General features: G+C 38.5%; 11 protein-coding genes and 1 non-coding gene across 17 annotated transcripts in view; 5 read left to right on the forward strand and 7 right to left on the reverse strand.

Moving 5' to 3' along the window:
* Positions 1-1,061: 1,061 nt before the first annotated feature.
* On the forward strand, positions 1,062-25,139 carry LOC149029990 (beta-amylase 2, chloroplastic-like). Its single transcript, XM_089142310.1, has 11 exons — positions 1,062-1,775; positions 1,852-2,415; positions 2,999-3,274; positions 3,838-3,915; positions 4,130-4,330; positions 5,198-5,392; positions 19,900-20,064; positions 23,355-23,615; positions 23,905-24,123; positions 24,598-24,817; positions 24,898-25,139. The coding sequence occupies exons 2-11, from the start codon at positions 1,912-1,914 to the stop codon at positions 24,924-24,926; spliced, it is 2,148 nt and encodes a 715-aa protein (XP_088998436.1). The 5' UTR covers positions 1,062-1,775; positions 1,852-1,911; the 3' UTR covers positions 24,927-25,139.
* A 1,294-nt stretch (positions 25,140-26,433) lies between these two features.
* LOC149029991 (uncharacterized) lies at positions 26,434-46,587 on the reverse strand. Its single transcript, XM_089142311.1, has 6 exons — positions 46,438-46,587; positions 44,910-46,353; positions 43,178-43,236; positions 29,318-29,446; positions 27,702-27,837; positions 26,434-26,901 (listed from the first exon to the last, which is right to left on the reverse strand). Exons 2-6 carry the CDS (start codon positions 45,612-45,614, stop codon positions 26,605-26,607), a joined length of 1,326 nt encoding a protein of 441 aa, XP_088998437.1. The 5' UTR covers positions 45,615-46,353; positions 46,438-46,587; the 3' UTR covers positions 26,434-26,604.
* Positions 46,588-51,687: 5,100 nt separating this feature from the next.
* Positions 51,688-53,909, forward strand: LOC149029992 (large ribosomal subunit protein eL36y-like). Of its 2 annotated transcripts, none has more exons than XM_089142313.1 (5): positions 51,688-51,744; positions 51,824-51,874; positions 52,565-52,672; positions 53,189-53,388; positions 53,557-53,908. In XM_089142313.1, exons 3-5 carry the CDS (start codon positions 52,571-52,573, stop codon positions 53,585-53,587), a joined length of 333 nt encoding a protein of 110 aa, XP_088998439.1. In that variant the 5' UTR covers positions 51,688-51,744; positions 51,824-51,874; positions 52,565-52,570; the 3' UTR covers positions 53,588-53,908. The 2 variants fall into 2 exon arrangements, with proteins under 2 accessions (XP_088998439.1, XP_088998440.1); XM_089142314.1 differs by having other exon boundaries at positions 51,698-51,744; positions 52,568-52,672; positions 53,557-53,909.
* Positions 53,910-54,398: 489 nt separating this feature from the next.
* On the reverse strand, positions 54,399-60,730 carry LOC149029993 (uncharacterized). Its single transcript, XM_089142312.1, has 3 exons — positions 60,545-60,730; positions 58,463-60,444; positions 54,399-55,544 (listed from the first exon to the last, which is right to left on the reverse strand). Exons 1-3 carry the CDS (start codon positions 60,621-60,623, stop codon positions 55,461-55,463), a joined length of 2,145 nt encoding a protein of 714 aa, XP_088998438.1. The 5' UTR covers positions 60,624-60,730; the 3' UTR covers positions 54,399-55,460.
* A 5,127-nt stretch (positions 60,731-65,857) lies between these two features.
* Positions 65,858-66,878, reverse strand: LOC149029994 (protein IQ-domain 26-like). The gene is made up of 3 exons (XM_089144291.1): positions 66,534-66,878; positions 66,289-66,453; positions 65,858-66,208 (listed from the first exon to the last, which is right to left on the reverse strand). The coding sequence occupies exons 1-3, from the start codon at positions 66,876-66,878 to the stop codon at positions 65,858-65,860; spliced, it is 861 nt and encodes a 286-aa protein (XP_089000417.1).
* A 1,623-nt stretch (positions 66,879-68,501) lies between these two features.
* Positions 68,502-70,160, reverse strand: LOC149029995 (uncharacterized). The gene is made up of 2 exons (XM_089152084.1): positions 69,831-70,160; positions 68,502-69,297 (listed from the first exon to the last, which is right to left on the reverse strand). The coding sequence occupies exons 1-2, from the start codon at positions 70,075-70,077 to the stop codon at positions 69,071-69,073; spliced, it is 474 nt and encodes a 157-aa protein (XP_089008210.1). The 5' UTR covers positions 70,078-70,160; the 3' UTR covers positions 68,502-69,070.
* Positions 70,161-72,090: 1,930 nt separating this feature from the next.
* On the reverse strand, positions 72,091-72,164 carry TRNAV-CAC (transfer RNA valine (anticodon CAC)). Its single transcript has one exon. It is a non-coding gene; the product is annotated as a tRNA-Val (tRNA).
* Positions 72,165-73,813: 1,649 nt separating this feature from the next.
* SPPL1 (SIGNAL PEPTIDE PEPTIDASE-LIKE 1) lies at positions 73,814-85,089 on the reverse strand. 2 transcript variants are annotated; one of them, XM_089142315.1, is made up of 4 exons: positions 84,971-85,089; positions 83,451-84,405; positions 78,615-78,815; positions 73,814-74,710 (listed from the first exon to the last, which is right to left on the reverse strand). In XM_089142315.1, exons 2-4 carry the CDS (start codon positions 84,246-84,248, stop codon positions 74,594-74,596), a joined length of 1,116 nt encoding a protein of 371 aa, XP_088998441.1. In that variant the 5' UTR covers positions 84,249-84,405; positions 84,971-85,089; the 3' UTR covers positions 73,814-74,593. The 2 variants fall into 2 exon arrangements, with proteins under 2 accessions (XP_088998441.1, XP_088998442.1); XM_089142316.1 differs by lacking the exon at positions 84,971-85,089 and adding an exon at positions 84,540-84,964.
* An 8,583-nt stretch (positions 85,090-93,672) lies between these two features.
* LOC149029998 (pectin acetylesterase 9-like) lies at positions 93,673-98,121 on the forward strand (the record flags this gene model as incomplete). The annotated part of the gene is made up of 12 exons (XM_089144301.1): positions 93,673-93,780; positions 94,040-94,169; positions 94,445-94,524; positions 95,473-95,559; positions 95,667-95,791; positions 95,927-95,987; positions 96,320-96,376; positions 96,569-96,646; positions 96,735-96,840; positions 97,048-97,196; positions 97,440-97,551; positions 97,699-98,121. Coding segments are annotated over 12 exons (1,119 nt in total), but the record flags the coding sequence as incomplete, so codon positions are not given.
* A 6,321-nt stretch (positions 98,122-104,442) lies between these two features.
* LOC149029999 (pectin acetylesterase 9-like) lies at positions 104,443-119,523 on the forward strand. Of its 3 annotated transcripts, XM_089142320.1 has the most exons (16): positions 104,443-104,701; positions 104,810-104,901; positions 105,708-105,886; positions 105,994-106,076; positions 106,348-106,477; positions 106,783-106,862; positions 107,779-107,865; positions 110,021-110,145; positions 110,281-110,341; positions 114,572-114,628; positions 114,822-114,899; positions 114,988-115,093; positions 117,251-117,399; positions 117,593-117,713; positions 118,957-119,052; positions 119,142-119,523. In XM_089142320.1, exons 3-16 carry the CDS (start codon positions 105,772-105,774, stop codon positions 119,264-119,266), a joined length of 1,413 nt encoding a protein of 470 aa, XP_088998446.1. In that variant the 5' UTR covers positions 104,443-104,701; positions 104,810-104,901; positions 105,708-105,771; the 3' UTR covers positions 119,267-119,523. The 3 variants fall into 3 exon arrangements, with proteins under 3 accessions (XP_088998446.1, XP_088998445.1, XP_088998447.1); XM_089142319.1 differs by lacking the exon at positions 104,443-104,701 and having other exon boundaries at positions 104,722-104,901; XM_089142321.1 differs by lacking the exons at positions 104,443-104,701; positions 118,957-119,052; positions 119,142-119,523 and adding an exon at positions 117,860-118,636 and having other exon boundaries at positions 104,722-104,901.
* An 89-nt stretch (positions 119,524-119,612) lies between these two features.
* On the forward strand, positions 119,613-121,421 carry LOC149030000 (pentatricopeptide repeat-containing protein DOT4, chloroplastic-like). Its single transcript, XM_089144313.1, has one exon. The coding sequence runs from the start codon at positions 119,613-119,615 to the stop codon at positions 121,419-121,421; it is 1,809 nt and encodes a 602-aa protein (XP_089000439.1).
* A 103-nt stretch (positions 121,422-121,524) lies between these two features.
* LOC149030001 (uncharacterized) overlaps positions 121,525-126,161 on the reverse strand; it is a 5,995-nt gene continuing 1,358 nt past the window's right edge. For both annotated transcript variants that reach the window (XM_089142317.1, XM_089142318.1), the window contains exons 2-3: positions 124,304-126,161; positions 121,525-122,446 (exon numbers count right to left, since the gene is read on the reverse strand). The exon at positions 124,304-126,161 is cut by the window's right edge and continues 105 nt beyond it. In XM_089142317.1, coding sequence (XP_088998443.1) covers positions 122,117-122,446; positions 124,304-126,161 — 2,188 coding nt within the window. In that variant the 3' untranslated portion in view covers positions 121,525-122,116. The remainder of the gene's footprint in view (positions 122,447-124,303) is intronic.

Here is a 126,161-nt window from a genome sequence, read left to right on the forward strand (position 1 = left end):
TGACTCCATAGATCCGAAGCCCATAGAACTTTGGCCCAACTCAAAAGCCAAGCATCACTCTAAGGATAGAGGTGCGAGCCCCTTATTCATTATTAATCATGTTTTGAGAAGTGAGCTTTAATTATCCTATCCATTTATTGATACTAGCTAATACCTTCAAGGGGGGTCTAGGTTCAATAATTAAAGCTCAGTTCCTTTCAAGACAAATATTAGTAATGATACTAAAAATGGAAAACCAATTTTTTGTTTTTTTGTCCATGTTTTGTCGGGCTAGAACATAAGTTGATGAGAGAATTATTGTCTATGAATTTTGTTCGTAGTCTCAATGGTCTTGCTGTGCAAATTCTCTTCATCCAATTGCAAGATTAAATTTCGAATGATCTTCTTCTTCCTTTACTATCACAATCTACAACCAATCATTTTCTTACATTATTGTTTCTTGATTTTTAGTTTCTTATGAGTATTATTTCCTTTTTATTTTTTCTCGTCAATCAACTTTCTTTCCTTAGAATGTTGGGATTGAAATAATTTTAAAAATGAATAAATAATAACAAGACCAACCGTACTAGTAACAAAACGTTTGATTGATAAATTGGATAATTTAAAAGGTAGGTTTACTATTAGAAAATAAAGGTTTGAAAATTTCCCCGTTTTGTGGATAGAATTTGAGCCAACTGAAGAAGGAAGGGTTAGGTTGAATTAAAATAAAGATAGAATAATAATTTCAACCAAATCATTTGTGTTTATTTTTTGTTTTATAAATAAAATATTAAACTTCTCTTTCTCTCAACTACGCAATTAATGGTGTTTAAGTTTTTTCTCTCCTCCCATTCCTAAAGAGGAATTTTGCTTCCGAAATTGATTTGCGCACTGAAGCGAGGTGCCTAAAGAGAAGTTTGATGGACCTTTTAGAAAGATTTGTAACATTAAGGGGTTTCACCATTAAAGTAGTAGTGGGGAGGGGTTTGCGTGTAACAAAGTCTTCAAATTTTCACCCTATCACGAAAGAAAAATGAATGATGCGACAAGCTTATTCATTCATGTATCTGGACGAACACCAACCCATCATGCGCGTGATCCACACAATCAGCACTGCTACACGTGTCACTCCACGGCCGTTTGATTTCTTCGCTCGCAGAAGCGCCTCGTTCGTGTTAACATAAACTCAGACACGAGGCGGCACACGCGTGAAACCCTAGAATTTGCATCCCACGAGTCTCCTTTTTTCATCGCCGGTAATCAGCCGGATAACCGCCGGAAATCGCAGAGTGAATCTTTCTGCAACCCACCTCAGGCTCCTTTTCTCAGGCGTTCCAGTTATATATGCTATCTCTACGTTACTGATAAATCGAACAGGCGTGGCGTTTCGCCTGATAATTGCTAAGGGTTTCGCCGGAAAGCGGTGATGGTGTTTCTCAAACGCGCAAGAGAGTTCTGGTTCTTATGGTAGGTTAATATTGTTTTGGGAGCTAAGACTTTAAAGAGAAAGGGAGTATTCATTGATTCACTGAGAGGCGACTATCTAACAAGGTCTTGAACAAGTTTCAGATGTTGAAAAGAACCCTAATTTAGACTGGCACAGTCACGGGTTGGAAGGTTGGAGCTCGGTGTAGGTGATAACAGAGATCGTAAAAAACCAAGATTTTAGAGTCCGTTACTTCGAATCGGCATTCAGATTTAGCTAAGTAACTGAGAGCATCCACCGCCTGTTTCTTGGAATCCTTGGCTAAACGAGTATCTATTTTTCAATTGCAGCAAACGGAGCTCCGACGGAGGTTGATTTATCAGCAAACTCAATTTCTTCATCGATTCGAATCTGTCGACCTAATTTCATAATTTAACATCCTGCAGTCTACAAGAACTGAAATGGATCTACGGAATTAGCATTGGAGGAGGACAGCTTCAGAGTAGATGGCACAGGAGATGGAAAGATTGGTTGGAACTAGCGAGGAAGAGGAGGACGAGGAGATGCAAATGGAGATGAAAGATGGTAACGATGAAGAAGACGATAATGAGGAGACAAAACACAGAAGAGTCACCGCCGCAATCATGGCCGCAAATGAAGGTTTCGGATCAAACAGCAATAATCGATTTCAACATCTACACCACCACCACCATCTTCAACAACATCAACAACAACATCAGCAACAACATCAACAGTATCAGGAACAAATGACATCTAGCGGAGGAGGAGAAGGATCTCGAAGGTGTAGACCGAAGGAAGAGAAAGAGAGAACGAAGCTACGAGAACGGCATCGAAGGGCAATCACAGCGAGAATCCTTGCTGGACTAAGAAGACATGGAAACTATAATCTCAGAGTTCGAGCAGATATAAATGATGTAATCGCTGCTCTTGCTAGGGAGGCTGGATGGGTTGTTCTTCCAGATGGAACCACCTTCCCTTCCAGATCTCAGGTAAGCTAAACCCTAAAAGAAGCTCAGTGCTCATCTCTCATTTATCTCGAAATTATTCCATTAGGCCGATCTCCTTCGCTGAAGAAGAATCAGCGAAGAGCAACGTTCTCCCATGGTCTTATACTCTGAACTCTGAATCCTTCCAGTTTACTCTCCAGATTTATTGAGTATGGCAGCAATTCTCATCGAAATGTGCATAGTTCTACCGTCCGATATTCTCATAAGATGTTGAGACCGTCCGATTACTCTTTCCCCATTGTATTTCTTTGACTTGCCACGTGGCTCAAATGTTTGACCTTAGAATTTAGATTCCTCGCTTCAGGCGACACTTAGGATCCACGTGGCAAAAGGACACCACCGGCGCCCGTGTAGATCTTTTTGCTCAACAAGCAAGTCCAAGAAAGTTGTCATAAATACGACCTTTTCTAACTGCAAGCCTTACTTTCTGTTTCTCCCTCGTCTTCTTCTTGTTTCAAGTTTCTTAGAGAGTGGTTCTTGGAAAGATAATCCGCTGATCTGATTCAGTTTCCGGCGAATTTGAGAAAAAAGAGTGATGGCTTTGTCGTTTGTTCATGTTTTCCAGAATGCAAAGCCTGTTGGTGCCACTTCCGGTGACGCTGTTACTACTTCGACGCATATGGTGGCAGCTCAGAACGCACCTGCTTCTCTGAGAGTAGTTTCTCCTGATGTGCGGAATACTGCGGCGGATTATCGTCCGTATCGTATGAAGAACGTCTTCGTGCCGAATTCTTCGTCTTATGATGGTTCTTCTAGTTCTCGATCTCGCACCTTTGTCGAGTATACAGGAAAGAAGAATGAGAATTCCCCTCTCTTTGTGGATTCTGTTGATCATAAGCAGGTACAGAAGTTATATTAATCTGAAACGAATCTTTACTGTTCTAGTATGATCTCTGTTTCTTGATTAGGTGAACTGGTCTAGACTGTTAGTCTTCATCGTCTGGCATTAACTTGTAATTCCAGTGCACTTGATATACTAGAAGTGATCTTTGAACTCAATATGCGTAGTTCTTGTATATTTTATAATTCTTCTTTTTCTGGCTCTCTTTATGACCGAGGATTCAGCGGTTGGATTGATCGTAGCCACTCTTGAGTTAGTTGGCTGATACAGCTGATGTTGCCTGATCCATGAGGGAAGATAACTCATCTTGTGCAATATCGGTCCATATCGGCTGGACCAACGTCTTTGAATCCCTTTCTTTCTTGGCTGATACAGCCATTACAATCTTGAAACGTCAATCCATCATTCATGCATAAAAACACTGAATCTTGTGCGTGTGCGAATGTTTACTACTTCAGCTTCCTAACTATGTTTATCATATTCCCTTTTCATTGCTGTCTTGGTCGGTATGCAAAATGATTTACGTGTCTTCCTCATTTGGTCATTTACACATCTGTCTATAGGTGATAGGCTCACCTGGGAAGTTGCATGAGCGTGATTTTTCCGGCACAGCTTACATTCCAGTTTATGTGATGCTACCGGTGAGCAACCTTCATTCTGCTGTCGTTTTTTAGCTCCTCACTCTCATTTGATAATTTGTCTAACTTATCAAACTTTGATCTTCGCATGAATAGTTTTGGTTTGAGGATGGGAACAGCTTTCTGGATAATTTTAATGAGAAAACTTAGTGCCCCAAGATCAATCATAAAATTTTTGTTTATTTGATGTTCATAATCTTCTTTGGTGGGATGGCAGCTGGGAGTTATCAATATGAAGTGTGAGCTTGTTGATCCGGATGTTCTGCGTGAGCAACTGCAGATATTGAAGTCCATCAATGTGGATGGTGTGATGGTTGACTGTTGGTGGGGAATAGTGGAAGCTCGTGCAAGAGAATATAAATGGAGTGGTTACAAGGAGCTCTTTGAAATTGTTCGTAAACTGAACCTCAAATTGCAAGTAAGTTGAATAAATATGTGCCATAAGGAGTCAATTCGTATATTATTTGCTTTTCAGAGAGAGGTAACAGAAAAAAGGAGAAATAATAAATAAAGTACTAGGTTACAATGTCTTGTTCAAGTTTTTGTTATCTTCAATGTCATACTTTTGGCTTGTGGCCTCCTGGCATTCATTCTAGTTAGCTCAATGGTTCTGACTTTTGCAGTATCCATCCCCTGAAAATCATGCCTATATTATTTAAAGATGACCTAGGAAAATCCTGTATCACCTAAAAGAGATCAAACAGATTTAATTATTTAACTCATGCTGTCTGACAGCATGAAGATCTTATAAAACCAAAAGAATGCCAATGTGTTTCAACAATGTAGCATAACAATCAAGCAACATCATGACCAGCAACCTTATTGAACCATGTGGACTGGTATGGCCTATCTCTGCCCTTAGTAGAGAGGGGGCCTTGTAGGTGAGCTGCATGCCAAATGTTGGTAGCTCTCTCAAACATATGGGCCACCTTGTGGTGGAAATTCCTGCTTGTGCAGTCTCAACTTTTTTTTTCTGTACTGAAGCAGTCTCAACTTTTTTTTCTTGTGCTAAGGAGCAATAACAGTTGTCTTGTTCTTTCAGAACACTCAAAATTGGTTGCCCTACCTGTTTATGTAATCATCGTAACATAGTTGTCGAGGCGTTGACACCACCTGGACACCGTGATTGCCTGGTTGATTTTGCCTTATATTTTAACCTTTACTAGTGCCTTGGCTTGCCTTGTGCCTTGACAATTATGTATGGTGGTGATAAGATAACATGCTTATACCTCATGAAATGATGGTTTTTGTTGCCAGTCCTAACGAGTGGTTTTTGTTGCAACAGGTGGTAATGTCATTCCACACATGTGGAGGAAATATTGGCGATGATGTTAGCATTCCATTACCTCCTTGGGTGGAACAAATTGGTGAAGACAATCCTGATATCTATTTTACTGATAGTCAGCTTAATCGGAACCGAGAATGCCTCACATGGGGTATTGACAAGGAACGGGTTTTAAAAGGACGTACTGCTGTTGAAGTATGTGTCTGATATCTTTTTTATTATTATGTTTTTCGGATGAATTATCCATCTGATATCTTAGTATAATTAGATACATTATTATGTTTTTGCCTAGTCTTATTTAGCCCTTGTTTTATTTCTTCCCCCCCCCCCTTTCCCTTTTCTTTTCGTATGAACAGTAGAATCTTTCAAATTAAAAATTCAGAAGGAGGTGACGGTGGGTGGCCATCATTCTTACCATCCTTGCTACTAATGGCTAGTGGTGCAACTTGGGCCCAAAAACCTAGGCCAAACTGAAAACTTCCAGGTTTGGCTGGGTTGTTTTGACCTGTGAGCCGGGATTGACTCATAAACCCTGCTGAGGTCAGGCTAGGCTGGACTGAGCTTTGGAGTTGATGCCTCTGTATAAGCTTGACCAAAGCTATGTTTATGTATGTAAATTAGGCTTGCGAAATAACATATCACCATGTTAGTCTGTATAAGCCTGAGCAAAGCTATGTTTATGTATGTAAATTAGGTTTGCCAAAAAATATATCACCATGTTTGTTCAGCATTGATTTAGCATATCAAATGTAGTACCTCTACAGTGATGCAGTCCTTGTTTCATGGGAGACCAACTGGGAGCCAGTAAACTGGCCGCTTGTATGGACAAGCCAGCTAGGGCGGGTTAGAATTATGGGGTCCACTTGAAGGCTAGGGTTAGGTGGAGTTCGGATTTGGTTAAGTGGTTATGACTGGTAAGTGATGGAGAGCCTGTTAGGAATACAGTACCTTAATGCAGCAGATTAAGCAAGAAAACACAATCAAAGACAAGACACAAGGTTTACTTGGTTCGGTCTTAAAGACCTACATCTAAAGATGAGTATAGAGACTCAACAAGCATTGCACTAACCAATATCAAAGAGAAGGTTACAACTCTACATCCACCCATCAAGTGCTCACAAGATATGAATCAAGAGAGACAACACACAAGTGAGGAATGACTACACTTGAATACAACATATACAGCTTCTCTCTTCAACACCAACCAAGAACACTAAACAGCAGTGTCTTCCACGCATTAGAAGCCAGTAGACTTCACTATCTCCATGCTTGGACACCTTTCTTGAGCAGTAGTAGAGTACCTCCAACAAGAGCAGAATTAGAGCTCTTCCTCACGAACAAAACAGAGACAGGAAAATGGATCGAATGAATGAAACCCTGAAGCCAATAATACAATATATACTGAAGAGCATAAAGACCTTTATTACCCTTACAAACAACAACATAAGACCCTCATATCCCCAACGTACATAAAAAGACACTAATGACTAACATATTACAACATTCTCCACCTTGACTCTGATATTTTCACTGTGCAATAACTTGTGAGTAATCAGTGAACTCATCAAAAAATAACAAAACAAAAAACAGATTAGAAAGTTAACAACTTCATCATGTTCAAAGTAGACTTGAACTTTCCAACAGGTACCACTTTAGTCATAATGTCAGCTGGATTGATACAAGTATCAATCTTGCAAACATTAACAAGACCTTTAGCAATAACATCTCTAATAACATGAAGCTTTATATCCACATGCTTAGTTCTTTCATTATATATACTGTTTTTTAAAGACACAAAGCACTTTGAGAATCACAATGCATAAGAGAATGCAAGTAACCAAAACCAAGCTCACTAAGGAGCCCTTTAAGCCACAGACACTCCTTAATAGCTTCAGCCAAGACTATATATTCAGCCTCAGTAGTTGAAAGTGCCACCACATGTTGAAGTGTGGACTTCCAACTCACCAAGTTACCATCAACAGTGAACAAGTATCCAGTCAAGTACCTTCTCTTGTCCAAATCAGCAGCAAAATCAGAGTCACAAAATCTAACAATGCTCATATTATCAACACAAGAGTTATATTGAACAATTCTATAAGAAGCAGAATTTTTTAGATATCTTAATAACCACATAATAACATCCTAATGTGAATCACAAGGCCTACTCATGAACCTACAAACCAGTTCAACTGAATATACAATATCAGGCCTAGAGCAAACCATAGAATACATGAGGCTACCAACATACTCTTAATAAGGTCTACTAGTTACAACAACATTAGTAATAGTTCTAAGTTTAAAATGAGCACTAAGAGGAGTATCCACAATCTTACAATTAGCATTTCCAAACTTATCCACAAGTTTATGAATGTATCCTACTTGAGACAAAGTTAAAATACCTTTAGATTTATCTTTATGAATATCAATACCAAGAATTCTTTTAGCAGCCCCTAAATCTTTCATTTCAAAACTCAGATTTTAACATAGACTTCAATTTACAAATCTTAACATTATCCTTAGATGCAATAAGTATGTCATCAACATAAAGTAAAAGATAAATGAAAGAATTAGGACTGAACTCACGATAATATATACAATTATCATAATAACTTCTTTTAAACTTATTCTTAAACATGAATTCATCAAATCTTTTACACCATTGCGTAGGGGATCGTTTCAAGCCATATAAAGATCTCAATAATAGGCAAACCTTTGTCTCATTTCCTTTAACAACAAAACTTTCAGGTTGAAACATGTAAATCTGCTCATCTAATTTACCATTCAAGAATGCAGTCTTTACACCAAGTTGTTCTAGGTCTAAGTCATAAATAGCAGCTAAGGCCAACAACACTCTAATAGGGTATGTTTCACAACAGGGGAGAACACCTCATTATAATCTATCCCTTCATCTTGAGAATAACCCTTAGCTATTAATCTAGCCTTAAATCTAGTATTTTCTACACTTGGAATCCCAACCTTAAACTTGTAAACCCACTTACAACTTATAAGCTTCTTCCCCTTGGGACTATCTACAAGAGTCCAAGTCTGATTCTTAGCTAGGGAATCTATTTCTTCTCTCATGGCAGCAAACCAAAGCTTGCTGCCACACCCGAGCTCTTGAAAGCTGGGGTGACTAATCCTTAGGATGTTATACTAAGATCATAAGAAATGAGATTAGAAGCTGAATTAGACACCTCACTTACATTGGCATACCTAGAAGGCCTCCTAATCTCCCTTTTAGTCCTATTTCTAGCCAAAACATAGTTGTCTAAGGGGTTCTCATCCTCAAGCTCTTTTTGACATTTTAAAGGATCACCACCAGCCCCTAAATCCTCATCTACACCTATGGGATCAGGAGTATCAAGTTCAATATTAGGACCTCAAGAAGAGACTATCGAAATTAGGGAGGAGACACACAAAGAAATTTCAGGAAATAGTTCATAAACTTTACCCCTACTCCATTTCTTAACACCATATCCTTCACCCAAGGGAACCAGGGGTTTAAGGATGTTATAATCATGTCTCTCTCACTCACAACTTATGACTTATGAAGAGTGATTCATAAAGGGCCTGAAGAGGATTTGAAGGAGAATGATGGGGTTTGACGGAGATGGAGAGAGGTTCTCGTGCCGCATCATCGAGGTGGTGTCGAGCGAAAAAGCTAAGGCAAGGCCTCAGGATGAAGACCGATGGGGTATTTTCAAATAGTGGAGGAAGTAAAAATCACCCCCACAACTTATGACATGATCGACCCTATGTCGACGTGTCGGTGGGTCGGAAGAAAGCCGACATGCGACGGTGGTGTCGCAAGGCACCGACATGGCGACACTGATCGACCTGTCGGACCTTGGTTATAAGATGCCGTGCAACCCATGGTAGTGGCGCGTTCTGTATTTTCAAATTAGTCGGAGAGAGAGAGAGAGAGAGAGAGCAAAGATGAAATAGCTTCTACCCTCTGTTCTTCATTTCTCCTCCTCTCTCTCTCTCTCTCTCTCTCACTCACAACTTATGACTTATGAAGAGTGATTCATAAACCTAACAGAAGGTCAGTGTCGTTGCCACATCATCAGAAGCTGCAAAAAGCTAAGGTAAGACCTCAGTGAAGACCAGGGTTTCGGAAGAAAAAATCGCCCGACATGTCGACCCATGTCAACGTGTCGGTGGTGTCGCAAGGCATCGACATGGCGTCACTGGTCGACCTATCGGACCTTGTTTATAATCACTCTTAACTTTGCTCCACCTGAAATTAGGTGTATCAAAATTAATAGAGGAACTTGGGGACTTGTTAATCATAAAACAAGTTGTACTAGCAGCTTCAGCCCAAAACCTTTTCCTTAGACCAGATTCTATCAACACGCATCTTACCCTATCCATGGTAGTCCTATTCATCATCTCAGCCATTCCATTCTGTTGAGGGGTATAAGTGCAGGTTCTATGTGTATACCATTATTCTTGCAAAAAACCAGAAATTTATCATTCACAAATTCAAGTCCATTATCAGTCCTTAGTTTCTTAATTTTCTTTTTAGTTTGGTTCTTAACTAAGGTCTTCCATTTTAGAAACTTATCAAACACACTTGATTTATCTCTAAGAAAGTATAACTAGGTCTTTTTAGAATAATCATCAATTATGGACAAGAAATATTGGCGGAGGTACATTAGGACTTCCCCAAAGATCTGAATGTATATACTCTAGAGTTTGAGAAGTTTTATGTGAGGAGTGGGGGAATTTAATCTTGTGAAGCTTACCCATAGCACACACGTCACAAAAATTCAGTGGACTGAACTTCTTGAGGTTAATTTGGCCACTTTTATAGAAGTGCCCAAGGCCCTTACTACTTATGTGACCTAACCTCCTATGCCATAACTCCACCTCACTAGAAACTTCACTAAAGATTGAGGCAGTCTCTAAAACCAGATTCTTATTCAACAAATATAACCCATTTCTCAAATCAGCAGTTAAAATTACATTGCTACCCTTCATAACCCTGAGGGAACCGTATTGGAAACCTCTAGAGTCCAACTGACTTAGGGATAGCAGGTTACTTCTAAGTCTAGGTCATGCCTAACTTGTTCAAGATCCCTAACCTTCCCATCATTCAATTTAAGTCTTATGGACCCTATCCCCACAACATCACATGCATTGTCATTACCCATTAACACTTTACCACCTCTTATAGGCTTAAAAGTGACAAACCACTCCCTCTTAGGAGTCATGTGAAAGGTGCAACATGAATCTAAGATCCAATTGTCTAGGTCAGCAGTTGGGGATATTACAAGTGCATCAGTTGTAACATTAGTTACATTTGTAGCCTCCATCCTCTCAGTCCTATTCTCATTTTGGTTCTTTTGAAGTTTTTCCCTACAATACTTTCTTATATGTCTCTCCTTACAATAATAACAAACTCTTTTATTATTGTTATATTTGTTATTATTATTCTTTCCCATAGACTTCTTCTTTTTCTTCTTATTATTAAACTTCTTCTTAGTTTCAAATCCATTCCTATTTTCAGAATTACTAAATAGCCCCTCACCTACTTGTTTGCCTTTTTTCTCAGTCTTAAGTTCTATATTCCTAACCTTAAATTCTTCTATAACATTATCTAGGGTTATAGATTTCCTACCATACTTGATAGCATTTTTAACACCAACATGAGAATTAGGCAAAGAGTGTAACAGTAAAACAACAAGGGTATTATCAGTTAATTCTTCATCTAAGTCAGCAAGATCACATGACAATTTATAAAATTCTTCTACATTATCAGTAAGAGACTTAGATGCATCAATTTTGAAACTAAATAACTGTTCATTTAATAAAGTAATATTAGGAACAGAAGCAGTTAAATAAAGTTGTTCAAGTTTTAGCCAAACCTCAGCTGCAGATGTATAGTCCCTTACCCTTCTCATTATACTGTTGCTAAGACGCAGAATTAATGTACTATAACACAAGTCTTGCATGTCCTGCTTCTCATCTTCAGTCTGGGATAAAGGGAGATCCTTATCCCCTCTCAAGGCTTTATGACAATGGTTTTAGACAAGGATGGCATGTATCCTATTCTTCCAAACCACAAAGTCACCTTTCCCATCAAATTTCTCCAATTCATATCGAGTAGGAGCCATGACAGGAGAAAAAAGACTAAGTCAGGGTTTTACACTACTAATTAAACAACAACAGAATATGAAATTACTTTTATAAAATAACTTCAGTTTTAATAACAGCAATGAAGTTCAGTTCTATAGTAATTTCAAGATTATCTGGAAAAGGCAGTAATGAATTTTCTAGTGAACAACAAACTTCAGATAAACTAATCTAACAATAAAGAATGTAAAACATAGGGAAAGAACCAGTTTCTAATTACAAACTAAATGTAATTTATAAACTACAGTTAATTCACATACCAACTTCAGAGTGTAGACATATTTCAAGCACCAATTTCATGCATACAACATACAACAGTCAAAAGCCCCAAATTAATTAAAGGAAGAAACAATTTCTAATATCAAAGAAACAAGATCACAAGACATTCATATAACCAAACCCTCAAGTGACCCAATCTGGGTTTGTGGGTCTAGATTTCTTGCAATAAATTGAGGTTTTTTGCTTCAATCAACTTCAATTAGGACTAGGAAGAGAAGCCCTAAAGAAATTAGGTCAAACCTAAATTAGGGTTTAGGGCAGATTAGGGTTTTAATGCACGATCACCGAAACATAGAGATGCTTGAAATAGAGAGCAAGAATTAACCAGAATAGCAAAGAGGAAGACTCGATTAAAGCATTTGAGAGCATACAAGAACATAGCAGACTAGGTACGTACAAGAAGACAAGGCTCTAATGCCAATATGTTAGGAATACAGTACCTTAATGCAGCGGAATAAGCAAGAAAACACAATCAATGACAAGACACAAGGTTTACTTGGCTCGGTCTTAAAGACCTACATCCAAGGATGAGTATAGAGACTCAGCAAGCATTGCACTAATCAATATCAAAGAGAAGGTTACAGCTCTACATCTACCCATCAAGTGCTCACAAGACATGAACCAAGAGAGACAACACTCAAGTGAGGAACGACTACACCTGAATACAGCATATACAGCTTCTCTCTTCAACGCCAACCAAGAACACTAAACAGCGGTGTCTCCCACGTGTTAGAAGCCAGTAGACTTCACCATCTCCATGCTTGAACACCTTTCTTGAGTAGCAGCAGAGAACCTCTAACAAGAGCAGAACTAGAGCTCTTCCTCACGAACAAAACAGAGACAAGAAAATGGATCGAATGAATGAAACCCTAGAGCCAATAATATGATATATACTGAAGAGAAAAAAAAACCTTATTACCCTTACAAACAATAACATAAGACCCTCATATCCCCAGCATGCATGAAAAGACACTAATGACCCTAACATATTTCTACAGAGCCAACCAGTGAAGGTTTGGGGTTTTGCTGATAAGGTTCAAATGCTGAATTTGGAGTTTCAGAAAAATCAAGGTTTTCTCAGGTTTTGAAAAAGTTGAAAGATGAAATTCTAGGATTTCAGCTTGTCAGATCAAACCAAAAATTCAAGTTGTTTTGTGTATGGCAAGGCTTGGATGACTGGATTAAAGAGTAAATTGGACTTTAGGAAGTAGCAGGTTAGGACGGATTTGGAGGTTTAGGATTTCTATTGGTCAAATGTTTTCTAGCTTTGGATCAAAGGTCAAGGGGCAGAGTGAGTTGTATTTCAGGATTTGGAAGGATTTTTGATTGCTGGAAAGTAATTTTAGAATTTTTTACTATGAGTGTTTGTTTGATGCATTAGGGTGGAAAAGGTAAAAGGGTTGGAATAAGTATACCTTTCCTAACAAAAGATCAAAGTCTGAGTTAGTTTCGTTAGGTAGGGTGGAAGAATGAAATGACAAGCTTTTATAGATTAAGGAGCTTGTTTGCTAGGTGGCAATGAAATCTTCCCACGCATGCCTTAAAAAACAGTACCACTCAGAATGGTGGAACTTTCTGGGTAGAGTGCTGAGCGTGGAGCCACAATTTCCACAGTTCTCATAACCTTCTTTCCTTTTCTGTTGTGTCCCTTCACCCCCCTTGACATGGGTCCCACACATTTAACTGTCACTGCTCCCTTTTTTTCATCAACTAAACACACTTTGAAGTTTTTTGATGATGGAATCGAGTAGCAGCATGGGTTTGACTGTCATTGATGGTTTGGGATGCTGTGGACAGGCTATAGAAGGATCCTAATGGTTAAATTGAACCATGAAGGAGTTAAAATGAGCTCGATTTATGGAAAATGGAAATCGAAAATGGGATGCTTGGCTTTGGTTTAAGATGAATTTGGGGTTGGGGGTTGATTTTAGTTACTGACATTAGAAGAGCAGCGCTTGAATGCCCAATGTTCCTTTACTTTCCAGGAAAGTTTGACAACTATGATGGAAATTGAACTTGGCACTACAGGGGAGATCAAATAATTTGATGGAAGCTGGATATCTCTCAACAGGCTAAGCAATACTTACAGAAAAGAACTCTATTAATCAAATCATGGGCTGAACTGAGCACCACATATATGTTTGTAGCCACTATGGGTGACATAACTTCCAAACTTAACTGGGACACAAATAAAATTTAAGAATCATGACGGTACTAGAATTACTATTTACATGAACAGTAACTTAATGTGCTACTTCAGATAATGACTAGATTAAAGTTCAGTTATAATTAAAAAAAATCCAAACACCCTAGCTACTTGAATGGAGTTTCGAGGATGGAATACTCGTGGAGAATATAGGTTAGACTTCTCTCCTTTTCGGGTAGGACTATCTTGATCAAATTATGTTATCTGATCCTCCTACCTTTACTGGTGTGATATTTTCTCTATTCCTAAAACAAACCATTAATGAAATGGAAGCCGTATTTTGTGCCTCCCTTTGGAGAGGGCAAGAATCCTTCCGATTTCTCCATGCCATCTCTTGGTCTTCAGTTTGTCTCCCCAAATTTAAGTGTTGGATTCTATTAGGAGTCTAATAAGAGTTTGTATAGGAGTTAAATTAGAGTTTTTATTCATGTAAAATTCTATTCCTTGTAATAGTATACTTTCCACTTAATTATAAATAGAGAGCTTGAGATCATTGATCAATATGCCATTCTACCAATTTCATATTTCTCAACATGGCATCAGAGCCTCAATTCGACTAGGATTTTTTTCTTTTCTCTCTTCTTTCTTTTTTCTCTCTTTCAAACCCATCGCAATTAGGTCACCATCTACCGCTGCACTATCTTTTCGGTTGCAAACGAAGACCAGAAAAAAGAGAGTATCTTTTCTGTTGCAAACAAAGACCAGAAAAAAAAAAAAAAAAAAAAAAAAGAGAGAGAGAAGAAGAGCCACCGCTGCTACTAACGCACCTGCTGCTACCAGTTACCGCTGCTGCTGAGAAATTCTTCAGTTCCGACTGATATCTACGGCTGCTACTGTCATTGCTGCTACAACTGCTGCTTCCTGCGCCATCGGGAGAAAAAAAGAGGAGAAAAAGCAGAAGAAAAGCCGCTGTTTCCTGCGCCTCAAACTGGTATCGTTCTTCAGTTTTTCTGCCACTGAAAGAACAACTAAATCAGACGGAAAGGAGAGAGAGGACGAGAACCACTTCCGCTACCTGTTGCTGCTGTTTTCTGCTACTTCAGGAGAAGCCGAACAGAATCGCTGCAATTCGTCGCCATTGCCATCGCCAAGAAACCAGATACCCTTCCTTCGTCTGAAACAAAACCCCTCTGGTTCCCTTTACACCCTTTAAACCAAACCAAATATTACACCCTTTGTCTAAAAGTCTTTATATTTAAACCAAACCACATCATATTTGGACCCCTTTACATTTAGACCAGACCCAACCAAACTCATTAGTCTTTGGCCGAACCATATGTTTGGTTCTATTGTTTTTTTTCCTTTTCTATTGTTCTGAAAAAAAAAAAAAAAAAAAAAAAAAAAAAAAAAAAAAAAAGAAAAAGAAAAAGAAAAAAAAAAAGGAAAAAGGAGAATTTTTTTGTCTTGAGTTGTTTGGCTATTACATTCTGCGACATTTTAGTTTTTTTTCAAAAGGTGAAGACTGAAGAACTGCAGATAATTTGTCAACATGACAACTATTGATGATAATCCTGCTCCCACTGACTCCGAAAATTACCACACTCTTCATTCTCTTTCGGTAAGATTTGATGGGACAAATTATTTGATTTGGTCCCGATCTGCTTACTTGACTATTGCTGGAGGAGGCCTTGTTGGATACATTACGGGCACCACTATCAAACCCACTACCGCAGGTGTTTTACAGGATAAATGGATATCAAATGACTCTCTTATTATGTCATTCCTTTTGAATTCCATGCATCCAAATATTGCCCGGGGTTACCTATTACAGCCCAAATCTGGAAGGCTACTACTGAAACATATGGACAGTTGGGGAATGATGCACAGGTTTATGAGCTACGAAAGAAGCTTCATGAGACTACCCAAAAGGAACTAATTGTGGCCCACTATTATGCTGAGTTGCGATCTCTTTGGCAAGAGTTGGATCATTATGGGGATTATCACCCCACTAATCCAGATGATGTGGCGACATATAAGAAGTATATTGATAAGATTCGAGTATATGACTTCTTGGCAGGTTTGAACGTGTAGTACGATCAGATTAGAGTGCAAGTCTTAAGTCGTTCTCCCTTTCCTACACTAGAACAGTCTTATGCTCTTGTTGAGTGTGAGGAAAGTTGTCGATTAGTCATGCTTCATACTCTTATTATGGAGAAATCAGCTTTACAGTCTATTCACACTAAATCTGATCCGGCTAAAGAGATTGTCAAGTGTGAGCACTGTCACAAACCATATCATACCAAGGAAAATTGTTGGAAACTGCATGGGAAGCTTGTTGATTTTGAGCAAAAACAAGCACAAAGAAAGGGAAAACCAAAGGCTAATCTTTCTGAGACAGTTTCCACCACACCCTCTGCAGACGTTGTTTTTCACAGGAGGAGTTTGCTACTCTGCGACGTATTCTGCAATCTTCTACTGCCGGTACAGCCTCGACCACTGCTTCCTCTACTACCCCTACCAACTCCTACCTTGCTACTTTAGGATCTGGTCACGGAGAAGGAGATTGGACGTGGTAAATGGACTTTATTTGCTCGAGCCGATTGGAGGATCTACTTCTGCTTTGACTACATCTTCTAATCCGGTCCATTTGGTAATATCAGACCTTCATCAGTGGCACCGTAGGCTCGGTCATCCCCCTTTCAAATTTTGTCATTTTCTCTAGATTTGTTTTCCTGATACTTTCATCTTACCATTACAATTTCTTCCTTTCCAAGTTTCCCCATTGGCTTGAATTTTGCCTTAAAAGAATTCTTCTAATTACATTCAAGCCATTATCTTACCTTGGTGGACCATGGACCATATCATTTAGGGATTTCCTTTGTTATTGTTTTCCCACGTGTAAAGCTACACGTGAGGGGGAGATTGAAGATGTCTACAATTCAATGCCTTTCATGTAGACTTCCTTATGTAGAATTTGATCTTTGTTACCTTTGAAAGTTTGCCCCTTACCTTCACAATCTTCTACTTTGGAGATCTAACATTGCTATAGAGCTATCTTTTTGACTGTGCAGAACTTGATCTTTGTTAACCCTGGAGATTTGCCCCTTAACTTGACATCTTCCCTTCGGAGATCTAACCTTGCAAAAGATTTGTCGTTTGACCTTTGCAGAACTTGATATCTATTACCTTTGGAGATTGTCACTTATCTTGACAAATTTTCCCCTACCTTTGGAGATTGTCCCTTGGCAAACTTTCCCTTTAAAGATCTAACATTGCTACAAATCAAAAGTTTCACTTTGGCTGTTTTACCCTAGCAATTGTTACCCCAAAAATATATTTTCCCTTAGATTTGTGCAGAAATTTAGTCTTCTCAACATTTGAAGATTCTACCTTTTTTCTTGGGCGTTCTTCCTTGGAGACATAAAGTTGCAGTAAAGATGAGGACAAAGCAAATGGGTATAAGGCAGACGTAATCTATAAGTTTGAAGATCAAATTGCAGATGTTTACCTGGACAGATGTTTTATACTCTTTTGGTCAAGTTGGGCATGTGTGATATCCATGCCTCAACTTGAGGGGGAGTGTTGGATTCTATTAGGAGTCTAATAAGAGTTTGTATAGGAGTTAAATTAGAGTTTTTATTCATGTAAAATTCTATTCCTTGTAATAGTATACTTTCCACTTAATTATAAATAGAGGGCTTGAGATCATTGATCAATATGCCATTCTACCAATTTCATATTTCTCAACACTAAGGGAGGTCTCAGTTTCTGGAGGATTTTTGATTATAGTTGTGCTAGCCTTTCAAGCTCATCTGGATGGATCTCGACCAAGCATGACTTCATTTGGGTCTCTAGGGATTACTCCCACTGGTTGAGTTCCGATTCCATTTGGAGGGCTTCTATCCCCTCAATACCTACTGGTTTGGGGGAAGCTTCTCCAATTGAGACGGCTTGCTCTTTTTGCCATCTCCACTCAGGTTGCTGATGCCTTTTCCACCTTCTTCTAGCTCGACTTGTGGCATTGCACTGGCATCCTCCACAATCTCTTGGGCTGTCGTTAGATCTATGCTACCCATATCCCAAAGCTCACTATACTCTTGGAGTTCATTTCTGATAACTCATGGGTCTCTCTCTCTCTCCCCCCCCCCCCCCCAAAAAAAAAAAAGTCTCACTCAGGTTTGGTCCAACCTCCCCATGCACCCCCTCTAGCTGATTCTCCACTTTCTCTGCCTAGAACCATGCCTGCATCCTATCTCCCTTTATTGACTGGCATCCCTTGGTTTGGTTCAAAAGTTATATCCCTTGCCATGCCCTTTTAGCTTGGAGAGCCTCCCGCCCAATCCCTCCCCTTTCAATGTCACCTAATTATCGACGCCAATTGCATCCTCTGCTGGAGTGACTTGGAAGATGTCAGCCACTATTCTTCTCTTGCCACTTCTCTTTTTTTTTTATGGGGGAAGCCATTTGTCTCCAGATGGCCTCGTTCTAGATGCTCCTTTGGGTTCTTCAGGATTGGACTTGGTTCTTGAGAGCTTTTCCTTGTTCTACTATTTGTGATTTCGTTGGCAAATTCGTGTTTCGTGTCATGATGTCAATCTTATGGTGGGAGTGGAACCTTAGGAGATGAACTTCCAAATCTAGACTCCTAGACTTGATTTAGAAGGTCATCTCTTTTGATGTATTTGTAGGCTTTAGTTTCTTCCATATCCCCCAGTTTTGGACACCCCAACGAACATGCTTATTGTTTTTGACTTGGGGTTTAGGCTCTCCCCTTTTGCCGGCTAATGGGTTGTAATTTCCCCCTTTCTCTTTCCTCTTTTGTACATTCTTTTTTTCTCTCCTCTCCTCTTAGGGTTTTAGTAATGGATTTTTTTATCCCCCCCCCCCCCCCCAAAAAAAAAAAAAAAAAAAAAAAAAGCAAGGCAGAATTTACATTAATTAATTAAACTCTTTTCATATAGGCACGTTTTGGGCCTTAGGATAGGCCCATGACCACACAAACGTATTAAACTAAGGCCTGACCCCTATATCTATCAATCCTAGGTTGATTTCAAAGGAAAATAGTCCAATTCGGCATTTCGGTGTTGTCCCTGCATCAGATTCCTAACATATCTGTTGAACAAAATAAGCTAATTTTTACTAAAATCTCCAAATCTTGTTGATAAACAGATCACATAATAGCTGAAGAAATTGAGCCTTGAGTCTCAAAATAGCCAGTTGATTGAAAATAGCCAGTCTCAAAATCTTGTTGAAAATAGCCAGCCCCAAAATGGGGCCTCAGTCTCGCCAGCTCAAACTTGTTGTAACGCCATAGCTGAAGAAATTGAGCCTTCAGTCTCAAAATAGCCTTCAGTCTCAAAATATCTGTATGATCCTGATGACAATGAATTTGAACTTTGAGAACCAAGCATATTAAAAACCTGTGACTTTTCATGAATCCTGAGTCAATAGCATGCTGTAGAACTCAATAATAGCTACTGCGCTCAAGAAGGTATTACTCCCAATTTCTGGATCTAATTAAAGACGACAAATTTCACTGCAATGTGAGCTAAAGAGAAAAGCTTGGAGTCAGGGGACTGAACCAATAACACACTAATCGAAATAGCAGTAGTTAACTCAACTGGCAATAGGCATACTATGAAAAGGTGCTGTCAAACCCTTCGAAACTAGCAATTTTTTTTTATGAGTGATAGTAACTCAACAAAAAACTTGATTGTGTGGATATATGTGCTGAAGGTTCTTACTTTTGACTCAAGTAGGACACTTGAATGTGGAAAAGCAACTGACTATTCAAAGTGACAAGCACAAAAGAAATAGACCCTTGTCTCTCCACCCAGTTGGTCAAAAATGTAGTTTAGCTTCCTTCTAGATCAAGTCTTCACTACCATAATTAAGCTACCTTTTGAGATCTATTGTTTAATTAAATAAGGATGATTCTAATGGAAATTGAGCTCCTAGGAGCATCCCCTATAAGATGAGAGGAAAATTCCTATGTTGTCACTTTCATCCAGTTTTTTTTAATTGCTGTTTCTTCCTAACCTTCCCCCCCCCTTCCCCGGCAAAAAAAAAAAATCCCCACTCTTCCTTTCTCTTTTCCTATTTAACTTTTACCAATTTGTATTTTATTGATTCACTGTAGGTTTACTATGACTACATGAGAAGCTTTCGAGAAGAATTCGATGAGCTTTTGAAGGATGGAGTCATCTCTGAGATTGAAGTTGGACTAGGTCCCTGTGGTGAGCTGCGGTATCCATCCTATCCTGTGAAACATGGCTGGAGCTATCCTGGCATTGGTGAATTTCAGGTGAGTTTGGGTTATTGGTTATTCTATCCCCATTTTTATTAAAGAACCTTTCCTTTTGGCTGCATTAGTGCAAGTATCAAGGCTTATCCACATTATTGCCTTTTTGTAATTAAGATCATGTTCATCACTTCTTACACTCCCGAAACTGATATTTGGACTGGTAAGATAGGTGAGTAGAGTGATCCCAGCCACATAGTTGACCACACTTCCATAGTTGTCATGGCATCTTGGTGACTCAAGATGGGCCCTAGATACAAAGATGACTCCAACAATGCAACCCAGGCACTGGGAGCCTAGGCAACTATATCTACTTCTTGTATGAGTGTGTGGTCATCTTGTAAGGTAGGGAGTGTTCCCCTCACACTGATTGTAGAACTTTCCAAGGAGGCTCTTTCCACTCAAGAATTATCAATAAATACTCAAGTGGAATAGTGCTGTTGAATCACATGAATAGATTTATTTTAATGGAAATTAGCATTTGCTTGGAACTTGGGTTATATACTTGGGCCTTAAATCGATAGATTTTCTTTTTAATGGGGCCACTTAAATGGGCTTATGGTATGGGTAGAGACTAAGTGAATGGGATTAATTAGTTGGATTTATTTATTTTTAATGCTATTAGGTATTTTAGTTAGGCTAGATTAGAATTCTCTGAGTCCAGCCTGTTTTGAGTCAGTTTTCTTTATGATTTTAATTTCTATTTCAGTCTATCTTACCTAATCATTTAAGGATAGAGTTATGTTTTTGTGTCTGTTTTCACATCTTCTATACAAGCTTGTCTTCTACCTGTTGCTGTTTTCACTTCTTCATCCAATGGTTATCTAGAGCAGTGCTACTACTACAAGTAAAGCACTGTTCACATGAACAGTGTCACAGCCTCTTGGTTTGCTTTTATGTGAATGATGCTAGTGTGGGACCCAAGACCAGATCATGTTAAATTTTTTTTGGAGGTATCAATTTTGTCTCTCTGTGGGGGGAATTAGGAGTTTGTTTGGTTTCGACTTTTGGCATAGGGTTATTTTCTATTTTTGTTGTCTGTTTCTATTTTTGAGTTTCTAATTTAGAAACCTTGCAACTTGAGTTTCTATTTTGAGAGAATTTGGTTCTATTCTTAGTATTAGTAGTTTCAATCTGCATGTGACTTAGAGAACACACTAAAGCTCTCTATGTATTTGTAATGGGATGTAAGATCTCTTTCCTACTTCTCTTCCTTTCTTTCTTTTATGAAGTTGAATGAAAGAACCATTGCTTTGAGTCTTTTATTCTCTTGTCCATGGAGAGAGGCTGGGGCGTTGCCATGAGGGATAAACCCTAGCGCTGAAGGAGCCTTGCCATTGATGCTAGACAGCCTAGACTTATCTATCCCCATCTTCTATTTCGTTAACCCTTTTCCAATTTCTTCTCATGTTCGAATTATAATGGTGCTGGCATTGTGTTGCTGCTACTTTTGAAGAAGATCATCGTAAGCTGCCGTTTATCATTCATACTGATACCAATGACTTATTGACATTACTAAAAAAAAGCGTTCATACTGACCAGTTGCTGTTCTGCCATTTTGTCACTTGTTCTATGTATCACTTATTTCCTCCATAAAAATGCTTACTTTCTTATTTCACTCTACCCTCTGATGCAGATGCATCACCCAACTAGGCTTCCTTTAATGGTTGGTTTCTTACATGCTGGGCATGGGTTTTCTATATGGTAGACCACTTCTATGCACCTAAATTATCGGTAATTAGGTTGCATACAAACTTAGACATTTTGCCTTTTGTACTTAGTTGCTATCTTTTGTTTTAAATTGAAGCTGTCTGGGTGGTTTGAACAGTGGTTTAGTCTAAGTTATTTATGAATATTCTCTTTTTGGCTAGGAATATTTCTTTAAGTGGTTATTACTTTGTTTTGAGTCTATATCTCTTTCCTAAGATACTTCAGGTTACCTAATAGGTTAAGGATTAGGTTTGTCATTTCCCTTTTAGTATAGGAGTATATTTTTGGGTCTTCATAAGGTTATAATAGGGGCAAAATGGAAGAATAATTGATGAATGGAACTTCAAGGTTTGTTTATTGCAATTGATGAACAATTGCATGGCTTGCTGTGTGACCAACTTTTTTCTTCCCACCTCACTTGCTTTTATGTGGTTTCTTCTCCTTCAAGTTGCTACTTGTTAGTTCAAGGACATCCTCCACTAAACAAGCTGCTGTCAGGGTATTTCTGCAACAACAATGAGTTTAAAGCATCCCTAGCCCCACCATTCTTCTTCTAATCCCCAAGAGGCTTCCCAAAGCCCGAATGAAGTCCGAGGCTTTCTGCCAGCAGCATAAGAAGCACAGTTTAACATCAGGGATACTATAGTAATTTTAGCAGTCCTACTCGAGCTCAGCTGGGAATATTTGTAATAACGAGTTTGTTAGTAGTTCTATTCTGTTTTTAATTATTATTTGAGTGAGTCTAGGTTGAGCTAAGGAGTCTTTTAAGATTTAAAGTCCTATTTGAATTCTAATTGGCTATGAATAGATATAAGCTTGTAACAGAAGACAGATTTGAAAATACAAATAATGAGAGTTTGTTGCAGCCAGCATAGATTGAGGTGTCGAGCAAGCAGCTAGGGTTTCATTTTACCATAACTCCATCGACAAAGCTGTTGGTATGTCTATGTAACTCCATCTCCATACCAACCCTACTAGACTTGGTAAGTAATAAATCAGCTTTCAACTAACAATTTTATTTTGGGATATAACTTGACCAGTGAGATGAGCGTGGGATTCTTTATCACATGGACTCACCTTTTTCATTGTATGTGGCAAGTTGTGATGGATCTCTCATGAGTCATAACAAGTCTGGAGTCTAGACAATCAAAGGGGCCAACTACACGTGCTACCACCAACTAAATTCTGACCTAACTTTTGTTTCAATTTTGACTAATTCTAAATCAGAGTGTTTCAAAAACAATTCTGGAAGTTCTATGTGTGTCCTAATTCCTTTTCCTATGAACTCTAAGCCTTCTTCATATGTCTTTTAGCTTGTCTTATATGCAAATAAATAACCTCTTGAATAAAATGATAATGATGCATTGTTTCCTGGCCCTTGGTGCCTTTTACAAGGTCTATAGTGCTGTGGGGATGTTACCAACCCAGCTCCTAGTTACTGCTTGCTTCGTCTGTCTTAGCATCATCTTTGCATTTCATTTCATTAAGTCTTCTTTTATTTTCTTTAATATTGACATGTTTTCTGTTTTCTTTTTTCTATATGAAACTTAAAGTGTTTATGGAATTCCTTTTTCTCTTGTTAGTGTTATGATAAATATTTAAAAGGGAAGTTGATGAAGGCAGCAGAAGCAAGGGGACACCCCGACTGGGCTAGGGGGCCAGATGATGCAGGTTCTTACAATTCCCAGCCTCATGAGACACACTTCTTTTGTGATGGGGGTGAATATGATGGCTACCATGGCAGATTTTTCATTAATTGGTATTCTCAAGTGTTGATAGACCATGCCAACATTGTCCTCAAATTTGCCAAACTGGCTCTTGAACTCACCCCTATTGCCGTAAAGGTGAGCCTAGTTGCAAAAATTTAATTATTCATCTAGTTAATCTAGATAGTTCTGTTAAGCATCGTTTAAAATGATGTTACACAAAGACAAATTTGATCTCATATTCTAATGCTTAGCTTCTGGGGAAGTAATTGATTAAAGAAATGATGTGATTGATGAGACAGCTATGGGGGGACACATGGTTGGGCTCCACTATGCTACTTCAATTTATTTGTTAATCAACATAGCTTAATTTTCTAAGTTTGCTTACACATTTTTTACATCTAATCTTTTGTTTTTTGATGAGCAGATAGCTGGTGTTCATTGGTGGTACAAGACAGCTAGCCATGCTGCTGAATTGACTGCTGGGTTTAATAATCGTGCCCACAGGGATGGGTATGCTCCAATTGCTAAAATGTTAAAGAAGCGTGGAGCTGCGCTTAACTTCACGTGTGTTGAATTGCAAACTTCAGACCAACAGGAGGATTACCCAGAAGCATTAGCCGATCCTGAGGGCCTTGTCTGGCAGGTAAACAGTGAAACAGCTGTAACAACTTCGCTGGTTTTCTGCAGTAATATGAGATGTTTCGTGTGATGGTTATTTATTATTATTTTTTAAGGGTGGTTGGGATTGGAGCACTGCAGTTATTAGGAAATAATAAGCTCCTAAAAGTAGGAAGTATAGCAAGGGAATCTGAAAATATTAAGTTTATCTACCAAGATGGTTAAATTGTATATTTGGAAGTTGCTTTTTGTTTGTTCTCTTGTTATTTTCTTAAAATATAAGATTGGCCATAGGTTTCTTGCTTAACCTGAGTAGTAACAGTTAGACATAATGAAGATTGTTTATTTGTTGTTTCTCACAAAGAACTGCGTGCCCTCTTCCTTAGGTTTTTTTTTTGTTTTTTTGGGGGTTTCTAGGCAGGAAGAACTGAAATTGTTATCTGGCTTTTAAGATTGGGCTTGGCTCAATTATGGATTATGCATGTGTTCATATTTACAGGTGCTCAATGCTGCATGGGATGCTGGCATACCTGTAGCCAGTGAGAATGCTCTTCCTTGTTATGATAGTGATGGCTACAACAAGATTCTGCAAAATGCCAAGCCTTTGATCGATCCAGATGGTAGACACTTGTCTGCATTCACCTACCTCAGGCTTAACCGAGAACTGATGGAGACACACAATTTATTGGAGTTTGAACGATTTGTCAAGAGAATGCATGGTAAAATGCTGGGCACCCTTTGTTCTTCATTTTTGTCTAATTCCAAATGATGTTGCTAATCCTTCTTCTCCAATGCACAGGAGAAGCACCTCTTGCCGATCAATTGTAAAGAGTGGGGAGCAGCTATTGCCGATTTGGTGGTTGTGGTTTCCTTCGTCGCAAGTGTAGGTTAAGAGTACAATTGTATAAAACTTCTACGTCCTCACTCCTCCCTTTGTAAATGGATTTTCTTTCATATACGTAATAGGCATTTTAATCATCCCAAGTCTTTAGGTTTTGCAACAACTTGTAAGTTGCAACTGCTGTTCAACCACTTAAAACTCACGCCTTTTGTTTTTTTGTTTTTTTTTTTTTTGAGGGGGGGGGGGGGGGCTTGAAAGAAAGACAAGATAAAAAACAGCACATAGTTTATGATGTTGAGGCTACGTCAGCGAGGCTAGCTACATAAATCATAGTACAAGAGCTAATATATGTTATAAAACATGCATTTGTACATCTAGAAGTAATAAGACTTGAGTTAAGGAATAAAATAATATGGCCAAGTGAGGTTGCAAAAGAGGGTTATTTGATCTTATATGTACAATGTGATTGAGTCCTAAAATATCTACGGTAGGAGTTTTTAAAAGCTTATTGAACTAGTAAGATTATTTGCAAATGTGACTCCAATCCCCACCTTGCGTCTCTCCTAGTTCAGATCCTCAGCCCAATTCACTCACTCTGTTGAACTGGTACTAATGATTATTGGTAAACAATTTGAAAGGGTTGTGGCTGGCTGGCTCAAAAGCTTATTCGAAAGTAAATTTCATGAATCTCCTGGCATCCAAGGTAGGCTTAGTCATGCATCGTTCGCTGTTTCCTCTGCTTTGGATATGTTTGCCTCTTGTTCTGTTTATTGGTATTCAAGTAATTTCTCCATATTATTTACAGTCAAAGCTGGATTATAAAAACTTTCGTCTCACTTCTTTGCCAACGAGTAGTCCTTTTTTTTTCTTTTTCGACTCAAGTGGAACCTTTAGGGTGCAATGTGTTTAAAGAGTTCGCAAAATCAATGGTAGTTCTGGAGGATCTATTACCCTAAAGCTGTTTCAAATACTGAAACTCCTATATGGTTAATTGGTTATATAAAGATGCCTCTATAAATGGGTTGAAGTACGTCTTTTAAGCACTAGACGGTGACAGTGCTACAAGAAGTTGGGATCCTGATTCTAGTACTGTAAGCATTTTATGTTTTCTGAGTACTACATGGTAACAGTACAACTGAAGAAATTGGGGTTCTGACTCTTGTTTTGTAAACCTTGTGAACGCTGCTAAGGGTGCAACCAGTGATTACTCTGGCCACCGGGGCTTTTTGGGCGGCTAAAAATGTACACTACTATATGTCGCAGGTTATTTCCAAACTCAAACCTGCAACCAAAGTCACAATGGAGCAATCTTGTGTTGCACCAAGGCCAAGGACTTCCCCCTGGAAGAAACCCCTACTTTTATCAATCCAAGTTTAACTCTTTTAATTGCTCCAGCCATACACGCTGCCCTGGTCACGCTGCCCATCCTGCCAAGACTACCAAGGTCATAACAACTGAGGTTTCTCCATTTCTGTGGTGGATGGATAACAGTAGTTCATATGAACCTGAATTTTTATTTATTTATATTGTTGATCAAACATAACAGGATCATGAAATATGCTGGGAAGAATTGAAAAAAAATAAATTTGAATGCTTCCTAAAACATACACTCGATTAGCTTTTCCCTTTTTCTCTTCTTGAAGTACAACATCCCATTGTCACCTATTAGGCAGATTCATCTTTATCCAATAGACGGTCACAGAGATCATCCCAACTTACTTTCTTTTTGCTCCTCTCAGATGTTCCCAAAGAAGCTTCCCCACTTGTGCTGCTGGAGTCCTCGTGCTCATCCTTGTCAAATGTCCCGTAAGGTGAAGGAGAGTAAGCATGTGGGACTGCCAATGTCACTGCCCGCTTCAATGCTGCCTTATACTCCTCCGTGTGCTCTCTGGCTATAGTCTTCTGCCTCTCCATCCTCTGCTTTGTAGGAATCTCTCTACACCGATCTCTCTCTAACATTAACTGATGTCAAGGAAAAGCATGTGTTAACTTCATCAGGAATCCAAATCCAAGAATCAGCCCAGAAATTAGAAATTATGCATATGCAGGTAAATATCTTATTAAATACCTGTTCATGTTGTGATGATGGTTTATTCTGGGGGCTGTTTGGGAAAGGTTGGTCCAGGAACTAGAACAGGGCAGGAATCATATTTGGGTTCTTGAAAATGAAGGGCTCATGGAATTTCAATTGCTAATGTAAACCAAAGCGGGATGGTTAGCACATAGTACTTCAGAGTTCAGAGGGCAATAAATCTGGGACGATTCCAGAATCTGCAAGTGAGGGAGGGAGGCTGGGGTAGACTAAGGTCATTAACCTTAACTCAATTTGTGCATAGAAGTTTATCCACGGACTCAAACCCATGTCCTGTATTTGGCAGTCTTCTATCTTCTCATTAAGCAACAGCTGCTCATGATGAGCTTTATATAAAATAAGCAGGCATTTCTACTGATGGAGCTCCATATAAAATAATTAGGCATTCCCACTGAAAGTGCTCCATATAGAATAAGTAGGCTGCCATGCAGTCCCAGTCAACTAGTAGCCTGGTTTTTTTTTTTCTTCTTTTCTTTCACAGGGTGCTATCAAAGCTGGATGAACACAAATAGGGAATCCAGATTTTCAGATTTCAGAGGATCAAAATAAGGGGGGAATACTCAGAATCTGACTTCAATTGCCACCTTACATACAAAAAGCATGTTTTAGATTTTTTATTTGTTTAGAAATAATTCATTTGAATTGAAAAAGAAGAATGATGTGGACCTACATCTAGCGCTTTTTGGGCTTCCCTTTCTATCCAAATGATAGCATGATCAGTAGTGGCGTTGCAAGAGATAATGATGTGCTCAAATCTGCCATCCACAGGGACTGCTGTCCTCACAACTGGAGGATATCTTCCCATCCTGCAACCAAATACATGCATAAGGCACCCATCCAGTACCTATTGGTATACTGAGACCAATGGTGCAGTTCTTTTCAGTACAGCCAATATAATATCCCAAGAGAAAGATTCACTTATAATGCAGTTAATAAGCACTTCCAAAACGTACATTCAATTTGTTAACACAAAAAAAAAGTGTAAATTAACCAAAACAAGCTAAGCTGCTAGACTAGCAGTTTAAGGATTCCTAGGCTCACCATTATTGCTAGCGTGCTGACAAAGCTATATTTCTTTCCTAGTCACCAAAGACAGTTAAAACAAAAACTATATTAGGTTCAAACATTAGCAGGGACATCTTTCCCAAAATGCACATTGTTAGGGCCCTAGGATCATGACAAATGAAGGAGAGAGGAGTAGCTAAGTTATAAATAGGGAGGAAGGTGTGAGGAAAGTTTATTGGATGTTTTATGTGAGGTATGGGCAGCCTTTGATTGAGGGCACCAAATTGCAATGGGGTGATTGGCACCACCAAAACCAGTTTATCATTGTTTTCCAGCAGTAGTTCACATTTTATCGTATTGGATTAGCGGGTTCGTATCACACATCTTTTCCACTTTTAAGACAACATCAGACCAAGCCTTAATCTAACTACATGGAGTCAGCATTGCCTAACAAGAACAGAAATCGTTCAACAAAAAGAATAGCATCCATCACCCTTTCATAAAAACAAAAAACAAGCAAAAGATACTGACATCTAATATATGCATTCTGGAAAAAAAGAATAATCAGACAGGAGTCCATAGGTTCTATATAAGATGTTTGTGATTATATTGTTTTTCTTTAGTAGAGCCTTCCAGAAGTCCACATGTCATGATGGTTATGCTTTAACTGCAAAGTACTAATGTCAACCATGGACCATCTAAAAGGAACCCTACTCACAGAAAATTCAGGTTACATATATTGGTCAACTATAGAATGAGCAGCGTGGATCCTAACAGCACTAGGCCCCATCATTCTGTCTATAATATCCAATCCATATTGTACACGATAAAAATATCTATTTATTAGAAGAATCATATAGTAATTAGATGACTGATAGATGATTGACAGATAATAGTAAACCACCCAAAGTGTCTCTGCCCATGTTTGATGCATTCAAAAGATTAATTGTCCGAAATAACTCCCAGATGTTTCATACTTAAAGGGAAAACAAGCACCACTCAGTCATGCGTCTGAGCATGTACCTGCCTAGACACATGCCCACATGGAATGACCCAACCCCCCAACCCCCGTCCTTTCTGCCTTTCCATGGGGTGCATGGGCCATTTCAAGTTCGCATGTGTCTTCAAATGTCTATGCACCCAGATGTGTGAGCAGGTGGCATTCTTCCTCCCTGATTGTAATTGGATCTCTTCCTTGAGAAACATTATCGAATTAGGTCTTGAGGTATAACCAAACAACAGAGTATATGAAGCAGAAGTGTACTTGTAAAACAGCTATACCTGAAGGGCTTCCTCTCAACAATGTGGTAAAGACGACCTGGTGCATAGAGACGCCTTGGATCCCTGATCATCTTCTCATCTGGAATGCATGTATCTTTCATGCATCCTATACACAATAAGCATGGTAAACTGTTCAAAACGAGAAAGCCTGTCTCAATAAATAAAATTACAGAAACAATCAGGATCCAAATCCAAATTAAAGCATCCAATACTATACTCGGAAATAAAACCAGTACACCTTTGCTTGCAGGCCTTATATGAATTTGTGTCAAGTGTTTTCTTGTCAAGACTGACAGAACTTTCAATTTTTTGGTTTGCATATGAAAAAAGAAACAAAAATTGTATGGCCAGGGCTTCACCATCTGGCCTGCAGGAAAGGAATCACTACCAATCCCTACCTAATGCTTCTACATCCTGCAGAGTAGGGCTGGGGCTGCATCACCACAGTCAAGGAACAACATCACCAATGACCTAAAAAGGCAAAAGCCTATTTTCTCAATGATGAAACTATGGACTGCTATTGCCTCCTTCATGTATAAAGACTAATTGCTAATTACAAAAATAAATACCATTACTGGTCTCAATGATAGAGAGTATACAAAGGATATTGACTGAAAAGGTTCAACGACTAATAACATCATAGTCAAGCATCCTTCCAAAAAGGAGCAACCTTCCTATTATTAAAAAAGGAAATTCTCAATTAAAAGTTGCTCTATTGTAAGTATTTGGAAGTGATACCGCTATTAAAGAAGGAAATCTTGTCAAGCGCACTGGATCTATTGTGGATGTTCCTGCCGGAAAGGCAATGCTAGGGCATGTGGTCGACGCGTTGGGAGTTCCTATTGATGGCAGAGGTTCTCTAAGCGATCACGAACGCAGACGTGTCGAAGTGAAAGCACCTGGTATTATTGAACGTAAATCTGTGCACGAGCCAATGCAAACTGGGTTAAAAGCGGTAGATAGCCTGGTTCCTATAGGCCGTGGTCTAATCAGCATATAAAGCACCAGCACAACTGTCCCTTGAGGGCCTATACAATTCCTTGTGAACAGCATCAAGTGTGCAGTAGCACCAAATCTTCTTAGTAGTTACAACTCTTAGGATGAGCTTCTATTATGTAGAATACTCTTCAGTCACTAAGTGATAACAGTCAAGAACATCTACTATTTTAAGATGTTCTCTTTCTTATATTACACTTTCACATCACCAATCCTTGTAATCAGTAGTCGTAGCAGCTGGTGTCATAGTCAAGTAGTCCATTTCCATTTGGCCATGAAATAGACTTCTGCAGCCAACAGAGTAATATAGCATTTTCAGACTGCTAATCCTTGTAATTAGCGACAATAGTAGCAGGCAGAGTTATTCTCAAATATTCTATCTTCTCTTTGGCTGTGACATAGACTTCCACAGCTTGTGCTCAAATGCAAAGAAGTTGGAACCACCTAACTTGATAGAAGCTGTCTACAAGTTAAAATTTCCCATAGGAAGATTGCGTTTTGTCAAAATAATTAAAGCAAATAACCAGCAATCAGGATTGCACCATGTAAGCAACAAAGTCCATAGAAAAGGGGTAGACGCTGTCAAAAGCAGCAAAGCAATGTAGAGCTAGCAATCTGCAACAAATAAATGAATGCTGAACCTTCTAAAGAGAGGTAACAATGCCCTGAATTTACCTGCAACTTCATCCAAGTTAGCACCAACCTCCATCTCCCTTCCTCTTCCATCCACTTCCATCTTTCTATTATCTATGCCTTCAACCGCCCCCTCACTCACATCGCCCTATGGAAGGACCTCTCATCTCCCTGCTCCTCAGCCAACTCCCCCCATGGGGCATCGATGATTGCCTCAATGTGCTCAAATTCAGTCATGAAAAGATTGGTGGCCGCTCCCTTGATCTCATTGCTGTTGATTTCTTCAACAACTGTATCAACAATATAGCTGTGACTGATCTTTCATTGGTCTGGTTCCCTTCTCATCTGACACAACCAAAGATCAAGCATTGACCACATTGCCTCCAAATTGGAATGAAGTTTGGCCCTTCCTCTTCCCTTCCTCCCTCTCAGTCTCTCCAACCACTCCCCTTGCTACCTTTACATCAAAACTCTATCCTCAGTTGGCCCCAAACCCTTCAAATTCTTTCACATGTGTTCCTCAAACCCCTCTTTCCTCCCAATAGTCTAGGAGACCTAGACCAAACCGGACCATTGCCACTCCCTCCCCCTAGCGGCATATGCCAGGAAACTTCATAACTGCAAACTTGCCCTCAAAGCTTGGAACTCCTCCACCTCTGGGAATAATTCTTCTCTGGTCTCTTCTTGCACTCCAACCTTGTCGATGTCTAGTCCCTTCTCTAATTGAACCCTCTTGATTTGTGGCCCTTACTGAAGAAGAAAATACCCTCTTAGTAGAGCTGACTGTTCTCAGCTCCCAAAGCCAGTTTTTCCTTCTCAAAAATCAAGGATCAAGTGGTTTCAGCTTGGAGACTCAGTCACCTCCTTCCACCACTCCCTCAAAGTTCCCCATAACTACAACTATATCCTAACTCTCCTCTCTATGGGTTGAGATCTCACGGGATCTTGCTCGAGATCTTGTTTTTTTGAGAAGGCAACACGAGATCTCTTGCAAGATCTCAAAGTTCTCATAACTCACTCGAGATCTTGTGAGATCTCGAGTTCTTGCCACGATATCTCGATTGGATCGAGATCTTGTCCAACCACCCCCTTTTTAACACTTAATCTCTAGTGAGAGAGGTCGCCCGCCACTTTCTTGCTCTCTCTCACTAGATCTTGCCATATCTGCGAGAACTCTCAATTTTCGCCAGATTTCTTACGGATTTCAACCAGATTTTCATTTGGAACAACTCTTAGCACATCTACAACACCAAAGAAAGATCAATCAAGTGACACTTGGCTGGGGGCTACTGTGATACACCCATGTACTTGTTGTCTATAATCCTACGGGGGAATATATTGTAGAACACCTCATGGGGTTGGAGGGTCGATGAGTAGTCACTGGTATACGACGTGGTCGTGATCGTAGTGCTACTAGAGCTGGTGTTGGAGTTGGTGGTGGAGCTGGGGCTTGATTGAATTTTTATCTCATTCCATGCTTGTCTTATAAACTTATGAGTTATAACTTATACACAACTTCTAATGGTTGTATAATTTTATTATTCTATTCTCGAAAGTCGAGATCATAGTTGTCAAGGCGTCGCCTAGGTGACGCCTTGGCGTCCTGGCGCTCGTAGAGGCCCTGAGGCGAGTATCGCCTCACTTGGAGTGCATAAAGTGGTCACCTTGGGCTCTGAGGCGTTGCCAAGTCGTTGCCGGACGCATCAGACACATTGGACCCCTAGGCGACCGCCTTTGTGGATTTTAAAAACCACAAATTTGTTTTATTCCAAATCAAAGGCCGAAAATGAATTGGAAATTAGATTCCAATTAGGAATCAACTAATGGTTGAATGCTTATGTAAGTGTTACATGGGATCATTTGTAACATTAAGTCATTAACAAAAAAAAGGGAAAAACCAAGAATTAAACTCGACTCAGTAAAGTGAAATCCCCAAATATCGAGCCCTAAGCCCCTCACGTCTCTCTTCCTCTCTGCCTCTCCCTTTGCTACTCTCTTCCTCTCGATCGACGACGACACCGGCAAAAGCCAAAGACACCAGCGACAGCCAGCGACACCTTCCTTCTTACTTCTGCTTTTTTTTTTCCTTATACAAAAACCACTGTAGTCGCAGGCTTGCAGCGGCAGCAACCTCTGGCGGCAGCATCTCAGGCAAAGGTGGATGTTGTCGCTCACTTTATTCTTCTTTCTTCTGCTTTTTTTTTCCCCCTAAAAAGTCTGGCACAAAATTACAAATCCCTTTTGCGGTTGCAAGCTTGCAGCGACCAAGTTGCAGCGGCGGCGGAATCCGACAGTTTTGTGAATTGTCTCAGGCAAAGGTTGGGATGCTTCTTCGTGCTTCTGCTTTTCTTTTTCTTCTCTTTAAGTGTTAACTGTTAACAGATTTTGTTAACGCTAATAAGCACTAAATTAGTAAACTCCGGTGATTTTGTTCACCATCTCACGAGACGGTATGTCGCTGGTGTGCCTTTTTTTCTTTTCTTCTTCTGTGTTTTAACAATGTTATAACTTGTTATAATCGAAACCAGCTAATATTAACTTAATAGCTTCTAGCCTACTGATTATTGTTGTTTATTAGCTTCAGTGTATTTTTTCTATAGTTTTTGCTGAAATTCAACAAAAAAAAAAAAAAGACTGTTTGCTGAAGAACCAATTTTTTCATCATTTTTTCTGATTTTTCAGAATAGAAGTTTGATTATCAATTTATCATCAAGTGAGATGATTAGATAAATGCATAGGATTTTTATTGTGGTGTGGTATGGTGCAAAATTTAAATTATATGCTATCATTAACAATTTTATTATTGTTTTTAATTTTGGCTGATTATGTGTATGTTTCATGTTTTTTATTGTAGATATTTACTAGTTATTTACAATAACCTCAAGACCTTCAACTGATAATCCAGCGGCTGCTGTTAGTCAGCCTATTCCTAGTGGGGGTGAAGGTAGTTATGATCCCTCGAAAGACCCGAAGAGAAAGGCGAAGTCAAATGACTCAGGGTGGAAATATGGGTATTGACCAGATGTGGCTGATAGGCATACAGTCAGGTGCACTTTGTGCAACAGAAACTTTAAAGGAGGAATTAGAAGATTGAAGCAACATCTAGTGGGTGGATATGGGGATGTTGTGAATTGCACTAAGACCACTGCAGAAATTGCCCAAGAGATGAATGCAGTGTTGGTGAAAAATAAAAAGAGGGCAGCTGTTACTGATTGGGATAATGAGGAGTATGATGACATTCAACAAGTAATTGGAGAAGAACATCCTATTCCTGCCTCTACTGAAGGAGGTACATTACCTAGTGTAGGGTCTGAGGTTGAGGTGTGCTACAAGAAACCAAGCTCTAGGACTGCATCAAAGAGATTGAAAAGTGCCCTCAATAAGGCACCAGTAAGGGGTCCCAAGGATATGCATGTTAGACGCACTCCTGAAGAAGTTGTTGAAGAAAGGAGGGCAAAGGGTGCTACTCAAACAACAATCTTGAATAGAATGAGATTCGCCGAAGAAAAGAAGAGAGTAGATAACCACATTGCTGATTGGATGTATCAATGTGGCATTCCATTCAATGCAGTTAAAGCTAAAAGCTTTGAGGTGATGTTCGAGTCTATTGCACAATATGGTTCTGGGTATAAGCCCCCAACTTACCATGAAGTCAGGGTGCCTTTATTGAAAAGTACAAAAGAAATAACGATGGAGATGAGGAAAAATTATGAAAGGCATTGGAAGATGTATGGATGCACACTCATGTCTGATGGGTGGACTGACAAAAAGGGTAGGCACCTCATCAATTTTCTTGTCAATTGTCCAGAGCATGGTACAAATTTCAGTCGAAGCATTCGAAATTTTGGTCGAAATTTCGCATTTTTGAAAAGTCGAAATGAAACTCATGAGGACCGAAAAAAAGTCCTCAGTTTCGATCAAAACTGTCAAATTTTCATCAAAACTTGTCGAAACCTGGTTCAACCCAGCTGTCCAGCTGGTTCATAAGAAAAAAAATTCCTAAATTCCGTGGGAAACATGGGAAATTTTATGGAAACCTGGGACTTTTTCCTATAAATTTTGTAGCTTTCCCAAATTTTTAATTTTTTTGCTTATTTCATGTTTCCCCAAATACCATTTCCCCCAAAACCATGACAAATACCCCCTCCATTAGGACTTCCCTATCCAAATTGCGTATTCCCTCAGACTGGTTATCTTAAGCATGTTGATGACCAGACTCATAAAGTTCCGGTTGTCAATTACCTTGACAACCATAGGCATAAAATGTCATGGGATGTCTATGTTCGTTGGTTGGAAGAGAGGATGTTACAAGCATAGTACTACTCAGCTCACACAGGATGGATCCACTCTTAACACTCCTCTTGGCACTAAGTTGTACTTTCCTTTTATTGTTAGCTATTTTGAAGTTATAAATTATATATTAAATGTTATGTGCTAAAGTAGTTAAGTTTATAGTGTACTTTTTGGACAACTCTACATTGATGTTATGTACATTAAATGACATATCTACATTGATTTTTTTAGTAAAATACAGCCAATATGTTCTTTATACTCTAATTAGCTTAAATGCAAAGTTCCACCCCAAAATACTCCTTAAAACCTGTCGAAACTTCATATCGAAACTTGCACCAAAAAGTCCTAAGTTTCCTCGAAATTTCCTAGTTTCCCACCTAGGTTTCCCATTTTCACCTAATCGAAACTTGAGTTTCCCTCGAATTTTTTTCTATGGTCTAGAGGGAACATTCTTCCTTAGTTCTATGGATACATTTAGCCATGAGCAAGATGCAAAAATGCTCTTTCAGTTATTGGATAACAAAGTTGAAGAAATTAGGGAAGAGCATGTAATCCAAGTGGTGACTGATAATGCCTCAAATCACAAAGCAGCAGGGGCATTATTAATGGAGAAGAGGACTACATTATATTGGACTCCCTGTGCAACCCACTGTTTTGATTTGATGCTAGAGGACATTGGGAATTTGAAACAATATAAAAAGGTGATAATTCAGGGGAAGAGAATAACCACTTTCATTTATAGGCACACAAGATTGCTGGAGGTTTGAGACAGAAGACGAATAGCAGGTATCTTGTGAGGGCTGTAGTGACTAGGTTTGCCACTTCATTCTTTTTTTTTTGGATGAATAATTAAATGTATTAAAAGAAGGCAACGCGTTTACAACAACACACAATAAAGCAAAATACATCGCATTAGAGCAAGGATAAAAAGCACCAACAAAGCGACACAGATCTAAAAGGACCGACAAAACGACACAGGCAAGGCCCAAAGGAGATGGGCCGAACTAGGTCAGCAAGCCTATTTTGCGGATTTTTTCTTATTCTTCTTTTTCTTGATGGGCTTGAAGTCCACCAAAAAATCTTCGCCAAAAGGATTGTGCCCCTTAGCCGAGCGGTTGCTCCTTCTACAGTCAGCACGATCAAGAGAACTAGGAGGGGTGGAGTGGGGAGGATCCGGGGCGAGAATGGCAGGGTTTGGATCACTAGAGGTACTTGGGTTGAGGGACAAGTGCATAAGGGGCGAGGGGCCCAATATAGAGCAGTCGGTCGGGTTTAGGACGGAAAGAGAAGAGGATAGCTCAAGCTCATGGGCCAAGGAGTCAAAAGATGGGCTTTTGGGAGTAGGTTCGGTAGGGGATGGCTGGGTGATGACTGGGCTGGAGTTAATTGGGCTAGTAGCACGGTTGGGTTTAGTTTGGTTCAAACCATGGGTTGGGCTAGGTGGGCTTTGGGGTTCATTTCTAAGAGAAAGGCAAGTGGTTGAATTGAATGGGCTGGGCTTTAAAAGAGGGTTAGAGATGGAATAGATATGAGGCAAAAGAGGAAGAGACAGCATGGGCCTTGGGCTATGGGAGATAGGCCCATGAGCAAGAGGGATATTTGCTATAAGAGGCGGTGGAGTATAGGTTAAAGAAGGGTGAGAAAACGAAGCTTTTTGGGATCGATTAGTTACTTGGTAAATAGGAGCGAGGCCAGAGGAAGCAGAGGAAGCAGATGGGGAGAGGGAATGGCTCGAAGGAGATGGTTGCAGGAGGTCAGATTGCTCGACAGAGAACCTAGGCTAGCATGAGAAGGGAAATTACCAGAGGGCACAATGATCCAGGAGCAGGCAGGTCAAGGATACCAGAACCATCAGAGGCAACATCGAGAATGGTGGGAGCAGCAGGCAAAGCTTTCACAAGAATCGACGACAGGCAATCTGGCATTGCAGGAGTCAAAAGAGCTTCAGTCAAACCAGCAGTAGCGACAGGCAGCGACAGAAGAGCAGAGGTACGGAGGCTCGACTTTCCCTTTCTACTGCTGTAGGTCTTACCGGCGAGAGAAGCGATTGGCGGAGAAACTCCGGTGGCAACAGGAACAGTTAACAGTTCAAATCTATCAACCAGGCTGCGAGGGATATCAGAATCCGATGGCAACATCAGTTCGACAAGAGGCGGCGGCGATAGCAGATCAGTAGTTGGAACCGGCAAGGGACTCAGAGGGAGAGCAACGCAGATAGGAGACCCTACTGATGCCTCAGGAAGTGGAAGCACCGGAACTGGGACTGTCGACGAGGGTCCAGAGGCAGTAGGAATAGGTCCAGAAGAGCACTTGTGAATATCGTGACCAAACGTTAGGCATCTCGAGCACCAAGTAGGAATCCAGTCGTAAACGATAATCTGGTTGATATGAGAACCCAAATCATCAACAATGGATATGCAGGGAGGCAGGGGTTTGGAAGCCGGCATCTCAACATAAAGGCGAGCATAGGAGAGCCTTTCAAGTCTGGAAGTTTTCAAGTCAGTGCAAAGCGAGCGACCTAACGCAGAGCCGATGCGGCTCAGGCATTCATGGTTCCAGAACTCCAAGGGGAGACCAGGCAAATTAATCCACAAGGGAAGGGAGTTGAAATCTACCCTGCGGAGGGGCATAGAGGGTTCCCAAGGTTTAATGACAATTGGGGACTTCCCAACAAACCAAGGAGAGCCATCTATGGCTTTGGATTGACAAGCAGGAGAGGAGAATTTGAAGAGCAAAATTCCATTCTCAATAACAAAAGTATCTAGAGAACCCAACGATTTCCACTATTTAGCAAGAGAGGCTTTGACAATGCCAAGGGGAGGGCAGGGGCCAAGGAATTGTCCCAGGACAGCATTCTTCCAACGGAGAATTTCAGGACCTGTGGCAGAGGATGGACAACGAACTAGGGGGATGGGTGAGTCAGAAGAAGGAGGGATGAAAGAAAGGTTGCAAGATGAGGCCTGGGGTTTGAAGAGAGCTCCAGGCATTCAGCTGGGGAGAGGGAGGTGGAGGGGGAAAGGAGCAAAAGGAGGTGGAGGGTGGAGGGTGGAGGAGGGGGAGATGCAGAGGCAGAGGGAGGGGAGGGTGTCACCGGAGGGGGAGGGTCCATCGTCACCGGAGATAATCTAGTCCCAATCATTGCCACTTCATTCTTGACATTGCAAAGCTTATTGAAACACAAGGATGACTTAAGGCACTTATTCATTTATGAGGAGTGGACAAAATCCAATTTATCCAAGATGGAAGCAAGGAAGAAAGTAGCTGAAACAACTTTTTCTACAACATTTTAGCATGGTGTGGAGGATTGTATTATAGCATCACAACCTCTTATGATTATATTGAGGATTGTGGATGTTGATGAAAGACCCGCATTGCATGAAGTGTTTGTAGCCATGCAAGAGGCTAAGAGAATAATAAAAGACAAATTTGGAGGCAAAGAACGACTCTGGAAGAAAGTCATACAAATAATTGATAGACGATGGAGAGACCTCTATATGGTGCAACCTTATTTTTGAATCCTGGGAAGTTCTACAACTTAAATATTGTAGATGATTGTGAGTTGATCAGTTCTCTCCAAACTTCTTTCAATGAAGTTGTTGGAAGACTAGTGCCTGATGCACATCTACAAGATAAGGTATTGCACTAGGCAAGTTAATACAAGCAAGGTAGAGGTCCTTTCTCCACAACTATGGCTATGAGGCTATCAGAAAGCGTACAACTATGAGTCCTCGTAAGTTTTTACTTGTATGTTTTTTTATTTTTAGTTATACTTATTTGGTTTATAACTCTAGCTTTTATATTAATCTATTTTTTTTTTTTTTTTATACTATAGTTATATGGTGGGATACACATGGAGGAAATGCTTTTGAGCTTACAAGGATTGCACGGAGGATACTAGGCCTTTGTTGTTCTTCCTCTAATTGTGAACCGAATTGGAGCACATTTGAGTTTGTAAGTATCAAGTGATTCAAGTATTTAAAACACTTTTAAATTTAAATTTAGGAGAATGACTTGGGATTCTTTTCAATTGCTTATGAATTTAGATTCACACCAAGAAGAGGAATATGCTGAAACATGAGAGGTTGAATGATCTAGTTTTCATTCAGTACAATCGCCCTTCAAGAAAGGTTCAATGGAAGATGATTAAATAGTAGAAATTATAATCCACTACTCCTTGATGAGCTTGACTGGAGCAGTGAGTGGATGGTCAATCAGCCTGACGATTTAGTCCATCCTGAGGGTGATCTTACTTGGAGCACTGTTGATAGAGCTATAAGGGCATCAACATCACTTGAGGGCCATAATAGACCGAGGAGATGTCAACCAAGTGAATCAACATCAGCTGGAGTTAATATATGTTACCCACATCGCACGTCTTTGGAGAGGGTGGTTGAGGAACATGACTCTGAGTTTGATGGAGACATGGAAGAAGTGGAAGATTTGCATGATGATGAGAACATTGTAGATGATTTTGGTTTGAGGTCTACCTCTTTGGACCAACAACAACTTCGAGAAGATCTCTCACTTGCTACCACTTTGCTTGATGATGATTATAACTAATACTTCCCTATTGGGAATTTTGGATGTGGATTTTTATTGGGAATTTTGGATATGGATGTGTTGTTATATTTGAGATTTGGACTTAGATTTTAGATATAAGTGGGATTGTTCGCTTAAATATTTAAAACTTTCTATTTAGATATTTGGTTATATGCTTTGTTTCATTTTCTTCTTTAACTTGTGAGGATATTTGGCTACAGCTCAACAATGTAGAAGAGGTGGAGTTGTAGTTGCTGGTGGAGGTGGAGTTGTAGGTGGTGCTAGTGTTGGTGACATTTAATGAAGGTATGTTGTCTAGTGTCTATTTGTTTTGCTCATGCATCTATGTGTTTACTATTTAGTCACATTTTATCATATCTTGATTTTTGTTAATGATAGTATGATACTTGGAATTTATTTAGGACCTACTATCTGTGGTTTGTAGTATGTTGGATGACTTGAAGTAGGCTAATGGCTAATATTAGTTTTTTTATTATATAAGATATGATAGATTTATAATGAATTAGTGTATGATATGTAAACTAAAAAGTAAAAATTTCATTTAAAATGCTTCGACCGCCTCAAAAGCGCCTCGGAGGGCGCCTAGTCAACTCATTGCCTCGTTGCCGTGACAACTATGGTCGAGATTGTGATACTCATATGGATGGAATTCTGATGATATTAAGTTATTTAATGTATTTATTACACTTGTTTTTCATTTATGTCTTAAAGGTTCTATATTTCATGTTGTATAACCCTATTGTCCCTAATCCTATAGCATTTCAATTTTAAACTTAGGGTCAACTTAGAATTCATACCTAAGGTTGTTTTCTCACAAATCTAAGGTCAACAGTGTGTTTAAAAGGCCTAAATTAGGCTGACTACCAAGTTTGAGCCCAACTTGGACCTAAAACCCCACGAGATGGGACCTCGAGTTGGACCATTAAAATTCTCATATCTCGACCGAGATCTTGCCATCTTGGTTTTATGGCCTAGCGAGATTGGTGGCGAGCACGAGTTCTCCAACCATGCTCCTCTCTACTAATCGACTCTGGATCCAAAATGTTGCTAGCATTAAGTGGGAAGCCGACTCCTCTTTGTTGCTAGCCCCCCCCCCCAACATCCCTAGTCACTAACAAATTTGTTCCCTCTTCAATCATTGACTCTCTACAAGCCATTCCATCCAATGCTGAAATCCTCTCTGCCATCAATTAACACATGCCTGACTGAGCTCCTAGGCCAAATGGTATCAGTACGGACCTTTTTTAAGCCTCATAAAGTTTCCTTGAAGAAGACCTCATCAATCCTGTCTATAGCTTCTTTCTCAACCCTTCCTAGCATTCCTAAATCAACCAAACATTTATCTGTCTTATCCCCAAGAAACCTGGTGCCTCCTCTCTTGGAGACTTTTGTTCTATCTCCATTTGCTATCTCCTTTTTAAATTCATTGCCAAGATTTCCTTAATTGCATAAAACATATTATTCCCTCCTTGTTAACAAAAACCATTCTTCCCTCATCTAGGTAGGATCATGGTTGATAACATTCTCTTTTGTGTTGAGATTGTTTAGGGGTTTGATTGCAGTTCCCACTCCCAAGCTGCCCTCTTGAAAATCGATCTCCACAAAGCTTTTAACCCCCTCAGATAGGACTTCATCCTCGACATTCTGCCCCTAATGGGGTTCCCCTCTTTTTTCTATTGGGTTGAAGCCTACCTCCACTACATTTTATATCGTCACTAATGGCTCTTCAATAGGCTTCTTTCTCTCTTACATTGGCATCCACCAAGGTTGCCCTTTCTCCCCTATCTCTTCTCCCTAGTCTCCCTTCAGCATCTCACTATCTCACTGTCTCACTAGATTCACTCCCCGTCAACTACTTTGGGACTTGGGCTGCCATTGATCCCTAGCAAGCTCACTAACCACCATTGTTCCCCAATGCTTGATCAAATCCACAAAAAGCTCTAACTTTGGAAAGGCAAGCTTCTCTTCTTTACTCTAATTCTCCTACCTCTATTGGTGTCACATCTTTCTCTATCCCAAAAGCTACAATCAATGCCATGGAAACCCTCTTCTATGTTTTCCTCTGGAAAGGCTAAGAATCCTCCCAATTCCTCCTAACCCATCAATTGTCCCCCGTCTACCTCCCCAAATTTGATGGTGGCCAGGATTTTGCAAAATCCGTGATTACAATAGTTCTAGCTTGTTGAAGCTCATCTTGAAGGTCTCCACCAAGCATGACTCCATTTGGGTCAATTGGGGGTCTACTCATACCTGTCGAGATCAAACTCCATCTAGACTATCCGCCCTCTTGCAAACCCATCCTATGTCTGGAGGATAGTTAGGACCTCTTTCTCTTTTTGCCATCTCCACCCAGGTCATTGATGGTACCTCCACCTCCTCTTGGCTTAACTTCAGGCACCCATCGAGTGTCCTCTACAACCTCTTAGATCCTTGTCAGGTACACACGACTTGGATTCCAAATTTTGCTAGCTTTCTATCTTCATCACTGGCAACTCTTGGGTTCCCCCTTCCCTCTCCCCTTCAAATCTCACTCGAGTTTGGTCCAATCTCCCTCTTACAATCCATCCCTCATGATTGCTCTATTTGGCTTCCCTCTCCTACTAGCTCCATCTCCACCTCCTCTACTTGGAACCTCACCTACAACCCTAGCTAACCAGTCACCTAGCACTATTTGGATTGGTTCAAGGTCACATCCCTTGCCATGCTTTCACTATCTGGCGAACCTTCACACTTTGTCTTCACACCCAAACTTTCCTCAGCCATAGACACCCTCTCTGCTAACCCTAACTACATCCTTTGTTGGAATGGACCCAAAGATGTTAACCATCTCTTCTTTTCCTACCCCATTCTCCCTCTCTATATGGGGAAAGTCATTGCCTCCATTTGGCCTCACTCTAGACACTCCTTTTAGAAGGGACTAGTTATGGCTTTTGAGATCCTTTTTTGACACACCTATTTGTGATTTAGTTAGAAAATTGGTGTTTGGCGGGAATAGAACCTCAGAGGTGGAAATCCAACTCCAGATCCCTAGATTTGATTTGGAAAGCCATCTGCTTTAATGTCTTCACTAGACTTTAGACACTCCGGACTCCCCGGCTTTGGTTACCCAAGGAATAAGCTGATTTTCGTTACCTGGGGTCTATGCTCATTGTTGTTGCTGACTGGTTGGTTGTAGCTCCTCACACACACACACATCACCCCCCCACCCAAAAAAAAAAAAAAACTCCTTTGTACTCCTTTCTATCCCTTGGGATTCTGGTAATGATATTCTTCATGCATTCTCCCCCCCCCCCCCCAAAAAAAAAAAAAAATAATAAATTAAGCCATCATTGAAGACAAAATTAAGCAGGAGAGATGTGCAAAAGAACTTTTTTATACCAAAAAAGTGACTTGAAAATGTCTTCCAAGGGTGTGGCAGTTCTTGGTAAGAAGTCATCCTGGTTCAGTAAGGGTAAATAATTGTCAGAATAAAAGCAAATATAAGCATCTATAAAGAAAGACAGTAAAAAGAGTAGCAACTACATACAGCGAAAGGGAAAGATAAAAGTCATAACAAAGGAGGGATAAGAAGAGTAATAATGTAAGTATCTAACACACCAGAGTGGCAAGAAATATGCTTTGAATTTCTCTTTATGATGAATACAGAACCTCAGCATAAGTGGGAATTGAGTTGAATCGCATGATTAACCATTTTATCGTTGCAAATAGTATCATTTTATTTCTTTGGCAAGAGAATTCATAAGTCACAATCTCTTCCATTCTTCTTATGATGATGGAAGTTAGAGATGTAGACAACAAGCAAATATTCCCAGTCGAGAGGAATTTTGGAGCATCACCTACCATCTGAGAGAACAATTTGTTACTGTAAGTCTGTAACCAGAAAATAACTTTTACTGCATGCGGCTGGTGCTTGATGGTCATTCTTAACTTGACTAACAGATTTCTTATTGACGTAGCTACCTATTCCAAAAAGATAAGCACTTCAAAATTATGTAAGACTACTAAACCATCAAAGTGCTTGATTGTGTATATGGGCGTTTCAAAACCCCCCCTTTTTTCCGGGTTGGGTGGTGACAGTATTATCTGCTGCTCTGACTTCAATTTAGGTATCAGTGTGAAGTTTCTGTACCTATCATGTGTTAACTCTGAGAAAGCTATCCATTTAAAAAAATATATATTCTCTGAAGTTTTAAGCCATTAATGTATCTACTGAGCAAATAATTAGTCTTGCAAAAAAAATTATACATGAATAGAATAGCAAGCAAATTCCTTGCCGAACCTAAAAGAAAATTGGACCAGTTGATGGACCATCTACAGGTCAGGCCATCACCCATAAACCAGTAAAGCACTGAACTCGAGTCAACCAAATCATTCCAGTCCCCTTGAAAAAACTTTTCAATCCCTTGTTTGTTATTCCAGCTCTAGTTATAAAGATCATGATGTGGAAAGTAAGATAGAAATAATGATTTGATGGAAGTGAATTTAAGCCAGATCTATTCTTCAACTGAAGTTCTCTCAAGTTAAAACCTATTTGCCCATAGCCATAGGCTATAGAAATAATGATTTGATGGAAGTGAATTTAAGCCAGGTCTGTTCTTCAACTGAAGTTCTCTCAAGTTGAAAACCTGTGCCGATAACCTATTAAATATATCGTGTACATCAGATAAGCACTCAAAATACAATGATCATGCAGGACCCTATTTTCTCATGAATAAAATCACACCACTGATCACTGCTTCTTATCCCCAAAAAGTGTATCAAACTCTGCTAACTCAAATACCGCATGTTTTTCAACTTTTATTTTTGTGAGAGAGTTTTGGGTTGGGGGGGGGGGGGGGTGGATTCAATTTTTCATTAGCTTCGAAATTTCATGTTAATATACCAGAGGTTCACTACATTTTTATGAAGACACTGTGCAACTGACCTTGAACAATACAAATGCTAAAACAGAATAAAAGATAAAATGGAAAAGAAACAGTGACACCATCATGCAAGATCATTTTCAACAAAATTAATTTTCTAAGCAACACATCCATGTAGCTTTGCTATCAAAGTTCTATCCACTTGTTGTAAAAGCAACACGCAATCAGAGTCTAAACTTTGTACTTGCCTGGAGCACAACAGAATTTATGACATCTGCATATCTGACAGCCAAATTGAGTGACATACACCTAGCTGGGGCAATTGCATAACACCTAACCCTCTTCCTGTCTATGTTACTCAGTTTGTCCCTGTTCTGCACAACCACCAGTGTCAACAATGCAGCCACCCCTGATCCAAGAGAATGTCCAGTGAAAGTTAAGGTATAATTTGGGTACTTCTCCACTAACTCCCTAAGAAGTTCGCACTCTGCATCCAGAATCCAAATGGCAGCATTCAAGAGCCCATTGTGGACATAACCACCATCAAATTTCCTCTGCCCAAGTTTATTATCCAGTAGAACCGCATAATCGCTTTCCTTTGCCATATTAAGGCCTCTAATGGTGACAACAATATCAGCATTTTCATGATCGATGTAGACAATATACGAAGGGGCACGACCATGGATTTCTTCATCAGTCTTGCGCAGAATTATCCAACCAGGATTGATTCTGTACCCACCAGGAGGAGCCCATAATGGTTTTTGAAGATCTTCTTCATACCCAGCAAGAATCAACCGGCAGAGGTGAGGGACAGGCGCAAATTCTTCTGCAGTTGCAAGGCCCCAGTTCTCACTGTCCCGGCTGCCAGAGTGTAGGCATCGCTTCCACGCCCAACGGGCACAGGCAAGGCAGTATACACATTCAAGAAGTGGGAGACCACAAATAATCGACATTGATGATTATGAATCTAGCATGTTAACAAAGATTGAAGAAGCACGACAGAGTTAAAGCTGTCCACTTCAGTGAACGATTTAGTTTATATGAAATATCCGGACAGAAGTAATTTGGAGACGAACAGAATAAACTGCGAATTCAGAGATGGGCTTTTGAAATTGGATGGAACAACTAAACTAGGAGTCAAAAAGAAGCAGCAGCAGAACCAATATCACAAACACTTAATCAACCAATACACGTGAAACAGTCACTAACCAAGATCAGGACCATGCAATCCACTCAAGCGGCAACACACCACCAAGGGAAGAAAGTGGAAAGCAAACAGGAACTCAAAACAGATACATATAGGAATTTTATAACAGGAAGAAAGAGAGAACAGTTGGGGTTGCGCTGAAAAGGAACCTATACAACTAACCAATGAATTATTGATCAGGGTTGGTTGTGCAGAAAAGGAATCTATACAACTAACCAATGAATTATCAATCAGGGTTTATCAGCGAGATATACATAATATTGAAAAACTCGAAATCAAATATTAGGGTTTTCTTGAACAGGGGAAGGCAGAGAAGTTTGAGGTGCTGGATAAATGGTTCCTCATTCAAGAGGAAAATACCCAAGCTGACAAAGAATAAGGAAGAAAGAAGTAATTCTACACGAAAATTGCAGGGGTTTTGAACACAGTGATGGGTTCTGTCTGGTTTTTTCAAAAATTTGAAAAGGGAGAGGAATGAAGACGACCTGCAAGTCAAAAACCTTCAAACCCAGTTGGGTCCCTGTGGAAATTTAATCAAAAACGACTAGTTATGATTGTAGAGAACTTACATAATCATCAGTAGCTGCTTTCAAGGCATTATGGGAAGTAATTATTATCAGCTCGGCATGAATAGGGTAGTTCCGTAAAGTGATGAATCTTTGAAAAATACTCCCCATTGATTCCTAAACTGCCAATTGTGAACTCTTTTGTTCTTCAGTTTTTTATTCTAGAAATTCCATGAGACGGTAAAAAGATTTTTTTTTTTTGTCCAAAGAAGAAAAGCTTTCAAATGAGTTGCTAAATACACGTGCTTTTCATGGCCGTTGGAATTTGGTAGCTGGAAGTTGGAATGGTAGTTACCGCGGGAGCAATGACCATTTGTTGCATCTGTTGATCAAACAGTCACCGATTAATGGGGTCTTCCTTGGAAATTAAGGTGAAGATACCCAAACAGTTTCTCTGAAAATTGATGGAGTAAACTAAATCTCGGGAGACCCGCCCCCTGAGTGGAGCTATTCGGGGTAGAGGAGGGAAGGTGTCCGAACCAACGGCGGTCAAATGCCAGGGGGCCCGGCCGATTCCCAGCTAGGAAGGCCCGGTCCATGGCAGTAGGACTGCGGCTAATTCCGCCTTGGCTCTTGAAGCTTGTAATCAGGATGTCTTGGGTTTTTCTTGCCCTTTTGCTAATTAAAAGTATGTTTACCAAAAAAAAAAAAAAAAACTAAATCGGAAGTTTGAAATTTGTTTTTCTCGATCTCTGTTTGTGTGGAAGTCTGATAAAAAAAACTAAATTGATCTAATATAATAGAAAAGAATAAAGAGAAAAATTGAGTTGGCATTGGCTGTAGAATTAGCCTTTTATAGTTCAAATCATTGTATCACACTAATTTTTTGGGCTCTATTGTAATTTGACTCGGTGTTCAAAAGCTTAAGCCATTGGAATAGAGCTCGAATCACCTCTCCGTCAAAAGGGACAATGTGCTCTCTGGCATTTTTCAATCACATAATAAGGAGTGGGCCCCATTTAAGACTATTGGGTTTCAATTTTTATTCATTTTAATATTCACAAGTGAACTCCACTCGCTATTTAAGAGAGCAAATCACTCTCCTTTGACGAGGAAGTGATCTAAATTTATTAGAACATATCTTCTTCATGCAATAAAGTTGGGGACCAAGAAGTTTGTTATTTATTATTAATAGATGAACAACATTAAGGCCCATATATTCTCAACCCCGCCCCTCTCCACCCAAAAAAAAATCTCCTCTACGCTAGAAGTTGTCCCCTTTCTATAGGATATTAACTATCTTAAGAATTTTTTTGATGTTCCTAGTTTTTATTTTGTTCCAATGAATCCCAACTTTGTGGCAATTCCTCGTCAAAGATTTGTTCGATTGAACTACAAAAAAATTGACAAAAATTAGAACTCTTGGCTTCCGTAACTTATGCAAGTTAAATACCCAAGTTTCTAGCAGCTCTCTTCTTCTCATTAGATTTATCTCTTACTTCAAAAAAATAAAAATAACACCATTGCTGAAATTCTAATTCTAGTTCCTCCTTCCAATGAACAAGTACGTGACCAATGAGACCATCACATGAGATGTTGGAGTTTCTATCAATGTAACATATGGGATACCTTGCAATGCAATTCATAGCATGATTCTTGTATTTTGTTAGCTGCTTCTGACTCAACCATGCAAACTTCATGTGAAAGTTATATTAGATCCAAACTCCTTTAACTTAAAAGAATTTAAAGAACTAAAAACAGAAATCAGTGAAACTTGTAAGGTAGTTTAGGCATCGCTTGAGATAGAACTTGTTATAACCCTTGATAACTGGCAGCAATCACACACAAAAACAGCACCCAATACACATTCACAAAAATGCACAAATAACTCAGAGCAGAATAAGATGGGAATGCTTCTTCATTGATTTCAGAGAGAACCATTACAGACTAATAATCCTCCCATTAATAGCAGAAAATTCACACAAAAGCTACAGCACAAAAACTTCAATTCCCAAACACTCACTTGAGAGCTAAGCTCTACCATAACAAGCCCATCGATGTTCTATTCCTTCTTCCAGCTGCATTGTTTTGATCAGGTGATCTTAGCATGGTATATTAATGTGGAATGCCTTGTTCCTGAAGGAATTGAGCAAATGGACCTAGCGTTTGACCCAATTCTATGTGTCTACATAAAGCTCCCAAGTTAATTTGATTTCGAAAGGGGTGCAATACATCCATGGAAACATATCTCCACCATTAGGACCGAAATTTGTCATTGATATCCAATCAAACTCCTTTACACCTTCATGATCTTTGATGAGGAAGACAAAGAAAACTAAGCGAACTTCTTCTGGTTTCTAAATCTCTCACTTAATCTCAATAATTACGATGGATAAATTTTATGTATTTATTCTCAAAAACCAGGTAGTTCAACTTCCTTAAAACCCTTAAAAAAAATAACTAGTTTCTCCCCTGGTAACAAAGTGCATGAAATGAGTTACAACAATAGAGTTAAAGAGTTGAAGTAGCCAGCTACCCTTGTCAATCTGGGAGCACAGGCACGGAATCCCATGCATAGATTAATACAAAAAAAAAAAAAATAACACGGAAGGAAAAAGAAGCAATCAACATTTCAAATGGCTTAAATGGATTTAAAGTTTAAACTGGAAAAAACCAAAAACAAATCCCTAACCCCTTTCACACTACACACTTCACACTCCTTAGTTTAGGAAAAATCTATTTTATAGTTAATAACCGTCTTCTCCTCTTTCTAACGAACCTACTTTGGAGTGTTATGGGTATCTTTCACCAAGTCCGGATCAGCGACCCCGACAAGGAGCACTTTGTGCTCACCCGACGTTTCCTGACCACAAAAACTAGTGGGACCCACGGTAAAAAACACTTTTTGGAAAAAATAAAAAATAAAAAATTCCACCAGTGGGACCCTATGGTTTTTGTGGTCAGGAAGCCATGGGGGAGCACTTTGTGCTCTCCCCCGGGGAGATGATCCGGATTCTCTTTCACCTACAAGTCTTTTTTTTTTCACCTACCAGTCAAGAGAGTACATATTTTCTACAAAATAAATGTGGAGTCTATATTTGAATATTGAAAATTTTATTTTTAAAACAAAACCCCTTTAGGTCCAACATGCACCGTATTCTATTGTTAGTAAAATGGCATTTTTTATCATAATACATTGTATTAAATAATCTGAGATGTATTTTAGTTTTTCTAGGTTTGAAATTTGAATAAGACTAAAGGTGTTAGTCTAATTGGGACTCACATATAATTCCATCATTTCAATTATTTTTGTTCTGTTAAAAATTTTATTATATTATTTTTTTAAAATCTAGAAATTAGATAATTTGCAACAGCCAGCCAATAGCTTTTGAATGTCAATGTATATTTGTGGGATTCATTAACAAAACATAAAAATATATAAATGGGCTTTCATTAGGACATGACAATTGGATGGGTCAAGTCTATCCATAAAATTATGGGTCCATGTCCATTCCACCTACCAAACAATTGCAGATAGATTAAGATTGGTGGTATTTTTATGCCTTTGATGGAGAGATAGAAGACATGAGAAACCATGGCAAAACCAAACGGATCTGTGAAGGATTCATGCGGAAAGCTCTTCTCTTCATCTCCTAACTCCTCAGAACAGTAAATACAAGTCGGTAATGACAAATCCGACGAGATTCTGTGGTTCTATTCTTTCTTTGTTTCTTCAAGATCTACAAAGTTTTGTTATGTTATTTTGCTCCAATTCGTGTTCTGTTTTTTTTTCTAGTTCGTTGCCATTGGAAATTAAGAAACAGAAGGAAAAATGTGAAAGGAGTGGAAGAGAGACGGAAAATGACGGAAGAGGAGAAGAAAGAAAACCGGAGAATATTGTTGGAGCTTCTAACCGCAAAAATCAGTCTCTAGATTGGGGTTTTGATTCAGCTAGTAGCAGGGGCTGAATTTGTAAATTTATAAAACTCTAAAACTTAAAATGCAAAAGAAAAAATATATATATATTTACATATAAGATCCTTGAGTTTTTAATTTGGATCGTTAAACATAAGATTGATGATGTGGTCGAATCTCGACCATCGGCTGCTACTAGCAGGAGCAGCAGCAGCTACAAATAAAAATCCATTTAAACTAGGGGTGCAAGTTTGGCCTTGACAGCCCTGACCTACCCTAAGCCCGCCCTGAGCCCAAATAGGGCTTGGGCTCAAGATTTTGGGCGGGCTTGGGATTACTCTTTGGCCAACCGGGCTTGTCTCGACCCTAGCACTGATTTTTTGCCTTGATCCTGGCCCTGATTGGCATTGATTCTAGTCCTAATACTAGCCCTAATTTTGTCCATGATGCTTGATCTCAATGAATTAGGATCATGGACAAAGATAGGGCCAATTAGGGCCAAAAGACTGGGATAGGGCCAATCAGGCAATAATGGGCTTTGCTTAGCCTTGTAAGGCTTATGGTCAAGGATAATAATTATTGGCTCCTGAATTAGGGTAAAGGCGGGAATGAGCTTAGATTAGAATATATAGGGTTGGGCTTGGGATTGTAAAAGCCAGGCTCAGCCCGACCCTGTTGAAGCCCTAATCTGAATGCCTCAAACAAAATCACAACAATAGGAACAACATGACAATTTTTATTTTTCAATATTTTCTAAGAGGCTATATGAAAATCTATGAAAAAAAACCAACCTAATTCATGTAAATTACAAAATTTAGTGAAATGATCAATTAGGTAAATACTTATTTTCTGATGTGATCTGGAAAACACCTCAACTGAATCTATAGAAGAAAGAACTAATTTAAACAGTAGAGTTTAATCAGAGCAGAAGGGGGCAAGCATACAAGGGAAGTTAAGTATGCATTTGGAAGACCACTTCTTATGCAAAACCATTTTTTAATGTTTCTGTGCTAAAAGACCATTTTTTGTTTGGAAATGGATGTTTGATAAATCTGTTTTGAAAATATTTCTAGAACATTGTTAGAATAAGTTGTAGTTTGATAAATTTGTTTTAAGATTTCAATCATAATCAATTTTATCATTTTTGTTTTTGTTTTTTGATAAAATATCTTTTTGATGTTCTGCAAAAGGGTTCTTCAGACTACTTTTCTTGTTGGTCCATTCTTGAAAAATAGAACAAACGATTCCAAAATGTTCTTCGGTTCCCAAAGAGCATAACAACGCCAAAAACCTTTCCTTAGAGGGTCAAAATTGTCATATGGAATTTTTTGTATGCGACTATACGAGTAGACCGAATTACCCCTTCGATGGTCATAGTATGCCTCATCGCTAGAATCATATAAGTATTTCATGTTCCGTAAACCCTAACTTTCTCTGTTCATTCTCACTTCGCAGGTGAGAGGAATTCCCGATTTCTCTGTGATGATTCTCGATTTTCATTTATGGAGTTTTGAATTAGTTTTTCTTTTTGCAGATTTTAATTCGAGTTGTTCTCTGAAGGGTCTCTAGCGGATCACATCAGGAGGTAAGTATTTAACTTTGTCGATTTCTACAATAAATTCTCGACCTGTTTGTTTGATTTCCTCATAGAATGTATGGTTCAAGGTTTTTAATTTGTTTGTTTGGTTTTTCTCCCCACAATACTGATGACTGTTACTTCTTTCTTACGGCCGAGATTTTGCTTTTAGGTTTGATGAGATGATTTTTCTTTGTCATTGGAGATGTGAAATGCTTCTTGCTTATTAATTATGTTTTCGTTTTCTATACTTAGCTACGTATTCATGGTAAATGTACATCCTGAAAAATCTGTACATGGTGACTCTGTTCATGAGCTCCAGTGGATAGACAAGAAAGATCATATTTTGCCGACTTCCAGTATATGGGCATAGTCCATGATAATGTTCTTGTTTTTGTTTCCGCCAGTCATAATTAGGCCATTTCCCTACAAATTACCAGGTTTCAATCCAAAAAAGTTTGGTTTCCTAGCTAGTCAAAACCAGGGTTGGCATGGAGTTCTTGAAACTTGTAGATGGGTTTAACTTATGTTAACTGCCACTATTGCAACTGCTACATCACTAGAACTCCATTTCATGACTTGTGTTATTCTTTAGTGAATTGGATTAGGATGATTTTTGTTTTAGACATTGTCAAGGAAAGTAACCAATTATGTTTACTTGTGGCATTCTGGCTGATGTTGCATTTGAATTGGCTGCAGCAGGTAATGGCTCCACAACAGCCAAAGAGTGGCCTCTTTGTGGGGCTGAACAGAGGTCATATTGTGACGAAGAAAGAATTGGCACCTCGCCCATCTAATAGAAAAGGAGTAAGTAACAATCATTCATGCTGTCTATTTATGACCTGTTTTACTTCATAAACTTGCCCCTTTTGTGTTGAAGTTTTGTGAATTTTGAGTCCAGTTCCTCTCTATCTGCATGGAGAGGAATGCACATGATTGTATGCTTGACACGTGTCCAATCTAAAAACAAAATCTTCATTTCTAAAAAAATTCTGTAAATGTAGGAATCCAAATATTCAATCTCACTTTCTAAAAAGAGGATTTTGTTATTAGATTGGACACATATAAAGCATCCAACCATGTGGATTGAAAATTTATATCTTTATGTGGGTAGAAGATCCAAACTTCTCAGTTGATATCAGGTTCTCTCTTTCTTTTCATTTTATTCTTTTACAGTTGTATATAAAATGTTGACTTGGTCAATTGCTGGGTTGCATTTCTTTTGTTTGTCTGGTGGATTGAGTAGCATAGACTGTTAAAAATAGATGCATCCTATCATTTTTTTGGGTTAATTTGACTTACATTTTCACTATGTCTATTCAGAAAACCAGTAAAAGAGTCATCTTTGTGAGAAATCTGATCAGGGAAGTTGCTGGTTTTGCACCTTATGAAAAGAGAATCACTGAGCTTTTGAAAGTCGGCAAAGACAAGCGTGCATTGAAAGTTGCGAAGAGGAAGCTTGGAACTCACAAGAGAGCAAAGAAGAAGCGTGAGGAGATGTCTAATGTTCTCCGCAAGATGAGGTAATTTATTTTGTTCCCTATACGACTTTTTGGCCTAAAACTGATAAAATTACAGTGTCCCCCACCTTATTGCTTCCCTACATGTTAGATAGTCAACTACTCAACTGAATTTTGTAGTTTAAAAGTTGCTTCTCCAGTCTTTTAACTCTTGGTTCTGATTTAATGCAGATCTGCTGGAGTAGGAGACAAGAAGAAGTGAGGATATGCATCACGTGACCTGCAACTTGCTTAGTCTGTTGAAGAGAAGATCTCTAGATGTAGAACAAAATTTTGTCCTAACCCGGATTGTTTTTGTTTGCAATGGGAACAATCGCTTGGCAAATTTTCAGTTTTGTTTGAGGAATCAGAAGTTGTATGTTTTAGCAACGTCACAAGTTCTTGATTTCCTACTCGTACGTTGTTTACTATTTTGGAGCCAGAACTGCTACTCAGTTTTACCTGAAATTGGCATTTCGGATGACTTTGGTAGTGTTTGCCCATTAATCAAGAATTTTGGCTTGGCCTCTTCTTTTCAGTTGTGTTGTATTCCATTGGTTGTAGATATAAGGGATTTACCCAGTGCATGAGGCTCTCATTACTGAAGAGTCTGACCATGGTGTATTCAGTTTTGAGAGGCTGCTCCTTTAATCAGATTCAATTCCTCTCTGCCATTAGGTTTATGTGTCTTCTAGGAATAATTGGGACTTGGGAGAGTGGTATCTCCTTTTTGCACTGGTATTGTATCAGAAATGTTGACTAAGAGGAAGAACACTAACTCAGTGCAGGAGTCCTGAGGAATTAAGATGGCATCTATGATTTGTGCTGCTTCTGTTCTCTTTGATGCATGAGAAAAAAGAAGGAAAGCATTACTGACTTTGCTGACATATCAAATCAAATTCACTGTTTGTAATCCAAGAGAAGTGTGAATTCTGAAGAAATGATTCAGATATACAGAAACCGGCGGAGTTTGTGTATCTGGTCGAACATCCTATGGAAATGGAAATGGGACACAATGAAAGAAAAAAAAAAGAAAAAAAATACTACTTATTACCTTAGCAGTCATCATCTAATCTTTTGGGCGAGCCTTCGTTAAAATTTTCATGGGTTTATTATCTATTGGTCGTGTTTAGTCTCTGTACAAGGCTTTACCCATCCCACACTCCTTTCCCTTATTTTTGCAACAAAATTTATCTGTGTTGTGCAGTCAGCAAGCATCTCATTGAAGATCTTGCAGTTTATAAGTGAAAGAATATTTGCAAAATCCATGTTGAATACTAATAATTTACAGATTTCCGTTAGTGTCTGGTAATTTTGATGATAATAAATTAAGGAAAGACATGTCAAAGGCATATAATAACTTAATATTACATTAAAAATGAAATTCAGAGCCGTGTGCTTCTTTTTTAGGTATGATCAAAATTGAGCAACTAATTTATCCTTCTTCTTGTACAGCATCAACATCAACAACTACTTGTTTTAACCAAGTCAAATATTGCAACCCCTACATTCTAGTTACTACTGTAATTGTGAATGATTTTGTTGTCATTCCATACGTTTTCAACTAGTTTGTTGGATTAATACCTATACTGTATATGTTTAGCTACGCAGTACAAATATGTCACCACTGTTAGACCTTTTGAGCATTCTTGTTTAAGTAGTAGTTGTTCACGCTGAAGAGCTAGAGGGGCATATAATCCTGCTCCAGAAGCTGAACAGTGAACGGTAAAAAGCTTAGATTGGTTAAGAGTCTTAGAGAAGGCTGGATTGTTTTCAGGTCCTATTTCTAGGGAAAGTTTCATGTATGAATCCTGAAACTTGTTGACATGGCCAACCAAAGAGCCATGTAAGGCCGCTTTCATTATATGTAGATAACAGTGGTGGCATGTGGTATGTTAACAGGGACTTCATTCAGAATGATAATATTCATGAAGGTTGAGAAAAGAGATGCGCTTGCAGATCAATAGAGTTCATTCTGCGTTAGCTGAGCTTCTACTATGGAAAAACAGGAAGCTTCTTCTGCTTCTTCTGAATGTCAATCATGGAATTTAAAAAATAAAAATGATCAGTCATCTATCATTGAAGTGGGAGTTAATTCAAGGCGATGTGACTGCTCGATTGCGAATCCGATTTGATCGCCTGACTGGAGTACTGAGCACTTGCTTTACTTCTTCTCCTTCCTGTTTCACACATTCAAAAGAACAGACAGATGTTAAACCTGGATAAATTGTCCTCAATATAATTGCTTTACAAATACTTTTCTGTACATGAATTGAAGCATGGCTTTGCGAAGGTCAGTGGCTTTTTCAGTAAAGATAAAGAAAAAGATGAGGGATACATACTTTCATGGCAATTCTGAAGTGTTCAATCATAATTAGCTACACTCATCATAATTAATTTAAATGCAATATGGCAGCAAGCATCTTATATAGTTAATGCAGCTTACTGTAAACTTTCAATCCAATGAATTTTGCAATTAAACATGCCTGCGGTGGAAAACGATGATAGAAAGACAAAGGTTAGGGTTAATTTATCAAGCATCTTATGTTCTCTATCTGCAGGAAAAACAGGCAATACTGAGGTAACCGACATTATTCATGGGAAGCTCCAAGACTATTGGCAGATGAGAGACAAGTTGTTATTTAATCAACCGCCTCCCAGCAGCTTTGAACTTAAGATACCCTAGAGGTTCTATATGACGCCCCATCGGATGTCTCATCTCGAGTTTTGGTTGCATTGTTTATGTTCATGCCCGGGTGGTGATAAACTTGATCCTCGTGCTCGCAAATGTGTGTTTTGGGATACCCCTACAAAAGGGTTACAAATGCTTGACCCACCACCGGTAAACTATCACGGGATGTGTCTTTTGATGAAACTCAGATGTTCTTTTCTAGCAGAATCAAACCAAGGGGAGATAGATTACGGTGAATTTGTTCCCGCCCCACTACCAAGATACCGGACAACATGTCCGCAAGGGCTGATGCTAATGAAGACAATGTTATGGGTGACACCACCGAAGGTAGCACTATTATAGGTGATGTTACGAAGATACCGACGGAAATCTACATGGTGAAGCAACACAGATGTACCTAATGCAGAAATGAACAGCTGAAACTATAGCGCAATTACCAATCGTAGATCTAATCGAGCCCCACCCAAGGAGATTGCGCGATTTACCACACAACGTAAGTTCCCAATCCAGCCTCATATAAGTATGATAATATCTCCCTCAATATTTGCATATCTTCGGCCGTTGAAGACCACAAGGAGCCGACCAATTATTGAAGCAAGAATTCACCTAAATGGGTGAAGGCTATGAATGAGGAATTAGAAGCTCTTCATAAAAATAAAACATGGGATATAGTGCAACTCCCAAGTGGCAAACATCCAGTGGATGTCGTGGGTCTACAAGACCAAACAAGAGTGATGGTACCAGAGAGGTATAAGGCAAGACTTGGCCAAAGGATACACTCAAACAATGGAGTTGATATAGAGAGACATTGCTCCCGTAGTTAAAATGAATACGCAAGAGTGTTAATGTCAATGCCAAATGTGGATGGCCACTGCAAATGGATGTGAAAATGCCTTTACGGGAGACTTACAAGAGGAAGTTATATGGAAATTCCTCCGGTCACCCATTAGAAAATCAAGATGGACTTGCTTGTAAATGAAGAAAGCAATATATGGCCTAAAGCAATCACCACGAGCATGGTATGAAAAGTTAAGTACAGCTCTATTAGATTTGGATTCACTAGAAGTGGATCAGATTCCTCCATGTTTGTGAAGAAAGCCACGCACAACAAGAATGGATACGTGGATGACATTGTAATCCCGGAGATGATCATGAAGGAATCAATATCCTCAAAGAATATTTGAAGAAGACTTTGACATCAAGGACTTGGGACAACTCGATACTTCTGGAATTGAAGTGCCGATCTAGTAAAGGATTATTCACTCTCAAAGGAAATATGTTCTTGACTGTGAAGGAAACGCAAAGGGTGTGAAACCAGCCAATACACCCATGGATTACACTGTAAGGTTACAAGATGATTCTCCAGCAGGATAATAATTGTTTTCAAAGGTTGGTTGGAAAATTGATTTACTGACCAACCGCACGACAGCATATGCAAGAGCTATGCGACTATGCATAATCCACCAAAGGGCACATGGAATTGGTTAATCAATACTACGATCCAAGTCTCCCAGGAAGGGGCATTGCATGAAGAAGAATGGACACACAAACATGAAGGATATGCCGACGCAGATTGGGTGGCAATCCACGATCAAGATCAACTACCGGCTGTATATTCGTAGGAGAAAATTAGTCTCTTGGAGAAGTAAAAACAAAATGTTGTCGCTCGTCAGTGCAGAAGAGATAGAGCAATGGCGCCGCCACAGTGAATTAGCCGGATTGGTGCCCTACTCAAGAATTGGGGTGAGAGGTTCTAAAAACCCATGAAGTGCCGGACAACAAGCGGCCACACACATTGCCTCAATCCGGTGTTTCATGAAAGAACTAAACACATGAAGTTGATTGTCATTTTGTTCGTGAGAAGGTCAGGATGGAACTATAGAAACTCCTTATGTAAGAAGTGAAAATCAACGCGATGTCTTCACCAAAGCCGCAAAGGGATTGTTTCAAATTGCATTGAACAAGTTGACCTCAAATGATATTTTCGATCCAACTTGAGGGGGAGTGTTATGAATGTAACTTGCTAGTCTTCCAACCATAAGGAGACAGCAGAGAGGGGGAGTTATATTAGAATTTAACTCTTGTAAAACTCTTACTCTTTTCTATTTATAGATAATGAAACCTCACCCCAGAAATAGTTGATTGGGGTTTTCTTGTCGTGGATGTAGGCTTCACAATGAATGCCGAACCACGTTAATTCTTGAGTTCTTGTGTGAATGTTTATAATAAATTCAACATTAGGGTTAATTTATCAAGCATCTTATGTTCTCTATCTGCAGGAAAAATTTTTAGTTAAGCATAGTAGGAATCATGACAGACAAACTTAAGTAGTTGAAAATCCATGAAAATCAGAATCCTACAACCACAAATAAAATAGCTAAACAGATGCAAGGAAAGGGTGCTGACCTCTTTCATCACAATGTTCTTCTGGGCAGTAAAGCTTCCATATGATGAGAAATCTGCAGCAAAGGACTCTGAAGGAGACTGATGTATGTCATTCACAGAGGAAGCAATCTTCCCCCTTGGCCTCTTATCTTGAGATGTTGAAAAACTTACGTCGTCTTCCACTTTCTTGGATTTCAAACCACTGATCTTCAGAGAGCTTGTGAATTCGCAGAGCAACTCCACTTCTGGAGTTGCTCTCTGGCGGGGCTCATTGAAAGCCTTGTCCATGGAATGAACTGAAGGCGAAAGGTGTAAGAGAGAATCATCTTTTGGCATAGATTCAGGAGGTGAAAGTTCTAAGAAACTGGTCTCTACTCTCACAGGTTCAGAAGTTGGCTGAACCCTCAAGGGTGAACTCTTTATGGTTTTCCTGTTTTTGAGATGAAGCAACCCAAAAACCAAAGATATGGCAATTACAGACACTCCAGCAGCAGCCATGGCAATATCAGAAGCCATATGTTCAATTTGATCTTTCTCCTCTACATCAATTGCCCTTGCACCAGAAACCAACTGAGTTTGAGGCACCTGGTTGCTCTTGTTATCCTCTGTATCCAGTAGCTCTAACATTTTATCTGGTTTGCCAGAAATTTTTTGGACCCTTTCCCTCCGTGACTCAATTTCCTGTTCTAGTGTTCCTTCACTGGCAGCTCCCCCTGATGCTTGAGTCATGGCTTTGTCATTCTTTTGTTCAGTCCCTACTTGTTCTGAACCTGCAATTTCCTGTTCTAGCGTTCCTTCATCAGCAGCTCCCCCTGATGCTTGAGTCATGGCTTTATCTTTCTCTTGTTCAGTACCAACTGGGTCTGAACCTGCAATTTGACTATCCACCCAATGTGAAATCAACTCAGTCTGGGAATCTGGCATTGACTGCGCCTCATTTTCTAACTGCTGCAGCTCCACTTCTTCAGCCAAATGATGAAAACTTTCCCCTGCTTTCACCATGTGGCTGTCAGAGGCCTCCATGTGTTCTCTAGCGTGTAGGTCTGACACTTCACTCGTAATATCATTAGTTTGCCTGGTTTCTTGCATTCCAATGCTAAATACCATCGCTTCTTGAATAGCCTCAGGAGAAACCGTTTCATTTCGAATTCTAACGCCATGAGAGTTTTCATGTTCTTGATCCAAGAAACCCATTGCAGTGATCCTCGTAGTTGCTCGAAGAAGAAATTTATGAACCTTCTGGGAACATTCTCTGACTTGCAGTGCTTGAATATAAGGTGGAGGTGTGGCAGAGTTCATAGAAGATGTATACATGGTAGAAAGCATTAGAATGCCAAGGAGAAGAAAGGTTTTGAATACCTTCTTAAAATTCAAATGCTTCTTATCCACTTCAAACTCTTCCATATCTTCATCATCGTCACTGAGATTGCTTTCATCTTCTCGCAAGCTCTCTCCTGACGAAGAGGACGAAGACCCATCAGTATCCACTGATTGGTCTGATTCTTCTTCAACTGATCCCTGGAGCTTAAGCCCTTTCTCCTCTGTTGTTAGTTCATTCTCTCTATGAACGAGAAATTCACGTCGCCTGTTAGGTCTGTACCTGAGGAATTTGGGCCTAGGGGACAAGTAATTCGTCAATGGATCATAAGGCTGGGAAGAAGGGTTAGCAGCAGAAATATTCTCTTGATCCAACTCAGAAACTTTAGAGGATACATCTGGCGTCAGGGATGAATAACGATCTAGATCATTATAACCTGTATTTACATAAGTCAATCTCTTACTTGAAACAGGGGATTTATCGACATGGGTAGCATAGACGATCGCTTCAGGAGGTTCGTTTCTCTCGCCCAAAATCTTTTTGGCAGACGCAGCCTTGGAAGCAGTTGAAATAGTGTGTGACATGAAATTCTTAGGGCTCTGCAATGTTGAACCCATTTGGTGAGTGCTTCGGTCGTTCTCGTTAACCATTCCCGCGTTTGAATAGCTACTTCTTGGTTGAAGATCTGGAATATCGAAGGAAAGAGTTTCAGAGAGAAAGTGAACGAGTCAAAGATGTTAAAAGAAACAGAAGACAAAATGAGAAAGTTAAAAGAAGAGTCATACCAAGTAAAGAGAACCTTTGAGTTGCAGGAGACTTGGGTGAAGAAGACGAATGGTTCTTCTTGAAATCGAAACCATCCATTTCTATCTTCTTTCGGCGCTCTTTATTCCTCAGATTCTGCACTTTACTATCTGTGAGTAGAAAGCCTTTCGAGTAAGAACGAAGTGCAAGTGAAACAAGAGACGATCGTTCTGATTGTTGCTAACAGCTTTAGTATCATTCAAATTTTGAATAACTTTTCGACCGTTAAGATTCTTAGAGTCTCAACGGCACAATTCTGATAGACCGTCTAGGAACCGTGAATTTCTCCATCTGATCCTAGACCGAGTCTTTAATCTACGGTTATGGCCTTGTGGGTTTATCACAATCGGAACCTACGCAAGGTCTGCCCAAAGTGTTGGCCAGGCCCATGTACATTACTCATGGGCCGTGGGCCATGGTCCATGGTCAATGGGCCTTCCTCTTGGACATGGATCACCATAATGGATATTGATGCAAGTTGAATCCAGTCCAAGGGCCTTTTTGGGTTTTTGGGTTTTCTGGGGGACCAATTCGCATAGATCTAGGGGTGTCAAATAAAATCTTGTCGGCCCGAACCGACCCAAATCCACCATGAGCCCAACTTGACCTTAGCCAGACTATTTTAATCCAAAGGGCGTGTTAGGTTTAAATAACTGGCCCTAGCAGGGTTAGGTAGCATTTAGGTTTAGCCCTCGGGCTGACATGGCCCAGCCCTAGTCAAATTAGAGTTATACATAAATTGAGTTTGGATAATTGCCTAACTAGATATCCAACCAACAATCTGCTAAACAGAAAAAGCTAGCAATGTCAATGGATTGGCTAAGTTGGCAAACACCAACATTTCATAACTTAATAAAAGGTCAAGACTTCAAATCTCTAAGGAGTAACTAACCCATGCATTTTGTTTTGTTTTCAAGGCCATTTGAGGGTAAACTTATCAAGGTAAATTAATGCGGGTTGGGTTTAGAAAAACTCTGTGAGACCCTCTCAAGGTAAATCAAGGTGGATTGGGCTTAGAAGAACCCTAATGGGTAGGGTTTGAATTTGAAGTTCTCCAACCCTGTAAAGGTTGGGTAAGGTTTGGGATTGGAGGTTTAGGTCCTTAGGTTTAAGGTTTAGGGTTAAGGGCTGACCAAACCAACTCATTGACACCCCTACGTAGATCCCTCTCTGATCCAATCCATTAATTTAATATCTAGTTTTTTTTGTTTTTTTTTTTTTTTTTTTGGGTGGGGTGGGGGGAGTGTAAAAAATATAATTGTGTTCATAACCTTCTTATAAAAAGTATAATCTTCTTATAATCCATTAATTTATGAAGATAGGAAATTCCGTGGAAAGTGTACTTGAAATTGGAAAGCAACATCAATTCCCATACAGAATTAAATGACTACAACAACCCTAGAAGGAAATTTATCAAAACCACATTGGCATTGGGATTGGGCGTGTTCCTACAACGGATCTGCTATGAACTATGAAAGAATTCCTACCAAAAAGAACAAAACAAGGGAAAACTATGGAAGCACAAAATCCCAGAAGAACTCCATTAGAAGTCATTTTCGCAGGGAAAAGTGAGCGTGAGAGATTCTTCTTCGCGATGAATGGCGACCAACAACAACTATATATGGTTCGTTGGTGACGACAGCGAACGTGGAGAAGATACTGAGGCTCAACACGCTCAAGCGAAGCAGAAAAATTCGTTGATGGATCTAAAAACCAGTGGTGATTCAAAGAATGGCACCAATTGCAATGGTTGATTTTAGCCGGAAAGCAGCCACTTCAAGAACGAAATTTAAAAACAAGTGCATACGGAACAAATCTAGGAGTGCTCTGATACCATGTTTGGAATAAACACAAGATTTTAACGTGGTTCAATTTTCAATATGAAGTCTACGTCCACGGTAAAATTCCCAATCAACTATGTTTACGGATAATTTTCATTATCTTTAAATAAAGATGGTAGTGTACATGATGTGGTATTTTACAATGGTAGAGTTCTACTCGATACCATATTTGGAATAAACACAAGATTTTAACGTGGTTCAATTTTCAATATGAAGTCTACGTCCACGGTGAAATTCCCAATCAACTATGTTTTACGGATAATTTTCATTATCTTTAAATAAAGATGGTAGTGTACATGATGTGGTATTTTACAATGAGTAGAGTTCTACTCTGATACCATGTTTGGAATAAACACAAGATTTTAACGTGGTTCAATTTTCAATATGAAGTCTACGTCCACGGTGAAATTCCCAATCAACTATGTTTTACGGATAATTTTCATTATCTTTAAATAAAGATGGTAGTGTACATGATGTGGTATTTTACAATGAGTAGAGTTCTATAAAGAATGAGAACTTTACAATGCTTAGGACTCGTAACTTTCTACGATTGAATTATGTGTAATTTTTTTTGTATTGTTACTTTAATTAATCTATATTTTGTCCAAAAAAAACTATATTATTATCAATAACTTACCTATTTTTTTCAAATGTGTGGGCCCCAAAAAATATTTGGCCTTACTATTTAATATAATAAAATAATTCAGAGGTAGGACTCCCAATAGGTTTTATAAGGGTCAACACAATGGGATTAAATTCTCGGCGGCCGAAAATGGGGGCGGCCATCCAGCTGCTGCACAGGATGGCCGCCACGTGTTCATCCAAAAATCTGATCATTGGTTAATATTTTTTTATAAATGGGTAAACTGAACCCGGTTCTGAAACTAAACCAACGGTTTCATTTTCCCCTGCTCTCTCCATCGCTACTTGGCCGATCGTCCTTCTCTCAATACCTTTCTTGCCTTTCTCAACACGGTGAGTAATCAAGAGAGTTGCAGAATCTCACTGCTGTGTAGTTGGATGCGTTTCGAGGTCAGACGAGAGACAAAGGTATCCATCCATTCAATTCTGCAACTCTCTTGATTACTCACCGTGTTGACTGTGTTTAATTTTAAGATGATAAAACGGTAAAATAAATGCTATTTTTTAAACCCGCTCTCAAATATTCTTTAGAGTAATTTTCAATTGGAGTCCTTGAGGTTTGACTAAAGTTAAATTTCTACAAAGAAAAATGGACTCAAGTTAAATTGAATATGAAAAAAAAAATTTGAATTTTTTCATTTAGGGGGGTGGCATGAGTTTTGTGACCAAGTCGGGGAGTGCATGTATATATATTTTTTTGGGTGAACCCTCTGTGATTAAACAAATGGAAAGAAACATAACAATGTCATGCTAGAATATTTTTCACTTCCTGTCTCAATGCTGAAAAGTAGTCTTCTTTTTTCTTTGGTTCGTTCTCTTTGAAATCCTTTTGTATACTTGATTAATTGAGGGTAAATCCTCTCATTTGTTGGAAGAGAAGTTCTCATCAAATCTGTCTTACAACCCTTATCTCTCTACCACATGCAATGCTTTCACTTCTCAAAATCAATGTGCAAACAAATTGATTCTCTATGCCATAGATTTTGGTTAGGAAATAATCAAAAAAAGAAGGTGGCCTTAATCTCATGGGACAAATGCTGTACACCAAAACATCTAGGGGGACTAGGGCTCAAGAAAGTTGACGATATAAATAAAGCCCTGCTGCTCAAACAAGACTGGAAACTTCTTAATGAGCCCACATCCCTATGGGCTTCAGCTATTAAAGCCAAATACTTCCCCAACTCAAGCTTGTTCAATCCCAAAGTCAAAAACAAAAGTGGTTCCTAGCCTTGGCAAAGCCTGTTCGTATCATTCCAGACTTGAAGAACATGATCTCCCGTCAGATAGGGAATGGCACCAACACCTCATTCTGGTGTGACCCCTAGTTACCTGAGGCCAAGATCGTAAGTGAGAAGTACCCTCAATCAAACATTTGGGTACACAACACAACAGTCACTGAAATGTCACAGTATATTTTGGTAAACAGAGAGTATCTCTCAAACTTTAATCTCACTCAATTCCCTATCTCCCTTTTGAATCTCAATCATTCACATGACACTTGGATATCACACATATCCACCAAGGGTGATTTCTTTTCTAAATTGGTAGGTAAGGCTCTGAGTAAACAAAAATTTGATATAATGACCAGTGCTTTCACCCAATGGTGGAAAATGTTCTGGAAACTACCGCTACATTCCAAACTCAAATCCTTCTTTTGGCGTCTCCTGAATGCAGGGCTACCAATTAGAGCTACACTATCTCGATGGACGAAAATGCACGATCTTTGTGAACTGTGCGGAGATAAGACAGAGACTATCTGGCATGTCTTCATCTCTTGTGAATGGGCTCAAGAGAATCGGGCGGCGAGACCTCTTGGACTGCGAACAGAACACCTAGCTCCAAGATCCATGTTGCACTTGTGCAATAAGTTCTTAGTTGATTTCCAACTAGACAAGCATAAAACTCAATGGTTCTTTTTAGCCTTTGTGACTACATGTTATTTCATATGGGAAGAGAGAAATAATGAATCTATGAAAAAACTTAAGCCCAATCCCCATATGATAATAACAAATATCAACAGATGGCTTCTGGATATGAACCTCTCACCTACTTTGGACAAACACCCCAACAATATCTCTCACAATTCACAACATGAGTATAGAATGCTAGATACTCATTTTTCTATATTATTATATGCATGGGTATATAATGAAGAACTAAAGGTGGCAGAATGGAGTGTGGGATTTATGGGGCATGGCTATTTCACTTTTGCTAAAGCAGGGCAGCTGGAAAAAAAACAACTCGATAGAAGCGTTAATGAAGGGCAATAAAGGAAGGAATCAAGAACACGGACACTGATCGCATCAAAAAAGTATGGATCAATGACATTAAGGCAACCCCCTCTTCGACACTCCACCCAAGTTGCATTGGCCTAATCACCTAATATCTCATTTGGTAGACATTTAATCTACTTTGCTACATGCCACATTTTGTAATTATAAGTCCCCAACACTCCTTAACTCCTTTAATAGTATGGCTAGCAAGTTTATTAGCGATTATGTACCAACCAACAGACTAGGTAGTTTAAGCCCCATACAAACTGATGACATATGTATGATGCTTAACCAGTAATTAATATATTTCATTTTCTTTGATAAAAAAAAGATCAATTTCATACAGAATTAAATGACTACAACAACCCTAGAAGGAAAATTAAACAAAACCACATTGACATTGGAATTGGGCATGTGCCTACAACAGATCTGCTATGAATTCCTACCAAAAAGAAGTACAAAACAAGGGGAAAACAGAATCACAAAAGAAAAACTCCATTAAAGTCATTTTCGCAGGTATCTCCTCTTTCTCTATCAGTCAGCAAACACCTCTCAGTTTCTCCACCCTAGCCAATCCTGCATTCTTGAGATAGAAAGCTTTTTCAACCCGAGAACAGGACCTCTCCATCTCAGCCCTGCTAAAGTTGGCCCTTGATTCATCCTTCCCCATTCGACCTGGACTTGACTTCACTTTGGCCATGAACGATTGGGTGTTGGTCATGTAATTAGGGCATTGCAGAGGAGATGCATTGATTCTACGAGATCTTGATATTGCCCTACTGATATTCATATCCACAATTTCTGGGCTCTTAACCAAGTTGAAACTCGATGATTGCCTCCTAGGTTGAATTGAACTCCTATGCTCTCTGCCTGTTCTCTCAAAATTTTCCTGAAAAATTGAATGTTCCCTTATTAGTTTACACAACAGAAAATGGGTTTCAAATTTGAGATGTTCCAAGTCTTTCTTACAATGAAGGTACGCTGTTGAGCTCTCTGCGACAAAATGGCTTGTTTGGTTCTCATCAGAGCTTGCATCCTACGCAGAGTTGAAGCTGCTCGCTTTCTAACTAGGAAACCCCTAATGTGGGCTTGAACCTTCACTACTCCTTTCAAAGCTCGGAGAGCTTTTCTCGCCTGCAATAAACATCATTGCCCGATTAATAACAAGTCTTGGAAAAAAAAACAGAAAACCCATTCGAGATTCAAACACTTACCAAGTACCCCCTGAAGATAGATTGAATCTTCACTGCAGCCCATCTCTGTCGATCACCACCAAAATTAATTTTTCTCCCATCAATAATAAGTCTAGCCATCTCAGCCGAAGCATATGCAGCAACTAGAGCAGCATCAACCGCGGCAGCCGTGGCTGCAACCACTGCAATTGCTTGCTTGTTGAGCTCTCCATCGGTTTTGTTGTAATGGGATTTCACCAATACAACTTCAGCTTCAATCTCAGGAACAACAGTTGGTAAACTCCATCTTCTCTTATCTTTGCCATAACTGCTCTGTTCCTTCTTCTTCTCCATTAGGTTCTTGAACCATCGAATTGTTTTTCCCATTCTTTAAGCAAAGCAGATATTTAGCAGTAATCCAATAGCTACGTAGTTGTTTCTGTACTTTCTATCTTTAATGAGATTGAAGAGTACTTATACAAATCAAATTTAAATACCTCTAGCTTATTTGTTACCGTTGTTATACTTAGTTTCTAAATTTGATCATTTCGTATTTTTGTTCTTACACATGTTTAGTGTTTAAAGTGGAGAACGTTAAAAAAATTTAAATTTAAAAAGATTCTCCCACTTTTAGGTTTTCTTTTACAAAAATAACCCCTCAAAGGTACTTATGCGTTCATAATTAGTAACTAACAGAATTGCTATCCGGAAAAAAAAAAAGAATTGGTTCTATTCTGCTATTTTCTATTTATAAATCATGTTGAGAGTCGTAAATTTAAGGTGGCATGAGTAGATAAAATTCTTAAAAATCAATTGATGCAACACATCAAATCAAATCTTTAATCATCAAATTTTGTTGCCTTTTATAATTGAATTGATAAGATCACAACAAAATTGAAATAACCAAAAACGAATAAAGGAGTAAAACAACTTAAAAAATATTAACAAACTTTACATTTATTTGTTTCATTATCATCTTCAAATTAAAAGAATCTTATTTCTTTTCTTATCCCTAAAAAAAACCATTGTGAATGGGAAAGCAATTATGATAGGAAGAACATTTTTTTTATATACATAAAGGACGGAAATATTACATAGGCAAGGATTTTACCAAATACCTTCCTGCATTGAAAAAAAAAAAAACACCAAAAGCCTTACCTTCACTAACTCTTTTATCTTTGTTATAAAATCCTAAATATCATTTTAAGGTACAATTGTGGATACTTAAAAGTTAAAGAAATATTTATATATTCTGTTGGCTATCTTGGATTCTTGAAGGGATTTGAACTTTAATTTCCTACAATTGTTGACTTTTTACCAATTGACCCACCCTTTAAGTTTGTTTTAAATATTTATACTACTACAATTATTATAAATACTAAATCAAGTTTCTCTACCAAGAACTAGAACACAAAAAAGAAGATATCATTAAATAATATTTAACAAATCAAACTCACACAACCCTTGTGAGTATATTTTTCTTGCATCAAACTAATATTTTTTTTTTTAGAGGAATTGGATTTCCAATATGGTATGCCTTAAATGTAAAAGGTCAAATCATCAAAGAAAACATGTTAATGCAAAATAAAATACAAATATATATTATATCTACAAAATCCAACCAAAACAGAAACACATATAGTTCGGTATGAGCAACTATCTTATTTGGACATATGCTCGAAACACAACGAGGCAGGCAACACAGACAACAACGAACAAAACACAAGAAAACAGCAGCCGCCCAGGCCAAGAGCCCAGGGAAAAACGAGCACAAAGCAGAGGAAAGGAGGAAGGCAGGCGGCAATAGGAAAAAATCAAAACGTTTATTGGGAAGAAGAGGAGGGGGGGGGGGGGGGCAGCCGGTTAACTGCTACATGCTGATAAAGAAACACCAGGTTTTCCAACCTTCTGTTAATAACTTACAAGTTCATCACCAAAAACCATCGGATTGAAAAATGTAGTGCATGATATCACATATATATATTTACATGTTAGAGATAACATTATGTAATTTATTTCTGGATTAAATAAATTAATAAATTACGTAAAATAAAAAAATCTTGTGTTGTCACAGATGAAGGTGGTTTCACCAGACCAACTACACGTTCTGGTTCTCTTTGATCTAGAAACATCATAACTTCCTAATTCAACATACATCAGGGAAAAAGAAATACAAAAGCAGAAAATCCAGAATTCAATAAATAAAACATCCAAACACATATTAGTTCCAACAAGAGAAAAAATGTTTACTCATTATATACAAGAAAATTAGAATTATAACCTATGAATTGAATGCTACAATGCTGCAGCTTTCAGGTGTTGGGAACAAGATGAGAAAGCAAAAAAAAGATACAACTCTATCAATCAGCCTTATATTGGTCACCTTAGTGTACTAAAATGATTCAGTTGCAGCACAAGTGACAAATACATTATGGTATGCACAAAATGCAAACTTGTTAGTAATTATGATACAATAATGTGGAAGGCAACATGTGTGGTTCTCTTGTGTATACCCACAGTTTCACTCCGATAAAGAGACAGTCAATCAACATTTAAAGTGACAAAACCCAGCAAGGACCCTAAAAATTAAGTGAATCCGGTTGGCTTGGCTGCTTCCTTTTAAAAATGGGTCCATTCAGTGAATCTAATTTATCAAACATAAAGATAAGGTCACTCATCCTCTTCAAAATGATGGGCATAGCAGATATATTACTAGAAATCTTGAGATTTAGTAACCGTATTTTCTCCCAGATTTCAGGATCCTCCTCTGGTAGTAATGTAGCTTTAGTTGATCCACCATGTTCACCTGAATTTGCACAGTTTTTTTTATGGTCAACAATTCAAGAATTATGTTGAATGGAATAAAAATGACATTTTTGTAGGTAATGAGAAGGAATAAAAGAAAGTTAAGAACAGAGGACGCATTGAAATGGAATGCTATTCAAGAAGATACCCTAGAGAACAAAGTGCAGTCATAGTGGCCTAGCTAGGAAATGTGGAGTTCCAGAAGAACAATGGAAAAGTGAATTTTCTGATTTCACTAAAACTGCAGATGGAATGATACATGGGAAGCCTATTCTACTGGAAATTCAGGCCAAAAAAAATAATTGAACTTTAACAAATCACGCCAGCAACCTATAATGTCATTATTGTAGAAGTATTAGTTCACCTAGTAAATTTCAGTTATCGAAGTGAAGAAACAGAAAGCGCAGCAATTAGCTAATTGAAACAGTAGTAGAGTTGCTGGAAGTATACATGACGCAAGGAAAATAAAGAGGAGCTAACAACCAAAATCGACGCTTGATTACTAGGGGGAAAAATGAAACCCTAGAAGCTCACCTGTGACACAATCTCCGGCGACTCCAAGCAGAGCCAATGCGTCTGTATTTGGAAGATGAGGTCTCTGAGCAACAATGATACAAGCAACAGACTTCTTGAATTGATCCGGAAGCGTCGTTCGGAAATGGCGGATTGTTTGAGCCATCTGCTTCACTTGAATCTCTTGACTTTCTACTTCTTCGAAATCGTTCTCTTCTCCTGTAACTTCAGAGCTTCTAGTTCCGAGCGTTCGAAGCTCGTCTGCCATTGTTTCAATTTCTGTCTCCGCGTTGCCGTTAGATCTGGTAGATGTTCTTTCAGGTTCTCTTGTTCTTTTTCAAGGGCGGTCTTTCAAATTCGAAATTCCATTTCCATTGAATGAAGTGTCCTAGTTAAGTAACTTCTTTCTTTTTTCTTCGTTTTTTTTCCTTTTTTTTTTTTTGGGTACAATCACGGTAAAGTGTTGGTCGACGATATGATCTGCTTAGCAACACGACTCCCCAACCCCAAGAGGCCAGGGCAAGAATCCAGGTTATCAAAACATATAATTCCCCATAAAGAAAACAGTGGGGACCGGTCCGCCACCTGGGGAGGAAGGAATATGGATCCCCCAACGAAGCGGCGATATATCGCCAAAAAGCCTATATATCACCGATTTTTTTTATAATATATCACCAAATTCGCCATATTTAATAAAATTCATTTGTTTTTCACCTCTCTGTCCGTAACAGAATGTGAAACATGAGTCATCATCAACATAATTGTATAATGAATTGTAAACTTTAGTACATCCATTCACTAATTGTGTATTTGTGTTCTCTTTGCATGTTTACATTAATTTATATGAATTTTTCAAACTTCAAGTTTTGCCCGCATATAGCCCGAACATGTAACAATCAAAAACTTAAAATTAAGTGATGTTTCATGCAAAAATAATGTTCTCATTGTTTTTATTAGCATCAAATTAGGTTACACAATAAAATTCAAGCCAAAATAACCCTAAACACCATCCAAAATCAGGGGTCGAATTTTCATTGACACTCTACAAAAAGTCACCGACATGTTGGCAAAATGTTGTCATGTCAATGGTGTCGCCAGCCAGCAACACGGTTGACATGGGTCAATGGCATTTTTTGTCAAACCTCAACTTCTTCACTAAGGCTCGTGTTTGGTATCAGATTCTCATGGGTATCTATTATGCCTATTTACCAAGGATAAATTAGTACCACACAGAATTAATTCATTGGTCAAGAATTATATGTAAATAAAAGTTTGGTGAATTTTACATGTAAAGTATTTAAATTTTGAAATTGGAAAATAAGTTTGGTGTCAAGATAAAAAATTATTAAAAATGATTGTAAACAAGTGAGAAAAGATGCAAAAGTATGATGTTGTTAGGAACACGTCCAGAATCGTGCATTGACTATGGTTCCTCCATCAACTCACTGGCTATAGAACTTGAAGTCAAACCCTTTTTACACAAATGAACCGACTAGCTATGAAATCTACCTCAATGGGAAAATCCATAATGGACAACCAAAGTTCATTATGAATCTTGAGGTGAATACTTTCAATTATGTTTAAATAAAAATGAAAATTCATGATAGATGCCAAACAATTTAAAATAATGAAAATTTCTCCATGAATTGACAATGATAATTGATATGCGAAAGAGAGCCTAAGAAGTGTAAGTGTTCCCACTCCGATCCAACTTACCAGAGACTAACTCTGATGCAGTTGGTCATAGGAAATGTTGTTGTCCTTGATTATTTGGGAAGGCATTTTTGCTAAGATGAAGGGATAAGTTAGTTTGGAAGTCTTAGTGAAAGAGCAAGGATGTGATTTTGTAAACTAAAAATTTAAAACTAAATGTAAAAATAACTTTGTATTTACATATATATTCTATCCCTTTAGTGTAGCCCCACCGATTGAAGGCCTTTTATAATCCACACCTATGCAAGCATTAACCCTGTAAAATTACTATGTTGGTCATAGCACTAGCCTATTTTTTATTGGAAACCCAAAGAAGCGGAGTATAGTCCACAACACAAGTATTGGCCCCATTAGTGTAGCCCCACAAAAGGCCTTGTATAATACACCTATGCAAGCATTAACCCTATAAATTACTAGGGTAAGCACTAGCCAAGTTTGAATTGCCCCACCAGAAGCCTAGTATAGTCCACAATGCGAGAAATTGAGGGAGCTTAATTCAAATAGAGGCTGTGAGGCCTAACTCTTGAGGGTAATTGAAAATTGATATTGAAAAAATAAAATTTAATATTGTCTGAGCCCGGGTTCGAACCGGGGACCTCTAGTGTGTGAGACTAGCGTGATAACCAACTACACCACCCAGACGTAATGATTAAAAACTTAAATAATTAGCTAATCTCTTATACATGTACCCAACTTCTAGGGACCTAAACCATACCCAATCCTACGGATTTTTATAAACCCGAACTACCTTAATTACTCTGTCTTATTTTTTATCCTTCTTTGCATGCACATCTATATTATCATTGTGCTAAAAACAAAACAGTAAGCATACTCTATGATTTTAATAATTTTTTTATTGAAAAATCAATGACTGGTACATCAATTTCAGAGAAGAATTCTTATAAAAGGAATTTCAGAGAACGAAAACAAATTTTGAACTCCCATTGTTCACAACCCCATTAATTGTTGACTCTTGGATTTGACCTTTTAATTCATTTTTGTTTCTAAAATCTTATGAGCTCCTATTAAATTATTGCAAAGTCAGCAAAAAAAAAAAAAATCTCTTTTATACTTAATCGAACCATTTTACAAAATAAAACCTTGGATGCTAAAGATCTAAGATTTCCTAATTATCCTCAATAGCCGTTGAAGTCTTGGAAACATTTGGGTCCTCTTCAATGACAGTTGGAATCTTGAAGTAGTGGAGTTAAGATTGATAATGAGTATACGTTTAAATCATTAGGGCTAGTAGGAAATCTAATTATTCTAAGTGTCAAACTCAATTTATATACAATTGTTAATAATTAATTATTTAAGCATTGGATTAGGTAGGACTAGAAGTCTAAGTCAGGTTGGTCGCTAAACCCAAATCCCAAGACTAGTCGCTAAGCCCAAATCCCATCTGACCCTACAAGACCAGGGTGCGACATTCGGCACATTTTGCCTCTTCACACCCAGGAGAAACTAGAAGAACCAGCGAAATTCGCCAATTTTTTAGGTTATTTTTCGCCAATTTTGGGCTTCCTTTAGGTAACTGGGTTTTGCTAGAATTGGAATCGGCTCTGTGATAACCCACAACCGCTGCCGGAGAGATAGAAGGAGGAGGAGAAGATGTTTCCACCACCGCTAGAGAGATAGAAGACAGAGGAGAAGAAGTGGATTAGGTAGTAGCAGATTCACCGTTGAAGAGATAGGAGGAGGAGAAGATGTTTCCACCACCGGAGTGACAAAAGACAAAAGGAGAAGAAGAGTATCAGACAACAGCGGATTCGGTGATTCCGGCAAAGATATCAATGACAAATCTCAGATTCCAGGAAGCCAAGGTGGATTTCAGCCTGTGTTTTGCCATTTTGCCAAAAAATCGTCTTGCAATTTTTCCACCGATATTTGAATATATTGTATTTCAGTTGACATTAGGCGAAATGTTTTTTTATGAGGTCCAAGAGTAGTTAATTTGTAACCAAAACCCACCCTTCGGACTGAAAAGTGAAAATAACTTCTTTTTTTGGGGTAATAAAAGGGAAAATAACTTAGATTAGAATCAAAGCAGGTTTGGGCCGGTTAACAGTTTGATCAACAAGATTTAATTGACACCTAAATTACCTAATAATAATCTTACATTCTCACCACCTTGGTTTGAAGTTTGAACCATTAAAGAGGATTGTGACAAGATTTCCTACTCAAGAATCGAAGAATGACTATGATTGCCGAATAACTACCTTCCTCAGACAACCGGCCTATTGCCCACAAACCAAGCCATCCCAGATTCCAGGACTCCAAGGGTTCTATAATCAAACAGTTAAAAGGTGCACCCATGAGACGAAACAGCACACAAGAAGGTAAAAGAAGTTCTATGCGAGGACGCGCTTGCATTATCTGGAAAACTAGTTCCTAACACAATATTTTCCTATTTGAAGAAGAGTTCCCTACAAGAGAACTGTTAAGACGCGCACTGAATTGATCATTATGTAAAGGTATAACAAAATTTGTGTAGAAATATTTTCCCCTTGAAAATTGAAGATCCTAATGTAATGCAAGTGAGATGCATTAAAATAAGGACTTTGCATGCAATCCTCATCTGAAGCCTCTGCATTCTGATGATGCAACTGTACGAAAGTGCAACAAGTAAACAATTGTCAACTGGGAAAGTACAAGCAAAGATTCCATCTCCCACTGTGCTTTTGAGCTTTCACTGCAGTAGTCCCCACGCAAAGTACTGGCTAAGAAGCCGCTTTGGAGTGGTAAGTGGTTCCATCACAGTCAAGATGTCTGCAACTAAAAATCTATTGATTGACAATAAAAAAAAACCTTTTTTCTTTAGAGCTTCAACAAAGTCCTCTGAAACAGTTGAGGATAGTCGATATTTTCTCAGATAAGACTATTTAAGCCAAGAATATATGGAGAAGTTAAATATCAGGATGCAAATTGAAAACTTTTTATAAACATCAAATTGTAATTTCTATAGCAAGCTTCCTCAGATAAAAGACAGAGCTATCCAAAGGGGAATTTACAGTATAGGTTGGCTCTGCCAATACATCTATGCCGGTGATGGATGCTGAAGATAAAATGGCTCAAACTTCTGGCAAACGAGATTTCTCGTTGAGGTTTTGTCTTGTCCCTTCCCATAGCTCTGTGAGTTCCTTTTTCAGCCATGAGAGGACAACAACAGGTCCCAAAGTTGATGGAACCTGCACTCACATACGATAGAAGAAAAGTCTTTTCATAAGGTCTAAGAATAGTGCTTCATCAAACTCAAAAAGAAACACTCTAGAATTTAGATTGCCAAAAGAAGTTGATAGCATCTGAATGAGTAAACAAAATTGATCTATTAATATCTCCACCATTTTCCCAGGAAAAAGTTAACAAATAGGCGAAACCTAACCTGCCGTATAAAGCTTAACCCCCAAGAAAAATGTATCTGTCCCACATGATTGGCTCTCAAATGACTGACTAAATTTGTACAATCTCAGCTATATCGTACAAGTATGTAACAATTACCACAAAGGATCCATCAAGGTTAGTACATTGGCTGTGACTTGGTAGATGACATCCCAAATGTCAAATCTGTTAACTGATTCTAGCCAACATATACATCATCTCAAACTACCTTAAGTATTGCAGAAGATATTCTTTGCAATAATTCATTAGTTGAAAGGAATACCTCCAATTCTGGGATCACAAGTTTACAACTCGTACAAAAATGTCCAATTAAAAGCTTTGGATGAGGGGCAATCATAATAAATTGATGTATCACTTCTAATAACCTTAAGGCTTTAGTTATAAAAAGTAATCAAAAACTGATATAAAGATGCAGAACTTGATACCCAGTAAGCAGATACATCTACAGAGTAACCGCAATGAATACAAGACCTGCCAGGATATGAATTTCAGAAGAACAGAACAGAAAAATGTTCAGTACGAGTGTTGTTTTTTGCATAATGATGGAATATACCAAACAGGCAAACTTCCATGCACGTATCATGATACCAATGCTCTTAAAACAAGAAAACTACTCCAAATAAAATAATACTTTATCAAGATCATTTTTCTTCCAGCATTACAGACTTTTCATAATCTCTGGCCTCTGTCAATCTTCTCTGCATAAACTATACCTGAACTAGCCCATATAGCTGACACAGTTGGACCAGCATGACAGTGTACAAACCTCAACCCACACAAAACCAATCCAACCTCAGTTGGTCCAACAGAATTGGAAGGAGTTAAGTTATTTGTTTACCTCCCTCTCTCCATCTGGGAAAATGCCTTAGCCTCCATTTGGCATTAGAGTAGAAGATTCCTTCCATTTGATAGGGAGTGACTTTGGTTGAGCAAAGCGTCTTTTTGAATTCTATTTGTGACACCACTGGTAAACTTGTGTTTGGGGCTGGTCTCTCTCTCTCAATTAAATGGAGTGGAATCCCCATAGATGGACATCCAAACCTCACTCCATTGATTTGATTTTGGAAGGCCACCTCCTATGATGTTGGCACCAAACTTCACTTTTCTCCCCTAAATAAATTGTTGATACCCACAAAACATGCACATTGTTGTTAACTGGGCTTAGATATCTCCCTTATCAATACTGGCTTGGTTGGAGATTCACCCCCCCCCCAAATAGAAAAAATAAAAAATAAAAAATGCCTGGTGTCTCCCACGATAGTAGAATCAAGAAACAGTTAAGAGTCCCTTCCACATCAAATATTCTCGAATGCCCAAGCACACCTCCCTTTGTAATAAAAAAAGAGCATGTACCTTCCTGGTCCATAATGCGTGTGAAACAAATAGCAATCGCATCTCACACCATCTATAGAAAGAAAAATATCTCTAACCTGATGTAGAATTTCAACCTAACAAGATACTACGGAAGTCTTTTAAAACCTCAATGAAAACGGTTCCGGTGCCCCAAAGTCACTGTCACTTCGCCATCTATCCTTCTGCTCCTTCATCCAGCCACAGCCCTTACTTCTCAACCTCCCCCCCCCCCCCCTCGAAAAAAAAAAAAAAGAGAGAAAAAAACAGGTAATCGCCTTCAGTTCAGGGACCCGTTGTTCCAACTGCCTTCTCATTTCTGCCGTTGTCTGACACCATCCCCTATGCTCTCACCATCTTTGTTCCCCCTTCCGGTATGATTGCAGACATGCCTGTCATCAAATCCTCTCCTCTCTGCCTGTCAACAGGCTGTCATAGCTTGACTTCTGGCTCCTTACAAGTCTCCCCAAACTTCCCCCTTTTTACAAGTATCTTCTTCTGTTGCAATGGCTCCCATCACTTTACCCTTGAGCCTTATTCTATCCAAATCTCCACCCCCACCCCTAAACGAGCCTGTGGACTCTTTTAACCCTTCCCTTACCTCTTCCTCTGATCCCTGTCATTCAAGCCCAGCAATCAGGCCTTCTAGGGCATTCCCTTCTTGCTGGCACTCATCTGTTTGCTCAAGTCCAATGTGCCTAACTCAGCTTCAGGTCAGTCTTCTCACCTTGATAACTCCACCCATCCCTTTTGGCTCACCCAATTCTTCCCCCTCAAGTTGCCCCTAGGACAGCCCCACCCTTGCAAATCAGTGTCCATCCCCTCCCTCCGGTTCCCTCCAGCCCAGTTGTCTCTTAAACCCCCCAAACATTCACACCCCCCCCCCCCCCCCCACCCCCCAAAAAAAAAAAAAAAGAAAAGAAGAAGAAGAAGAAGAAAAATAAAGAAAGAAAAGAAAAAATTGGCAAGATATAAGCATCCTTCCTCATCCCAAGAGATGGCTCCTCCAAGACTATTCCATCCCTAACAACACTGATTTTTTGCCTTTTAAGGATGGTTACCTGTAACCATTTCCTTTGCCAACACAACTCATCATGAAAAAGTAACTTTCTTGATAATGAGTCAGTTTATCGGGTTGTGATTAGGCCATCTTCCCTAACTTATCCTGTTGTAGTTCCTACCTTCCTTTTTACTATGCTGGCCCTTGCCTCTTCTTGTAAAGGCAGAGACCTTGGTCTTTGCTTCCTCCCATCCCTCCCTCCCCAAAATAAAAATAAATTAAAAAAGAATACTATTAAAATCACAATATAATATGATATCAATCCTTTAGACAAGGTTTTTTCATTTTGTCCTAACCCATAAATTACTACTAATGCTAATCTAGATATAGAATCCCAACCTAAAAGATGCCATCGATAGGTAGATGACACTCGGCATTTTGTTCTAACACATAAATTACTATCAATGCTATCTTTTCAAATCCTTTAGTTTTTAGCATTAAATGAAAAGCATTTGCCTCCGGCTTAAATTATCACATGCCTAATGTACTTGCAACGCTTTCAAATCAATAGCTCATTGACCGTAGTACCTACCTCTTTTTTTGTTTGAACAAGCCTTTTGTTACTACAGCTTCTTACTAAAGAAAGAATGCCATACTATGGAACTATAGGCGAGATGAAGCAAGCAAGGGAAGAGTTCCGACAAAGCAATTGATCTAGTTAAGACCGATAAATGGAGTACGGGACAGGTCCAATACTAACAGGGGACGTAGAACATATTTATTTACAGGAATCGCTATCGTTCTGAAAATGAAAAACACATGTACAAAATTTAAAGGTTGAGTGAAAATATGACGAGAAGGAAAATCAAGCCATCACATTCATAAATACAGGAAATGCTAAATAGAGCATGTTATATTTTAAAAGTACATGCAGAAAAGGTCCCTCAACATGAGTTGACCCAAAATTGCACATGCACGCCCCCTCCCTACCCTGATAACTGTAGCCAAATCCCTCTAAAATGTCCTCAATTATGTCCCCTTGTTTAAAGGTTCCCATAATACCCCCTCCCTTTCCTGCTGCACATGGATGGTAGAAGAAACCTACCACTAAAAGTATATATCAAAAACCCAGGTTTTACAAGTGGTAAAAGTAGCTCAACAAAAGGATTGAGAAAACAAAGACAACAAATTCTAAGCTTCACTTCTAAGGGGTTGCATACCGAGTATAGTAAGGTGAAAACCAGACAAGTAATACAAATCCCTATTAAGATTACCAATGAAGTATAAAACATATTAAATAAGGTTAACAGAGTAGCAGAGATGCAATATCAATGGAAACTTACCAGATACAGAAGGGCTGGTTGGGGTGAATGAGTCAAGATACCAGCTGCCAAAGCAGCTACAAGTCCAATGGCATACCCGGGAAGTGCATACCATATGTATTTGTGTCCTCTTGGAAAAGATATATCTATCGTGCCTCCTGGATCCCTGCTCTTCTGATGATCAAAACAGAGCACCAACGCAAGAAGCATGGCAGGGATAGCCTGTAAAACAACATATCAAATTAACTTGGGTATCCACTAAGTAACAAATTTTTCATGATTAAGGGCAGAAATGTCAATGTTGGAGGTCAAATATGAGATAATCACTAACAGAAGATTTATGCTCATTGTATAATGTATACTACATATTAATAAAATCATGGACAGGAGATGGGAAGTCTAAAAATACATTTACAATTTATTTATATTAGAAGCCAAATACCATTCCGTATTCTGTTAGTCGTCACTTGTAAAAGTTAGCTATGAGAAAATACACAAAATTCAACAACTCAGAGCCAACATGCATGAGTAGAAGTATCAATAAACCCGAGGGAATCATCCAAAAACAAACCCGAGGGATGAAGTAAGGAATTACCAAATTAGGACTGAGTTGGGAGTAGCTTCAGTCCATGCTAAGCTAAGAGAGAGTAGTTTGAGGTGGCATGGCCATGCTCAACTGGGGCCTTTCGATGCCCCCATTATGGAGCAATGACTTCATTCAGATAGACGGAACCAAAAAGAAACAGAGGCAGGCCTAAAATAACCCTAGGCGGAGACATGCTTTAAAACTTGTATCTTCTATGAATTCAAATATAGCTGATGGGAGAAGAGGGATCCACGTCATGGACAATACTTAGTCGGGACAAGATAATGTTGGTTCTGTTTTTGTTGTTATGGATAATTATTATCCACAAACTTACTCCCCGCTTGAGGGGGAAATGAGGAGGAGATGGAGGCAGGCAGAGGTTTAGGTGGAAGGTTGCTGGGAATAAGCAACCTCATATTTGAGATTGTTCAATCAATCGGCCACCTCAGACGTCAAAGTGGAATCTAACCAATGGCATGACAAATACAGATATATGATGCAAGTGGTTAGATTAAGTGTAATTAAGAATCAGCATAATTGAGAGAGAAGACCAACCAAAACTAAATATTAACCATACGAAATCCCCTAATTAAGGACCTTTATGATTCCTTGGATCACTTCAACCAATGAACATCACAGATAACATCACAAAGGTTTTCATCATAGCTCTCCCAAAGACAGATTCCCACCAAGAAACCCCTAACTCACAGTAATTGACTCAGCTGATCAAATCTGCTCTTTCTCTCTCCTATCCTCCTACATCTTCTAGTGTGGCATCTATGGTCTACCAAAATCTACCAACTCTGCCATCCTTCCAATGGAAAGGCAAAATCCACCAACTCTTAGCCATCAAGGCAAGTTGCTCCAGCCTGGCCGTCCAGCATAGACCCAATTCTTTGTGAGCCAGGTTTGGTCCCAAAGTTATTACAAAGTGATTGGTTAATTTGATTTTGATGTTCAACATCAAACTTTTATAGATGGTCGGATATTAAAGCACCTTGTGACTTTCTATTTTTCTCAATTGTTTCTATTTTGAAACTAAGAGTGGGATGCGGAGAACCCTAGACGGAATCTACTGGCGTGGTGAGAGGCTTGAAAGGTAGGAGTTAGATGCCTAAGTCATATCTTTTTCTACTTAATTCTCTTCAATCTGTTCTGTGAAGTTGAGTGTGAGCAGCACTGATAGCCTCTACTCATGTCCTAGTCCATCTGCGAGCTAAATTCGACTCAACTCTTTCCTTCAGCTCTACTCAAGTTAGTAGCTCTTTCAAAAGTTTGCTGAGCTTCTTGCAGATCAATTTCATTACCCCATTTGTGCATCGTTTAATAAAATCGTAATCCCATTATTGCCTATTTTAGCAAGCTTGGATAACTTAAAAAAAATTCGGTTGTTCATTCTTAAACTTAAAGCTGAGTTTATGCAGGCTATACTAGTAAATTTATATCAATATTTACAGGAGATATCAGTAACTAATGGTAAGCTACATTGAAGGTAAGACAGCACTACAAATCTACAATGAGTCTTTGTTGCTACTTTTTATGCATGACTAGAGGTTCAGCCGGTAGATAAAGAGATGTTCTGATATCATGTTCTATCTATTGAATGTGAAATAAACAGTAGCTTGGTACTGTGTTGTTCTGTGGAGCTGAAGTTACTCTAAATCTGAAACTTGAATTTCTGCTTTGGTTCACCCACTCATATCTTAAATCCAACCATTGGATTGCTACAAGGTTTGGGGTAAATGCTTCCCTGTATCAGCCCCATACTTGATTCAACCTCGAGGCTGATCCCATTTGTTGACTGGTAGTGATTCCAATGCAGGCCTTTATTTATGTACTTTTATTCTGCATGTTGGGCTGAAATGAAAACCTTTTCAAGGATGCCTTGATTTCATCACCTATTATCAGCAATTCACAATTTTCAGTTGTGGATAAGAAGGAATAAATACATTATACATATATACCTAGAAGCTCAAGAGTAAAACCAAAAATAAAACAGCAGCAATGGAAAGAACCCAAAGGCCAGTGCACCACAACCTTGAAACAGTTGGGACTGCAAGAGCTACAATAGGAAAGAATCAGGATAAGTAATTGAATGATCCGGGCTATCAACCTCCAAATGGTGAAAGAGGATTCAATTTTCGCATTCCATCATTAATTTTTCAATGTAAATTGGAAAATCAAACCAAACAGAGAAATTGAATATTATATATAAAAATAATAATAAATCATAATAAAAAGTTAAAGATAGTTTCCCGTTTTACTAGCAATTCAGCATATTCTTGGCAGGTACTTAATTGAATTTGACAGCCAGAAGAATTCTTAATGGAAAAAAAAGTTCAAAAGGATCCTGCAGCAAAACCAATGTGCGCAAATTCCATTTATATATGGTGTTTTCTTGGTAGGTCCTAAAGTGAAGTTGATAACCAGAAGATATTCAGACAATGGATATTCTCCATAGAAGCTTCCATGTCGCAACAAGCATTCCAAGGAAGTACAGAAGCTCCATAAAAAGAATTGAGAGAAACTGAACTACATTACTAGAATCCACGACAAAGAAGAACCATAATCCTGTAGATCCTAGGCATACAATGTGCAGTAGTAGATGGCAACCCAAATAGATACACTTGACAATAATGTATCAAGGAGTGTTACTAACTTTTCCCATTGTCAACGAGCAAATTCTGTTTGTCTATAAGTATATTATCACTATATCTTGTGCAGCAAAGAAGCCTGTTGGTGGCAGTACAGCAGAAGTAATAAAAGCATAAGTAGGCCAACATAAATGATCCTAATCAATCATTGTCTTCTAGTGACTCATTTTCACAGAGAGAAATTAGCGCCTAAAAACAGAATATAACCATCTAAAGGAATTCTTTTGTTTGTATTCTGCATCTCAGATAAAGGAGAAGGGGCTAAGTACGCAATGCACGGATCATGAAAAAAGGTTATTTGTATAGTTAACATCCTTCCCCACCCCTCACCCTCCAAAAAACCCACACCAGAAAATAGAAGGGAAAGAAAAAACAACATCATCTATCATTGACTAATTGATGGCAATGGGGCAATCCTCATCAAATAGGAAATAACATGTCAAGGAGAACAGGAAGAAATTGAAGGGATATATATATATATATATATATATATATAATAATTTTATTTTTTGGGGTGGGGGGGAATGAATGAAGAATGTCATTACAGTTACCAAATAGAAAATACCATTGCCAAAGCCCAATAGGGGAAAGAAAAGAATGTACAAGGAGGGGGTGGGCTTACAAGCACCTAGGGTCAAAAGGAGAGCCAAGAACCCAGGTGACAATAGAAAGCCTATTCCCTGGAGTATCAAGCAAGGGGAGGAGGAAGGGTTATAAACGACTAGGCGCCACTAGAGGAGACCCAAGACCCCTTGTAACAACAATAAGCTTGTTCCTTTGGGTGTCCAAAATAAGGGGTTGGGGAAGCAATTGTAGTCTAGCAAAGATGTCAAAGCAGATGGCTTTCGAAATGAAAACCAAAGATCAGGAATTGGAGTTCCATCTCCTAAGGTTTCATTCCCACCATAAGTGAGAGATCAAAGCACCAAAAACCAGCTTGCCAACCATGTCACAAATAGTTGTGCCAGAAAAAGGATCTCAAACACAAATCGCAATCCCTAGAAAACCCAAAGGAACATAATGAGAGGACCCAAATGGAGGAAATGGCTTTCTCCTAGATAGAACGAGGGAAGAGGCAAGAGAAGAAGAGATGGTCCACATCTTTAGGGCCATTCCAACAAAGGATACAGTTATTTGTACATGAAGAACGATTAGGCATGCAAACAAAGGTTGAAGGCCCTCCAAACAGTGAAGGCATGACAAGGGATGCGGCCTTTGAACAATACCAACGTGTGCCAAGTGACCGGTTGACAAAGAAACTGAAGGTTGAGTGTCGAGGCAAAACAAAATGGATGATCGAATCCATAAGGTTGTCAATTCCTAACATAGACAATTACAATCATCCATGGGCATGTATGGAAACAGCAAAATGTCTTAGGAAGGCATTATTTTGGCATATGAAATCATGAAGTTGGATTGTCAACTGCAACAGTGGGTAAGTATATAAGATTTACCTTATGTAGTCATCCTAAGAGGAAAAATCGAGGCAAAACATTTGTTCAAATAAAGTTATCCATGTTACAAAACAACCAAATTGCTACAGTGACAAATTAAGGCTTCATGTGCGGAGTCTCCAAGAATCAAGGTAAATAATTTAAAGAAAAATAAATTCCATACCATATCACCAAGCCCAAGCATCATGAAGTCTGTTGCGTTAGCTCCAGGAATCATTCCACCCAACAAATTTCTAGGAAAAACAATCTTTACCGGCAATTCCAGTTTCTTTGTTATCAGTTGCAACCCCGGAAGGCTCAAAGTATTAGCAACTGTGTGAACAGGATTAGATGCTTGCTGTGTGGCAACAGAGACCATGACATTGTCACCAAATAATCTCTCTGAAAAGAACACCCAGAATATATCGTACACAAACAAGCACGCAAGAAGCAGTGCACAGACTTTGATGTTTGGAAGGCGAACATGGCTAACAAACGCAATACAAATTGAAATTCCCAACAGGTTGTTCAACATCCAGTTCCCAGAAACAAGCCAGGCCACAACAATCCCTGTACACAGTAGTACAAGTATTCCCTGACATCGAGTGAATGGTTTCGAACAGCAACGTGACACAAAAGGGTCCACCAGTCCGAATTGTACCTTGAAATATGTAAGATAAGGAGATAAACAGAAGAAGAGGGAAGAGGCAGATGCCACGGCTGTGAAGGCTGTGAGTAGCTGCGATACGGAGGAGAACAGATAGAACATAAGCAGTAGGCTACATGAGCTCATTACGGGGATCATGAGTGCTTGGGTACCATCTAAAGTGATGGATGCCTCCGACAAATCCCGGTTTCGCTCCATTTCTTTCCCATAATTCAGAGCTCGAAATGCCGATCCAAACGTCACAGCTACTGCTGTTAGTATTAGAGTGACGGGAGCAGGCTCCAGTAAAAAGATGAGCTTCCATAACGGTTCCATTGTCAATTATATGAACTGTTCTTTTAAATCTCTTCCCAGCTAGACCTTCGCGAAGAAATTAACATAACCAGAAGAACAAAGCCCTAAAGATGCCGTTTATCTTCTAGCAAGGCTGCAGTCTTTCTCCACCGGAAATATCTGGAGAATTTCATGCAACCTAGAAAATAATCACCGGAGGAATTAGGTAAAAATGCAGGCAAAATGTACCTGGAGTTAAGAAAATCACACTGATACATGTACACAAATAATCGCCTGCAACTAAGAATAAAGAATCCAAGTAGCCTACAATACCTGGAAATAAACTACAATTATTATGAACTGATAGCTTCGAAAACGCTAGAATTCACACCTGAATCTGAGAACAAATTTCTAACAGGAAAACAGAAACTACTTTCCTATCTCCATATCCAGCGATCTAGGGATCCGAATCAGGGATCGAAAAAGACAAGAGTCTTCCAAAAAGATATTCCGAATAATAAGTTGGGAATGAAAAACGAGAATGAACGATTAGACAGCAAAATGATTCAAGAAATCCCAAGATCAACAGTAACAACGAAATATAAAAATTCTTGTGAATTTAGAGTTGAATCCTCCTTCAAACAGTTAAGTAAACCAATGAAAAAGAAATACTGAACAAGAAAGACGATGAGATTAAGAGCAACAAGAAGAAGGGTTCAGTTTCTATTGAACACAAACTGAAAAAGGCTTTAGAAGGAACTCACCTTGGACTGAGAAGACTTTTTTGGCGCAAAGAGAGCTGAACGGAGTGTGTTTTCACGGGGCAGCTCGCGTCATTGCCCCTCTGCATTATCGAAATAACAACAATGGCATCGCTTGCTTACAATGAGAAAAGAACGCGCAAATCCAAAGACGAAGACCACCCGACACCGAAATAGCTTCGGCCATGCGCGTTACCTGTCGAACAGAATTTCAGACCGTTGGATCCATAATTTCTGTCGAGATTTCGATCCGGCAGCTCAAATTGTTTCGCAAGTCTTGTACATTAAATGCACAGGACTGAAACAAAGTCTCACCCCACACCCTTTGCTATGAATCCGGATCATCTGTGCTCCCCGACGGGTTTACCACCACAAATTCGGTCGGACGCACCAGTAAAAAATAAAAAAATAAAAAAATAAAAAAACCTCCCATCACCCAACCCCTGGGTTCCCTGTATTTATGGTGGTAAAGCCGTCGGGGGTAGCACTTTTGTGCTATCCCAATGGGTAGTTGATCTGGACTCCTTTGTTGTGGCCATGGCCGCAAGGTCAAACGATCAGCTTCATTGCCCATAAAATAAAAACCCAGTGACAAGATACTTTATGCTCATTTCTCCACTCTATTGAAACAAACAATTACTTATTAATGGTACAAAATAAAATTCAAGGTAAATGAGATAATCATGCTTTAATTGGTCTAGCTTTGGAGAGTGTTAATTATCTTATTATTTTTTAAAATTAGTAGCTTTATATTAGGGGTGAGAAGTATTATATATATTATAGGTACTATTGAACCTATGACCTCTTCATTAAGAGGTGTTGGTCATTATCGATTGATCAACTCTTCAATGGTAAAGATTGCTAACTATTTTCAGTGGTTAACATGTGCATCATAATGAGGCACTAACATGCATCTATTCATCTTTGGTTATAATCAAGTTCAAGATAACTACGTTAATCCTACTTTAAATGGTTTAATCGATAAGAAAGTAAATTTTAACCTGGTCATACTTCTAGAATGGTGGTGGTGACCTCTTATATTGAGACAAAAGACCAAGAACCTCTCACATTTGACTCTTTATCGGTCCAAACCTCTACCCCTGGGCCTATGGGTCCCTGGTAGTAAGAGGGTATTTTTGGATTCTTATAAAATATTGAGTAATGATATCATTACTTGGCAATCAAATTAAAATAGCAAGATTTTTTTTTATATATAATTGGATAAGTTAATATTGAATAATAGCTATAGGAACAAAACTAGCCTTTATGCACTCATGCTTACTAAGCTTTGTTAAAGCTAGGTAAGCGTTTAGCAACGTTTGTGTTATAAGAGACTAGTTATTGTCTATAACCTTTTTTACATGTTTATGTGCTAGGAGACCATTCTTTGGTTAAAAATAGCCGTCTGATCAAACATGTTCTAATATATTTCTATAACACTGTTATATCAAGTTAGTGTGTGATAAATTCACTCTAGTAGTGGATTATTACATCCAAGCTAAGTGATCCTTCAAAAAATGGAGTTCTTTTATTTATTATTTATTATTTTTTTTTTTGTTGGGGGTAGAAGAAAAATATTTGTTCTATTGATTAGATGGTACAAGTACATAAATCACAAGGTTTTACATTATGCCATATTTTCCTATTGCTACCTTGAGATATGATTAAATCATGTCAACAAGCCATGATGTTTAAGTGGAACCTTTCACTTTGAAGCAGGGGCAAGGTACCAAGGCCAAAAGGGCTCATGGCCTCCCTCATTTTCTTTGAACATCTCTCCTTAGCCCCTTTTTGTGAAATATTAGTACTTGATCCCTTTTGATGTTAAATCTTGGCTCCGCCCTTGTTTTGAAGATAGTGAGTTTGTTAGTGCAATTAAGAAGGAATCATAAGAAGTTTCAAAGCATGAATACAATGCCTTTTAGTGAAATGTGACCCAGGAAAAGATTGACAAATAAAGTGAGCGACTACAGGACCTCAAACTTGTGAGACGTTGGAGAGAAACACTATCAAGATGAAGCCCTAAAATGCCTTTGCATTATGAAATGTTTGATTTAAGGATGAGAAGTTTGAGGAAGACGTTTGAGATTCAATACCCTAACATGTTGATTCTTGAAAACATCACTAACGTAAAGAGAGATAGCATTCCTACTACAATTGCTAACCAACAAACGTAAATGAAACCACATTTGCACAACATAATGATTCTTAAAATGATTAAAAAATGAAAAAATATAGAATAATATTCAACTCGAGAAGATGAAACACAAGAGGTATTGAAATACCAAAGTAGCAAGTTTGGGAAACCTCATGAGATGTTGCTTTCAGCGTGAAGAGAAACTCTAATTCTCAAGTATCTGGAACATTTCTTGTTTTTCATTTCTAACATGTTCTTACAAAGGGATTATTGAGACCACATCTACTGGTATGTTTTTAAAGAATAAAAGAATGAACTATTTTATCAAATACAATCACACATTCTTATGTTCTCGAAAGAACAACAAAAAATGTCAAAAACATTCTTTTAGAATATTTCACATGCACTCTAGATAATTAAACTAATTTTTCAACTCATGTGCAAAAGTCCTGCAAAAATAAACAGATACCAAAATATTAAGGGCCTTAAAACAACTTTTTTGGAGCCCGAAGAAGATCAAGCACATTTTTTTAGTACATCAAATTTTATAAATGTCAATACTAGAAGAAGTATATGACATAAGCCTCTTTTGATGCATAACACATCATACTCCACCCAAAAAATCTGAAGGCACCAAGCCATTCATAATGATAGGGAAAACCTCGTCCAAAAACATACCATAAGCCAATCCTTGCACTTTACAACGTAGGAGAATGAGGGGTTGTATGAAATTTTGTTCAATTTCCCTGATTTTAGGTGAGAAATAGCTTTTCTTAATATTTATAGGTGCTGAAACAATGAATGGTTACTTATATAGGGAAAAAAAAAATGTTTATGTAAAAAAAAAATAATATGAAAAATACAAGAATACCTCCCAATGCCTTTTCAAGAAAAAGGGTTTTTTGTTTTGTGTGCGTGTGAAAAAAGAAACACCAATTTATCAAATTATGCTCAAAATTGTGCAAAAGTGTCGATTGGTTTCACAAATGGAAAAAGAAAGGACACACATGCACGAGAAACTGAGCGGATTATACATACATGATTTGGTTATTGGTGTTAAAAAAAATGCAAAAAAATAACACAATAAACAAGAACGTTGCCATACAACCCCTAAACTGCCACTCATATCAAAATAAAAAAAACAAGTCAACATAACCCAAAGCATACACAAATAAATATTACTTTCTTGTGTATCATAAATCTCAACAACTAGGACAAGGGGAGATATTGAGCTTCTAGGGCCAAAACTAAATTTTGCATAAAACCTTACATGGAAAATGTCATTCTCTTTTATGAATATAAAAAGGATAAAAATAAAAATAAAATAAAATAAAAAGCCACCTTTCGTGATCTGAGAACCATGCAATAGATATTCATGTAATAACAAACACAGAAGAGTACCATCGAAGGGCTGTTTTGTTGGTAATGACTTGCATCTCTTAGTGAAGAGGTCATAGGTTCAAATGTTTTATGTTTTATGTTTTTTTTTTTTTTTAATAAATGTAATAGCCCCCAATCCCCTACCTAAAAATTTTAAAAAGGAGAAGACTTAGTGAAGAGATCATGGCTTTGATTCTCCTTAGTGAAGTTATAAAAGCTATATTGAGGATGCAGTTGAGATATGTATAAGCCCTAAGCTAGCTAGATGAATTATATATCCCAAGAGAGGGGGGAAAAGAAGAAGTAATTTCATGCTACCTATGGCAATTTTAGCCACCCTTCCGTTGGTCTTTTCCACTTTGCCTTTCTTCTAACACTTCGTGATAATGATTGTGGATTATTTTCCTGGGTCCAAGCTGCCTTCACATGTGAGTAGTATTCTTTTATCATTTCCACCCCTCCCCCTGGTCGAGTGAAGTCTTCTTCATGAGTATCACGATTTCTCCAACCCCACAGTAGATATAGTGTGATGGCCAAATTGACTGACCATCCTTTCTGTTGTTATGATAGATTTCCACATATGTTTAGGTAAAGCCAATCACTACGATCACAATTGAAGAAATGTCCTTGTTGATTCATTGGGATTAATCGTTTCCATACTCCACTTGCATATTGGCAATCTCTAAATACATGTAAACTAGTTTCGGCTTCATGAAGATATAAGTTACAGAATGAATGGTTCATGAGTCCCATTTTCCACTTCCTATCATTAGTTAGCAGCCTGTTCAGACTTAGAACCCACATGAAACAAGAGATTCTTTGCGGCACCTTTAACTTCCAAATGGCCTCCCAATACCTGTTATCAAAAGAAATGTCCACACCAAGACTATTGGAATCTTGTAACACTTCATATGCAGATTTTATTGTAAAACATCCATTATGTGATGGATTCCATAGCCATACATCCTTTCATCCGCTTGTACTTAGCGGTGGGCATGCTTCAATTTTAATGCAACAGTCAAAAGGTAATATATTTTTGAATTTTTCCTTTCTCCAACCTCCATTTCCATCCACATATGATGATATTTTTTCCTTACTCATTCCACTGGGTATATCATATATAGCTTTTGACTTAAGGTTCAGCCCCACCTCCAGCCAATTATCTTTCCAGAAAAAAGCTGAAGTTCCATCGCCAACATCAACTTTGCTGTTGCTCAGCACTTTGGGAGCTACGATACAAATTGCTTTCCAGATGGGAGAGTCACTCGGACTAGCTTTGAATCTCTCTTTTCTTCAAACGCTTCCATATTTTGCCTACAAAATTGATTTCCAGATAGTATTATAATTTAAGAACCCCCAAACAAGCTTCAGCTGGAAAGCTTCATTCACCCTTAGTGAGATTTCTAAAGCCCAATCCACCTATCTCTTTTAGTTTGCAGATAATATCCCACCTAATGAGATGAGATCGCCTTTTGTTTTGAATATCACCCCATAAAAAACCTCTAGCTGATTTTTCAGCATCTTGAAGTATTCCTTTTGGTAAGGGTCCTGATTGCATAGAGTAAACTGGAATAGCCATAATAACTGATTTAGCAAGGGTTATTCTGCCAGCCAAAGAAAGTGAATTAACCTTCCAATTCGACAGTCTACTCTTCACTTTAGCTAAGATATGGTAGTAATTTTCTTTCTTAACCCGTCCATTCCAAATTTGGGTTCCTAGATATTTACCAATTTCTTTTGTTTCAGTGAACTTGCTGACATGGGTGATGTCTCTAGCTTGATTGCAACTGACATTTCTAGAAAAGAAAATTCTGGTTTTCGAAGTACTGACCTTGCTACCAGAAGCCATACAAAAATTGTTGAGACAATCATTGATTGTTGCTACCTGTTTAATCGTAGCTTCGGCAAAAAGAAGTACATCATCTGCAAACATTAAATGAGAAATGCATGGCCCGGTCCTCCCAATTTTGATAGGTTTCCATCGCCCATCACTTACAACATCCTGTATACAATGTGATAACCTTTCTATGCACATCACAAAAATATAGGGTGACAAAAGATCTCCTTGCCGAATGCCCCTAGTGGGTTGGAAAAAAGTTGTATCTTCCCCATTCCAAAGAACACCCAGCTGTGTTGTGGTTATACACTTAATAATCACATCAATCAAACTACTCGGAAGATTGGCCAGTGTGAGGGTTTCTTGTATGAAGCTCTACCTAATCCGATCATAAGCTTTCTCAAGATCAATCTTGATGGCCATAGTGAGTTGTTTGTTGGACTTCTTGCGCATAGTATGAAATATTTCTTGTGCAGTAATGATATTTTCCTGTATATATCTCCCGGAATGAAGCTGACCTGATTTGGAGATACGAGGCCTAACATATACTCTTTTAATCTAGCAGTAATAACCTTAGTAATTATTTTCATGCTCACATTACACAGAGAAATTGGCCTCAATTGAGAAATTAACTCAGGTTTGTCCACTTTAGGGATGAGGGCTAGATATGTTTCATTCAATTTGGCATTTATTTTTCCTTCAAAAGCATCTTTCACCATCCTAGTGACTGCTTGCCCTACCACTTCCCAAGATTTTTGGTAGAAGGCAGCTTGGAATCACATATGCCACCGGTAGAATTATGAGAACCAAACAATTTTTTTTTTTATTAATTTGATACTACAAAACAAACCCATGATTCTTTAGAAACATCATTCTGAAGCTGATTCCAGGGAAACCAAACACAACCTAAGAATTTCATCGATCAAATTTGGGTGTTGGTTGCTTGCCCTTTTCATGCAAAGAAGTAATCTTATAAAAATCTAGAGATTTACAATTTGATCCACCGTGAGTTTTAAGTCCTCCGCAAAAAGAGTTGAAAACCAAAACTTAAAAATAGGTCTATACCTAATTTCAGTTTTTTTTTTTTCTTTTTTTTTTTTTCTTTTAGTCATTTTTAAACAAAAACATGTCCCATGAACGGTACCAAACACAGTCAAACAAATTTTTGGGTAAAATCAAAAGAAAAACCATGCGAAACACAACCTAAGAGTCATAAGAAACCTTCTTTTCCTTATTTCCCATATACCCAACTATAGTATTAACGATGACAACAAGTCTGAATCTATTGCACCAAGGGTAGCTGTTTGGATTCAGATCTTCTACCGGATAGAGATCTCTGCTCTCCTCTCACCTCTCTAACATGTATTAGAAGGAAAGGTCACAAGAGAGTTACTAAGGGTCCCATATTTGATTCATAATATCAGTATTTACAGATGAGCCACATTCTTAATATAAGGTGAAAATGTAAGAGGGGAGCAGACATCTTTGAGTTGGATCACCTCCTTATTAGGAGAGAAGCGGAGATCTATGTGATTTCCTGAATTTTTTCACCACCCAATAGGTTAAGAGCTTACATGTGAATTTAACAAAAATAATCAATAGCGGGACTCCACTGAGTCTTATATGGACCTCACTCCAATTTTATGGTTGAAGCACATAATTTAGGAGGAGATGATCCAGACTCTACATCTCTACCCTAACAAGAAAAGTATCAAACTGAAACTTGTACAATATGCTTTACGACTTTGCTTTAGGCCTGCACATTAAATGCGTAGGACTATCATGCGAAACAACTATAGTCGTTGGATCGAAATCTCGGTCAAAAATTTTCAAGATTTTAGATTAAATGGTCCACAATTCGGCATGACAGTCCAGCGCATTTAATGCGGAAACTGAAGCAGATATTCCGTTCCTTTCACTTCTTGGGTGGATCATTGTGACTCGGACCAAGATCTCTTCTTTCTTTTTATTTTTTCCTAAGAAAACTACTCGGGGCCTCTAGGATTTAATAAACTCAGAACGATTCGCACTACACTCGAAATTCTAATTTCCAATCGACTTCCTTCATAATAGCAAGGCCAGGTAATATTGCTTGGTTTCAAGTTTTTCTTCACTCCACGTAAATGGGGTCGTCGCAGGATGCGAACGGACACACCAACTACTCTCTTGTGATTCGGAATTGGTTGGTTAAGAATGTTAAGCCTGGAGAGTATAAAAGCTGCTTCAACAGCGAAGGAAATTCAGGTCTTTCGTTCTGGATTTGCTCTGAGATTGACAGCCAGGTATATCTTTATTGAGTTCAGCTTTGCGAAGTGGAATTTTCATTTTCAGAATTTCAGGTTTTGGTGTTGACTAGTACTTCAAATTTTCAAATCTCTTTCCTCTTCGTTTCTTATCGTAGCTGCTCACAGATGAAATTCTTAGTCTTGTAGAACTGAATATTTGATTTCGTTGTCTGGTTTTGATGTGTTATTCTCGAGATTTTGACAGTTGAGTTGTCCTTCGTCTAGCTTGTAAACTCTGGATCTCATTACTTCATAACTGTTTTACGTTGTAAGATAGCTCTTTAAGATAGACGAGATAGGAATATAGCATTGGCGCTGAATGAACCATAGCCAAGAGAAATAAGAAACTTGAAGATTTATTTTCGGAAGTGAATGAAGATTGGAGAATGACTTTTTATTGATTAGCACTTTTTAGGTTTATTTTCCATATTATGCGTGAAAGGTTGTTTAAGTTTTTCCATCCTTATCTCCAGCTGTCCCACTTGGTCTCCTTCCTTCTCCCATTTTATTTCATTCCTAGTTTATCTTGATTCGTTTCTCTATTGTAAATTGATATCTTTCTTTTATTGTTCTTATTATTGACCATGACAGCATGGAATTTATGCTGTCTAATTTATTTGAAAATCACCGAACAATTTAAGGAAACAGCTTTTTTTAATGGTTTGCTTAATGAGTTCCTATCAAATTTAAGCCTTTAGCACAATCATCTGGTTGTTTGGGAGCATTAATCTTCACTAGAACTTTTTTGCCTTTTCATCTATTTAATATAGTTTCTCCCCATCCATCATCCAGAGAAGAAGTGGAAGAAGAAAAAGGACAATCTGCTATTGGATTGTTTTGGTGCCTAGGACAAATTTCATTTCATTTCAATGGAGTTCTTTGCAATTGGCTTTCTTTGGCTGTTATGGGCTCAGGGTATATATTCACAAGACCGGCTTGCAGTAAAAATGACCATGGTTAAAGATGCAATAGCTAAAGGGGCAGGCAAGTTTGTTTTTCAATTTAAAAATCATATAGTATTTTTGGTTAATATCCTTGCTAAATTGTTATACACTTATAATGATTAATTGTTCCTGCTACTGATTCTCCAGTTTGCTTGGATGGAAGCTTGCCTGCTTATCATTTCCACCCAGGGTCTGGGTCTGGAGCAAATAACTGGCTTTTATCATTTGAGGTAAAAAAAAGATGAATATAATTTTTGATTGAAAGTTACAGTTAAATAAAAACATTAAAAGGGATAGAGAAAATAACAAGGTGTCTCACTTTACAGTAAAAGAATTCTCTTTTTTTTTCTTTCTTTTTTCTCAATTGTTTTTTTAGGAGTTAAAAGTGGGGTTCATGTCAATCTGCATCTGCTTAATATCGTTAGCATCTAATTATGCACAAATATTTCTTAATAATTCTACTGATCAATGGCTCGGTCTGCTAAGTAGGGAGGTGGATGGTGCAATGATCTAAAATCATGCGTAGAGAGAGCGAAAACTCGACGAGGATCTACAAAATTCATGAATCAGATGGCGATTTTCTCTGGAATCCTGAGCAACAATAAGGAACGAAATCCTGGTATGGAATGTGTTCTTTCTTTCTTCAGCTTTTCCTCATGATGATGTCCGTGATGGGACGATCATTTGGTGTAGAGACATTAGACTGGAAGAAATGGCTTCTTCAGACAACTCTTGTTTGGGCTTGTCCATAGTATCTTTTGGCCTATATTTGCTATTCCTTAATTGCTAAGAGTTCCTTCGGTGTTAAAACTCATTTAACATCACAAAGTAGTTTTGAAATTGGTTTGACTGGACTTGTATGGTGCCTTTTTGTTTTTACTCTTGAAATGTCAGATTTCTACAATTGGAATCGGGTGAAGCTTCGGTACTGTGATGGAGCATCTTTTACTGGTGACGTGCAGTCTGGAAATGGAGTATGTTTTTGAAAACTCAACTGATATTTCTTTCAAGTTACCAAGTTCCCCTAAGATCTTAGAACAGTTAATGGGGGAATATCATCACATTTTTGGTCCTTGATATCTATAAATCTCACACCCTCAAAAGGGTTGTTTAAACATTTTGACCAAAATTTATTCTTTTTAAGGTTGAGATTATTATTAAAAACAAGCAGTAATCTTTTGATTTCACGTTCTGCTAGAAAAATAGAAACTTATGCTTGTTACTGGTATACAGGTAACTACCTTAATTAGTAATTTTTAATGGGATTTGCTGAGACATTATACTGACAAATTCTAAAGAGCTTACACTCCCCTTGTGATGTCAAAAACTATTAGTTCCAGAGAAATAATAAACACACAAAGAACATGAACTGCTTGTCCACCCAATAAAAGCAGTATCAGCCTGGGAAAAAGTGTAGAATATTGACTTCATAGCCTGTATAGAAACCCACAAATTCCTTGCAAACACACTGACAAAAATAAAAGCATCCCTTTGGCCTTGAGTTCATCCTAATGTTCATAACCCTCATAAACACCAATGAACAGCAGGGGAGATTAAACTACCTAAATTTCTGCATTCTACAGCTTTGAATATTTTGGGAAGATGGTACTTTTCCTTTTCAGAGCTTTTATTGATTATGTAAGACAAACATTACTTTTTGGTGTATACAATATTTTTTCAATCACAAAGAGACTGTCCTTGCTCCAGATTATTCAAACATTTCCTAATAATACAAATCTTAAAAGGGAAGAAGAGGGGGAGAAGAAACCAAATCATGGCTGTATTGCATACATGGGCCTTCACAGTTTATTAATATTAAATAGTTCCTCACTAGAGAAATTTTTGATAATGAGATAGTAGAGGGAAACAAGGAATGTACAAGATGGTTTTCTAAGATGGTTCTACATGTGCAATGTGAACAGACAGGTTCAGTTTACTTTAGAGGACAAAGGATTTGGAAGGCCATGATTCAAGATCTTCTTTCTCAAGGCATGAATAAAGCAGAAAAGGTACACCTGATGATTGCCTCTTTGATTCATGCCAGTTTTATTTTTTAGCTAAACATATTGATGGTTCTATGCTTCACATGCTCATGTGTGTGTGCATTTCTTTCTAGGCTTTGCTATCAGGTTGCTCTGCAGGGGGTCTGGCAGTATTTTTGCACTGTGATGACTTCGCCCAGTCCCTACCGAAGACTGCCACTGCTAAATGCTTAAGTGATGCTGGATTTTTCCTTGATGCGTAATTCTCTCCATTGATAAACTTTAGCACTACATAGATATTACTTGCATTGTCTTTTCATTAAGAAAAGGCCTTTAATTTTATGTGGCCTTAGTTCTGATCAAACCATCATGGTTTTGCTATTTTCTCTTACAGAAAAGATATAACTTCGAGCTACCATCAGAGGCCCTTCTTCGAGAAACTTGTTGCACTTCAGGTACACCTCCACCCCAGTAGTTCTCCTAGTAATATACTTAATGAAATTCTAGCTATGCAGTTCATCGTTGCACCATTTGTTATGACTGTTGAACTTTGACAATTATGTGTAGTAGTAAAAGCTTACTACTCCCTCATTTCACCATTTCTTATGACAGTTGATTGAGATGGTGTAATATGGGGTGAATTCCTTGATATGGGAATCGGGGTTTTTAGATGTTAGAATGGCTTCATTTTATGTTTCTATGAATTTTTCCCTTCATGTATAACCTGTTTCACTTATTTTGTCCAAGGTTGTGTTGCTGTTTTACAAATCAGAACTTAATGTTGCAGGGTGTAGAAAAAAATCTGGACAAGAATTGCACTAGTTCTCAATCTCCTCCGAATCTTGTAAGAATCCTAGTTATTCTTCCCACCCCCGTTCCCCTTCTCTTCTTTCCTTTGATAGAGGATGGATGTGACCACAGAGTTCTGTTTACTGGAGTAAAATTCTGAGTTAATATGGGACCTTAGCTGAAAAATGGTTTGATCAACTTTTTTTCCTCTCACTTATGGTTCTAAAGATTACAAGTTCTTGTGCAGTGTTTCTTCCCTCAATATGCATTGGCATCCATAAAAACGCCATTCTTTATCTTAAATTCAGCATATGATGTATTTCAGGTAATAATTCCAGCTTTTTTTAGGTTGAACTTTAGGTAATGTCTAGAAGCTGTGCCTATTTTTAACTGTCAGAGTTTCATGCTTGCAGTTTCATCACATATTTGTGCCACCTTCTGCTGATTCAAAGGGAGAATGGACTAAATGCAGGCAGGACCCTGCTGCATGCTCTCCAAGTCAGATAACCACCGTGCAAGGTTGTTCCTTCACCTAATAATATTGTAGTTATTTGTTCCTTCAGGCTTCAATGACTTCTTTTGTTCATTCAGTTGTGGGCTTCCTCCTCACGTCCCCTACCCTTCCCCCAAAAAGAAGCACCATTTTCCTTTTTGAGTGATAGCTAAAATTAATTAGTTTTTTGTTTGAGCTGTTGTATCTTTAATTTTTAAATTTCCACCCTGCAGGTTTTAGAGACCAAATGCTTGCAGCTTTGAAATCCTTCACTGATAATTCAAAAAAAGGCGGATTATTCATAAATTCATGTTTTGCTCATTGTCAGTCTGAATCACAAGATACATGGCTTGAACCCAACTCTCCCAGAGTGAACAATAAGGTATTTGGAAAATCTTTTTCCATCTTAAAACTTCTAAGCCGGGGTGCAAAAAACAAAAATCTTTTTCCATCTTAAAACTTCTAAGCCGGGGTGCAAAAAACAATGTCCATACTACTATTTTTCTCTCATGTATCTGTGCATGAGATTCTATCCGAAATTATGCAAAACTTTATAAAAGTGCATTTCATTTTTTTCAGCCTGGGCAACTTTCATTTTAAGGATCAATTTAACTTTTTTATGCAGTCAATTGCAGCGGCAGTTGGTGACTGGTATTTTGAGAGGAATGCCACAAAAGAGATTGACTGCCCCTACCCTTGTGATAAAACTTGCCACAACACCTTACCTGAGGCTCCAGGTATGCATTATTGGTGAAGAATGCAATTAGTTGTGAGAAGAAATAATAGTAACAATGGTTGAAATTTGTACTTCATTGAAAATATTTGCTGCTCCTATTTGGCATTTGGATCTTGTTAGTGGCTAACTACTGACCCCAAAATTTTAGGTACTCCCGATCAAGCAGCTACTTAGAGGTGGAAGTGGGTACTATCAGCATTCTATTCATTCAAAGCTGTTTTATCTATCAGTTAAAGTTTACAAGCTCTACATTGGCTAGATTCTGGTGAACACGGAATTATCCTTTCAGTTTTCCTAGAGAAGGTGAAGGTTAGGTGGAAATGACTAAGTTTTGGATGCTCTTGCTTCACTGATGGAGTCAGATGAGATCTTGGAGATTACCAAGACAGTCTATGAATTCAACGCATATGGACTACCAGACATAATGCAATCTACTTCCTAACACATGCTCAAAGTTGGAAAATGCTAGTCTTGGATTTCCATTAGGTTTACCATTTCTTTGTCAATTGTTTTTTATTTCTTTAATTACGTTAGCCTATTTGGCCATGGAAGTTTTATGTACCGTGTCCAATCATTAATGGAGCTTGTTGTCTAATTTGTTTGTCGAGCAAAATATTCAAAATTTTTCTTTGGAAGTTCAATATTTAAAGCAATTGCTATATTTTTTTTGGACGAATAGCATACCTTCACTTTCCTTTGGTAATGAGTTTTCTACCCATCCCAAAAATAAAAATAAAAATAAATTAAAAAATACTATTAAAATCACAAAATAATATGATATCAATCCCTTTAGACAAGGTATGTTCATTTTGTCCTAACACATAAATTACTACTAATACTAATCTAAATATAGAATTCCAACCTAAAAGATGCCATCGATAGGTAGATGAAACTCGGCATTTTGTCCAAACACATAAATTACTATCAATGCTGATCCTTTCAAATCCTTTAATTTTTAGCATCAAATGAAAAGCATTTCCCTCCGGCTTAAATTATCACATGCCTAATGTACTTGCTCAAATTCACTCGTTCTGAAAATGAAAAACACATGTACAAAATTTAATGGTTGAGTGAAAATATGACAAGAAGAAAAATCAAGCCATCACATTCATACATACAGGAAATGCTAAATAGAGCATGTTATATTTTAAAAGTAAATGCAGAAAAGGTCCCTTGACATGAGTTGACCCAAAACTGCACACGCACTCCCCTCTCTACCCAGATCCCTCTAAAATGTCCTCAATTCTGTCCCCCTGTTTAAAGTTCCCATAATAAACCCCCCCCTCCCCCTCCTTTCCTGCCACACATGGACATTAGAAGGAACCTACCACTAAAAGTATTTATCAAAAACCCTGGTTTTAAAGATCCAACTTCCCTAGGGGAGGTCTTGGGTTCGCACCCACTCGGCGGCATTAATATATAAAAGCTCCTTTGAGAATGTAAATCGTGGTGCGCGCAAGCTGGCCCGGATGAACCTCATATCCAAAAAAAAAAAAAAAAAAAAAAAAAACCCTGGTTTTACAAGTGGTAAAAGTAGCTCAACAAAAGGGTTGAAAAAACAAAGACAACAAATTCAAAACTTCACTCTAAGGGGTTGCATACCGAGTACAGTAAGGTGAAAACCAGACAAGTAATACAAATCCCTATTAAGATAACCAATAAAGTGTAAAACATCCTAAAATAAGGTTAACTGGGAAGCAGAGATGCAATATCAATGGAAACTTACCAGATACAGAAGGGCTGGTTGGGGTGAATGAGTCAAGATACCAGCTGCCAAAGCAGCTACAAGCTCAATGGCATAGCCAGGAAGTATTTGTGTCCTCTTAGGAAAGATATATCTAGCGCACCTCATGGATCCCTGCTCTTCTGATTATCAAAACAGAGCACCAACGCAAGAAAGCATGGAAGGGATAGCCTGTAAAACAACATGTCAAATTAACTAGGGTATCCACAAAGTAACAAATTTTTCATTATTAAGGGCAGAAATGTCAATGTTGGAGGTCAAATATGAGATAATCACTAACAGAAGAGTTATGTTCATTGTATACTACATATTAATAAAATCATGGACAGGAGACGGGATAAGAAGAAACTTCACTAAAAATAAATTTACAATTTATTTATATTAGAAGCCAGCCAATAACTGCAATACCATTTCATATCCTGTTATTCGTCACTTGTAAAAGTTAGCTATGAGAAAATACACAAAATTTAACAACTCAGAGCCAACATGCACGAGTAGAAGTATCAATAAACCCGAGGGAATCATCCAAAAAGAAGAAGAAAAAAAATCACCGGAGGAATTAGGCAAAAATGCAGGCAGAGTATAACTGGAGTTAAGAAAATCACACTGACACATGTACAAAAATAATCGTTTCCAACTAAGAACAAATTATTCAAGTAGCCTACAATACCTGGAAATAAACTACAATTATCATGAACTGATAGCTTCGAAAACGCTAGAATTCACACCTGAATCTGAGAACAAATTTCTGACAGGAAAACAGAAACTACTTTCCTATCTCCATATCCAGCGATCTAGGGATCCGAATCAGGGATCGAAAAAGACAGAGTCTTCCAAAAAGATGTTCTGGGAATGAAGAACGTAATGGACGATTAGACAGTAAAATGAATCAAGAAATCCCAGGATCAGCAGTAACAACCAAATATAAAACTCCTTCAATCAGTAAGGTAAACCAATGAAAATGAAATACTGAACAAGAAAGACGATGAGATAAGAGCAACAAAAAGAAGGGTTTAGTTTCTATTGTACACAAACTGAAAAAGGCTTTAGAAGGAACTCACCTTGGACTGAGAAGACTTTTTTCCCCGCAAAGAGAGCTGAACGGAGTGTGTTTTCACGGGGCAGCTCGCGTCATTGCCCCTCTCCATTATCGAAATAACAACAATGGCAAAACCAAACCCGAAAACTTGTGAAGGCGCACCCACACGGCCACACCCAAGGACCGAAATTGTTTATGTGCATTTAATGCGCATGATCGACAAACAGATTTTCAACCTGTCAGATCCAAAATTTCAGTCGAGATTTCGATCCAACAGTTCGAACTATTTTACATGACTGTTAATGCGCAGGACTGAAGGAGAACCCAGTCGGCTCAGTTGACAAGCTACCTTATGCTCATTGACAGGTGGGCCATGGCCTATGTGCTTGAGGTTGAATGCCTTCCTGAACCCTTACTAGTTATTCCCTGGCAGCACATGTCGCCATTGATCTTCGCATGGACCTACCCACATCTATAAAGCTTGATGCCATAAATTAGAAACCCGGTTAGACCATAAAATGGAGAACCCAGTCGGTTCAGTTGACAAGCTACCTTATGCTCATTGACAGGTGGGCTATGCCCTATGTGCTTGAGGTTGAATGCCCTTCGGGAACCCTTATCAGTTATTCCCCGGCAGCAAGTGTCGCCATTGATCTTCGCATGGACCTACCCACATCTATAAGGCTTTATGTCGCATCAAATCCTCCAATCTTTATACATTATGCTTATGAATTCTAACCAGCTACTATTTGTCCATATTGTTTTCGCATCAGGCATCATCGAGGAATGAACTATCCATTGCAAGAGAATCCTCAATTCTCTCAAGTGATCTCAACAATGGCATTCAAGGATGATGCGGATCCCTCTTACCTGCCAAGGCTCACAACACCAATCAAAAGATAGGGTACCTTGCATGATGTTGCTCGCTTGTCCAAAGATATGTTCTTTAAAGGTCTCACAATAAAACATATAGCTTCTACCTCCGCTTCGTCACAACAACGAGATATGGAAATCATAAGGAGTTTCTTTATGCTTGCATACCTTTACCAACTCCAATTTCTACGATAATTAGAAGATCATTATCTCTCAGAATAGCATCATGAAGCTTACTAGCTCCAGCCTTGGTGAGGAGGACCCAACAGATAAGAAAAACACTTTTGGCATGGATGGAACTAAAATCCAGGATGTCTCAAACTCTTCCCATCCATCCCCTTGTAATGCTCAGTAGGGGATTAATGAGGCCCATTTGAAATTCCAGTGGAAATGGACATCAGCATTACAATGTTGAACCAGAAAAAGCCAAAAGCAAATAATAATAATTTAATAATATTAGTATCATTATTTAAGAACCCAGCTTATTAAGGAATCTAAGAGACGAAGAAGGAATCTTTTGTAAAAAGATTTAAAAAAAAAAAAAAAAAAAAACTTGCCAAGTGATAATAAATAAAATTAAGCTACATATATTCAAAACTATTATGTATTTTATGTCCATCTTTTCGTTTCTATTCTCAACCCCAAGGATTTGAGGTCATTTTGCTAGTTTAGGTGCAAAAAAACAAATCTTACAAATAGACTTCCAAACTTAATACCATTATTTACTTGTTAATAATTTAATCAAAATTATTATTTTATCTCACTTAAAGAATAAAAGAATTGATCCATTTTACCAAATGCTCATCACCAATTCTTATGTTTTCGAAAGACAAAAAAAAAATGTCAGAAACATTATTTTAGAATATTATCACACGCACTCTAGATAATTAAATTAATTTTTCAACTCAGGTGCAAAAGTCTCGCAAAAAGAAACAAATATCAAAAGATTAGAAGCCCTAAAACAACTTTTATTGGAGCCCGAAGAAGATCAAGCACATTTTTTTGGTACATCAAATTTTATAGATGTCAAGACTAGAAGAAGTACATGACTTAAGCCTCTTTTGATGCATAATGCATCATACTCCACCCAAAAAATCTGAACACACCAAGCCATTCATAATGTTTGAAAATATTTTTGTTCAATTTCTCTGATTTTAGGTGAGAAATAGCTTTTCTTAATGTTTCTAGGTGCTGAAACAATGTATGGTTATATAGGAAAAGAAATGTTTATGTAAAAAAAAAAAAAACTCATATGAAAAATACAAGAATACCTCCCAGACACCTTTTCAATAATTTTTTAGTTTTTGTTTTTTTGTGTGTTTGAAAAAGGAAACGCCAATTTCTCAAATTAGGCTCAAAGTTGTGCAAAAGTGTCGATTTGTTTCACAATGGAAAAAGAAAGACACACATGCACAAGAAACTAACCAGATTACACATACATGATTTGAGCTATTGCTGTTCAAAAAAGTGTAAAAAAAAAGAACCCAATCAACATGAACGTTGCTATACAACAACTAAACTCCCACTCGTATCAAATTTTTTTAAAAAAGTCAACGTAATCAAAAGCCTACAAAAAGAAATATTACTTTATTGTGTATCATCAATCTCAACACTAGGAGACGAGAAAATATTGAGATTCTAGAGCCAAAACTTAGTATTGCATAAAACCTTACATGGAAATGATCATACTCTTTTATGAATATAAAAAAAAAAGAGGCCACATTTCGTGATATGAGATCCATGCAATAGATGTTCATGTAATAACAAACAAAGAAGAGCACCATCAAAGGGCTGCTTACTCAGTACTCGGTAATGACTCGCATCTCTCAGTGAAAAGGCCACCAGGTTCAAATGTTTGATAATCTTTTTGGTAAATGTAATAGTCTGCCCAAAAATAAAGAGAACTTATTAAAGAGACCGTGGGTACTTAGTAGTATACTTAAATTATAAAAGCTATATTGAGAATGGAATCGATTTATATAAAGCCCTAAATTAGCCAGATGAAATCCATATCCCAAGAAAAATAAAAATAAAAAACAAACAAAGACTCATTTCATGCTACCTATGCAGCATCCATATCCCTTTTATAAGGTTGTCTTCTTTATTTTGGAAATACAATTAATTTTACAATTTTAAATTAATCGGTTGCTTGCCCTGTTCGTGTGAAGAAGTAATATTATAAAAATCTAGAGATTTACAATTTTATCGTTATAATATCACATGAGTTTTAGTTTAAATCTTCCGTAAAAAGAACTGAAAACCAAAACTTAAAAATAGGTCTCTACCAATTTTCAGTTTTCTATTTTTTTTTTATATTCACTTTTAAACAGAAACATGTCCCGTGAACGGTACCAAACACAGTCAAAAACGACTTTTTAGGTTAAAATCAAAAAGAAAAACCATGTGAAACACAGCCTCAAAGTCATAAGAAACCGTCAGCTTGTTTAGATTCAGATCCTCTACCCCCTCTATCTTGAGGGATAGAGAATTTTGCCCTCCTCTCACTCTCTATCATGTATTAGGGGAAGGGTCAGAAGAGAATTACTGAGAATCTCATATTTGATTTATATTATCAATATTTAGAGATGAACCCCATCCTTAATTATAGTGAAAATGTATGAGGGGAACAAATATCTTTGAGTCTGGATCACCTCCTTGTCAGAGATAAGTGGAGAACTATGTGATTTTCTAATTTTTTTGCCACACAATTGGATAAAAGCTTATCTGTGAATTTAACAAAAATAATCAATAGCGGGACTCAGTTAAGTCTTATATGGGCCTCACTCCAATTGTATGGTTGAAGTACATAATTTAGGAAGAGATTATCTGGACTCTACATCTCTACCCTAACAAGTAAAGTATCAGACTGAAACTTGTACATACACTTTACGACTTTGCTTCAGGCCTATGCATTAAATGCGTAGGACCATCATGACAAACAACTACAGTCGTTGGATCGAAATCTCGATCGAAATTTTAGATCAGACAGTCCAAAATTCGGCATGACGATCCAGCGCACTTAATGCGGAACTGAAGCAATTTTGCACCCTTTAACCCATAGACGTGAGATCCATGGTCTGAGCCTGAGGCGTGGGACCCAGCTCCCAGCTCCCAGCTCCCAGCTCCCATGTCCTATGTTTTTTTTGGTACCCCCACTTGGTAGTATTCTATTTCTAATCTCACATGTGCTGCCACGGCCCATCAATCATCAGGCGCAGCACTGAAGCAAAATTCATTGTAACGAGCAGGTACTTCTCAATCCTTAGAAGACATCCCACATTGGGAAACTCAAACCAGTTTGTCCCTGTCATTTCTTGGGTGGATCATTGTGACTCGGATCAAGATGTCTTCTTTCTTTTTCATTTTTCCTGAGAAAACTACTTTTGGCCCCTAGCTTATAGCATTTAATAAACTCGGAACGACTTCGAAGTACACTCGAAATTTTAATTTCCAATCGACTCCCCTCATAAGAGCAAGGCCAGGCGTGAATGACGGGTAATGCTCGGTTTCAAGTTTTTCCTTCACTTCACGTAAATGGGGTCGTCTAAGGATGCGAACGGACACACCAACTAACTCTCTTGTGATTTGGAATTGGTTGGTTAGGAATGTTAAGGCTGGAGAGTATAAAAGCTGCTTTCAACAGCGAAGGAAATTCAGGTCGTTCGTTCTGGATTTGCTCTGAGATTGACAGCCAGGTATATCGTTATTCAGTTCAGATTTGCTTAGTGGAATTTTCGTTTTCGGAATTTCAGGTTTTGGTGTTGACTAGTACTTCAAATTTTCAAGTCTCTTTCCTCTTCATTTCTTATCGTCAGATGAAATTCTTAGTCTTGTGGAACTGAATATTTGATTTCGTTGTCTGCTTTTGATGTGTTATTCTCGAGATTTTGACAGTTGAGTAGTCCTTCCTCCAGCTTGTAAACTGTGGATCTCATTACTTCATTACTGTTTTAAGTTGTTAGATAGCTCTTAAGATAGACGAGATAGGAATATACAGCATTGGCGCTGAATGAACCATAGCCAAGAGAAAGAAGAAACTTGAAGATTTATTTTCGAAAGTGAATGAAGATTGGAGAATGATTTTTTATTGATTAGCATTTTTTAGGTTTATTTATTTATTTATTCTCCATATTAGGCGTGAAAGGTTGTTTTTTCATCCTTATCTCCAGCTGTCCCACTTGGTCTCCTTCCTTCTCCCATTTTATTTCATTCCTAGTTTGTCTTGATTCGTTTCTCTATTGTAAATTGATATCTTTCTTTTATTGTTCGTATTATTGACCATGACAGCATGGGATTTATGCTGTCTAATTTATTTGAAAATCCTCAAATATGAAAATCACCCAACTATTTGAGGAAACAGCTTTTTTTAATGGTTTGCTTAATGAGTTCCTATCAAAGTTAAGCCTTTAGCACAATCATCTGGATGTTTGGGAGCATTAATTTTCACTAGAACTTTTTTGCCTTTTCATCTATTTAATATAGTTTCTCCCCATCCATCCAGAGAAGAAGTGGAAGAAGAAAAAGGACAATCTGCAATTGGATTGATAAATTGAAATTTCATTTCAATGGACTTCTTTGCAATTAGCTTTCTTTGGCTGTTATGGGCTCAGGGTATATATTCACAAGACCGGCTTGCAGTAAAAATGACCATGGTTAAAAATGCAACAGCTCAAGGGGCAGGCAAGTTTGTTTGTCAATTTAAAAATCATATAGTATTTTTGGTTAATATCCTTGCTAAATTGTTATACAGTTATAATGATGAATAGTTCCTGCTACTGATTATCCAGTTTGCTTGGATGGAAGCTTGCCTGCTTATCATTTCCACCCAGGGTCTGGGTCTGGAGCAAATAACTGGCTTTTACAGTTTGAGGTAAAAAAGATGAATATAATTTTTGATTGAAAGAAAACATTAAAGGGAATAGAGAAAATAACATAGTGTCTCACTTTCCACTCTGCAGTAATTTCTTTACTTTCCACTCTGCAGTAATTTCTTTCTTTTTTCTCTTTTTTCCTCAATTGTTTTATTAGGAGTTTAAAGTGGGGTTCATGTCAATCTGCATCTGCTTAATATCGTTAGCATCTAACTATGCACAAATATTTCTTAATAATTCTTCTGACCAATGGTTCTGTCTCCCAAGTAGGGAGGTGGGTGGTGCAATGATCTAAAATCATGCGTAGAGAGAGCAAAAACTCGACGAGGATCTACAAAATACATGAATAAGATGGCGATTTTCTCTGGAATCCTGAGCAACAATAAGACACGTAATCCTGGTATGGAATGTGTTCTTTCTTTCTTCAGCTTTTCCTCATGATGATGTCCATGATGGGACGATCATTTGGTCAACCTTACTTTTTGTGAATTAGACTGCAAGAATTGGCTTTTTCAGACAACTCCTAGGTTGGGCTTGTCCATAGTATTTTTTGGCCTATATTTGCTATTCCTTAATTGTTAAGAGTTCAGTGTTAAACTCATTTAACACCACAAAGTAGTTTATTTATTTAGTGATAGTTGGGGTTTGAAATTGGTTTGACTGGACTTGTATGGTACCTTTTTGTTTTTCCTCTTGAAATGTCAGATTTCTACAATTGGAATCGGGTGAAGCTTCGGTACTGTGATGGAGCATCTTTTACTGGTGATGTGAACTTTGAAAATGGAGTATGTTTTTGAAAACTCAGCTGATATTTCTTTCAAGTTACCAAGTTCCCCTGTGATCTTAGAACAGTTAATGGGGGAATATCATCATAATTTTTGGTCCTTGATATCTATAAATCTCACACCCTCAAAAGGGTTGTTTAAACATTTTGACCAAAATTTATTCTTTTTAAGGTTGAGATTGTTATTAAAAACAAGCAGTAATCTTTTGATTTAACATTCTGCTAGAAAAATAGAAACTTATGCTTGCTATAAAGGGATTTGCTGACACGTTATACTGACAAATTCTAAAGAGCTTCCACTCCCCTTGTGATGTCAAAAACTATTAGTTCTTGAGAAATAATAAACACAGAAAGAACATGAACTGCTTGTCCACCCAATAAAAGCAGTAAGTATCAGCCTGGGAAAAACTGTAGCATATTGACTTCATAGTCTGTACAGAAACCCCACAAATTCCTTGCAAACACGCTGACAAAAATAAAAGCATCCCTTGGCCTTGAGTTCATCCTAATGTTCATAACCCTCATAAACACCAATGAACAGCAGGGGAGATTAAACTACCTAAATTTCTGCATTCTACAGCTTTTAAAATTGGGAAGATGGTACTTTTACTTTTCAGAGCTTTTATTGATTATGTAAGACAAACATTACTTTTTGGTGTATACAATATTTTGTCAATCACAAAGAGACTGTCCTTGCTCCAGATTATTCAAACATTTCCTAATAATACAAATCTTAAAAGAGAAGAAGAGGGGGAGAGCAAACCAAATCATGGCTGTATTGCATACTTGGGCCTTCACAGTTTATGAATATTAAATAGTTCCTCACTTGAGAAATTTTTTATAATGAGATAATAGAGGGAAATAAGGAATGTACAAGATGGTTTTCTAAGATGGTTCTACATGTGCAATATGAACAGACAGGTTCAGTTTACTTTAGAGGACAAAGGATTTGGAAGGCCATGATTCTCGATCTTCTTTCTAAAGGCTTGAATCGAGCAGATAAGGTACAGTTGATGATTGCCTCTTTGATTCATGCCAGTTTTATTTTTGAGCTAAACATATGCAAGCACATGATTACATATACAGCTAGCCATGCATATGAGAGTATGGTTATTTAAGTAATTCCAATCATTTATACATCAAGCAACTTTCTCTATGGAGATGTTCTTCAATTACAATTGGATATTCTCATCACATTCACAATGTGTAAATGTAACCTAAAGGGGAGGGGGTGAATAGGTTACTATTAGTGGATTATTCCAATGTGTCAAATAATTGAAAATTTGAAACTTAATTCAACAAGTTTAACTAATTCAAGCAACCACGACATAAGATTTTATGGTGGTCCAACTTGGAAGTCTACATCCACTCCTCTCTTGGCCTCATGAGAGTATTCCACTAGTTTTTTCTTTCAATACGGTGGGTGGTGACTTAAATCCTTATGAATTTATGATTCTTAGGGCAAGAGCACCCTTTACAATTTTTGTTAATGGGCAAGATTGCCCTTTACTAATCTAGTTCTACCTAGAACTAGAATTACAATAGGAACCAAAAGTACAATGATTAGGTGACACCTTACCGCTTAACTGAATGCGATGCAATGTAGAGATGAATGCACAAATGTAATGTTTGCATCATGTTAAGATTGCTTGAGCTCCCAACTAGCCTTCAATCACCCTAGCCTTAGTCAATCTTGATAGGATTGATTCCTTGGAAGGGTACTTCAAGGTGTGCACAAGGGTGAGAAGCTATATCAATATTGCTTGAGTATGATTTGAGGGATTCTGACTACTAGGAAAAGTGTTGTTATCGGGACTTGGTAGAGTTCTTCCTTTCAAGAGGTGCTGGTATTTATAAACTGCAAAATCTCCCTGAGTTTATGACCTAATGATTCTTCAACAACGTAATTTTGCTGAAATGGTTCATCAAGTGGATTACTTTCCGTTTGTCTCTGTGATTGAAAAACTTTTTAGACATTTGATAAAATGTATCAAATGGCTTGCCTTTGAAATAAAAGGCTGGCCCTTTGTGGATAAGCAGCAAACGTTCAACAACTGGATGCTTGGTTTTTCTTTGGTTTTTAGTCCTCCTAACTAACCCTGAGTCCAAATTGACCCTACCTAAAATGTCCTAGGTCTATCTAATGATGGAATGGACATGATGGATGAGTGTGTGCAATTTTACATGTGTATCTAGTGTTCTAAGTGCACTTGGTCCACTTGAGCTTGGTTGATCCTTCTTCTTGGTTCTTCATGGTCTTCAAGCTTCAAGTCCACGTACTCCCAATTATTTATTGAATCTATGGGTTTGGCCTTCACTTATGTCTTGGTTCCATTCATTTGTGTCTCGATCATCCTTGCCTTGGTTCCATTTTCTTGATTTAGTTCATTTGGCTTAGACACATCTTAAACAAGATATTTGTCCCTTATGTTTGTTATCATCAAAATTAATTAGAGGCTGAAGTGGCATTCCGCAACACAATGGTTGATAAGAACCAATGTGATGGCAAATTTTGTTCTTTCACCAATGGTACATTCAAATTAACAAGTGTCTTGCTCCCAGCGCTTTGTAGAGTTACCCACACACAGCTTTTACGGACAAATCACATTTATAATTCAAAAATCAGAAGGAAATCCAGCGCAAAACTATAAATCTCCGTAAAGTTTTTAGATTCAGAAGATGAATTGTCTCCAAAGCTTAGTGTTTGAGGACCCGAGGGAATAATTTTCAACAGTTTCTGTACATTCATTGAAGTCTCTTTCCGTTCAAAGGTAAAGTTCTTCGCTTTACATAGTTTTTTGCAAAACAACAATGTTACAAGGCTCCAAATTGCCATGGACATGTGTGAATATAGAGATCCTTAAAAAACACACGGTGTATGCACTAATGAAGTACCCATCCATGATTGTGCTGCACAGACCTAAGTTGTAAGTTAGGCATTGAGAGATCTTCAATTGCGTACAAAAGAAGTCTTTTTCAAGGACTGGGGTTCTGTGCATGCCTGGAGTCATTAAATGTGTAGAAGTTACATACAGCATCTGAAATCTGCATATTAATGTTTTTTTGTTGGATGAATAAAAGAGACTTTGAGGTGAGAATATGCATATTTATGGTTCTATGCTTTTGCACATGCTCATGTGTGTATGCATTTCTTTGTAGGCTTTGCTATCAGGTTGCTCTGCAGGGGGTCTGGCAGTATTTTTGCACTGTGATGACTTCGCCCAGTCCCTACCTAAGACTGCCACTGTTAAATGCTTAAGTGATGCTGGATTTTTCCTTGATGCGTAATTCTCTCCATTGATAAACTTTAGCACTACATAGATATTACATGCATAGTATTTTCATTAAGAAAAGACCTTAAATTTTATATGGCCTTAGTTCTGATCAAATCTTCATGGTTTTGATATTTTCTCTTACAGAAAAGATATAAGTTTGGACTACCAACAGAGGTCCTTCTTCGAGAAACTTGTTGTACTTCAGGTACACCTCCACCCCAGTAGTTTTCCTAGTAATATACTTAACAAAATTCTAGTTATGCAGTTCATCGTTGCACCATTTTTTATGACTGTTGATTTTTGACAATTATGTGTAGTAGTAAAAGCTTACTACTCCCTCATTTCACCATTTCTTATGACAGTTGATTGTTGACAATTATGTCAAGTACTAAGAGCTTATTAGGCATTTGCTTAATACTGTTATGGGGAAACTACCTACGGCAGATCTGCTCCATCAGAGAGGCTGTCGTGTACAGCTCCATTGTCACTTCTGTGGCCATTACCCCTTTTTGGCACATCACCTCTTTATCATGTGCCCTTTCACCACCCACTTATGGCATTCTCTTAACCTTCATCGATGGGATCCCACACGTCCATTCGAACTCCAAATTCAAGACCTTACCACTCAACCTGCCAGCTCTTCCTCTCACAAACAGCAGCCCTTTCACACCCTTATAGCCCTTTCGGCCCATTGGGGATACTATAACATGATTATCAACTCTTCTACCCCCCCCCCAAAGATTCCAGAAGCCATGTTGCGCTTACAACATGCGATCCATGCGTTTTCACCCCCAACCCCTCTTCACCTCCCTGGTAAACATATATCTCTCATCAGGTGGGAACCTCCACCTCTGTGCAAGATCAAATTAAATGTGGACGGTTCTTCATTTATTAATCCAACATGCTCAGGGATTGGTGGTCTAGCTCGTGACTCTTGTCATCAAGTGGTGTTTGCTTTTGGACAAGGAACGTGCTCTCAAGACTCTCTTACAGCCGAGGCACAAGCAGTTCATCGCGGTCTTTGCCTCACTCTCGACTTCCAGATCACACATATCCAAGTAGAAAGAGATAATCATCACTTGTTCTTTCCCTTAAACATCTGGAATCTGTGGAAGTTGGAAAATCTCACACCTCATTTCCGACATTCGTAGGCTGGCAGCATCCTTTACTGAATGTTCCTTCTCCTACATCCCTCGTGAAGCCAATTTTGCAGCTGATGAACTTGCTAAATTAGCGGCCCGCACACAGGATTGGTTCATGTACCATTTCTCCCCACCCCCCTTTTTAGCTTGGGTTTTACTCTTTGACTTTTTAATGTGTAAGATCCCTAGGGGATTTCAGTTAAATAAATAAAGCTTTCAATTTTCCCACCAAAAAGAAAAAAAAAAGTATATAAACTATCCTTCATTTAACTCTTGGAAATTGAGAATTTTCGACCACCACAGTTCCCCACCCCTTGCTTTCTGCTGTGACTATATGGACATAGATTGTTGGGGGAACTCCTTGATTCTTACCTGAACATATCTCGCTGTAGAGGATCCAAATGAAAGGTTTACCAGAACTAGAATACTCACTAAGCATTTTTAGCCATCTGTCCTTTTTGAAAATCAAGAACACTAGTTATTGCAATGCGAACTATATTGTTATTGTTGTCACCATAGTATGTGGTTTTGAATTTCAACAGGATGATCCTTTCTGTTCCTTATTCTTCTTCTTCCCCCTTCTCCCTTTTCTTTTGTGGTTTGGGTATTGATGCAACTCTTAAAGGGGGGGGGGGTGGGAAGGAAAGGAAAAACTGCAAATAAGATGGAAAATGAAGATTAGTACATGGTAATTAGAGTTAGTGAGGAGCTAAACTCAATGACTGGGCAAAACCATTCAGGTCTGGGTTCTTGGAGACTCACTCAACCCAAATATTGGATCCGTTCACCACTAAAAACCTCTAACTCACTATATGGTCCCTTCATGTCACAGCCACAAGTTCCAAAAATACAAAATATCAATTCTCTTCTTAACTAGAAGGTCTGATGGATTGTTATGTAGGGATTGTAAGGTTATACTAGGGGAGAGCCTAACCACAAAACATAAAGTTGTGGTCATGGATCTGTGCCGCACTGCCGATGGTCGTAAAAGATATGAACATATTTCCCTTAGGATAAGGCAAAATAGAGCTTAAAAGGAGATACTTGGAAATCATTTGCAGATGGCATGGTCAAGCAAATAAAGTGGGACTTTGAGAAGACACTAATACAATGTGGAATGAGAATTACTTGTATTCACGAGGTGTCTAAAGGTGTTCTAGGCAAATCAAAAGGAATACATCATTCATCTAGAGAGACTCAGTAGTGGGATGATGAGGTCTAAGCAGCCATTAGGTTAAGAAAGTTAGTTTTAAGGCTTGGAAAAGGACAAAGGATTTAGAGGATCTACAAAGGTGTAAATTTGCCAGCAATATAATAAGAATGTGGGGAAAGTAAGACAATGAAATATGGAGATCATTACAACAATCAGAGTTTAAAGGTAGTAATAGTTAAAGTGAAGAAAATGTGTAGAGATATCAACCAATTTAGCTTGATTAGAAATGAAGATGGTAAAGTACTACAAGTAATAATGCTCCAGAAGTTTGCAATTAGTCATCAAGACTCCATATACCATGGATACACATTAAAAGTTATGGTGTCTGAATAAAACAAGGCACAAGACTCAAATGAAGTCCCATTATGAAATACCTAAGGTATCCATGGCCCATCTTGGTTAATCAAGTTGTTTAGTAAAACTATTAACATCAAGGCGGATGACTTGATGATCTTTTGTGAGGCTTCTCCATTCCAATCGTGGCTATTATGGGGGCCTTAACTGAATGATGGCCAATCAACCAAGATCTTAAAAAGAACCAACTCAGTGGGATAAAAAGGTTAGGGTTTAGGGCAAGTTGATTATGGTTTATGGGGTGATCTCAAATTGGGTGGGGGGGGGGGAGAGGGAGATATTAAGAAGAGGTCTGAAGGTTATTTCTACAGTCTACTGAAGAAAGTCACTTCAAGTAATAATGCTCCAAAAGTCAAGCGCATATGCTCTCTTCCCTCTCTAGCAATGTCTCCATCGCCTTCTGTCTTCCTTCCATTTCTCTTTCTCTCTCTCTCTCTCTCTCTCTCTCTCTCTCTCTCTCTCTCTCTTCCTCCTTCCTCTTCTTATCCCATCTCTCTCTTCCCTCTCCTCTCGTGTTGTCTCTCTCTCTCTCTCTCCCCCCCCTTCAAACCCTTTCTTCCCTCTTTCAATTCCTTGTGTGTCTGAGCCTATGCCCTCTTGTTCCTTCTCTCTGTTTCTCTCTGTTTCTCTCTTCCCTCTCTATTGTCTCTTCATCCCATTCCCTCTCTCTCTGTCTCTCTCTTGGCTTCCACTTACTCTACCTCTGTCTTCCTTTCTTTTTGCTTCTTTCTTGCCATGCTGAGAGTTTTCCTGAGCCCTGCTTCCCTGCCCCTGCCACCTTTGTTGTGCTTTGTCCTGGTCCCCCTGCTACCATTGCTGCTACTGATCAATGTGAAGCTTCTGAAGTTGACTCCGTTGAAGACCCTGCTCCTGATGAAGATTCTGAACCAGTGCAATTTCCTCATCCTTTGGTTCTGAGATTGCTGATATTAGCACAGTGAATCCTTCTCCAGTACTACAAGTTTTAAATCTTGTGATGTTGCTCCAAGCAGTAAGGCAGCATCTAGGTTAAGAAACTCCTCTAATTTGATGCTATTCCACCTGCAATCCATGCAGAGTGAAGAAAAAGAGATTCGTGAAATTTCTAGGTTTGGCTTAGTCGAGCTTGGCCTCTTGGCCTTGTCTTCTGGTCCATTGTTGCCTAGTGCCTAATTATTTATTTCTCTTTGTGCACACTTTTAAGTTTGTTGCATGGCTTGGTGCCTCATGTTGATCCCTTTTGGTTCTCTTTTGTATTTCTTTCTCCCTTCTTTCCATTGGTAATGAATTTTTTATTAGAGTTTTGGAAACAATCAATTCAAAAAGTTTGATGGGAGGTCGTTGAGATGGTGTAATGTGGGGTGAATTCCTTGATTTGGGAATCAGGGTTTTTAGATGTTAGAATGGGTTGAAAATTGGACTTTCTGCAGGTTGTTGGTATAGGATAGTCCTCCAAGATTGATTAGGATCGGATGGGTACAAAATTAGAGAAACGGTGTACCCAGCCTTCCCCTGTTTCCATTTCTTAAACCTGTTACCAAGCATTCAGCAAGTGCAAATTTGACCAATGCACCAAGCACAATCCTTGCTACTAATGATTGATTATGGGACAGAACTTCAAGTCGGCTTAAAGCATGCTATGCTTCATTTTATGTTTCTATGAATTTTTCCCTTCATGTATAACCTGTTTCACTTATTTTGTCCAAGGTTGTGTTGCTGTTTCACAAATCAGAACATAATGTTGCAGGGTGTAGAAAAAAATCTGGACAGGAATTGCACTAGTTCTCAATCTTCTCCGAATCTTGTAAGAATCCTAGTTATTCTTCCCACCCCCATTCCCCTTCTCTTCTTTCCTTTGATAGAGGATGGATGTGACCACAGAGTTCTGTTTACTGGAGTAAAATTCTGACTTAATATGGGACCTTTGTTGAAAAATGGTTTGTTCAATCTTTTTTTCCTCTAACTTGTGGTTCTAAAGATTACAAGTTCTTGTGCAGTGTTTCTTCCCTCAATATGCATTGACATACATAAAAACGCCATTCTTTATCTTAAATTCAGCATATGATGTATTTCAGGTAATAATTCCAGCTTTCTTTAGGTTGAACTTTAGGTAATGTCTAGAAGCTGTGCCTATTTTTAACTGTCAGAGTTTCATGCTTGCAGTTTCATCACATATTTGTGCCACCTTCTGCTGATTCAAAGGGACGATGGAGTAAATGCAAGCTAGACCCTGCTGCATGCTCTCCAAGTCAGATAACCACCTTGCAAGGTTGTTCCTTCACCTAATAATATTGTAGTTATTTGTTCCTTCAATGACTTCTTTTGTTCATTCAGTTGTGGGCTTCCTCCTCACATCCCCTACCCTTCCCCCAAAAAGAAGCACCATTTTCCTTTTTGAGACTTTACTTTTTCACGTAGAGGATAAGACGTAGGTATCAGGAATTTAGGACTCCAAGAAGTATTTAATGAAGAGATCAATAAGATACAATCATAACTCTTTTAGCATGTCTGAGGGGAAAAAGTAATTTGGAAAAGGGTTGTCCTCTGCCTCTGCTGGACTGCTGCATCTATGGGTTTCTTCATGCCATACAGATCTCAAATTGGGAAGCTGATATTTATAGAAGCTCTCTTGGTCATTTTAGTCGTCCATGTTAGAAAGAAAGGTTAAAAGCACAAAAGTGTAAGAAGAAAAAGTCAGAGCAGGGATTCCTTGTTTGATTGGGACTTTATTTCTGTTTTCTAGTTTTCCCAATTAGGATCATACACCTATAATATTCTATAAATAAAGGGGATGGTTACTTGTGGCCCCACAAGTTAACATGAATCCTCCTTGGCTACTACAAACATTCTTCTCCTCTTCTTCATCTTTTCTTCTCAGTTTTTCCTTTCTGTTTACAATCTCCAGTATGGAGTCAGGCACTACTTGCTGCAAGAGTCTGGATCCTCTACTCAAATGGAGAGGAAATTTTCCAATCCACTTGGTTAGATTCATAACACATGTCTAATAATAATAAAAAAAAAACCCTCTTTTTATGGTGGGAGAGAAAAGATCTGCCTTCCTACATTTTCAGAATTTTCCTAGAAAGAGGATTTTATTTTTAGATTGGACACTTGTCATGAATCTAACCACGTGGATTTGAAAATCTCCTCTCAATGTGGGTAGAGGATCTAGACTCTCTGCAAAGCCTCTAGCTAGAGCACTGTACATAACTGAAAGCAAGATAAAAGCAATCTGAAAGTCCTAGGAGTGGGGAGAATCAGGTTTGAGGAAGATAGAATCATGTCTTCCTATGGAAATAGCTGTTGAAGTTTGATGACAAATCACTGAGATCTGTTATATTAGCTAATTGTGGCTCTCTCACAGACTAAAAGCAGGCTCATTCACATGAGCCATTATTGAACCATGTGTAAGGGTATCCTGAACATAGAGAGTTTCCTTGAACATGGCGATACAGTGGCTTTTTGTGATGCCTGCTGCTACACAGTCTGACCATTGAATGGCATATTTGCTGATGTTTTCCAAACTGCATATAATAAAGTGAATCACGTAATTAATTATTGATTCTGGCATAGTTTGGAATCAAATTTTGCACCTGCATGTGAATTATTGGAATCATTTGACAGTGCACCCTTTGGCTCTTCCTATTCTAAGCTACTGTTACCCATGCCTGGGGGAAGAGTGGGTGAGAGGCGAAGACTTGACAGATATAGAGATAGAAAACTCTGGAATTTCTCTGCAGGATGCAGGATAATTATATGCTGTCCTACTAATTTCCACTATATGATACTCACTTCGTCCCTCCATACTTTTCCAGCTTCTGGTGCTTGGGTTATAGAAGTCCCACTTAGAGTGATGATTTCCAGTGTCCACTGTCTCATTTAATCACCCAACTTCTAATGGTATCCTTTCCATTGCTAATTTTTGCATATTTATTACAATTACTAGGTTGTGTTGTGTTGTTTCTTTTGATGGTCATGAATTGCATTTCCAAAAGGACATTTATAAGTTCCTGGCAGTTGGCAAGGTGGGAAGTGATGGAAACTAATTTCAGCCACCACTTAGGTCCTTATGGAAGGGAAAGAGATTTTATGATGGTAAAGGGTCCTAAACTCCTGTGGAGTGATAGCTAAAGTTAATTAGTTTTTTGTCTGCCCATAATCATATATTATTAGTGTATGGGTTTTCCAGACCACGAGAGATGAGTACCGGTACTATTTCCTGACTCTGTAAATGGTTTCAGCCCGTCTGTTTCCCCCCTATTTCTTGGGTTCTCGAAGGAAAACCGAAAAGAGAAAGTAGTGACCAGGCTGTAATAAGTTGCAAATTTAAATGCTTATGCTGTAGAAAAGTTTTTTTCTGGGGGGATGAATAAATAACTATCATTTGAGCTGTTGTATCTTTAATTTTTAAATTTCCACCCTGCAGGTTTTAGAGACGAAATGCTTGCAGCTTTGAAATCCTTCACTGATAATTCAAAAAAAGGCGGATTATTCATAAATTCATGTTTTGCTCATTGTCAGTCTGAATTACAAGATACATGGCTTGAAGCCAACTCTCCCAGAGTGCACAATAAGGTATTTGGAAAATCTTTTTCCATCTTAAAACTTTTAAGCCAGGTGCAAAAAACAGTGGCCATACTATTATTTTTCTCTCATGTATCTGTCCATGAGATTCTATCCGAAATTATGCAAAACTTTATAAAAGTGCATTTCATTTTTTTTAGCCTGGGCAACTTTCATTTTAAGGATCAATTTTACTTTTATGCAGACAATTGCAGCGGCAGTTGGTGACTGGTATTTTGAGAGGAGTGTCACAAAAGAGATTGACTGCCCCTACCCTTGTGATAAAACTTGCCACAACACCATACCTGGAATACCTGAGGCTCCAGGTATGCATTATTGGTGAAGAATGCAATTAGCTGTGAGAAGAAATAATAGTAACAATGGTTGAAATTTGTACTTCATTGAAAATATTTGCTGCTCCTGTTTGGCATTAGGATCTTGTTAGTGTCTGACTACTGACCCAAAATTTTAGGCACTTCCGATCAAGCAGCTACTTAGAGGTGGAAGTGGGTACACTATCAGCATTCTATTCATTCAAAGCTGTTGTATCTATGAGTTAAAGTTTACAAGCTCTACATTGGCTAGATTCTGGTGAACACGGAATTATCCTTTCAGTTTTCCTAGAGAAGGTGAAGGTTAGGTGGAAATGACTGAGTTTTGGATGCTCTTGCTTCACTGATGGAGTCAGATGAGATCTTGGATGGATTACCAAGACAGTCTATGAATTCAGCGCATATGGACTACCAGACATAATGCAATCCACTTCCTAACACATGCTCAAAGTTGGAAAATGCTAGTCTTGGATTTCCATTAGGTTTACCATTTTTTGGGGAAAAAATAAATAAATTTTAAGCAAAGAAGCTGCAAAATTCTTTGCTGCAATTCTTTGTCAATTGTTTTTAATTTTTTCAATTACATGAGCTTATTTGGCCATGGAAGTTTTATGTATTGTGTCCAATGATTAATGGAGCTTGTTGTCTTTAAGTGGCTAATAAGTTTATGGTAGTATGATCAAGGTACAAACAATTTGTTAGTTGGAAGTCCATCTCCTAAGGTTTCGCTTCCACCTTAAGTGATGAATGGCAGCATCGAAGACCATCTTACTAGTGATGTCACAAATAGAAGAGTCATGAAAGGATCTCAAACCGGAGAAGGGACAAGAGAAGAAGAGAGCAATTGATATTATTTTTTTTGGATGAATAAATAATATATTAAAAGCAACAAGCAACACTACAAGAGAAGAATACAAAGGAGCCGAACTTTGGGGGGGGGGGGGAGGAGCAATAAGCTCAAGTGTGGGGATGAGAGAGCAGCTGAGACCCCAGAAACTAACAATTAACCTATTTTTGGGGGTTAGCAGCAATTGCTATTATTGTTAACCCATAGGTTGAAGAATCTGTTTCTTCTAAGCTTTGACATAGACATATTTTTCATATTGATCTTTGGATACAATAGATAACTCTATACTGGTTTTCTGTTAAATTCTGAGTCAAATCTTTTAGATTTTGATTCAATTACTTGTCTATAACAACTGCATAAAACCAAGAGGACTAATTTCGATACCTACAGGGCCTAGTTCTCCCCCAATATCAGGGAATAAAACTCCACCAACAGGAAGTGGTTATTCACCAGCAGTGGCAGGAACCCACACTCTTTGCTACCAGGGTATAGTAGAGATTCAATTTTTTTTGGTTATCATTGCAACTGTACAGCTCTTTTGGTGAACACAGCACCAATGCAACTTGCAATCTCAGATACAGATGCTGGCTTGAACATGGAAGAACTAATGAATGTCTCCTCTATTGAAATTTACACGCAACACAAGCTGCAATCCCTCATCTTTGAACATAGCCTGGTTTCTCCAGCAAAGCTTGGCTAACAGCTAGTGTTGTGAACAATACTTTTATTGAATCTACACAGTTCCACTGGTAAGGCGTGCAGTGATTTTCTCTCTTCACTTTTTATCTTTTTCCAACAGCTTCCATACACAGATATCACTTCCTCAGTGTTGTAAATAATGTATTAGAGTAGTGTTTGAAAAAAATTGTATAAATGCCTGGCAATGTTCTATACTTTTATCTCTCATGTATTAGAATAGTGTCTGAAAAAGAATAAAGGATTTGCCATACCATAAAGATGGCATTATCTTCACAAAACTAACGTTCATCAAGATGGCCAATTTCAGTCAGTTAAGGGACCGTTAAACAAGAAGGTACTGGTTCTAAATGCTCAAGCTTTGGCTCGACAATAGGAAGACCAAACGCGCTTTGCTCCTAGTTAATAACTGTTGCTTCTTTAGTTCGGTTTGCTCAAATGGATATTCATGTATTTCTTCCTCTGTGGAAGCACGGAATCATTACTGTAAGAATCAATCTTATTACTTCTATAGATCTTCTAGCATTCCTTTCACATTAGACTTGCAGAGTCTCCGAGCTTCTCATGCTGTCATTTTGAAAAGTGGGCTTAAGTCTGACTATTCGATCGCCATCGATCTTCTTCTCGCTTACTTCTTTAATGGGCAGCTTTGCATTGTCCGTTCCATTTTTGCTGTTCTCTTTGAAGCTGATATCTTGTTGGTGAATTCATGTCTTAGAGAGCTTTGTTGTAATGGATTCTTTGAGAAAATCCTCAATCTTTACTGGGTTCTTAGGCTATCTAATGGAAAAGCAGACAATTTTACTTTCCCTTATGTGCTCAAGGCCTGTGCCACTCTTGCTACTTACGAAGACGGCATCTTGATCCACTCACAGGTTCTGAAAAATGGATTTAGCGAAAATGTTTTTGTCGCCAATTCTCTGATCGACATGTATTCAAAATTTGGGTGTATACAATCTGCCCATGATATATTTGATGAAATGCCAAAACGAAATTTGGTCTCCTGGAATTGCCTCATTTCTGGTTACGGATTGAATGGTTTTCCCAATATCGCATTGAAATTATGTAGTTCAATGAAAGTGGAAGGCTTGAAATTAGACACGGTGGGTTTGAAGATTATTCTTCCAGCCTGCGGTCAACTGGGTACACTTCGGCTGGGAAAATCTGTCCATGCTCATGTCATTGTTGTAGGTCTGTCTTCTGACACAATATTAGCTACCGCCATTATGGATATGTATGCTAAGTGTGGCAGTCTACGTGTTGCTGAGAGACTCTTCAAAAAGATTCCATGTAAAGATGTGATAACTTGGAATGCCATGATCAGTGGGTATTCTCAAATGGGAGAACTGGAAATGGTACTTGAGTTCTTCAAGAAGATGCAGATCGAAGGTGTGGGATTCACAGTTGTTACTGTACTGGTTGCTCTCCAAGCTTGCGCTGATTTGACAAACCTCATCACAGGAGAGATCATCCATGGTTACATCATAAGAAGTGGACTAGTTTCAGATTCGTCTGTGGAAGCGCTTCTGATAAACATGTACTCAAAATGCGGAAAGCTGAATTTGGCCTATCAAGTGTTTAGGTGGGTATCAAAAGAAGATGTGAACTCATGGAGTGCCATGATTCATGGCCTCGGCATTCATGGACATGGAGAAGCTACTTTGATGGGTTTTTTCAAGATGTTGAAGAGAGGCATTAACCCTGATGGTCTATGTTTCCTCATTCTTTTGTCTGCTTGCAGTCACAGTGGAATGGTCAAGGAAGGGTGCATGCTTTTTGATTACATGGTTACACAATTCCAGGACCAACCTAAACTAGAGCACTATGTCGCTATGGTTGATCTTATGGGACGTGCAGGATTAGTCAATGAAGCATTCAAGTTTATCACGTCAATGCCATTAAAACCAGATATAAGCATCTGGGGAGCATTCTTGGGTGCTTGTAGGATTCATGGTGATTTCAATATGGCAAAATTGTCTATGGATCAAGTGCTAAAGACAGATATAAGAACTGCAGGTTATTACAATCTCATATTAAGTATTTATGCAAACAGGGAAGCCTGGGAAGAAGTCCAGAAGATCAGATGTTTGATGGAACAGAGTGGGATGCAAAAGGTATCAGGACATAGTAGGTGCTTAGAGGATTCATGGTCAGTTTGAGATTGTGATAACGTGATATCATCTGTAGAGCAAATTGCTAAAAAACCCAACAGAAGTGCAATTTACAAGAATCCTCTGTTTAGCATTTGGTCAAAAATGGTAAAGAACTGCCAAATATAGATACACAAGTGCTACAAAAGGTTTTGCTAAAAGCAAAGGTTAAATCAACAGAACTCTGAAAAAAGAACATATTTCTCATGTAAGCGATAGATGCTGTCACAACAGACCCAGCCCTGCAAACTTAAGCTTGAAGAAAAACATTTCTAAGCCGTATATGCACATTTTTTCTTCTCTTTTGTAAATAGTACAGGCAAAAACCTACTCTGTTAAGTTTCTGACAAAAATATTAGTACAAGGAAAATTGAATAATACCCAGATTCCCAGAGGAAGGATGTCAACTTCTCCATGGGAGTAATACAGATAAAATGGCAGGAACTAGAACTTTGTGTTACCAGGTGATGGTGAGCGGCAACTTTTTCTTGGTGATCATGGTATAGCAACAACTTCGTACAGAATGCAGTCCTTAAACATGATCAGACACATCCATGGCACACTGTACTCAAACGTGATAGGAGACTCAGGTAGCCCATCCGTGGCGGTACCCATGCAAACACCAGGCAGCAAATCCCACATCCTCGATTTCAGATTTGTTTCTCTAGCAAACTCTGGCCAACACCAAGCAGTTCAGCTTAAAGCTAGACTCGGGCAATTGGAGAAAAGGGTGGTTTCACCACAAAAGATGGAGAGATCTCTTCCAATTTCTTTGTTGCTTTCCTTTTCTCTTCCTCTGCAACTGCTTCAATCAAGAATCTCACTTCTTCTTCGAGCAGCAACTTCAACGAATTGCATTGTAACCTCTGTCTGGTCCTCTCTTGTCCAGCTCCAGTACAATCTGCGGCACTGTGCAAGATAGCAACACAAATTGAGAAAGCCTGCACTGTGGACAACTGAGCATGAAAATCAACCAAATACTGCCCCTCATCAACAAGAGTCATGGTCAATGCTGGTATCTTCTCTTTTGCTCCCTGTGTAAAGAGAAATAAACAGCAATATGTCACCATGCATACCAAATTCTTAACTGTTAAAATAGCATTGCAATTTTACACCCCATGAAGGGATCATACAAAATACTGTAATTTGCCTTGATGGGTAAATCTCAAATCTGATTGTCATTTTTGTGTAACAATCCAAAATCAGAATGACAAGGACAATGGAAAACATACAGGAACTGACCACCCACAATTTGATAGGATTCCATAGGAGGTCTTCACAATGCAAAGATGAATCCAATCAAATGACCATAAATATAATTATTCTACAGTACATCAAATAAAAAAGAGGAATAGAGTAATAGGTTGTGGGTTTGACTCTAGCCAAAGCATCTCCCCTGAGGATGTAGTCGAAGTGTGCGCAAGCTGGCCAGGATGAATACAGTAATAGGTTTGTGGTAATGATTGCACGGTTGTGATTGGCCATCTAATTTCATCACCAGCAAGATCTCCTCAAAAGGAACGATGCATTCCAAATGTGATTTTTTGTTGATTAAAAAACTAGAAGAGCACAGCTATGAGGCAATCCAGACATGCAAAGCTGGGGCCTCAAGCTCCACTCCTCATCGAATTTCAAACCAACCCAACTTAAGAAATTGAAAATTTTGGAACAGCATAAAGGGGTTCAGCTCCTCTCCATGGAGAATATCTCCTAGAGAGTGCCCAGTGAAGTCTGAGAATCTGCCACATGAGAGTATACCGATCCAAAGGCCAAAACATAATTGCCCTTTTTACCCTAAATGAAACCACAAGATGCGACTATAGAACCCAAACCCGATTTGATTTACATCTTTCCCCTTGTCTAAAATTGATTTTAGATCTTCATCTTCTTTGTTCGAAGCCTGCAATAGAATGGGGAATGAGGGGAAATTTCTGGTTTCAATCTTTAGCTTTCAATCTCGTTTTCAAGCCTTTTTCGGACGGTGAAGCAAATGACTCTGGAAGATGGTGACTCTGGAAGCCAATACCAATATAAAGGTTGAAGAGACAAAGATGAAGAATGAAGTTCTCCACCTTCAAGGAGGAAATGTAAAACTTAAACAAACGGGGTGTCTAAATGGTTTCACTCACTTGTCAGAGATGGACTTGAAAGAGAAGAAACTTAGTAACAAAAGATGCATAAATGGAAGGGTCAGAAGTTCCAGCGATGGTGGGAACATAAAATACAGGGGGGTCCGGCAGTGGCCATGAGGGTGGATATGCAGTGGAGACCAGGGATCCACAGACCAAAGAAAGGCAATGAATGGGCACCTTTGAAACTGCAGAAGAGGCTGCCTATGGCTACGAATGTGCTGCTCATACCATGAGAGGCAGGCTTGGAGGCTTCAAATGAAGAAGCCGTATATCTATAAATCAGTTTTAGAGGAAGGGGAAAGATGTAAACCAAATCGGGTCTAGGTTCTATATTTGGATCTTGTGGTTTCATTTAGGGTTAAAAGAGCAATTTTGTTTTGACCTTTGGATCGGTATATTCCACATGGCAGATTCTCAGACTTCACTGGGCAATCCCTGGGAGATATCTCCATGGAGAGGAGCCAAACCCCACCTAGAGCATGCACAGCACTACAGTAGGATGCATGACCGTACACAAGAGGTCAAGCCATCAAATGAGACTATGAAAGAGGATGTTGAGTTTCAGTCTAAAACCTGACTTTAGGACATCTAGCTGTCAGAATTGCCACATCATTCTTTGAACTGGCAAAGGAACACCCAAGACAAGGTGATATTTTTATCAGGTCAGGTCCACAAACTTAATTCCCTCTACAGCATATTTATGCTTATCCAAAGCCAGTCTACCGTAGATCCACAATCAGCATCAAATAAATGACATACCTGGACAAAGAGCTCCAAAGGCATGCGGTGCCTCAAATGATGATATCCTGCATTCTGGATATTGGCATTTCCAAAGACAATAAGTGGGCAGGTCATATCCCAGCCACCACAATCGCAGCCTCCACCAGACCTCCATCGATCCAATAATGATGAAGGACCACCACCATCTTTTGTACTGGGCAAACCATGGGTTCCAGTTGAAGTCACAGCCTTTACCTTGGCTGGACTTATGTTTTGGGGAGTATCATCACTTCTCCGCTCAGATAAAGATAGATCAAGCAAGTTTGAAGATGTCTTTCCACAAACCCCTTCCTTGTCTTTAAGGCTTTCCCTCTTTTGAAATGGAACTTGGACAACAATTGCTGCAACTTCAAGGCATGGATGCAGATCTGCAGGAGCCCAGGGATAACTTGTTGAAGCATCTGAATCATTACACGCATGTCTTCCTCGCTGTTTGGGCATTGCAGGATCTAAGACACCATTCAAATCCATATAAGAGCTCTTCTCTGCATCCGCAGTGGAAGGAACCTTGGGAAGTTTATTGGTGTCTGCTTGACAGTGAGGGCTGTCTTCTGCACTGAAGCTCTTCCTTGCATGTGCAATATCATACAAGACGAACTCTGTCACCATGGAGTTATCAAAACCTCCAGAACTTCTCATTTCAGAACATAAGTAACAGGAAACTTGCATTTGACCAACCATTGCCTCTTTGTGTTTATCTTTTGAACCCCATCCACTGCTACTCTTCTTTCTATCATTCAAAGAGTGGAAAGTGTAAACCCAATTGAAAGCATTATGGCCTTTCCATGTTTTGGCCACAAGGGTATCTTCTAAGTTATTCCGTGAGAACTCCAGAAATGGAACTCCATGTTTATACTCCAATTTAAGAAGGCCCTGCAAGTGAACAGGTGATAAGGCCACATCCAAACTGTGCTGATCTTTCTTAGCAAGATGAGTACTGGACTCTTCCTTCTGTACACTGTCTACATAATCATTCAACAAAGACTTAGAGACTGTCTGGTTCCTCCTAATACTTGTTAACCCTACTGTTGTTACATCACCAAAATTTTCCACTGAAACAGGTGGAGTCCTTTGAGATTTAGACTTCATGATTGGATCCAACATCCTTCTAATGGGGTTTAACCGGCCCTTTGTGCTTGCTTTCGAGTGTTCATTCTTAGACCAATAGCGAGAATGGGTCTTTCCCACCTTTGCCGAAGAGGACTTCTGCAGAGCAAGGACTGTATCTCTTTCCAAGGGACAATGGCCACTGTTCAAAGGACCAAAACTCTGATCACATCTCAAAATCGTCTCAGCAGAATCTTGATCTCTGTCCTCCTTATCTAGAGAGAACTCAATAAAATAATCTGATGGGCCGTCCTTATGAGCAACATTACCTGGGGAGGAGCACCCATAGAAGGATAGATCTGAGGAACCCTTAGAACTTGGTTCCATGTCCGTTCGGTCATCCAACATTGTGCCCGGGTCTGGGTCTGTTGCCGAGGACGTCAGCGATGATCTATTCAGCTGTGCATACGAGCTTGAATCATTTGGCTGTGACAAGGAATTGACTATTTGGAAGGACAGGGATGAATCACTACTGTGCAACAATTCAATCTGCCTTTTACCCTCAAACTCTCCCATTTTCTTCATTTTCCTCACTTCTGTTGAGCTCTGATATATAGAACCCCTCTTCGGCCCTTCGTTACCTGCTATCTCACTTGGTCTATATGGTGTGATGCCATAAAAAAAATCCTGAGAGTCATCAAAGCCGATTTCTGTGTAGTCCTGATCTGCGCTCTTTAAGTCATACTCTTTTTTTGCAGGGTTTCTTTTCAGATCTACGTCTTCAGCTTTG

The sequence above is a fragment of the Hakea prostrata genome, chromosome 1 (assembly GCF_041222555.1).
Source record: "Hakea prostrata isolate BN-2017 chromosome 1, UWA_Hpros_2, whole genome shotgun sequence".
NCBI classification, from domain to species: Eukaryota; Viridiplantae; Streptophyta; class Magnoliopsida; order Proteales; family Proteaceae; genus Hakea; species Hakea prostrata.

Excerpts from the sequence above, each read along its gene's own strand:
- LOC149029990 (XM_089142310.1), top strand. The coding sequence starts at position 1,912 with ATGGCACAGGAGATGGAAAGATTGGTTGGAACTAGCGAGGAAGAGGAG. Across the intron at positions 3,275-3,837 it reads ATTCTGTTGATCATAAGCAG|GTGATAGGCTCACCTGGGAA; the intron begins GTACAGAAGTTA and ends ATCTGTCTATAG. Across the intron at positions 3,916-4,129 it reads CAGTTTATGTGATGCTACCG|CTGGGAGTTATCAATATGAA; the intron begins GTGAGCAACCTT and ends GTGGGATGGCAG.
- LOC149030000 (XM_089144313.1), top strand. The coding sequence starts at position 119,613 with ATGCTCAAGCTTTGGCTCGACAATAGGAAGACCAAACGCGCTTTGCTC.
- LOC149029994 (XM_089144291.1), bottom strand. The coding sequence starts at position 66,878 with ATGGGAAAAACAATTCGATGGTTCAAGAACCTAATGGAGAAGAAGAAG. Across the intron at positions 66,454-66,533 it reads CTATCTTCAGGGGGTACTTG|GCGAGAAAAGCTCTCCGAGC; the intron begins GTAAGTGTTTGA and ends TGTTTATTGCAG. Across the intron at positions 66,209-66,288 it reads CTCAACAGCGTACCTTCATT|GAAAATTTTGAGAGAACAGG; the intron begins GTAAGAAAGACT and ends TCAATTTTTCAG.
- LOC149029993 (XM_089142312.1), bottom strand. The coding sequence starts at position 60,623 with ATGGATGGTTTCGATTTCAAGAAGAACCATTCGTCTTCTTCACCCAAG. Across the intron at positions 60,445-60,544 it reads TCAAAGGTTCTCTTTACTTG|ATCTTCAACCAAGAAGTAGC; the intron begins GTATGACTCTTC and ends TCGATATTCCAG. Across the intron at positions 55,545-58,462 it reads AGAACATTGTGATGAAAGAG|GAAGGAGAAGAAGTAAAGCA; the intron begins GTCAGCACCCTT and ends TGTGTGAAACAG.
- LOC149029999 (XM_089142320.1), top strand. The coding sequence starts at position 105,772 with ATGGACTTCTTTGCAATTAGCTTTCTTTGGCTGTTATGGGCTCAGGGT. Across the intron at positions 110,146-110,280 it reads GCTGGATTTTTCCTTGATGC|AAAAGATATAAGTTTGGACT; the intron begins GTAATTCTCTCC and ends TTTCTCTTACAG. Across the intron at positions 114,629-114,821 it reads CTCAATCTTCTCCGAATCTT|TGTTTCTTCCCTCAATATGC; the intron begins GTAAGAATCCTA and ends GTTCTTGTGCAG.
- LOC149029991 (XM_089142311.1), bottom strand. The coding sequence starts at position 45,614 with ATGTCGATTATTTGTGGTCTCCCACTTCTTGAATGTGTATACTGCCTT. Across the intron at positions 29,447-43,177 it reads ATTTTCAAGTCACTTTTTTG|TTTACCATGCTTATTGTGTA; the intron begins GTATAAAAAAGT and ends CGTTTTGAACAG. Across the intron at positions 26,902-27,701 it reads AAGCCCAAAAAGCGCTAGAT|TTAATGTTAGAGAGAGATCG; the intron begins GTAGGTCCACAT and ends CCTTGACATCAG.
- SPPL1 (XM_089142315.1), bottom strand. The coding sequence starts at position 84,248 with ATGGAACCGTTATGGAAGCTCATCTTTTTACTGGAGCCTGCTCCCGTC. Across the intron at positions 78,816-83,450 it reads TGCTTGGGCTTGGTGATATG|GCTATCCCTGCCATGCTTCT; the intron begins GTATGGAATTTA and ends GTTGTTTTACAG. Across the intron at positions 74,711-78,614 it reads AACCAGCCCTTCTGTATCTG|GTTCCATCAACTTTGGGACC; the intron begins GTAAGTTTCCAT and ends ATGTGAGTGCAG.
- LOC149029995 (XM_089152084.1), bottom strand. The coding sequence starts at position 70,077 with ATGGCAGACGAGCTTCGAACGCTCGGAACTAGAAGCTCTGAAGTTACA. Across the intron at positions 69,298-69,830 it reads CGCCGGAGATTGTGTCACAG|GTGAACATGGTGGATCAACT; the intron begins GTGAGCTTCTAG and ends GTGCAAATTCAG.
- LOC149029992 (XM_089142313.1), top strand. The coding sequence starts at position 52,571 with ATGGCTCCACAACAGCCAAAGAGTGGCCTCTTTGTGGGGCTGAACAGA. Across the intron at positions 52,673-53,188 it reads GCCCATCTAATAGAAAAGGA|AAAACCAGTAAAAGAGTCAT; the intron begins GTAAGTAACAAT and ends ATGTCTATTCAG. Across the intron at positions 53,389-53,556 it reads AATGTTCTCCGCAAGATGAG|ATCTGCTGGAGTAGGAGACA; the intron begins GTAATTTATTTT and ends GATTTAATGCAG.